The sequence below is a fragment of the Scomber scombrus genome, chromosome 3 (assembly GCF_963691925.1).
Source record: "Scomber scombrus chromosome 3, fScoSco1.1, whole genome shotgun sequence".
Lineage (NCBI taxonomy): Eukaryota > Metazoa > Chordata > Actinopteri > Scombriformes > Scombridae > Scomber > Scomber scombrus.
Genome location: NC_084972.1, coordinates 11143537 through 11286076, shown reverse-complemented (window position 1 = coordinate 11286076; position 142540 = coordinate 11143537). Strand labels below are relative to the sequence as shown.

Below are 142540 nucleotides of genomic sequence, written 5' to 3'. Positions count from 1 at the left end.
CTGCATTGTGTTTAAAGGCTTAAATGTTTTTATTTAGCTCATCCCATCTTTTTTGTGAAGCCTTTTATAACAGCATTTGAGAAAAGTGTTGTATGAAAATTATTTCTGATAATGCTACGATGGCTGGGCCATAACATACACTTCAGTTATGCCTTAATTTTCCTATTTAAGCTGCCGTCATTGGATTGTGGCTACATGGGAGCAGTATAACAAACTGCACTGTCACCTCAGATAGTTGTTATGGTAAACGTGTTAGTAATCAGCAGCCTATTTAAACATCCAGTAGACACGGAGCAGCATTCACATTTATTTGCAGGCATGTTTCTGGCCACCTGGTGAATGACATCCAGTATTCACTCTCCTTATCTTTAGTTTGGTCTTCCCCAGCTCCAGAGTGAAATATCTAACTCTTAGACTGCTAAATGCTTCACAAAGTTCATCAGCTAGTTGATAACTCTGTCTGAGGGTCTTTTGGTCCCGGGCAGGTAGCACACAATCGGTTTATCAGAGCTTCTTTTCTTGCTGCAGCAACAAACAGGGTTGATCAGAGCAGTTTGTGGGCCTGAATTCCACTGGTATTAAATAGTAAATATCCCTATTTGTGATGCTTTATTAACAATGTGTTATGTACGTTTTGTGCAGTGAGAGTCCCAGCATTCAACCATGCCTTGTGCACACTGTGTAAATAAATAAACTTCAATTTGGTGCCATATCATCCTAAATTCAGTATTTAAAAGTTGATTTCACTAGACAATTAAATGGATATGCAACACCTTTTAAATGTTAATTGGTTGTTTTAAGCCTTAATGAACAATCATAGTGTGGTTATCACATTTATTTCACTGAACTATCATTAAATGAGGCATTTTCTTTGGTTTCTTCTCTGTGTTTAAAAAGTGTGTCCACCTGTTGTTTAAATGTAGAATAAATCTACATAATGTGATGTATAAAACTAGACGGTGCCGTGTGCGTTTGTGTGTCCAGCCAGTGTGCTGCAGGCCATGGCCGTGCTTGTCTGTGCTGAGATGTACCAGGTGAAACGACTGCAGCACCTGTGTGAGGTGTGTGTGTGCGCTTACCTTCAGAGTATGCCCAGTAGAGAGCTGTCATCAACGGGCATCAGCGTGGTTCGACTCCTCCGACGAGCAAAGGTCAGTGAAACTTTTGAGTAAGTGAGGTTAAAAGCGAGAGAGATGATTTGAAAACATAAACACACCTCCAGGAGGTAGCATGTCTTTGAAACGGCTTACTACTTCATTACAACATTTCCTTCAGTCACCGAAATGCTAATTCTTTGTATAAAAAAAGCGAATTGCCCGATGCCATGTGTTGCTGAGGCAAGCTTAATCTTTTAACTTGCAGTTGCTTTGGGCTTCGTCTGTTCGTCAATTCATTTAATTGTTAAAAATCTGAAAGTCTCAAGAGAGTAATTGTTATTCGGCATGCTGTCTCTGTTTCAAGTGTCACAACGCAGAGCAGCTGTACGTTTGGCTCCTCCACTTCATCGCTAACAACTACCTGATCTTCAGCCACAAGCCTGACTTCCTGGAGCTCTCAGGTCAGTATGTAAACCTGTAAACAAATATCTGAGCATTTTGAATAAATCTTATGAGTCAGTGAGCACAGACTGATAGCAAACCTGAAGGCATCAGACTTCATGTTAAAAATAATTAGGTCAGAAGGCCTGAAGGCTTTTTAGGATCTGCTGTGTATGTAGGTTAGTCCGTTGTGAATGCCAGGCTTGTGTCCAGTTTTTTGTCAAAAATACAGAAGGTGTACTTAAGGTGTCCACTGATCAGTTGTTAAATGGAATTAAATAATACTTACTCATTTCACTTTATTCATTTTGGAGAACAAGCATCTATTTTGTTGCTTCTAAGTTTTGAGAATCAAATGCAATCTTAGACACCTGTGACAGCCTCTGTATTTTATGTTAATCTGCCATAGAGAACAGTATGGCAGTATTTATGTGCACCATCTCACCATACAGCAGAATATGCTGTATGTATTAGCAGACACATTAAAGCTGGAAAATATGCTCAGTGAGTCCACACAAGTCATCTGTGTATTTGCAGCCTGTCACAATGAAACCTCAGACATAAAGAGTATTTATGTCTGAGGTCATGAGGTATACAGTCTATAATATCTCTGATTGTTTCTTAGATAGTCATATGCTTTTATTGGGTCACATAAAAGCAGTAACAGACAGGCTCATTAAAAAAAAGATTAAAGGCAACATTGCGCTGGTTAGTTGCAGTAGCACGTTTTATTGTCATCATTAGTCGTAAACATAAAACTCATTTAAAGTCACTGGACGGGTATTGAAGGGCACAAGCGAAAGTCAAAGGCCGAAATAAGAAGACAGCACATGATTGATCACCACTGATCTTCAGTTGCTTGTTGGCATAAACAAAATCATGGCATCATATTTCAGCCTCCCTGAACGTGTTCATGGCAACAGTCCAAGGAGTTATTACTGAATGTGTCTGTGTGAATAAATGCCAAGTGTAGTAAATGATGCAGTGTATTTTTGTCAGTATGGCAGATTACTTCTAAAGGTTTGTGTTTTTGTGTTCCAGAGGATGAGCGTGAGCAGGTGGAGAGGCTACGCTGGCCGTCCAGAGGGTACCTGCAGGAGCTCAGTGAGTATCAGCAGCGCCGACGTAAACTACGCAAGTCCCGCTGCATTGTCATGTGACCCCCACTTGGACGCCAAAACCCTGTGGAGAACAAGGTTGGGGGAGAGCAATGGGGAATAGAGAGAGAGAAAATAATGACAGAGTGAGACGAGTCATCAATGAAGAAACAGAAGAAAACGTTTTTACAGTCTGTCCTGCTGGTTGAAGGTCTGATTCTGAGAAACACTGCTGCAGTGAACACATCACGAGACTCCTTAACCGACAGGACAGTGTCATCAAGCAGTGACATACGCCACCGCGACACGCCTTTCTTCCCCCGGAGCAATGACTCTGTGTCCTTTGCATAATGACTATTCCATCATGGGCGATGCAAAATGACACATCCTTAAAACCCAATATGAATATAAAATGACTGGCTGGCCACAGGCTCTTTGGAAGATTATATTTCTGTTGGTGGATGCAAAATGGTGGATTTCAAAGATGCAAAGCGACACAGATGGCTCCATTACAAGTACAGATACATTAAATGACCACACACCTGTTGGAGGACAACCCAGGATCCTACACGGACTGTTTCAAACTACAGTAACGGGTAATGTGACTTCAGGTTGAACAAGCGGGAAGGTGTTTTCCTCTCTACTAGACATCTGGAAGTCAGTATGTGTATCCTCTGTATGCCTGAGACAGGGCTGCTCCCTCTCCAGTTAAACCATGGCCTATGATGCGTCTGTGTCATGTTAGATCTAGATTTGTTTTTTAAAAGTGCAGCATACTCATTTCTTAAGTTGAAATAACGCAAGAGCGTCTCATTTTCCAGTGGCTCGATTAGTATTTCAGCTGAGCAGTGACCTACATTAACACACTGGAAAGTGGGAGGCAACTGGCGATGCTGTTGTTAGCGTGGTCATGCTCATTTTCATCTGTAATCTAACAGAAACTCAGTTTAGCATATGAGCAGGGGCCAATTTAATTACAATTCTTTTGCACACATTAATTCGATTCTTTCAGATCTATAATGCAACATCAGTGAGTGTCTCAGACCGATCTTATTACCACGTGAGATGGAATACATTGCCGTCGTAGTCTGGTGTCAAATGAGGCCATCGCACTTTCATTCACAATTACTACTACACATAGCCTGTATCAAAATCATGTGCACCTTACACCAAAACAAAAACAGTAATCAAACTATATATTGTTTTTATTTTATTTACAGCCCATGAGCAGGATATTTACACTGTGTCCTTTGCAGGTTGATGAAATAATGTTAAGCTATTCCTTATCTGTTTGCAATAATAAATAACAATAATCTGTCTGTCTGTCCCACAAAAAGGCAAAAGCCTTTTGTAGCATTTACGTGTACAGAGAGGGGTATCCAGATAGGAGAAATATCATATCATCAACATAAGTTGGTACACTAAAAACCATAATGCCTCTGGGTGGATCCACAGTATTTATTTGATCCTCTTCTTTAATTTGAGAGGTTGTTTTTAATCATAATGAGAATATGATTTATTGGTGCTGCAATTATTTTTGTAAACTATACTGTGTCTGAACATTAATGATTTTTTTTTTTTTAAACATTTAGAAGAGACAAATGGGTCCGTTTATTTTACAGTCTACTGTTTCACTGATCTCTACTTAACAGGTGTAATAATTGCTTAACTGTAAGACAGCAACTAATTTTTCGGATAAACCAACCAAATTAATACACACAGCATTCAAATTGACAGGTAATTAATAGTATTTGTATCCGGTGTTGTAGCAGCAGGCTGCATATATACAGGTCAAGCAAGCAACCACTGATAGATTTTGACAGTATTTCAGGGGATATCAATTGGTATCTTTAACCATAATGATGTCAGACTGCTGCTTCAATGCAAAAATAATGTGTGTAAATCCAAATCTTCTCTTAGAAAAGAAAACTAATGAGTAAACAGCAGCTGAAACACTGGACTGTAAAACAAAGTGTGTCCCAGTGCTGCATCCACACTCGTGGAGACACATATGTGGCTCCCCAGGGCCAGTGTTGTACAGACTGTAGATAACATGACGTCTGACTTTAAATAAAGACATGTTTTAGAATGAAAAGACCACAGACTTGATGAATGTCTACACTCTGCTGTGTGTGTACATTTTGTAGATTACTTCTTATTTCTTCTATCTCTGGTATTTCAGCCAGTTTTACAAACAGACGGATGACAAAATAAAAGTCAACATAAAGGAAGGTAAAGCACCGCTGGGTGGCACCGTGAGCTTCCAGAGCAGCTTAAATACATCTTATAAACTCGACATGTCTCTGAACTGTTTGGTTGGGATGAGATTGGGTTTGATACTCAAATCATCCATCCGTGATAATGTTTCTCAAGTCATTTATTCAGGGTTTGCCTTTAATTTGTCACCCGTCTGTACATTTCCATCAGGATATGACAAAGTATGGGCTTGGAGCAGATTTTATTTCTGTCTTTACAACCACACAATTAGTTCTTTCATCTCTTAGAGCACCACTTCAGGCATTTTATTTCCTTTCATTTATTCATTTCTACACTAATGAGAGCTTTCTGTTACTAATTCATGCACTTTCTCCAAGTCTCCTGAGCACTTACCTCCTTTTCATGTGGGTTACTACAAATGCAATCAATTTTCCTGAGTGTCTAGAACAAGGAACAGGAGTGTGTGAATCTATGCAGTGTCCTGTACCTGGAGATCTAGGGGTCACTGCAAGGCTCCAATAGACTGCAGCATGCCCTCCAGTTTACCACTCTTATGCAGCGCCTCGACATCGCTGCCGCCTCCAACACACTCCTCACCGATGAACACCCGTGGGACCTACGATCAAATACATACAGGAGATATATGATATATGACATGAGACGATATACATTGATCTTCTGTCAGAAAGTCTGATATACTGTTTCTACCCCAGTAATTAATTGTCTTGTAACATCTGTGGGTGTGTTAGGTCCTCATGAGCACTGATGCAAATCAATATGCAGGAATATGGCAGAATTAGGTAATTATATATATTTCTTATTTTTAGTTTGGTAGAAAAGTTTACCTGACTGGTTCTCCATAAACTTCACTATATCACCATATACATAGTTATAGCAATATACGTTCACTGGCCACTTCATGAGGTACACCTGTGCAGTCTAATGCAACACAATACAACAGCTCTGCTTTAAATTCTACATTTGTTGACATTTATAATTTTACTTCATGTTTATTACTGAGGTCATAGTGGGTGGTGGTGGTGGTGGTGTGCTGGAGTGCTTTATATTGAATAGTATGCCATATATTTTGTCCACTCCATATACATGCAGCGGGGCAAAATATTTGGAACACAATAATGCACTACAGTACACCACCATCACCCACCACGACCTAAATAATCCATATACAGAAGAATGATCACCTTTCTGACAAACTCAGTAAAAACTGAAACTTCGTAAAAGTAGTATTTAAGACAGAGCTGCTGTTTTGGATTGCATCAGATTTCCCAGGTATACCTAATGATGAAACTGGTACAAGGAAACAATGATATTATTATAAACCGCTCCTATTCATTGACAGTGACGTCATGTATCGTTGCAACTTTTAATACATGAGTCAGTGACAAATAAGTGTTGGCAAGATGAGCAATTCAAAAATATGTTAAAAAATAGTTTTAAAAGCAGCATCATGTTTGTTAAAATGTACATTTTGTATTTTTGTTAGTTTTATGTCATTTGAAATGACATTTGCAATCTTTTTTTTGACCAAAAATTAGACTGAATGCTCCTGAAAATGTCAAATAGTGTAACCACAAAAGAATGATAAATATTAAACAGTTTATCCACCTACAGTGTATTTAAGTTGACTTAAACAAATAATTACTTTTAAAAACATCAAATGAAAAGAAACATTTTTGGAGTATTTTTACATTTAAATTTTAAAGCATTTTGTCAATATTGAGCAGGATATATCATAAAAACAACAATTTTGTCTAAATAATTAATGTAAAATGTGTTAAAAACCATAGTGTTGCATTGCTAAAAGTGGATTATATTTATTCTACATTTTAGTTCATATTTATTTTCCTGTATATAATCAGATTGTTATGAAAAAATACTGGTTACACCAATTGACAATGGGTTGCATAACGTCATTGACCCACATATCTCATCGTCAACCATTCACAGACTTAACGGAGAACTGTTGGTTAGGTAACTAAACCAAATGCAAGAACAAAAGAGTCTAGCTGTTGATATTAGCTCATACAGCTAGCATGATTACGAACTCGTTATGAACACACACTTGGATTTATTAAAAGCTCCGTCTCTTCATGGAAAACCTTTTTTTTTTTTTTTTTTTTTTTACCACCAGTGGCGCCACAGATAATAAGTTCATATTAGCTTCACAGACAATTTCAGTGGACCTAACAGAGGTGAAAGTCCCCCTTGTGTTTACAGAGTGCTCACCGTGCGGGCTCCAGTCAGCTCCAGGAAGTAGTCCTGCATGGTGCCCATGTCGCTGCGTCCGCTTATATCAATGCACTCTAAATGTCCCGGCTTGAACTTGTATTTGGCTAACACGTCCTTGGCCTTGATACAGAAGGAGCAGGTGGGCTTGATGAACAGCACCACTTTGTCTCCTTGGATTTTAGTCTGCACAAACTGCTGCGCCATTTCCAGCCGGTCTACGGATGATGTGGAGGAGAAAAAAAACACAAGTGTCACTGCAAAGCCAAATGGAGGGGTGGAGCTTGACGAGTGCAGCTCCACCTCTCTTTTATTCAGCCCTAAACTTCATGCAGTGTGTTATTTCCATAGACTGTATATAATAGGTTATTTCAACTGCAGTTTTGCACAAACACACAGGTCACAGGTCAACCAGTGTATTTCATTTCATAAAATACACACTCTTCCAAAATGCAGTATGCAGTCACCAAAAAAACAGTTAAAACCACAATATTACGCCTTTATTTTCCTAAAATATGCTCACACAAAAAATAAATGTTTATGATACATTTGTTTATTAAACAAATAAATATCACATACATTAGTACATTAGTAGGCCTTGAATCATTTTGTTTATGTATCTTGCCAGTATCAGCATCACGTCTATGCTGCAAAGCACTGGAATGAATGCAGTTACACATTATCACATAACACAGTACAGGTGTCCACAAAGTCTCAAAATTCATTACAAAAGCAATTGATGAGATATGTTAATCAGATTTGTTCTATGTACTCAGTGGTTATCAAAGTTTTTAATCACATTGCATTTGTGTATCGTGTATCGAACAAAGATACGGGACATCAACGACCTGAAGCAAAAGATCACTGATGCCATTGCCACCATTGATGAGGCTATGCTACAGCGAACATGGCAAGAAATCGAGTACCGTCTTGATGTGCTTCGTGCAACTAATGGTGCCCATATAGAGGTGTATTAAATGATTCAATATCCACAGATGTATCTATACATTTGCTTTTGTGATAAATGTGTTAAATTGTAAAGAGACTTTATGGACACCCTGTATATCACATTATCCAGGGACTCTTTAATACATGTAGCAGCCCGTGTCATCATAGGTCATACAGTCTGTTGAAGGATAAGAGGGCACACAAGAAACATAGCAATATAAATAAAACTATTTTTATTACCTAAATTTAGTTTATTAGACATTTAAAGTTAAAATTACAAATAAAGACTTGTTCTTTTCAGCTCAAAGCTGACTGATAGAAAGCAATTAAGACTTACTTGTGGCAATACGATAGTAATTGACAAAATATCATGGATGGATTTTACATGTGAGTTTACAGTAGGCTATAAACCTTAAGCCAATCACTGAGCTATTTTAGGCATAGACTAACAATTTTATAGCTTCAAACAAAATCAAAAGCCTAAATTAATAGTCTGTACTTGTTTTTACCCAATGAAGCCCTACTCTCAAACTGTTGATTTTAATAACTTCCCCTTGTTTTGTCCAAAAAACTTACTCTCATGTTAAAACTCAATTGAGAAAATGACATTTTGTAAAAAATTGTTATGAGCCATGTTTCATGAACCACAATCTGCTGTGCAAGCCCACTGACTTTCTCCACCTTCTTTTTGTGCCTTCTTCCTGCTTATCTTCTGCCAAACTTTCTTCCACCACTGGTGCCTGCAGAGGAATCATTCTCCTCTGCATCAGGTCTCAGGGAGTGTCACCATGTTCTATGAACTAGCACTACCAGTTGTATGAGTTGGGGTGGGGCCAGACCTGAGCTTGGGTGTGGCTGGACCTAGAGGTGGAGCTGGACTAGGCTAAGCTCCACCTATTGGCTCTGCACAGCTAGGTTGGATAAACTGGAGGGATGAACTCTTGTGAGTAGTGTTACGGTTGAGGTTAAGGTTAGGGTGTGGTGTAGATTCAAGTATAAATCAGACTTTAACTACACCTTCATGTGGGCATGATGACTGCCTTGCGTATTCTGCATCCATTTGGAGTGTTGGTTGCGTACCTCCTCAGAAATTCTGTACACTTGCTCACACATAAAGGCTCCTGTTGTACAGTGGCACTGTGACCCACAAACTGCAACTCTTTATTTTTTATTTTTACCATGTTTAGTGAACATTGGAACTTCTTTTCTGCACCCTTGTTGAGGAAGTGCTTTAGTTGTGTGTGTGCTCAGGAGTGGGCGAACCTCATTGTGGGAGTGTTTTGTTGTGAAATGTGTTGTGGTCAGTGGAGACAGCTATCTGCAGGAAGTTTCTACTCGGACAGTACCTTTCTGATCTGTCATGATGCTGTGTTGTTATGCTGGTTGTTTGTTGATGTTAATGGGAGAGAGTGAAGGCACTTGTGCATGCTAATATGTTGCATCCTTTGGATTTTAAAAAATGTAAATTCTTACATACAGGCGCTTTTTCAGTTTTTCAGTTCACTGTTGAACTTTTCAGTTTCATCCACCAATCTATTTTCCGCTGCTTATCTGAGACTGGGTCATATCAGACTGAGTAAAGAAACCCAGACATCCCTCTCCCCGGCAACACCCTGCATCTCTTCCTGGGGGAACCCAAGGCGTTCCTAGGTCGGGAGTGATATGCAATACCTCCAGTGTGCTCTGGGTCTGCCCTGGGATCCTCCTGCATCCCAGGGAATGACATACAGCTACAGATCTGATGACACTGTCACAAAGTCGATATTCGATCTTTAGCCTAGGGTGTTCTAGTACTAGGTACACTTCTGAACCTTATGCTCAAATCTGATATTTGTTATGGCCAGTCCATGGCTAGCACAAAAATCCATTAGCAATGCACCACTCAAGTTCAGATCAGGCACACCATTACTCCCAGTCACCCACAGGCTTCTCAGTAATTGCCCATGTGAGCATTGAAATCCCCCAGCAGAACTATGGACACACTGGGCGGTACCCCCTCCAGGGCTTCACCCACAGACTCCAATGAGGCCACACTCCAATCTGCTGTTCAGTGCATACGCACAAAAAACATCTTTCGTCTTCCGTCCAGCAAAACATTGTCACAAGGAGGAGACAATCTTGTTCTGGGAAGAGAACTCCAACACTGTTGCACTCAGCTGGGAACTTGTGGGTCCCAACAGTCAGGGCAACTTTGGAAGAGAGCCCAGCCCCTTTCCAGGAGTTTGGTACATCTAGAGTGCAACTATATCCAATTTAGCAGGTTACAGCAGTCCTGGTTGGCCATGGAAATAGTATAAACCAATATCCCATCTTTCATCTTAAATTTGCTGTATATCAAACAGGATTTTGTTGCTGATGCTAAGAAAAACAAAGCAGGTTTGGTACGTTGTTAAATGTTTACTTTGAATAATGCAGGCTGTAACAAAATATGTTTTGAAAGTCATTTACACTTCCTAGACACCTGTTTAAAACCAGTCTTTTATTTCTCTCAGGTACTAAGTAATGGAACCTCAAGACACTCTGCTTGCAGGCAGCAGCCTATTTTGCCCTTTATGTACACATGTGGCTTGTATGAATCAGACTTTCTGCATTTTGGAAACAGTGTCTGATTATCTAAACTACAGACACCAAGAAAAACACTAGGGTCAATGGGACCTTAGACACAGTGGAGCCAAATCTGTGTTGGCTGAAAATCTTTTGTATTTTAATATACCATGATGCTGCAAATAATTGGTGTATGACAACAGTGTCAAAATCAAAAAGTGTAGTGGACATAGTAACCTTTTAAAAGACACTGTATATTAAAACAACTTACTGAAGTCACCTTGATCATGTTAAGAACTGCTGACAGGAGGTGTATTTGCATAAATGTTACCTTATTTTTATATGAAACACTATTTTACAAACATCAGCTTTTGATGTAGTCTTTCCAAAAGTGTGTCAGTACTGTAGGCTAGGCTACATATTTTCCTTAGTCAACATAAAAGCTGCAAGACGATATAACATGCAAGAAGATTTGCAATTCTGTCATAAAAACAATACATTAAAGCATGTTTCTGATTTGACAATTTCAAATGGTTGAAAAGGAAACAAAAGGACAAAAGAAAAAACAGACATACTCAAGGTAAAACTAAGTTGATTTTTTATTGAAATGCCTTGTACATTTTCAGGTGGGCAGGATCAGATTTCTCTCAAAATTCACTTGATATTCAGTGGTTTTTCATTTTTCAAATACTGCCAGGGCATTTTTAACTTAGTCAGTTCCTCATTAAGACTCTTGATCAACCCTCTTCTCCCCCTTCTCCAACAATAACAATAATGAGTTTTAATATGCTAATCGGTATTGTTAAAACTCCATTTTAAGTTTATCTGTCTTTGATAGGAGCAGAAATCTTTGGAAGGCTGCGAGGATGACACAGGTGATGGACAACAGTTTGAAGGCTGCATGTAAAGCCCTGGCCTCCTGCATTATTCAGCTGTTGAAGTGGCACTCTCCAGACTCTGGAGAATGACTAAAAAGAATCACTTAAAGAAAACAGGAGAAAAAAAAACAGACACTGACCCTATATCCCACAGCTGTAAAAGTGTAAATGTAGAGTGAAGCCTCTTGTGGACATTTTTATCTGCTGCTGTGACACCTCCAAGATACAAGTGCTGATTTTTTGTCCAAAATAACTTCAGAGAAAACAAGCACATTAAGCCAAGTTTGTAATTACACTAAAGTTGACTGACAGCCAACCAAAACAGCCAGTCTACTGCAGAGACCGACTGTTCGACAGGATGCCACAACCAAAATATACGTGGAACAGAACTGGCCCATATTTACTTAAATCTCCAGTTTGCGGGGGAAAAAAAAAATGGTGCTACATTTTTTCCAATACAGGAGACAGACTCTCATATGTCCTCACTAGCTGAATGTATTTCAGACCAGAGTGTTGTGAAGAGGCTGACCAGCTGATGACTCCTAAGATATCAGAGCCAACACCATTTCAACTGTTGATCTTTCTAAGGGAACAGTAACTAGGTTCCTCTTCACACCCCAAAATACAACATTATTTAATTTATTCTTCAGTGAATGAGACACATATTCCAGTATATAAATGAATCCTTAAATTGATTCCCAATCAGACATTTTACTCCGTGGTGCAGTACCAGAAAAATATTTAATGTTTGGCAAACATTCTAACACAGGTTTTGTAAACACTTTTTCCCTTGTTGAAATAAAGACTCAAAAATATAATTTCATTTTTCACAGAATCTTTTCATTGAACTAAATATCTGTAGCAATGTTGAAAGAAAAAAAAAAAAAAAGAAAAGGAAAAAAATACGCTACTCTGAAAACGCTCTGCAGAACTCAAACTGAGAATCAAATATAACTGACATCACACAGAATTTGTCGTCTGGTGAAGAGAAACACATACTGTTTGCCTGAAGAGGTGGGCACAGTCTTTTCCAAGGTTTAGAGATTAACCACTCTGGAAAATTAATATTAGGATCCTCTATATCTCTTCAATTAAGATCAGGTACTGTTACTCCAGCCAGGTTGATCCTGAGTGCTCTGGCTGGTCAAACACTATAGCAGCTTTTTTTTGTTGTTTTTTGTTGTTTCTCACTTTTTTTCCCCCCATATTTTTCTTTTTCCTCTTACCTTTCACACCACATGATCCACAACCATACAACACACACACACACACACACACACACAGTCTGTAACGCTCGGATGCCTTTCAGATTGAACATCTCATCCTTCATCCTCTGCTCAGACATGTTTGTGCACGCACACACACACACACACACACACACACAACCTGTTGCCAGGCAGTTGTAGTTCCATTGTGTAGCCTGTGGGTCGGCCTACCTCGACATTTTCGAGTGTAAACACCTTAAGGCACCCATAATGCACCGTGAACATTAAACAATTGGTGCAGGGAATACTGCCCTCTACTAACTGGGCATCATACTCCTTTAGTGACCCCACCCTCACCACTCCACGTGGCCGTTACAACTAAATTTACAATCCATGCACACATATTGTTTTTGCTTCTCAACCAGCTCATTGATTTCTCCTGCCTGTCTCATTTCCTTCCTGCTCAAACTCAGCAGACACACAGCAGTGTGTTGAAGCAAGGTTATCCAGTACAGTTTTGTGTGAATAGAGAGGAAATGAGGCAAGAGAGACATCACTGCCGAATGAGATGACATATGGATCCTGCGTGCAAAATGGCTTCACAAAGTCAAAACACATAAGGCCCGCGGTAATTTTTTTTGCATTGTTTTCAAAAAAAGTTAATATATCATCTGCGGACTCTTTTGCACTACGAGTCCCAAAATAAATAGATCTCCCTCTTTTTTTTTTTTTTTTTTTTACTTAAATACATTATTTTCTCTGATGCTCAAAAATACTTTTTGTTCTTTTTTTTTGCCAGATAGTCCTTCAAAGGATAGAGGAGTTTAAAGATTTTCCCCAAACTCCTTCACACCTCATGTAGCCCCTTGCACTCGTCCAGTGGTATGAAATTCCAAAGGAGCTCATTGAGAAAGCAAAAGATGGGGGTAGAGTCAGAGATTTTCAAGATTGCAGGCAACAATTCAGCCTGTGGAATCAAAAATAAGAGAAAAAAAAGGAAGGAATGAAGAAGGATGATGGGAAAAGGAAAAAAGGGAAAGGAAGGAAGGAAGGAAGGGAGGAAGAGGACTGTTGTAGAGGCAGTAACTGTGGGGGTGTTAATAAATAAGAGCCAGTTGGACACCCCCTCCTGATTCGAGACTCCATTCTCAATACTGATTAGTGAAGATGTTGTGGGGGGCCTGGTGGACTGTGCTGTGCTCTCAGCACCAGGCCTGGGCTCTGCGCTGGTCAAAATCAGCTATTAGCCGCTTGATGTGGGCCAACTTGTTGTGCAGGTACTCACAGCGCTGTTTCTCATCATGGTAGTTGGGGCTGTGCTGTAAAAAACAAAACAAAAAACAATATATTATATAATATCAGACTTCAGCCATCAACCTGACCACAACTCTTGCTGATCTTTAACAAAAAAAAAAAATCTACTAGCCAATATGTTGTTAATATAGTATAACAAACAAAATATATAACCCTATTCAGGCTTCTGCCTTACTTACTTGTTTCATTTTTTTGTACTCTTTCAAGACTTCTTCTTGCACCTTCTGTTAAATTAAATACAGACCATTAAAAAAAGATCAGTTTCAATGCAAATACATATTCACAGATATTAGAATCTACACAAGTATTTAGACAGTATTGCTGAAACTACTTTAAATTCTATGTTAGGCTTAAACAGATATTAAAGTCCTTGTGATAACTCTGCACATGAGGCATGACACTCAGACTTAATCAATTCTGATGACATTAGACATTAAAAGGTGTATGCTTCACAGGGCTGTGTGATATTATGCATTTCGTGTAAACAATAGAAAAACATCAATTGTTTATTTCAATGTGATGCAAATCACACTCTTTACAGCAATACTTTTCACCATTTAGAGTGAGTCCATCTTTTATGTGTATTACATAAATAAATTATTCTTGGCTTTTTACTCCTAAATCTTTTACTGCACAGTAACATAAATTGTCATTAACTCGACGCCTGGTTGACTGTCTGTCCTTTGCTCCACACTGAGTCCAGCACACAAAGGCTCAGCCCTGCTTGCAGTTAACCAGAGAGAGCAGAGCTGTGTAGCATGACCATAAATGACAGCAAAACACAGTAGAGCCTATGTTTATTTTATTTATTATTTACATAATTTATGTGCACTTGTTTCATTTCAGCTCAGTGTCAGAGTCTCTACTGTGTTTTGCTGCACATGCATTGAAGCAGAGGAGAGACAGTGAACCAGATCAAGTACTTGAGTTGACAAGAAGAGCAATTTAATCTGCACCTAAAATGGATAGATAGCAAAATAACCTAAACCCCAACATGGAGACTAAACAATACCATTTATGTCATCTTGTCATGATTCTGACCCGTTCACAATCTGCCACTAAAATAATGACTCTCACCAAATACCTTGTCTGAGAGTTCATGGCAAGGACGGGATATGTCGTCCAAAATGACAAAGTCACTCCAAATGTCTAATTAAGACCATACACTGTATGACTTTTAGAAAAAATAAACTTGCATATAACTGTGTAGGTAATGAAATCAATGGAGTCACAGTAACATCAACTTAAGTATATGCAAGCAAATGGTTTCAATATGACCTGATACTCTTTGGTGCCAGGTACCAGCTTCCGACACTGGGTATCCAGTTGGGTAAAGCGGCGGGTGATGCTCTCCACACGGGCATGCAGTTGGCGGTACTCATCATACTCTGCATTGAAGTCATCCTTGTAGCTTTGTCGCTGGTCTGTGGACACCAACGGTATGTACTTTCTATAAACACAGGAAAGGAAATTAAATTGAATTATATTTTTGAAACTGGTTACACACATACAATTATAATTTCAGCAAAAAATAGTTTTGACATGTGCAGGACTAAAACCAGAAATCTAACTCTTCCCCTAAATTTCCTCCTTTTACATCAGAGTTTCTTGATTTCTTGAGCGGAATTGATGACACGTTCCTTACAGGAATTACAAATGACGTGGAAAGTACAAAAACAGTCCTACTATAGTGATGACAGAAGGATACCAGACTGCACAGATTAAACACAGATGTGTTTATCGCTGCATCTAATTCTGTAGCTTGCGTATATTATTAAAATCCCCCTTGAACGATAATGAAATGTTTTAAACTTTGAGTTTTTATTGAAGTCATTGAAATAAATTGAGAGACCAGAGAGATAAAGATAGTCACACTGTAGGATAATGGGCCCTTTAAAGGGAAACTTCCACATTTGTTAATCTGGAGTATTAAGCCATGACAGAGTTGAAGAGAGGAGTGCCAGTAGGAGTTTGTTGTGTTAGAGCACAGAAAATGTAGCTTAGTGTCAGACACAAAATCTGGCAAAATAGTGTCCAGATTGAAAAACACAAAAGTTTCCCTTGAAGACATTGTACACCACAGTTACTCACATTACATAGTCAGGCATTTCCACTGTGGATGAGAATTCAGTAGATTGGACTGGCTTCTCTTTCTCTGAAGAGTCTGAGGAGAAAGAATAAAGTGTAAGCATGTAAATACTATACTGGCAATGCATAATACACAGATGGACGATCATTTTCTGTCTTTGACAAGAGAAATGCAGGCTTTCAATTGTATTTTTCCTTTTCTGGGGAGTTTTCTTCCCCAGGTATATTAGACACTGCATTTAGATCTAGTGCTGCCACCCAACAGTCACTGCTGTTACTACAGCTGCAATCTCAGAACCCATCAGCTATCTGTTTGACAACAATTTAGCCTCTGGGGGCAACAGCTAATATTTCAGGGTTTCCAGTATAGCCAGCAGATATCCAGATAGAACATATATAGGCCAAGGCTTTCTCTTCCATGTGCCAGTTGTTTACAGTCCGATTAGCAACTTGAGACGGCTAATAAAAATCTAAAGCGTCATCAGACTATAACTGACGGGTTTCAGGACTGCATTTTGGCCAGTATGTTTTGACTCTTCTGCTCTCCACATGGACTGTTTACCTGCATGCAACCAAAGTCCGCTCAAATGTGATTGGTCAACATTACTCTGACAACAAATGGAAACCAGAAGGCTTCTAGTACCAATATATTTTCACGTTGCCTACAGATTCAGCATTAGTTATACAGATATGTTTATAGAGATTACTACACCCACTAATGTATTGTATATTTATTGTTTATTGTACAGAGTATTTTATTGTATATAGTATTTTATATCACTTTTATAGAAAATTGTTTTGTCAATTTTAAAGTTCTCCTTAGGGGGCTCATTCAAGTTACCCTACCATATCCTAATGAAGTTTTAGAGAAATTAATCATCACCACAGGTGTCATAAGATCTTCACTTTCGTTGTGACATGTATAAAAATGTTAAGACTCCAAGATCATGAAGTTTAGCACATCCCTTGAGGAACAATAGTGTCTCAAAGTACACCCACAACATTTACAATACAAGGTGAACTAGAACTACAGATCACAGAGTAAAGAAGAGCATGGATCAGTGCCTTGGCCAAAATCCATCATGCATCACTTTAATCAAAATGGGTTGGTTACAGGAGACGGTGTAGAGAAATACTCAAACATGGTGAGCTACAATCCAAAGTCTGAAAGATAAACTGTCTGGAAACTTGGACAGAGGAGGCATGTCAGTCACAAGACATGCAGCTTGAATTAGTGAGTTCAAACAAGCACACACAAATGCACGTGAGCACACACAAATGCATGTGCGCACACACACACTCACTTGCTTAAGTTGCCCTAATGAAGCAAAGTCCTTAAAGTTGGACTCAAGCTGTATTTCAATGCATTTTAGTTTTACTATTGTTTCCCACTGTGCCATATTATATTAATATATTTTTTATTTAATGTCGGAGATCTTTGTTTATGTTCATTTTGTTCACCAGAAATAAATGTTTGAGCTTAATAATACAAACATTTTCTCTGCTAGCTTATTCCCTGATGTCTCCAGAGTAAGTTTTAACATGTGTAACAGCGACCCACCCTTTTGTAATATTAAGAAGACAATTCTGAACTCAAATTTTTCAGAGCAAATGATAGCCAGGCAAATTAAATGTATTGTATTGAAAGTGAGAAGAGCACACAGCTGCAGAGTTGGGGCAATGAAAACTGGATTTGTTACTACGAGTGACCACTTTAAAAATATTAATGCATCTCTGAAGATTTGTCTTCAACTTAATGGAGAATAGTTAATAGTGTGTGATGTGCGTGCAGAGTAGTAAATGGTCATTTCGAGACATCTGGTTCAATGATGCAGATAAACAAGACAGAAACACACCTTGATCTTTGTGAGGTTTCTTGTCGATGACTTCTCTTTTCGCTTCCTCAGCACTGCGCTTCTTTTTGGCCCTACGACTCTCCTCAGCCTGCTCTGCTACAATGGGAGGACTACTGCCTCTTTCCGTCCTTTTCCCTTTCTCCCTCTCTCTATCCTTATCTTTGTGCTTTTTGGATTTCTTCTTGAATTTCTTGTTGGAACTGCTGGACAAGGGAGGGCTGCTGATGACAGTGGAGGTAACTGTGAGTGAGGTGCAAGGAGGGGGGCTGGGGGAGGCAGCAGGTCTGGGGACTGGGATGGGTGGCCGATAGCGGTCCTGCAGGGTCCTATCAGAGGAGAAGGGGCTGGGTGAAGGGTCCCTGCAGGAGGAACTCTGGTCCATGGGCAGGTCCTGGGTACCACAGCCCTCCGGGGTGCTGGGCGAGTTGGAGTTGGAGGCTGGGCTGGGCTGCTGGTGAGAGGGTGCAGGAGGGTGAGACGAAATGGGGAGATGGCTGGGAGGGCCCGAGGTGACCATGGAGGGTAGGGACGATCGTTTGGAGCCGGGGCTCCCCTCGTCCTCACGGCGGTCAGAGGAGGATGAGGATAAAGATGCGGCTGGCCCTCGATTGCTGAGGTGGGAGATGCGGGCTTTCTTTGGTGCCAAAGGATCTATGAAGTCAAAGTCTGGCTGGCGCTTCTGCAAGAGAACACCAAGAATTTAGAGGAGAAATGACACACTTCGCTGCCTGTGTGTGCATGTGTGTGTATGTATTAGTGCAGGTACCAGGGGGGACGCAGGGACACCGTCTTTGGGAGAACTGCTTGATGAGAGTGCCTCAGTAGGAAGACCTAATTTGCTGTTGAAGAAAGGAAAGAGTGTTGTCAGTGGTGGATAGTGGAAGAGAAAAGTGGACACATGAGGGGCAAGCACTTAACTATCATTACACTAGGATCAGCTAAAGAAATCACATGTGTATTAAAGCAACTGTCTGCAATGTGCCAAAAAAAGCAGAGACTGCAAATTAGCAAAATGGATCAAATCAATGGAGGATTTTAAATGTAACTGTTTAATAAGGAAGAACATGCATTAACCTGTAAAAGTAAAACCAACTTGTGCACTACACATGTGGTGAGAATGAGTTGTGTTGATAGACTTTAAAAATGCTCAACTATACTTTTAATATAATCGTTAAGTGATCACTCCTCTAGGATTGAAAGGTGGCGGTTTAAGGCTACAGCCACCTTGAAGTCATGTCAGTTGCAATGTGGCCCAATAGTGACACGTTTTAACATAGAAAATATAAATTTCTGAAACTCCACTCATCCACTGTCCATCCTTAAGCTGCCAGTATATACAGTCCAAATACAACATGTTGTTGTCAGGCTACATGTCAGGTTGGTTATCTGAAATTTGCTAAACAAAAGTAAAAAACGTTTGAATCCATTGTTTCTGACATTAAGGAGTCACTGTACTGTTTGAAGGACAAACCAACCATCTGTAAAACCAAAACCACATACAAGCCTCATTTAAAAACTAGTACTGATACTTGATTGTAGTTTCCCACCAGAATATGTAAATTCTTTAATAGTTAAAATAAGAATATCTTGAAGTTCAGAATGCATTTCTGTACCGAGCCAGGATCCGGTCAATCTGGACTTTCTCATCTTCTGAGTAGCCAGGCCAGTCTCGCTGGACATCACGGAAAATGAAGTCCTTCAATGAATACGTGTTGTCTTTGGGGTTCAGATTTGCCACCTGTTTTGTACAGACAGACACACACACACTTTCATAGTTAAACTTAGTTAAACTACAACAGCATGAGAAGTATACAACATGTAGAAACTTCACATTTCCTGTGCAACATCTGTGCATGCAAATAGTAACAATTAAGTGGCTCATTTCTTGTCAAAGTGAATGAAGTCTTTAAACTGAACCAGATGTAGATTTTTGTGTATCTCGCTCTCATGTTTAAGAAAGGAAAACCTAAATATCAGCTATTAAAAAAAAAAGCTTACTATCGGGCTTCTATGTTTAATGGAGTATGAGTTAATATTAATTACTGGGCCACTTCCCTTTTAAATTGCTCTCTCACTCTTGATAAGATACATTATGGCACTAAAAAGTCATAAAGATAGTACCTGTTGCAGGGTGGTCCCCAAGGAGTTTCTGTCCTTCTGGTTGATACCGTCCCGCTGCAAACGGGCAAGCACCTCCAGCTTCTTGTAGGACTTCAGCGCCAGCAGGTGAATGATGCGGTCCCGGAATGGCCGCTGGGACACAGGGTTGCTGGAAAGGCACTTGCGGATAGTGTTGGCTGGGTTGATGGGTGTGGATCTCTTGCGCTCTGGGGCCACCTCTGGGGTTGATAGTGCCGGCTTACGAATATGGACTTTCTTTCCTAGAGAAGAGAAAGGTGTTTGTTTAATGTTAAACAGCTCTCTTTCTCAGCAGTGACATGAGCTGACTTCTCTACTTCAGATTATCACATATCAGTCAATTTGCTCAACACAGTCACAGGAACCATTTACTCAAAGAGGTGAAAGTATGAGAGGTTCCTCATATTTCAATTTGACAGATAACAGGCAGAAACAGCCTGCTTTACCATGTACATTATTTTTTTTCAGTTTTTCAAGCAGGAGGTCCCAATTGTCCTCATGTTCACACCAATTACCACCTGACACAACCACAGAGAAAGGGGGCTAGCACTAAATTAAAACTCTATAATGGGCTGCAGCTCCTTGTATCAAGTAAAAGTTGTTTGGAAAAAGTGACTGTGTGGAAAAGGCAAGGTGATTAGACCTAAAGACGCCTCTACTTCATGCTGCTGAGCCATGTGCTTAGTCAGGGTGCCTAAACATTTCCCTATACTGCTCCACAGTCATTATGAAATTCTAAAGCTCTTTAAGAGATTAAGGTTAGCGAGAGGAAGAGAAAAGAAAACCTTCCCCCTCCCTCCTTGTCAAAAAGAAGAGACTAGGAGCAATGTGAGGCCATGTAAGCACGTGCGCACACACACATGCAATTTGTGTTGGCAAACAGGCCCACTAAAAACTGCTGCAGGTGAAAAGCTTATGTCAGTAATTTGTCTCCTTCAGACAGTCACTCTACATACTGGATTTACAGTCATAGATTACAGCAATTTAAAAACACACCTAGATCCTCTGCATTCCATTTGCTGTTGATTGGCCACAATGTTCAATTTTGAACAGGATATTGCCACTGCATTCATAATTAACGCGATTGTGCAGCTCTCATAAAAAAAATACAGGCTACAGACAAAAGTAAAAATGTTACAGATTGTTACCTGAAGTTAACAGTCTGTGAAAACAAGTAGCTAAAAGCCCCTTTTGCATTAATAAATGGGTTAGGTTTAGGGTTAGTATTCACTTTGAACAAGCTGTGAGAAGCTTCTGTCCCTCCCCTTTTCTCTGCTGCTCCTTTCGTTTCCCAGTTTCTATCAGGACCACTGTATGCAAATCTATCCCCAGGGCCCCAGAAAAACAGGCCTGAGGAGTTTCTAAACTCAATTCACAAATTTTGTGGACTGAACTTGCTTTCTGGTTTTCACCAAGAAATGTTTGACAAGTGCTTTTTAATTAAACAGATGGTCCATAATTTTCTGTTTTCTGGGTTAAAAAAACAAAACAAGATGTGACTATTCAAATGTAAAATACATGGCTGTCTGAGCTAAATACAAGGATACCGGACCATATTTTCAGATGTATTGTTCACATTAAAAGAGACTGAAACAGTTATGTCAAGAATGTAACCCTGACAACTTTCTCACATCCGACCAGCTGGCCTGTCACTGCATGGGGCGACTGTGAATGTCAGATTGCTGTTTCAGCCTCCCCTATTCTGATGTCGGAAAGGTGTATATGTTTGCTTTGTTTGTTTTTTTGGGGGGGCAGGGGTGTTTCCAAAGCTATCCTGCTACCTGACAAGCCCAGAGTGCACCAGCCCCTTTACTGTGTGCTCCTTAAGATTTGTCAGAAGTGGCAGAGAGCACATACCAACAACAGTGTGACCTCTGCTCATACGTGGATAAAGCCATAGTCCAACTCTTCAAGCAAAACAAACAAGGAAAAATGTCAAAATCTTGCCAACCATAAGCATTCCTATCCACTGTGCACATAGGGTTACTTTCAGACTACCATTAATATAACACTGCTTAATGGACATTTATTTTTTACCAGTGAAAAGAAACTAAATTTGGTGCATTTTTGGACTAATGCATTTTGAATTTGGCTTAAAAAAAAAAAATCTTTTTCAAGCAATGAGTTTGGAAAGAGTGCTGACAAAACCTCAATTTTTATTGGTGCCCTGAAATTTGAAACCTAATAATCTTAATCATATAAGCACCCATAGTTATAGACACAAAACACATTTCCTATCTAGTTTTGCTTTGCATTTTGTCTGACCTTTGATAGTCAAACGATCTTCCAAGAGAGTCGTTTTTTTTATCTGAAAGACAATATTATCTTAGTCTGAAACTCAAAAAAGCCTTTTGACAGTCATTCAGTGAAGTAGGTACCTGCCTCATACCTCAGGAGCATGTAAGCTAGTCCTTCCTGTCTGGCTGTTGGTGTTAAGTTTGCATGAGTTTTAAGCATGCATTTGTTTTGCAGTTGGGGGACTGAACAGCAAATGATGAAAATTAAACACATACTGAGAGAGGGTGAGATGAGAGGAAGGCAGAAAAGAGAGAAACATGTTTTGCATGAAACATTACATCAGTGAGTTGTTTCCCTGCACATCCGTGTCCTACCTGTCCTGTGTTGGATAAGACATATGAAAGAGGCTAACAAGAGCAACGAGCCAAATTAGATTATCAAAGACTTTTTTCTGTTTTGGCATGTGTGACTCAAACCCAGGCACTGGCTGGGGCCATGGACAGAAAACTTTGCTACACGAGTTTATGTTGATCCAATACGTGTTAAACACGGGTAGCACTTACTGCATGGACTGTGACACCTCAGCCCTCTCTGTATCATTTTGGCAGGCTGTGTGTCAATTAAAAATAAAATAAATAATTCAACCGTTAGCCCTTATTAGTCAGACTGCTAATCTGGAAAAGACTGAGATGACAGAATGGCTTAGTCAGTAGCAATAATGGCTTTGAATGGAGTCAGGCTGTTAGCTTTCACCTATTCAGTCCCTCAAAAGGGGTTGGGTTTGAAAAGAGAGGAGAGGTGTTGATAGGATGTAAAGCTACGCGGGGGAGTGGGGTTTCAACCTGGCATCTGAAAGTGGGAGTTGCAAATCAGAGACTTGATGGTTTTAGAGAGGATGTAAGAGTGTATTGAGGGCCTCACCTCTGTACTGGCCCCCAAGCTTGATGACTTTGGTCCCACGTTCGCGTGTGTCCTCTACGGCCTGGGTCATGCGGTCCCGGGTCACCTGGTAGGAGTCATTAGTGGCACACACTGTGACCTTGTCCTGTACCGTCTCCAACAATGACAGGTGTGAGGCCCCTGAGCTGCAGACAAAGAGGGAGTATGAGAAAGAAATTTGAGGCAAAGGAGGATTATGTTCTAGCAATGTGTAGTAAGACAGTAACTGTTGATTCAGCTGACTGGTGATTATTATTCTTACCTTGACACATACTGTTTGATGCACTCAAAGCTTCCCTGAGGGTTGTCCTTGCCCACATTAGACAGGTAGAAATCAAAATTGTGGGAGGTGTCTGAGGAGGAGTCGGTCTTGGGAATTTTAATGCGCTGTGAAAAAAATCCACAAAATAATGGAGAAAAAAACCCCCAAAATAAATAAATGTATAAATAAGTATGCATAGTGTCATAGGTGATTACTTGAGGTGAGGAGGTTCATCATATACGTGAGTTCGTTTTTTTTAATATATTCACCTTGAAAATTGAATGTGTGTTTACATACAGCTCAGATACAATGTGTGCACCTGAGCTGTGGTGTATAACGTGAACAACATGGGAGCTAGCATGAGACAGAAAGGTCTTTGAGGTCTTAGCAGCTAAGGGGAAGCTGTATGTGTGTCATGTGCGTCATGGACTCCTAGCAGTGCATAACTGTGTTTACAGACTTCAGACGGGTCTGAAATTAGTTTCTGTTTACATAGACAACGACGACAGTTTAACAACTACATGTGCAATGACAGTATCAGAAAATGTAACATTTACTCCAATATAACAATAATTTTCACGCAACACAAAACTTGTCCTTAGTGTGAAAATGCTACATGTCTAGTAAAGCAAAAAAAAAACTCTGGGTATGTAGGATGTGCTGAATAAAGAAGTATGATACATAAGTTTAATTTCTGGATGCACTGCATTCTTGTACTAATCTGATCATTGAGTGAATAAAAACACACTTGTGGTCATGCTATAATGAGCAAATGTTCAGTGAGCAGCACTTGAGTAGCTGTACAGAGTAAATCAGTGGTTTTATTGGTTCTAAGAGACTGTGTCAAATTAAAGCATAAATTGCAGTCATTACAGAACACCAAATTAAGCTTGCTGGTGACAACCTGAAACAAATCTAAGGTTTTATTTATTCCACATCTGAAATTCACAATTGGGAATGTGATCGCTCCTCTGACTTCAATCATAAAAAGGAAAAAAAGTGCTTACCCCTTGGAGTCCCTTGAATTGTATCGTTGGCCGTGAAGAAGGTACATTCTGAAAGTGAAGGAAAACAACAGTTTAACACCTACCAACACCACAGATATGTAAAGGAGTTTTAGGAGAGCCAGTCTAGTTTGGTAGATTGTTAAGTACAGCTACACAAAACCAAATTAAATAATACATATAAGCTGGAACCTGCAAAACATGTTACACAATTTGAATGACATTTCAGAGCCCAAAACATTTGACTGTAGAAGCAGCAGAGCCTCAGGGTCACACCAAGCAGACTGTCAGCAATCTGCCTTCATAATCCCAAAAAAACAAACAAACAAAACATGTCCCTGAAGATCCTGCATCATGTATAACCCTAGCCCATTATTCATGGTTTATGTGAATCTGTTAACAGTGTTGTTATCCTGTCAGCTCATGGCCTTTCACTTGACGTTTTTTTACTATGATACTCAATGGGATAAATGCACATCGGTAGGGGCTGACTAGTGCCAGTGTTGCTACAGAAAACATGGGTGACTTTATGATAGGCCACTAGCTGACAGTGTTTGTCACTGTGTCTCAAAGTTTAAATTTACATAGAGAGACCATGTTAACTTTTACCCGTTGCTTCTATTTAAGTGGTTAACAGGTAGATGGTATGGTATGCAAAACTGATCGTGAGACATCTGAACTCAAGTGGCTGAATTTGGACAACATTCAAACACAGAAATTTTGAAGAGGTTATTTCTGAAACATCTTTGTTTTGTGTAGGCTTGCAGGTTTGTGTTGGTGGCTACTTGAAACGGAGCTGACGGCCACAAATATGCAGAGGCTTCTCTGCTGCAGTGCAAGCTAGGATAGGAAAGTGTAGCGACTCCCTGCTTCTTCACACAGCCGAAACCAACAGAAGAAACAGTTGGCTAAAATCTTAAAATGCTTCTTCAAACTGGTTTGAGTAGACTTTGCATTTAATTTACAACAGCTTCACAACATTCATGGACACTGAAACATGCTAGGCATATCAAACATGAAATAACAAATAAACAATGATTAAAATGTGCATTTTCAAATCAGACTGAAAGAAGCGTGTCATGGTTGTGTTTAAGCTAAAGCTGCTCCCAAGCCAAGACTGACTGACTGACTCCCTCCCCCACCATCACACTCACTCACACAGTTCTGATCACATTTCACATCACCACAGAAAGACAAAGATAGCCAGCTTCCATAGTTCGATCACTGGTTCAGCTACAACACACATTACTGAGAGGGACAGAAACAAAAAGCAGGCAGTTTTGGCTGCTCAGTCAGCAAGAGATGGCAGGCTGCCGTTCAATGCAGCGTATAGACCAACATTACCACATCCAATAAGGTTGTAGCATGGGCTGGCCACAAAAGAATTCCTTCAACTTCGTGATGACTCGGTTTGCCAGTTGTCAGATACTGATTGAATTATCTTTTTATATTGTGATTTACAACTACAGTTTAAACATGAATTTCTCTCCAGGCGATTGCTTACATGGGGCTGACACTGAGCAGAAGTTTCACTGGGGCCAGGGGTGTGAATAGTGTGCAACATACATACATACAAACACACACACATACACACACTAGGCCTATGTGCCATAAAAGCAGTCGGAGACCTCTGAACACTACAGGCTCATGCTATGCGACAGTGCATCAACGTTGACTGGAGACCTAGGCCCGGTCAGTATTACATAATGGCGTTGTTGTTGGCAGACTTAAGGTCAGGTAACTTGGCTTTGGGCCTTGGCACCTCAGACTGCAGAGGTCTCTCCAGATTAGCTCACCTGTGTAGCACCTCTACAAGATTACACCATTTGTGCAGTCCAAGATTAACAAGTTATATTTAATCTCCACAGGTATGCAGTGCCCCATTAGCACACTCAGTTTGAAAAGCTTCTCAATGACTGGCACTGTCAAGCTCTGGGGTGAAATACAGTACATACATGACGAAGGAGTTTGTTGAAAGCTAAAAAGAAAAAGTACATAAATACTGCTGTAATGCATTTGAAAAAGATTACAGACAGCAAGAGCAAGTATCGACATATTTTTATGAGTAGAGGTTATGTTTTTAATTGCTGGCCTGCACTTCTCCTGACATTTATGGATAAACGTGCAAAAACAAAAAAAATGAGTAAATGTCAGACAAGCCCCAAATTAAACATTTGTCTCGTGTAAACCCTTCAGGCTCTTGCTCAAATAAGCTACTTCCTCCAACTACAATGTGGCAGCTTGTTAGACTGCAACATTTTATAATAAAGTTAAGTAGCCTCATACCATTTCCAAGTTGTGATACGAGGTTTTTTTTCTGACTAACGCTAGCCAAAACTTCTAACCATATGGTAAGCAGGCCAGACAACGACATGCCTGAAACGGCACTAACTTGTAGCGTTAATGAAGTTACATTAGTCTTAATGTGTCCGTATATTTGCACCCTGTCGCTGACGAAAATAAAACCTTGTCGAATTAAAGTTCCTGTTTGTTAACCAAGTGTTTGTGTTAAACGCTAAGTTTATGAGACGTGTCACCTTCTTAGTTTAAAAATAAGTACTCTGACGACGAGTGTATTCGTCGATATGAAATTACCACTTTCCTAATTTGGTCAAAGTAACGTTAGTTTGGCAAGAAAAAAAAAAAGGACAGCACAGCAGCTCCAGACTAACGCAGAGCTAACGTCGGCTAATCAGTGTCTGAGTTTTTACCAGCAGGGTTTCCAGGTTAAAAATATTTGTCAGTTCGTAAAACCTGACAGGAACACAAGACCAAGGTCTCAACTGTCTTCCACAGTAGGTTAATTTCAAGACACATGACACATTATGATTAAAAATACAAGTAGAAACTCGCCCTGCCAACAGCTTAGCTAATTTGGTAGCTTTAGCTGTGCGTGGCAGTTGGGCTACCCAGCTGAGACGAGCCGTGTCAGCCCTGACAGTCCCTGCTCATTTTAACTCAAATAAAAGGCTGTTTCACTCACCATGCAATTTTGGTAGCTCTCTATGGCTCTCAGTGCTGTCTCGGTCAATTTGACGTGTAAAACGGTGATTCTATCTGCGCTCTGTCGGCCACAATTTAATCCGTACCTCCCATCCTCGGAGAGAGCCGCCATCTTTACCAGCCCTCCACCATCGTCCCTCTGAAGCTGGAGCATTTAGCAGCCTGGCTTCCCTGAGCTCTCTCCGGCCCGGGGAGGGACTACAGCAGCTGCCTACACGGCTGGTTACACTGGATTGGTCCTCACTTGCTAGCTTTAGTTTTTCACTTTCACACTACCACAGTAGCTCTATATGTACAGTATGGCATATATCATTGTGCTTTAATATTACAGTTCATTAACACATATTGTTAAGAAGTGCTTAAGAAGTGAAGTTCTATTTGCTTTACTTCTACAACTGGGTTTTTGTGTCTGTTTACAGAGCCCAAACTGGGGCCATAAGTCATTTAAAACATTATAAGAAAAATAAATCTATGTAGCTATACTTTCCTCCTCTCTGTAAGCCAAAAGGCTCTCTCTAAAACGCACACATGTATTTACCTCTTGGCAAAACTGCCTCTGCCTGCTCTATTCTGCTGACATGGTAAAACTAATTCTAGCCTACTGAAGCTGTTAAAGGTAGCTTTTGTAGACTACAGGCCTACTGTATGGTGTCAACTCCCTCTTGTCCAAAGACAGTTTAGCAGGCCTTGTAGTAAATATTGACATAATCTGAATACAAGATAGTGAACGTCTTTACATATTCTGTATGTTGGGTTGTTATGTTCAAGACTTTTCAAACACTGAGCAGTCAACTAATTGATTCATCCTATTTCTTAAAATAAACTGCCAAACATAAACATGCACAAGCACTCTGTGAGGTTAATAAAGTAATAAACGGTGCTCAGCAGTTTTACCAAATATTCAGTGTTGTATTTGAGCCACTTTTGGAACTATACCCCCAATGCACCCATTACATTACAATGTGACAGAGTGCAGAGTCACCCTAAACCACTTTTTCAGAGCCATAATTGGCTTATAATCATCTTTCATGTTGTTTCTTTAACAACATGGGGCATAATGTGGCACTGGCATCAGCACAATGGGCACAAAGTGTGTCCTTGAGTGAGTTGCACCTTCACTATCTCCCAGTGTCAGTTCCCTTGACCCAGTGATTAGGGCAGCATGTTTTGGTGTGGCATAGCTTCGGGCAGGGTGGGGAAAGGCTCGTGTGAATCCAGCAGATTACCATAGCTGTTCACCCCACCCATCCCCCTGACAAGTCACACACACACACGCACGCACACACGCACGCACGCACACACGCACGCACTCACGCACGCACGCACGCACACACACACACACACAGACACACACACACACACACACAGATGTTACACTATTCAAAACTTCTTGCACATTAACCCATTAACAAATCGATTCTTTCAATTTCTCAAAACAAACTGCCCCACACAAATATTCGCAGGCACTTCGTGAGGTTAATAAAATTCATGTATGTGAACAGTGTAAAATCTGTAACATCACCTTTATCTACTCAACAGTAATGAAACACAACCCTGTCTGGGTTGACAGCTTTGTCTCAGAACATTACATTTCCTGTATGGTGCTTTCTCTTTGTTTAAATATGTGCTAATTTTAAGTACCAACTGTGTTTAATCCCAGAGGTGCTCTGGTTGGTCTGACAGGCCGCCTGCTGTGCAAACAATTAAACAAAGGCTTTAGGGTGGATAGGTCTCATTGATTTTAGAGCTTCTGTGTTTACTGAAGCCCTGAAGGTGTCACCTGATGGAAGCTTAAGAGGACAGTGTGAAGAATAAGTTAAAATTACACATTCTTTGTTTAAGGCTAAACATTAAACCCAGGAAGACTACAGATAACTGTAAAGTTATTCTCAATTGTGTTAGTAGTTTGCAATTAAGAGGGAGCACGACTAGTATTTTTCAAATATGGTTAAATCCGTTGTTCATCAGGGGCGATATAACATGTTCACTCCTTAATGTTTTTTTTCTTCTAAATTACTCTCATCACAGTTCAGAGTAACACCAGAGTTATCTTTCTACCCTTCAAGCTGTTCTGAAAAGCTACAGAGGTTAATCATTAATAAATTTATTATTTGGCCAGGCTCAAATTTTGTGATAATCAGACTGGTTTTAGTGGCTGGAGCCTTGAGCCTAAAATCAGTAAAGATTTTACTTTTCCATTGCAAGATCAAAGGATTTACTTTTAAAACTGCCTTCTAAAGAGTCCTCCCCATGTGACTCTTTACTATTTTGCTAATGAAGGAAAATCCACCAATTAGCGCTACCCACACCCCTTACAATGTGAATGAAAAGCTTCTCTGATGAACATCAATTTTGTGTCTTGAGCATGAACTCAGTCATCACTGTCAAACTTTGCTGTTTAATGCCTGGTCATATTTTTCTGATCAGGGTCAGATATTGCTAATGATTTAATTAGTTTTTAATCTACATTGTTAATTGAATTGTTTGTTGGAAGTACAGTTGGTTTGCACTGTCACTATTTAAAAACATTGACACACGCTTTAGGCAAAGAGATACTGACTGAACACATTCCCATGCAAGTTCAAAGCTTGGTCATCCTAATGGAGCTGGGTTGGAGTGAGATGCTTGCTGAGATCAAACTGTATGATTTGTCTTAGCATTTTGGGAGATAAGAACAATAAAGCATCAGTGAAACATTAGATATAGGACCTGAATTGGCTAATTTTTAAGTAACCTTAATATATGTTTTCAATGTTGTAACTGAGTACACAACACACCTAAAGCGAAGGGGAATAAAATCATCAACACCTACTCGCGACTGAGTAATTGCACCATCATCAAAAAGCCTCCAGCAGTTCAACGTACCTGTAAGTGACCTGTAACTGAGACTAATAAGCAGGCATGGTGGCGTCACAGCAGCTCATTAGCAGGCACTGTTGCCTCACAGCAACATCCTGGGTTGGATTTTGTCCAGATGCTCCTGCGCCCTCCTTCAACACAAGCACATGCAGGGCAGGTGAGCTAAATACTCCACATAGCCAAATGGTCCTCAAGTTCACTGTCTTGACATGCACAGGGCTGATTTATAGGACACGGGTAAGAGCTTCAGGGAGAAATAGACTCATATTGGCATGCTCTTCTTGCTTGTGCAGTCACAAATGGTACAGGCCCATGCTACCAGATTAAAAACAAAAAAAGACTAGTGGTATGAAAGAAGAGCTTATTATTTGGCCAAATGCATAATAAACAGGGGTGCTAATTGATGGGTTCAGTTAGTTATGCTTGAGCATGTCACAAATGTTTTAAACCAACAACAACATAGACCACACTGTGTCAACTGTTAGCAAATTGAAGACATTCATTTTTCTTTTATAATGGCTCATTAATGAACATCAATGATAGCAAAGAAATGCAACAAGTGTCAGGCGGCTTTTAGACTTGTTTTTGCAGAGGTGGTTTTAAATTTGTTCCCACAATAAAAATTCCAGTAAGAAAATACTGATGATCTCTTTAAATTATGATAATTTCAAATGAGCCCCTCTGTGTAGCTACATACTATTTGTACTTTTTGTTTGCACAAAGGAGATATCTATGTTACCATTCAACAAAGGCTTAATGTTGATTATCTTGGGGGGAAAAAAGAGTGTATGCATGTTGATTTTTATGTTATAGATTCTTATACTGCCTCTTCCTCTGCTTAAAGTTATGCTGCTGCCAATAGGCTCCTTGACCACCAGTAAACCACATGACAGGGATTAAAGCCAATAATTATTTAAACTGCTTTTCATTATGGTATTAAAAGGGGCACTCAGCATGTATAACTAGCAGCTAGTAGCCTATGTGAAAATAAAATGTGTGGCCAGCAGTGATCATCTTGATTTTTAGTGAAAAGCAACTGAAAATTAGTCTCATAGGATGATCTACAGTTCACCTCCAACTTCAACTCCACGTGGCGATCTGGCCCTGAGGACAGATTCTGTTGGCAGTGAGAAAGAGCCATCTGCTGCTGTTTAACCCTCCCATTAAAACACAGCACACAAGGATGAGAAAGCAGAGTGTGAATGTGGGAGCGTGTTTGCGTGTACATGTGTGGGAGAGGGAGGCAGACACAGGCAACATAACAACCACCTACATGAAGCCATTTAAGTTTACCTTTTACTTCGCCTCATAGATGGAGGGAAATCACAGTTTTTATGGAAAGTGTCATTCCATACATACTGAGCCAGTTTCAAAACTGCTTTTGCGTTTGCTGAAGCTCAAACGCAGTAGCTTCTTTACATGTGTAGCCTGGAGAACCAGCATCATGTTGTATCTATTTTCCCCCTCACCTGGTATTTAAAGACCTTGAAACAGCAGCTCTTGCAGTTAATGATTGGCCACTGCGGGGAAAGTGTGCACTTACACTGTTGACTCTTATCGCTGCTGACCACAAAGCCGCTGGAGCAGTATCTCCGAGGCTGACATTAATGGAGAGGACAGTGCTTCGTTTAAAGAGACAGGTCAATTTCTTTTTCATCTGGTGTGGGGGAGATAGCGAGTATTCACAGACACTGTTCACACAAATAGGTCTTTAATTGAGAGCAGATTGTGCTGTTTGATTATGTGTTATTGTAGGCAGCATTTATTAGCAAATTGAACAGAAAAAGACAATTAAGAAGTGTGAATTGAGTAAAGAAAATGCAAATGTATGCTTGAGCAGAGGCCATCCCCAAACAAAATTTGACACAAAATCAGTTGTCCTTCATAAATTCAACATTTGTATTCATCTCTCTTTTCCTTATCGAGAGCCCCACATTGCCTCCCCAAAGAGACTAGTCTCTGCACAGGTACATCAGCAGTCAAGTCTGAGTCCCACCAGCTGTACTCTGGTGACAGCACACAGGTTGGCCTGTGGTTGATCAGGTAGCGGTTCAGGTAGCTCTCCTCGAGTCCTCTGGCCATTAGCCCATTAGCCTGGTCCTGCAGAATGAGAAAAGAACAGGCACGGACCAGTTTGTACATTTCGGAAACCAGCCCTCCATACAGCTCAGAGGTGTAGTAATAGTCTCCTTCATCCTCCTCCACACAAGCTGATGAGACTTCTTCAACTTCGTAAGGAAATGCATTTCGTGGCATCCCATAGAGCTCTGGGTGCAACGTTGCCACCAGATCTCCAAAGATTTCTTCGCCCACAGGGGCCACAAACTCCTGGTCAATGTCGGCACAGAAGACATATTCAACCTCGCTGCCAATTGGGTCCTTGATGGCATCAGCAAACAGAGCCATGCGGCGCTGGGCCAACCTTCCCCACCCAGGTTGCTCTGCAACAGGAATCACCTTCATTTGTCGGTCAGGCCCCAGCTCAATGGGAGGATCCAAAGTACGAGGATTATCTGTGAGAATGTAGTAGGTGACTATCTGACCAGGGAGAAAGTGGACTTCTGCTGAGGAGAGGAAACGGCGGATGAACTGGGCATAAGTTCCCACCACTAAGACTAGTAGACCTGTACGCATTCCCTGTTCTTCAAATTTAGCCCTACGCCAAGCTGCACTGCGGGTGTCACCCCACACTAAAGGAGCACCCCAAGGTGTCTCTAGAGGAGTTTTTGCTGGTGCTGCCTTGACAGCGGCCATGTCAGTCATGTCTCCTCCTCTGGCCATTTCTATGGCATGAAAGTATGGATGAGGTGACTTCACACTGCCGCCCACTTTACGCCCGTGGAGGAAGTCTGAGGAAGCAAAATACATGATTTACTATTTCAACACAAAAACATTTTTTTCTGTGGAATAATAAGCACTGGTACTTTTTGTGAAGAACACTATTGTCAATGAAAACATGTTCACCATACATGCTGCATATTTGCAATAATCTGTCAGTGAAAGGAATGAAGGAAATCTTTTTTTGCTTAGTCTAGCTGAGATGACTCAGCTAGACAACTATTTTACATTTACTGTGGCACAAGCAAAACATTTTTATGTGCATTTAGTGTCCTGGTAGAACAAATGTAGAACAGTGTAGAACAAATTCTTCTGTACACTTACATATGATAAGAGACAGTAGACAGCAGTACAAGACCAGCTGTATTCTAGTCACTCTGATTGCTCCTGTTTGGAGGACAAACACACAAATGCGCACAAATAAACACATACACATATACAGATGAGATAACTGAAATAAAAGAGACTTTGATATCTTGATTATACTCTTGTTAAATTTGACTCAATGCAAGTCAAATTTTACACAAATGTGACTGCATATACAAACAAATGTTATGAAACAAGTGATAGTTGTTATGCTCTTCATTAAGTTCATTCTACTTCTAAATGTTCTTTTAAGCACTAACAGGTAGGAAGACCTGAGGTCATTGGAATGAGAAGAACTTCTGAAGAAATATTCCCCTTAGAAAATGTGGCAACCTTTGATTATACCAATAATGGAATCGTCAAAGCATAAGCAATACTGCAATAAATATGTTTACATTATAGGCTATGTAATGTGTCTAGGCTATATGACATTACTTGATAGTTATGTAGGCCAAATGGTGTGTATGATGGATTAGAATGTATCAGGTGGTGTAGTATACAATGTCAACACAAGACATAGATAGACTTTGTCTTGTGTTGACATTATATGCTCGTTAGAATTCTGTCTATTGATATAAAATGTACAGCATAGTCCTGTTCTGATATTGAAGAAGTCAAGTCAAACATCAACTGAACAAGCCGTGGTATAGCTGCAATGTCATAAAACTTTGTCATCTACAGCTGTGCATGTGATGCTGCTTGAGTAAAGATAAATAGCAGAAGGCAGACAGGGCTGATGGGTGTTAGAGATTTGAGAAGATAGATTGAAAAAGAACTTTCACATGACTGCATGAGATAAAACTTGAGTGAAGCACAAGTGAGTGAATGTAGAAAGTTTGTTTTCCACATGCCTTCCCCTGATGTGCATTACCAGCCAAGAGGAGCAATGCTCCCACATTCTTGAATTAATCAAGTGCTAGAATTGCCTTCCTGGATATATTTTCAGGATCAGAAAATCTCTGAATAAAGCTTTGAAATGTGTTGGTGTTTCACTCACTGGCTGGGTAAACCTAAATCTCCTCGTCTTAAAGGCAGCTGCTTTAACTGAGCATGCACAAGTACAGCAGTCACAAATCAATGACAAGTGAGGCAAAACAATGACACGAGCAGAAGAGGTGGAGCGGTGGTTGAGGTTGTACTGACCTGTAGGCGTCTTGCAGAATGGGAACAGCGCCATACTGTGACCTGCTACTGGATAAACACACAAACCTTTGTCTGAGGTCACTATATTTGCCAAAAAAATCTCTGCCCCGCTCTCTGTCTCTCTCTCTCTCCTGCTCACTCTGTCTCTTCCTGGAAATGTGCTGTTTAACTCACAGTTTTCCACCAATGATTATTTTTCTATGTCTTGCCCTCTCTCTCCTCTCTCCTCTCCTGGCTTTTTAAATATTTTCCACTCCCTTTTCTTCACGTATCTTGCCCCCACTCCAACCCCAATTCCTCCTCAAGCTTTTGCAGTATGCAGTTTTGAAGTACAACCAAAGCACCAGATGTGTTAGGAATCTGGACAAATGGGAGGAGATGAACAGGGAGAAAAGACAAAAACAAGGAAAGAAAAAAGTATAAAAATATGTTGAAACACAGCATAGAAAGAAGTAGATTCTGAAAAAAAAAACTTCAGTCAGCTCAACAACTCTTGGAAGAATCCCAATAAAGGTTAATCTTTATTGCTAAACATTCATTGTCTTCAGTTAAATGTCTGTTTACACATCTCATGATGCTGTGTAGAGGAGAATAAGAATAAGTGGCAAGTAGAGAGATATAAAACTGTACTATGAACCAGACTTCACGTCACCTTAGCAGGATGTTGTATTTTTTCTGTCCACAAGGTGGTGGCACTCAATCGAAAATACAGTGAAAACAGCCATTGTAAGTCAATAGTAAACTTTAAAGGATAACTCACTTTTAGGAAATTGTTATCTTTATTATCAAGCTATACTACTGTGTAATGTTATTTTGAAAAATGATATTAAAATACCATGTCAGGAAGCTTTTTCAAGCTTGAGGCAAATTCACAATTAAAAGAAAACAATTTCTTCTCTAATGCAGAAAGACTGAGGACTAAAACATGAGTAGCTATTTGCTTAATGTTTTGTAGGTATGTTTTTGTCCATAGTCAACATCTTAGTTTAGCATTTTAGCATGCTAACACTTGCTAATTAGCACTAAACACAAGGTAACCGAAAGATAAGGCTGGTGGGAGTGTCACTACTTCTGCAGGAGTTGGTCATGAATTTAAGTATTAGACAATGAGAATGTTGTACTTTAACGACTCAATTTTCATAATATAAACATTTTACAGATTGTTAATCCCTGTTAATTAAAATAATTGTATTTGATAAATTGCAGCCCTATAGCCTAATTTATCTGCCACAAAGTTTTACTTTAGCCACAGCTGATCAAGCTGTCAACTGCTGAAACTGTACACTGCTAATCAAACAGACTCAAGAGGTCACTTTGCAGTTTATTACGATAAATCTCTTATTTTTGTACATCCATACAGAATTTGCAACATAAAATTGGCTTATGTAAACAACTTTGGACTGAAGCATCAGTCAAAAACAAAAACATAAAGAAAACAGCACAGGCTACACTAAAGGATGGATAAATTACAGGGTGCACGTGAAGCATTTTCCCAAACATCATCTTTTCTCCTGTCACCTTGTTGGCAGAGAAGCGGGGCAGGCAGTTCCACGCTGGAGGACAAAGACTCTGCATAGAGGCTTCATAACTATTCATGTCATAAAAACGTACACTAGCATCTGTAAATTGATCTACACCATGTGGAGATGAGTATGCACATTTATTACAGCATATATTAAGGCGTTCAAGATGAATGTGCTTGAAGGCTGCAGTGCAGAGCCCCTATTCTACACAATTTCTGGTTGGCTTATGGAGTGTGATAGGTCCATTAATACCAAATAAATAACACCCGAGAAGTGGTTCAGTTATAAATTTCAATGCAAACATTCAAGGAACTTTATATAGTTGGCATATTACAGATGATGAACAAACAACATATTAGCCATTTGCACATTCACTGAAATACACAGAAGCTTGACAGTAAAGAATTTGGCAGTGTTCATTGGTAGTTATAACTACACTGACTTTGCAGTAATCGAGTGAACTACGCCACAAGAAAATAAATTGTTTAAGGGTTTGATACTCTATATATTATTTCCATAAACTATGAGGATCCATAGAAAAATATTCCATTTAATGCAGCATTGTACTTATACAAAATTAAACAAATTGCACAAGAAGAAGAATCGTCTGTTGGTGTTTTTTTTTCTTTTTACTTTAAATGTATAGCTACTCCAACTGAAAGACTTCCCAGAACCCTTTCTGTCATACATTTGAACTGGAGTGGAGTTTTCTCTTCTAATAGTGTATTGAAACAACTGTATCATCTAATCTGCATACTTTTATAGTGTATAATTTTTAACATTTCATATATTTCTCTTGGAAGAGTGCAGAAGACAATTCTGCAACTCACTTGAGCTTGTTGACACCCTGAGAATAAATCATCTGTCAACACAGTTCCGTTTTCTTTCTTTTTTTTAAATAGCTGGGCAACCTAAATCTTTGTTTGACTCCAATTCACTCTAATTAAATTATTCATGTCTGTTATTTTAAGATCAAATTGTCCCCCAAAAGTGATTGAATGAGTAGATGTCCTGTTATGGTATAAAATACACTGAAGAAACTGCAGTATATGACAAATGATAACATATGACCAGAAACAGGATTTTTGAGTCAGAAAATGAAGATTTTTTTTGATTTAAAGTGTTTTCAAAACCATATTACAATCATTGTCTTTGTATAATATATAGATAATATATAGATACTATTACAAAACTTAAATTCTAAATGTGGCATGCTTGAGCAGGCAGTGAAGAGAAGAGAGACAAGGCCTACCCCTCCTTTCTTATGGTTTAAATGCTTTCACTTTACTACATGGAGAAACAGTTTTAACAGGGAGTCCGTGTATAAATGAATGAATCATATGTGAACTCATGGAACAAAGTTTCTGAAATTTTGCACGACTGAACAAATTAATGAAAGAATAAATCATCAGTGGTGTTTGGCAAATAAAGGGAAGGAGATCAGATATGCAGCATTTTGGGGAACAAAACAGTTACACAAACTTGCATCTCTCTTTCTTTTCTCCTCTGCTCCTCGTCTCCCTCTGCTTTTCTTTTCTCGTTGCCTTGTTCCTCTGCTCCCCAACCAACATGTAACCATGCTTCCCCTCTTCCTTTCTTTCCTCTCCTCTCCTCTCCTCTCCTCTCCTCTCCTCTCCTCTCCTCTCCTCTCCTCTCCTCTCCTCTCCTCTCCTCTCCTCTCCTCTCCTCTCCTCTCCTCCACACCTTCACTTCTGATTATCTAACATGTCAAACAGGGCCTGCAGCAGTCGGTCATCTCTGTGCCTGTACGGCTTGGTGCTGTAGAAGCCATCGCTGTAGTCACTGTAGACACTGTCCTCCGGGCCGCGGTACTTGTTGATCATGTCCAGAGCCTGGTACAGCTTCTGTGGGGGGAGTCTTGTAGCAGGAGGGGAGAGACCCCTGCCTGGCTGCTGCTTCCTCCAGTCAGAGAAGTCCCTGGTTATCGACTGTGGCTGCTGCAGGGCTGTGGTCTGCCTGTTAAAGGCCGTCTGCAGGAGACGCAGCAGGGCCAGGGTGGGGGAGTACGGGGAATTTGCAGGAATTTGTGATTTCTTCTCTGCGTTGGAAGGGGGGGAGGCTTTTGCAGTATCAGACTTTGGAGGTGAATGGGCCTGGGTGGGCTCCTGTATCACCACACAGACAGAGAGGAAATGTGAGACAAAAATAATCCAACAGTGTGCATCTACTATTAAGATAGATGACATAACTGTCTACCATTTTATTTGGTTCCTAGAGAAAAGATACATCGTATAGCATTATAGTTTCATGATAGAGTATGTGAAATTAAACTTTCCATTGTCTTTTTGCACAGCTCTAAAATTGTGGGTGTAAAAACTGCCATCATTTCTAAACTGTTTACCCAGCGTAGATGTAAGCTAACTTACTGAATTTTAACACTTTTATTTGCACTTTAACCTCATAGACATTGTTTCACTTCAAATGCAGTGTGTTGGACCAAAGGAATAGACTATATTTTGCACACAAATACATTACACTGTGTATGTAATATATTTCCAACAACCTTTATAAGTACTGCGACATCTCTGTGACACAATTTGCATATGTAGGAGGGACATCAGGTTGCCATTGCCTGATCTTATATTACAGACTAGACCCAAACAAGGTTCATGCAAAGTTTGGTCAAAAGTCTTGTTTTCAGCAGCTGGCAGGCCGATGTGGAATTTATTTAGCGCTGAGTATCAGAGAATGCAGTACTTTTACACACATTTGCAGTCACTGAACTGAGATACACTGATTATATTGGCCAGCATTAGTATTACATGTCTGGTTGGACGTTTCTTGTACTGATGAATTGTTTGTGTTAATGATGTTCAGATTACTGATGTATGCCCTCTAGTGTCTTTCTGTTTTTTTCTTAATACTAATGTTTTACTGAGTCTGTTTTGTAGTGTAATATTTTAATTCACCACTACTAACTGTTATCTATTACTTTTTTATGCTTTTTGTGTGTTTTTATTTACCTATGTTCTTTAAATAAATAGAATAATTATCATTGTTATTGTCACTGGTGGCCTCCACCCAGGAACTACAGATGGAAATGGGTTTTTAGCTATATTTGGTACAATACATGTATTGTGCATTATTCCTGTTAAATAAACAAAACAAAACACAAACAAAAAAAACCCTTAAAGGACTTTCTTTATTAATTATGTCTGTAGCATTTTATTTGAGATTTCAGTCATATGTGCCATTGGGAGTTACATTGTGGCATCATCACACTTCACACATTCAAGTATTTGGTGATTGGGACAATGTTACTTTTGAGTCACGCTTGAGTTAGCTTTAATTTGTGTAATCAAGTGTAAGTTCAGCATCACTGATTTCAGCCTCCAATGTTATAGGTTTAAATCTATAAGAGGCACAAATGTTAACATCACGTGACGTGTATCTCCCCTAACATCCAAACCAGGTGTCTATGTGAGCATTTATCTGTAGTTTTTAACACAGTTGCACTTATACTCACCTCCATCATGTCATCCATATGCTCCACACCACGGCGATCATTCTGCACAGCGTTATAGGGTATGTACACTCGAGGTTTCTTCATGTGATCTGGCTTCTCTGATGTTCCATGGAGAATCAACTTCCAGTTCAAAATCCGACCCTCATTCTCCATACGACCCGACTGTGAGAGGGAATAATGATGGTTTATTTTCAGGAGCTGAGAGGGACTCAAACCACCCAACATACTGGTGGATAATCACTTGCAAGAGGAGTTCTACATCACATATTAAATGTTTATACATATAAGCCTTTTTTTGTTTTCATAAAAGCATTCCTAACTGCTTTTTGTGTTTAACAGGGGCAATTGTTTCTATAACTGTATTAACAGAAAATAGTTGAACAAACAAGGATATTTTTTTCCTCCAAATATGTGTGTAACTCACAGTGTCAGTGATCTTCAGAGTCCATGTACCAGCAGGGTCTTCTCCCCATGTATGGACAGACATGAAGTCCCAGTTTCTGAAGCCATTAGAGGATGTGTCCCTCTCTCTCTCAGCCAGCAGCACTGTACTGGTGCCTGAGGAAATCATTCAAAGATTATTTGAGAGCCTTTTCATTTTTTCTCACACGTGCATGTTGGGCATGTGTATGTGCACGTCTCTCACCTGCTGGGGAGGTGAGTGTGATGTGTAGGTCCCCTCTCCTGGTGTATTCAATGCTGGCCTCCACCTGCACATGCTCCAATGAGCTGACAGCATTCTCCTGCCCCGCACAGGCTTTGGTTGGAATCTCTATAGTGATCTCCCCTGCCGCCTTCAGCTCCCTATGGGATGCATTAAAATAGCAGTGGATGAGACACACAAACAGCTCTCCATGACGACAGAAGTCCATTGTACGTGTATTTCGTTCCCTGATAAGTTCTCTGCACTGTTGTTACTCCCATTTGCGTAACAACAGCAGGATGGAAAACGACAAAACACTGATTCACACAGACATTACATGTTATTCTATAATAATTGTGAAATATCCAACAATGTCACCTTCATGATAAAAACAATGGAACAATGTTAGAAAAAATGAACGCACTATGAACCAAATGAGCCTGATTGGGGTCAGTGAAGTCATCATTCAATGACAATCCAAACTTTATGAATGACTTTGGTCATTCATTTACAAAAATAATTAATCCTTAACTCTCCCAGACATGAATGAAAGGATTTCTGTGTTCAAGCTGCCATAAAGCTGGAGGGAATAGAAGACAACTAAGCATTGACAGAAATGTGGAGCCAAATCCTCTGGATTAAACAGGGATGTAGCAAGGTAATGGGGGAACTGGGTGTCAGTGCTATTGAGTCTCATAATTGAAAGCAAATTGCAAAAAAGACACGTAAAGAAGCACAGAGCTGTCCACTACAGCTGACATAAGTGGAGCAATGCAAAAATCAAGAGGTTATTTCAAGGTTGCAGCATTGCAGCTAGCATTTGACCTCGATTTCCTTGTCATTAATCCAAAAAGCATTGCAAACAGAACATTTGGTGAAACAACAGAAGGGGAAATGCTTCCTCTGTGAATGACAGCTTTGCATTTGGATGTTTAATCTCATTGTTTAGCAATTAGCATTTAATAACAAGTGCGCATGGCTGATGACTGACCTCAAAATTTAATGATCACAGCTGTACCTTTTTTTTTTTTTTTAAACCTTTCTCATACATTATCATGTCACAGAAAACTCTCTCAGGCTTAAATCTTATTGTCATGATTCCACTCAAAAAGCAACAGATGCGTCTTTAATAACATAGATGGTTTTGTTTGTTTGCTTTGTTGGACCCAAAATGTCAGGACAAAAATAACTCTCTTTCCCTTTGTCTCTCTTTTGCATTAGATACTTTATCATTCTTACAAAGTCAGGTAAAAGAGAGAAACTTCATATACCTGGGCTGGAACGAGTCATCCCTGACAATACATTGCTTCTTTTCTGGTACATGTTTCCAGGTGGCTGGGTCAGCAAGGTCCACCAGGGCTTTGGCATTGAGAAGGCCAAAGCCGAAGCGGCTGTTGACCATCAGCCCTGCTCCGTTCCTCTTCCAGCCTGGGTTATTGGCCAAAGGATCAAACTCTGATGTCCAGACCACAATGTGCTGCAGGTCTCTCCAGGTAAGATCTGGACTGAGGGAGGGAAGATGGACAGGGCGGCCAGTGAGTATGATATACATTTTGAGCATTAAAAGAATCATTAAATTAAATCCATTGTTAATTTATTAAAAAAAAAAAAACATCAGGTATACAGGTTGTGTGAGCCTTTCATGTGCAGTATTGCATACTTTTGTTCCAGTGCCAGGGCAAATATTCCAGCAGCCAGTGGGGCAGAGGCCGACGTTCCAGTGTGAGTCTGAGTGCACTCATTGTGTAGATCAGCACTTGTCTGAAAGCGAACAGGCAAGAAAAGAAATTCACAGCTTAGAATAACCTTGAATAACATGACATGTCCTTTGAATAACACTCTCATAAAGTTACTTGACATAATGTAATGTAACATAATGTGACACGACATAAAATACAGTATAACATAACCTAAAATAAAATAATCATAGTAACTTACGATTCTCTGGTCGGTGTAATCTCCACTGCTGTACGCTGTAGCAAGAGTGGAGGAGCACTTCTCAGCGTACCATGGGGACAGGCCCTGCTGGGAGGCACTACTGATTGAGATGGTGTAGATGCTGTCTGTGTAGCCATCACAGTCACAGTTGTCGCCCTGGCGGCCACCATTACCTGATGCCCAAACAAAGATAGAACCTTTCCCACCACGGCCCTGCAGAAGGCATGATGGAGAGAGCTAAAGCAAGCATTGCCACACATGTCGCTGTATCAAATTCTGACTTATTGCTTTCACTAAAAACATATTTTATGCAATGTATACAATACATACTAATGGTGTCATAATACTACATGGAAATGTAAAAGATTTTTTGGCATTTGATGTAATAACACACATAGTTTCAGTATTATATGTTTTGATTGAAATTTAGAGTGAAATAAACCAATGCAAAATCTTTGCTAACAACTGCGACCAATGGCACTTGATCATTAGAAGCATCATTCCTGGCAGCTAATGACATTGTCCATATTGATCCTGTTCTATCTGATTTATCACTGCTGCAGATAACAGCTCCCTTTAGGAACTTCAGTCTGAGATCACTCCTGTCTCATAATTTACCTTCTGGATACCGTACTCGAAGGCCTTCTGAGCCAGCCGACCTGGACCTTCCACTGTCTTGCCATCGTCGTTGGGTCCCCAGCTGGCACTGTAGATGTCCACGTGGTCTGGATTGAACCCAATGGAGCTTGCCTCAATGGCATCAGTCACAATCCCATCCAACATACGAATTCCTAGAAGAGAGACGGGAATATTATTACCAGAGTGATCATTTATCTATTAAGTGGTTAATCATTATATTGTATGGTATTAGGAATTTATGGTCCCTACTTAGGGAGGAAGTAAAAACGATGAAATATGGTAATTTACTGCCTCATTACAGTAAATAAAGAGAAAAATAATGAGTTAAAGTCCTTAATGTGAAGCTTATGAATATAATTAATTGTTTTAGGGAAATAATATATTTAACGTTTCTATTTTAAGGGTCAGGAGCTGCTGGAGCACTAAGAACCAGCTCCGGCCCTTCAGATGTTGCAGTCCCAATATAAAAAACATTTTTTTCAGGTGGATTGGAGGTCAGTAATTTTAGAGAGTGACATTATGCAACCATCTGGTGTGAAAAAAATTAGGACTCCATCAGGAAATCTTTTTTCCCTACTGGCTATAAATAAAGGCAAAGTGACACCCATGGTGATGAGTTCTTTTTTTGCATCCTGCTCTTTTGTATCCTGTTTAACAAGCATGGTCGCACAAGCGCCCACTAAACAAAGCTTTCAGTAAACATGCCTCCATTGTTTGTCATTTCAGATACATAAACTGATGTAATTCACAATCATGTAAATCCTGCAACAGCACCAGTGACAGCAACAACAAGCAGACCTGCAACAATTTCACTCTCAGTCAAAAGTCTCAAGCATGTCTACATATGTGAGAAAAAATGAAGCCCCTACCTCCAACTTTTGAGTTGTATGCCACTCCAACACCACATTTATTGTTGTCTGCCTGCATTGCTATCTCCCCAGCACACCTGGTCCCGTGCCTACAAACAAATAATGCATTAACATTTATTATGTTATATACACTCAACTGGAAACATTCACAATGTCAATTTTTCAAATGAGAGCTGTATTGTTTGGTGGAATTTAGTTCTGTACAAAAGAAATTACGTCACATGAGGCTTTTTGCAGGAATTTCACTGCATTGTTTTCCCTGGTGGTTATTTTGAACTACATATTATTTCACAGATTGCAAAAACCCATTACAGATGGCCGCTATTTGTTTGGGTTACATAATTTCTCTCATGAAATCTCATGTTTAGAGCAGAAGGTATTGATTGTGATGGCAGGGTCCTCTGCGTCATCTGAAAATGGAGGTTGAATTGTTGAGTATTATGTTAACAAAAGAGCGCAGCAATTGTGCTTGGGTGTGAGTAACAGCTGTAACAGCCAACAGTTTTTCACTCCACTGGCAGAATTTGCTCTGAACATGTTTCAGCAATTCATGTCCATTATGGATCTCATTGAAGGCTGCATTAAGCCGTAGCAACAAAATCCTTTTAAGTGCATTCTCATGAGAGAGCCACAGCAAAGAATCCATATATTTATAATGTCTTGGCAGATTTGTTCAAATTTTCATTCAAACTGAAGATTGGATATGTGTTTACCTACACTTATCCACAGCCATACATACATATATTAAAAAAAAGAAGAAGATTTATTTATTTTAATTTGAAAATACTTGGTATAAAGGCCGACAAGAAACAGGAAGAGAGAGCGAGAGAGGGAATGGCCTGCAGCAAAGGTCCCTTGCCGGAATCGACCCAGGGACGCTGCCATTATGTGGCATGTGCGGTAACCACTCTACTACCAAGGCGCTCCATCCACAGTCATACTTACTTGTTTTCATTGGTGGAGTCGTATCTGGGGAAAGGGTCCGGGTCGTTGTCATTGAAATCAAAGCTGGCTGCTGCGTCCTTTAAAAACAACAGACAGAAAATGATCAGGCATCTCTTTTCAAAAGCTGGGATGACGTTAGTGTGCATCAGTCTCATCAGATTTTTTTTCAGGGGCCAATCTGCTGTCCTGGAGACATGATTGGTGATGGCAGACTTGACTGGGTAGTGAAACTAAAAATATATGAAGACAGTCACCCTGAGGATGATGGTGAGCTGTTAAAACATTCGGATTGCTGGAAACAATCATGTTTTCCCGAGGGTTGTGTCATGGATGGTGGTATGTCATGAATTTTATGTTCTCTTTCATACTTTGTCAGTCATGTCTGTTTCCCATCATTATGCTGCACTAGCAAATATAATTAAACATTTTAAGTATGGGCCTATTCTTATATAGAAAAAGAACATTTCAATGATTAGTCAATTTGAAGCTTCCTCTCAGTTTACAGTTCACAGTAACAAATTTAATATCTTCTTGAAATCAGATGCCTGTGACTCATTTTAGAATTAGTGGTATTAAGTGATGCAAATGCATGCTGCTCATATGCCTTGATTGTTAAGGATGAACGTCTCGGCTGATTGAGCTTCTTTGATTAATTAGCGTTAACTCAATTTAAGTGGGAGTTGTTTCCATCAGCTCTGTTGTCATACATTATCTCCTTCTCTCCCTCCCTCAGTCCCTCTCTCTCCTTTTCGTTCTTTGCACTGGCTTCTGAGAGCAACAGCACTGTACGACACCAAACCACAGATGGGGCTTTTTAAGGCTTTTAGAGTTACAAGAGAAACTATGCCAGAATGAAAGCTTCCATACAGTCACGCTTGCTTTCATCAGCACATCATTATCTGCATCCCCTTGCAATCTGTCAAAAACATTATTGGAGAAATTTGAAATATTTTCAAAATCTGCATCCCTAAACACGAGGATTATAGTTATTCATAGCTAAACTGCCATCACAGCAAAATATCTGCTGCTTTTCATGTAGAAATTAAAAAGCAGAAAGCTCCTCCTTGGAGGCAGACATTATCATAAAGAAGATGTATTACTGTCTTTATGAACTGCCTTGTGAGGTGTCACCAGCGACGTTGCCATGGCAACGGCAGGCCCAGACGACGGGGCTGTCTCCATGGAAACGGTGTCTTACGTAGTTCGAGTAGATGTCTGTGTGGTTCCACTCCAGTCCGTCATCCAGCACGGTGATGACCACTCCTTTTCCTGTGATGCCTTTCTGCCACACGGGGATCACGTGCAGGTCTAGCTTTGGCAGGGAGGAAGAGGTCCGTGTGTCTTGCTGGAAGACAGAGATGAAAAAAGATGAAATTACACATCTGTAAAAAAACAAATTATGATCTTAGCACTTCATCCAAACAGGCTCTTTAAGTATTATCATATATGGTAAAAAGGTCAGCCAAACTAGAGTCCTCTAGCTTGCTCAGCCTGCCAGTTCCTCCACTGACCTTTACAGAAATTAATTACTGGATTGTTGGCTTCTCTTTTGTCAGGGCTCAAGTCCACTCTTATGGCCCCTTGTAGGTAGACTGTGGCCAGAAGGTAATCATGATTCAGACTTTTGAAATGCCCAATACAGCAATTCCCCTAATTAATTTAACCCACAAGATGCCCTGCAGTGCCTAGTAGAGATGCACTGTGTTTCAAACCCACCGTTCTCCTGTCTTGACTCACATTCAATCCCCCTGTTGGATTATTCAGAAATTCATCTCTGAGGCTATCTAACATTACATGCAAGGAGTGAGAGGGGCGCCAAGCTGGTTTTAAATGGAAAATCAGCAGGGAGAGATGGAGAGCGAACAGGGCTGATGCCTGCCTGCCTGCCTGGGGAAGAGTATGATTCAGAGCTGGAAACAGCTAAGACTAAAAAAAGAACTCTCTTTGCTCTCTGCACATTATGCACAGACACTGCAGAACACCACCCCAAGACGTGACTCATCCCTGTGATGTATCACCTTTCTTTCTCTCCTTGGCTCCCACTTTTATTCTCTTTTTTACCCCTATCCTTATGAGAAAGGGGTCTCTTTATCATACATCTCTTTCTCTTTGGAAATCAGTTCAAACACAAGACATCAGACACAAATCTCAATGTAAATGCGCAGCACATGTCACACTTTCAGACATAGTGTTTCAGTAGCAATTTGCTAGTGAGTATTTTACTCCCAGCCAGCTCATATCTACAGTTTGCTTGTTTTATGGTAACACCAAATGACTCACTTATTGATGCTGGTATAACAGTTGAGGGGGCCCTTGGTGGTCATCCATGCATAGATTTTAATGGTACACAGCAAACACACTCAGTTGCTTACGCAAGTCTCTCTGCGCCAATCACATACGAAACGAGTGAGTGGACATGCGCCAGAGGACAAACATATCCCTCGAAGCACAATTAACACAGACTGACACTTGCACAACCATGGACACACACACACACACACACACACACACACACACACACACACACACACACACACACACACACACACACACACACACACACACACACACACACACACACACACACACACACACACACACACACACACACACACAGTCTGCCTCTCTCTCACACACACAGCCATACAGGCAGGAAGAATTTCAAGCTAAAAGTATGAGTCACTCCCTGATTAAATTACCAGGCAGTCACCCACTCGTGATAGATGAAGACACACATCCTGTTCTCAGGCCCATGCAGCTCCCCCCTCTGCCATTACATTGCCCAGCCACTGGCCTCTGCCCCCGTCACACAGCTCAGCCCCCAACAATGCCAGTGATCATCAGGTTTGCCAACGTCACCATCTTCTAACCTGTGGCACCTCTTTGCACTGCCTCAGTCACCTATAATCTTTTTTTCCCTTTCAATTCCTCCCTTTACACACACATACCATTACCCCCCCTTCCTGTTAATGAGATATAATATGTGTCTTTATTTGCAAACATTGGTATATTGTCTTATCTATGTAGCTTTCTCCTCTTTGAATGAATAAGGTGAGTGAATCACAATGCTTTAGATGACCTACAACGTGGCCTTTGCAGTGGCACAGACATGGACTCATGTGGAAATAGACTAAGTGGCACTTTAAGGCCAATTCCATTAGTGTCATCATCCCTCATCGGCAAAAATGATTCATCTCAATTTGTTTTCTTATGCTCCACAAGCGTGTGACTCATGTTCAGTTAGTGCAGGTGCGGAGAAGAAGCTGAGAGAATGTAATATGTATCTAACTCTCTTTCCCAAATGCACACACACACACACACACACACACACACACACACACACACACACACACACACACACACACACACACACACACACACACACACACACACACACACACACACACACACACACACACACACACCACGATGCGAAACACATTTACGTACACTTGTTTATCGTCCAGTAAAGTGCAGCCACACTAGTGTTGGTAACTTAGCTAAGGTTGATTCAGTGGCTTTGTTTTGCAGAACGGGATCAATTTAGTAGACAATCAGGCGCTGACGTGATTTTACCTGTTACTTCTGGTCATGTGGAATAATGCTGTGATCTCTTTCTTTCTCTCTCTAATGAAAGCTTTATGAATTGTTTGTTCTTGAGTTTTAACTTGTTTGATTTAATAATATATTTAGATGAATAGTCATTGCTCCATGTCGGCAGAAATGTATAACATATTATAAAAAGATGGTCAGAATTATGAGCTACTGGTGGTTTGATGTCTTTATTGGGTTAATCGGCTTTGATAAAAAATATGAGCAGCCTTAGGAAATAGACATGTTTTTCCCTCAAATGCATTCATCTACTTTGTATACGCTGCGGTCAATGGGAACAGTTCCTTTCTAAGCTCAGGGATCAAATCAGTAAAGATGTCATTGAAAGTGGCAATGTCAGGGTCAGCTGACGGTCAGCGTAAAGTGAAAGTGTTAGTAATGGATCTGGACAAGCATGCACAGCTGTGACAATCTACTGTTCTCTGCTGCTACTTGGCCTCAATGGGCTAAAACATCCCATTCAGGGTAAATTGGGACTTAATGCTCTACTCTACTCCATCCTGCTGGATTATAGTCTCTCCACTCCTCTCATCTCCACACAGACTGTATTACCAATTAAGCAAATGGCTCTTTTGGCTAAAACTGCTTAATAGCATGCTATTGTTTCTTGTTTTTGTGTGTGTGTGTGTGTGTGTGTGTGTGTGTTGTGTGTGTGTGTGTGTGTGTGTATGTGTGTGTGTGTGTGTGTGTTTATGCTAGAAGCATGAGGGCCCAGAGAGGACAGAGCAGTGAGCAGTGTGGAGCTGTCCAGCACTCACAGGGCATCTGCACATCTCAAAGGAGAACAGATTGGCTGCATGCAAACAGAAGGCCAAAAGTAGGCAACATATGACCAGTAAAGTGAGTATCAACCTAGATCTGTGGTTTATACAGCACTGGAAAGGACATAAATAGTTTCTGAAATGTGTAAAGGGATCCTGAAAACCAGGGACTTGTTGAATTTCTCATGTATTTTTTTTAGCAGGCTTAATTCAGTATTATGTGATGTGTGTTTGTTATATGATCCTGAAGCTTTCCAGGAGACTCACCAGGTACCACTGCTGGTTCCACATGGGGTCATCAAACAGCTTGTCCGCTGGGCAGTCCCTGCACTCTCCGAGGGACGCTCGCTTATTGCGACGTTTCTCGTACTGTTGCTCTGCCCACAGTACCTACACACAGACAGGTATTCACTTTAATAACTTGAGGTGAGATGAGACGACCTTACTTGCACAGATAACAGTCAAAAGATGCCACTCACCCGATCGTCCTCTGACAGTTGTCTGGTGATGTGTTGGGCACTTCGTTTCATTCTGCTAGGGTGTCTGCGATGCTTGAACAAGAAGTGGTCTTCCAGGGCCCCAATCTGCAGAGGGGAAGACACAAGAGAGGCTGAGTGTTTGATAGGAAATGACATGATACCAGCCATCTGGTAGCCGGGGTCTGCCGTGCAGGTCTACAAACATCATTATTTCTCACAAAGGCCTCAGGGAATCACACAACAGTTTGCTCATTCATAGAGTGAATTATTTGTGACATCACGAAAGCGTTACATCTGAAACTACATCTCTACTTCACCAGTAACCACACTTGTTTCCAGATGGCAAAACATATCTTATCTATGATACAGTGTATGGTTTAAAAAAATATATATGGATGGTGATCTACTTTGCATAGATTACATTACATTACATTACAAGATATCTACCACACTAGGAGATTTACACTATTTGCAAGTTTTATTCTTTTTGAAAACAAACAAAGCAGAATGTACAGAACCTACAGGTGCGTATGTTTCACTCTCTATGTTTACATCACTCTTTGAGGATATGAAGTAACTACATTAATGCCACAGATTGATGCTGAGCAGTGAGATGTCTTGAGTAAAGCGACAATGTGCCGATTCCACAATTGAGCCATGCGTACTATAATGTTTTTGGTGAGGATGAATGCACTTATTGTCATTTGCTTTGGACAAAATTGTCTTCTAAATGAACAATACACAATGTAAAAACAAGCTTGCCCAGTTCTGACTCAATGGATGCAGAGTGCCTCAGTGTCCGTGACACCTGAGAGCTCTGTTAATCATTGACAGCTGCTGTTAAGAGCTACAGGTTTCATAGAAATGAATGAGATTGACTTAAAACTGTCAGTGAACCTCATGTGTTTGCACAGGAGAGAACCGCATGAGTCAGGCTATAATAGTTGAAAGGATGGGGAAATGTAAACCTGAGTCTCTCGTGTGGTTTATCAGAAATGTGTAAACAGTGAGTCATAGATTGATTAAATCCTCCTGCTTTAATTTAGCAGGGTGCTGGATGCATTGTGTGCTTTTGGGCCATCATAAAAGCAATGAGTTTCCAGTGCTAATGGCCTTATCAAACAAAGCAGAATAATTGATACAGCTACTATCTGGTCTCCTGTTACAAAACTGTCCAAAGCTTACAGGCTGCTTCATGATTTTTTTTGTGTCTATTTTTTCTGTTTGGGTGGATGTTCAATGAGATGTTTGATATCAAAATGAAACTGTCCTGGCTGATTTTCCAGGTTTGCTTTTATGCCAACATATACCTCATGTTAGAATCATTTCAAGCTCTTTTTAAACTGTAAACTGGTGCTTTTGCCTTTGGGAACCGCTCGCAGAGTGTTGGTACCTACCTGTCGGACAAAGTCGTAGTCCAGTTCCCTGGCGATCGCCTCCGCAGCGGACAGTCCGCCTGGGATCTCTACTGCCCACTCGTTCAGGTACTGTCTGTCCCCGTATCCCACCGAGTGAGGAACTGCGGAGCAGAGGACGGCAAAAACACAACACAACACCGCTGGACGACATCTCACTTCCATCTCAGAGCGAATTCAACCAGAATAAAAAAGAATAGCCTGTACACAGCCTCAAATTGCTCCCAAGAAAACAGCCAAAACGTCTTAGGTGGTGACAATAAAAAGATCCCCTTCTGTTTCTGTCGTATTCCTCAAGAAACAGCTGGCTGAGATGGAGGGAACGTGGGAAAGGAAATACTGCTGATGGGGAGGGCTGGTTTGTGCGCTCTATTTCTGTATGTGTATGTGTGTGTGTGTGTGTGTGGTCGCGATGGGGGGTGTTCACACGTCAAACTACGGATGCTCTGACGTCAGTTTGTCGTCTACCTTCGGTAATATCAAGTCCCTTTGGGAGAAAGTCGAGCGGGAGGGGGGGGGGGGGGGGGGGGGGGGGGGGGGGGGGGGAGACCGATCCGACTAAAACTATCTCATAGTTTGTCTCTGGAGGAGGAAAGGGGGCATAGGCAAGAAATACTACCAAAAAGATAACATCTGATTTGATCCTTGATACGTGTGTTTGCTTGTAGATGTGTATCATTATGAGGCGGATTGTGGTACAGCATCTTTCTACTGCATATCTTTTGCATCCCCCAACCACTGTGTGCGTAATCTGCATGAGACAAACCGACACGGTGGCAATACATGTATCACCAACTCCTCACTGCTCTGTGACTGTTTTGTGCTGGAAATACGGAAGAAGCCAATCGATATGCTTCAAGAAATCTGACTCAATTGATTACAATCGACAATACTGTAGGTCTGAGAGGGAGAGAGAGAGAGAGAGAGAGAGAGAGAGAGAGAGAGAGAGAGGAGAGAGAGAGAGAGAGAGAGAGAGAGAGAGAGAGAGAGAGAGAGAGAGAGAGAGAGATATGTTTCAGCACCGCAGACAGCTCCTCGTCCACATCGCAGCTTTTCATCAGGACGAGCTGAAACTGAAACACAACCATGTGGAGGAAGATGGATCAGGAGACAATTATAACATCACATTCAGTATAAAAAACAGCAGATGTCCATTATTTGTTCTAATGCAACTCACTGAATTATCTTACAATTGATTAATGAGAGACAAGAAGTGGTGGGAGTGGTATTCAGAGAACTGGCTTATACAACAGAGAAATGCATTATTAATGTTACTGAAGTAAAAGAACTGAAGTGTTATCAGCTACATGCACTTATCTTATTTGATTGTTATAACTGATACATGCTGTTCAGGTCAAATTGAGCCGATTTTTGCATTTGAAAGCACTAAAACACCATTAATACCTTGCTTATAGCCTGAAATTGTGACTTCATATTCCAGGTCACTTTCACTTTTCTACCGGAAAGGGGAACAGAAATGGACATATTTCAACCTGTCAGCCTGCTGATTGTGAACAAATTCATCTTACAGAACAATAACATTCCAGGGGAATTGAATAGACTTTATTGCCATTTGCACAGGTACAAATTACATATTGGAGTTCCTGTGTGGTTCACAGACGTGTTAAAAAAACAAAACAAACAAATTCACAATGAATTATGTGAAAAATCTAATAAGAGTAGCACATTTCTGAAAGAGATTACATTTTCACCAGTTATTTATCGCACTAGAAGGATTATTCTACTATTCTACTAAAACATTTTTGAAGCATTCTTCTCATTCAATCATTATGGCTGTTGTGTTTTCCTAATTTAGGTAACATGAGACGATAATGTAGTGAATGTTTTTCTACATAAACAAATAGTGAATAATTGAAGGCTTTATTAAGGATTTATCAACCATTTTTAATGACTGATAAGGTATTCATAAAGACTATTTACGAGGAGAAACTTTTAAGGGTCAGAGTATGAACAGCATGTAAGGATAAATGTTGTTGCTGGTTGTACTAAATTGAACCACTTTGGTTTGTTTAAATAATAATACAGAATTTTTTAAAAATGAACTTGACATTTATTTTTAATGTGAATTATTAATATTTGTTGAAACTAGAGCAGCCAACTAAATGTATTGTGGTAAAATGTACAAAATTTCCCTCTGAAATGAAGTGGAGTAGAAGTGTGAAGTAGGATTCAGGAAATCAAAGAGCACCTGTTAATTTAATGTGTCCCTCTGCTACTGTGTCACTCTGTCTCACAGTGTTTGAAGTTCTAAGATGCTAATCAGTTGTTTAGTGGTGGAAACATTAGGTCAGTGAGCTCTGTTTACAGGTGTGCACAGTGATACAGAGATAAAGCTGTTCTAAGGGAGGATATTGTTTTCCCCTCTCTGACACAATGGAGGATGTGGAGATGCAGTTCATCTCAGACTAATGTATAATTAGGAGCAACACAGACACACAAAATATTACACAAAGGGACCATTTTATTTTAATTACAACTTACATATTTCAGGAAATTAGGTTTAGTTAAAAATAGCATGAGCTTGTTTGTCATTGTGAGTCAAACTTATCATAACCCATACTGGCTGATACCTTTGGTCATCTGGCTGTGTGCAAACAGGTCTGCACCAGATCAGCCCTATAATCCACCTTTACCTAGCAACAACTGTTTGCTTTAACAAAGGCAGTCACTCAGCCAAGAGACACGCACAGCTGAAGAGCCACGGGGAGAAAAAACAACAACATGCTGGACAGTTGTTTGCAGCAGATCATGGTTTCATTACAGAGCTCTGAATCTTTAGACTTGTCTTCATTGATTAGTTGCATCATCCTTATCTCTGAGCTGTGTGGGTGTACATTTCACTATAATGGCCTGAGATCACTCATGCAGCCTTCCTTATTCCACTGAGAGAACACACACACCAGTGCACAAAACCAACACAAATATCTGTTTCGTCAAATGAGGTCAGAGGTTTAACCGTGTGTCGTCAGCTAATTATTTGTTCAGCTTCAGAGGCAGACCGTGAAGGCTTTTAACTGAAGGATGACGCAGAAGAAGCCGCAGTGACTGAGGAGCCACCTCAACAGTCAGCAAATCAGGCAAAATCAATTAGGCGAGGCAAATAGATGTCAAAACTTCAACTGCACTTCCCGTTGATCTCAAAGTACATTTACGGTTCAGTAACAGTGTTTCAATTTGTCACGATTGTGTAGTTTCAGAGTTGTTTAATGATACAGATGTATGTTTACTAGATATAGTTTTTCCATGCTTTTTAAAATATTTAATTACCTCCAAGTACAGGAAAGACATAATATTAAAATGGTTTACAATGTGGTTTGTAGTCTAATATGATCACGAAGATCATCATTGTGAAGTAAAGACACGTAATATCCCAGTGAATGGGATCGATATACTCACTCACCAACATGTGAGTGTCTGTGAAATCTGCTGCCTGTGACACTCACAAGGACACAAGGTTGCCATGCCAACACCCTCCCTTTGTCGTCTTTATTGTCACTGTGGCCAACAGTGCGACTGAATGGAAAATCTTCACTCACACGTCTGAATAGTTGTCAATAAAAGAATATCCTAGTGTTAATGTCTGGTGTTGAAGTTTGTCTTTCATTACTCAGATTGATGCTTAACTGAAACATAACTTGCATCAGATTAAAACATTTTGACCGACACTGATCACACCCACACAACTGAGCTTTAGATGCTTGTCAACATCCCAAAGTCATTTTTGGCTGAAATTTATATATTATAAATGATGCATAAATCATAAAATGTTCAATTGAATGTGATACGTAAATCATTACAACATGCTGTTGTGTATTGTAATGTAAGCACTATATAGTTATAAGGCAGTATTAGACCAAACAGACACAAAAAAATACTATATTTGACTTTCTCATAGACAGCAGCAACATTTTCTTTATTTCAAAACCATTTAAAGGAACATTTAAGGGTAAAGTCAAGGTTTGAGTATGCTTATATACCCTTTAAATGCTATCTTTGGTATGTCTCCTGATAAAGGCATATTTACCCCTCCACCCCACCCCACTCAGGAGGTGTATTTAGTACCTCTTAAGACATGTGGAAGTCAGACTTCCTATTTGCAGTTAGTATCTGTACTGTCAGCATCATGGTTTGAAGTCTGTTCAATAAACATTTCATAACAAAAAAGAAAAGAAAAACAGATTAAAAATAAAATCTTGCTCTGACAGGTGTAATGTGATCTCTTCATTGATGGCCATTAAAAGAATAATTAAACAGAGTTGCATTTGATTAAATTGCTCCTGACTACAGTTTTCTGGTTTTAATTTGCAGTATATCCAATAAAAGTCACTGAATCCATCCTTATTTACTGCTCTGATAGTTTCAATTCTAGTGGTGGCTAAGTTGTCACAGTATATTTATGTGGTTGTGTCTGGAATCAGCCATTATACTGGAGAACCAACAGAAACTAATTCAGTTTACAGCACTGAATAGTTGGAGAATTACTCACCGTATTGACAATTCAATTCCTGCAAACATGAGTAATACTAGATAACAAATAAGCAACGGGAAATTCATTCATTCATGTAACTAAGGCTCAACCAACGTTGTACAAAGTTCATCTGTTATCAGAAGATGCTGTCAAAATGTCGTCCGTGTGTCATCCAGATTATCATCGCTCTGCAGGTGATGGACTTATGAAAGTGTTTGTTGACGTGGGGATGTGACCTGAAGTTCATGCTGTTATCAAGAAGTGTGAAGGTCAGGTGGACTATGTCTCCGAAAGGTCATCTGTATGATAGACACCGTCATCGCGAAGACACACAATCACTTCATCTGCATCACATTGTAAGTTTATGTAGCTGGCCTCTGTTTATTTCCTGTACTAAACTATACATATGAGTGACAAATTAAAGGAAAAACCAAGCTGAAGTGTCTTAGTAAGATGTTGGGCCACCACAAGAGCTTCAGTGCACCTTGGCATTGATTCTTAAAAATCTCTGATCTCTACTGAAGGGATGAACATCATTCTTCCCAAACATATTTCAGTCATTTGGTGTTTTGATGACGTTGGTGGAGAGCACTGTTTAACATGTTAGTTCAAAATCTCCTATTTGTGTTTAAAGTCCCCATGAAATGATGTCACATGACTTCTAATTCCTGTAAAACAGAATATATTATATGGTGATAAGACATGTCACGACCGATTTTGAATACTTGAACCCACAATGCAGACACAACACAGAAAAAAAGTCAGAGAGAGTATGAAGTGGTTTATTTAGAAAGTCTAAGTGCAAAGAAATAGTCCAGGCTAGAGTTTAACAGAATGAAGCTGGGTAGTGGATAAGAAACGGTTCCAGGGTCCGGGGGGTGGGCTGTATCAAACACAGGCAGGCAGGAGCTGGGCAGGGTGGATTTCTTGATCCAACGAGGTGACAGAAAAACTGGAAATCTACACAGGAAATACAAGAGGAGTCAACTAGAAAACTCAAAGGAGATACTAAGGAAAAAAGCCAAGGCACAATACTGCAAACGTCAGCAGATGATCTGGGGACAACTGCAGAGAAGGACCTTTAAACAGGGAGTTGATGAGACGAAGAAGTGCAGGTGACTTGACGAGTTGATGAACAGCAGGTGAATGGAGCAGGGAGGCTCCACCTCTGCCCAGCTCCAGAAAAACACAGGGAGAGAAGGACAAAACATAGACACACCCACAAGAGGGATAGGAAAACTGATATCTTATTAGTTTACATTTTATGCCCCACCCCAACCTCCTGCTTCAACAGGAAATACATAAAATCAAGGAAGTAAGAGTGTCATGGGGACTTTAATGATGACTTTCTTGTACATCTAAATACAGATGTCACTTTAGTCACTGTTCTTACTGAATCACCAGCCAGTCAAGCAGTATTTAAGCTCCTGCCATCTGTGCCCCAACAATCAACCCTCTTTCAAAGTCACTTAGATCTTTTCCTCTTTTCATCAGCAAAATCAGAATCAACTGGGCCTGCTCAACATTTTTACACATTTTTTATGCCACAGAGCATAATTGCATGTTAACTGCTTAATTGTCCCATGCAGTGCACCTGTGTGGAAGCATCTGTATTGTTTCTCCACTTTGTTTTCTTTATCACTGGACAGAGTGGCAGTGAATCCCCTGCTACAGCTCATGAAAAGAACAAATCTCTTTTTACCCACCAGAGGGCAGCATTGTGTCATATTAAACTGCCAGCTCAGCCAGAGGAAAAGGATAACATCACCGATGAGTCAACTATTCCTTGAATTGTGGGGCGCGTCCCATCAGTCATAGCCTACTAAGGATCTAGACTCAGTTTTTTCCTGGAGAAATGAAGTATTACATGTTAGTTTCAAGCAAATAGATAAAATAAGAATTCAGAATCTGCACTGAGTAATACATTTTATATGGAGCAAGTTCACAATTGTCTTAAATGTGCACTTCATTAACTTCAGTGCAGTCTGTCAACTGTTATTTGTACATCATATAGAAAGGAAGGACGTCTATATGTGATATGGAACAATGCATTATTACAACACACACACACACACACACACACACACACACACACACACACACACACACACACACACACACACACACGCACACACACACACACACACGCACACACACACACACACACACACACACACACACACACACACACACACACACACACACACACACACACACACTTTCCAAACATTTTGATGGTGCCAACTTCGATCATTCATCAGCAACGAAAGTTTTCTCCGCGGGAGGGGCGAGTTATTTTCCAACAAGGGGCAGAGCAGCCTGAATAGAATCAGGGTTTCTAAAAGAGGACTAAGTGCGCACAGGGACCTTCAAAAAGTTCACCTATCCGTGATTTAAAGATGCCACACAAGAAGAGAAGCCATGGTCATCATAAACACACAAAGGGGGTAGAAGAGGTAAGCGCCTCTTTTTGTTGCATTGGATGCATCTGCAGAAAATAGATCGCAGCTTCACTATAAAGATGCAGGAAAACTTTGCAGCTGTTTTCAGACGCGCTGTCATCCACTTTCATGTTTTAATCTGCTGCACATTGATCTTCATAACTCTGCACTGTGGATCAACGGGTTTGTGCAGATGGCAGAACAGCTTTTGATGGTCATGTTTGTAGTTTTGTAACTAGAGAGTAATCAAATCAAAGATTGGAAACCCCACCCAACCCCCCTCCACCACCAGCATGCAGTCTTTCTGAGAATAATCGCAGTATTTCTCCCCCTTCCTGTCTTTGAAAGTGTGTGTGTGTGTGTGTGTGTGTGTGTGTGTGTGTGTGTGTGTGTGTGTGTGTGTGTGTTTGTTTAGTGGTAGGAGTCTATGTTGTACCGGTCAGTGCTTGTTTAATTTTTGGTTATGCGCAGAAGAACCAGCTCATCCTGCTGGAAAACAATTAATTTGTGGTAATCTCGCCGAATGAGAGGATCGCAGCACAGATAGCTTTGTGTGATAATGATCGGGAGTGAGCTGGGAGTGGCACAACTGTTTTAAGAAGGCATGAGAAAGATCCTACGGTGAGGACAGGAGAAAGTGGCAGCGCAGGGTGAAGCTTTATCTCCACCTAGTGATTTTGTCTCTGGATCCCTCATGGCGTATGCAGCGTACTGGATGAGGCTTGTGAGTACCTCTGCTACGCACTTTATGAAATCTTGAGTGAATCTTGGCACCTGATTGATTGCATGAAAACCAGCACAACAGGTCAGAAAGTATCCCAGCTGCACTGAAAACTCCTTTTAATTTAGCATTGGCGGCACAAGATCTCCTTTGAATCAAGAAGCACTGTTGTAAGGGCTTTGCCCATATTCTGTCAGTCACAGTATTTATATGAGGGTGTGTTACTGTTTATACTGAGATAGGCTTCAACGTGATCACTTCTTTCGGCTGTGTAGTTAGTCCCAGTTATTCCTGAACTTAGAGATATCTAACTCCCTGCAGCCTAACCTCTGTTCCTGTTTCAACTCATTCAACACTATTGAAACCAAATATTTTCAAAGAGTAAAATGTATTTTCTAATGACAGTTAGTATTACTCTCACACACATGAAAATATTATAGAATAGACTTCTGTAGACTTCTTTTTTATTTTTTAGAAAAATATTCCTGTGAAACAACTTTTTAAACAATGAATTTACCACCTGAGACAATAGGTTGAAATCACTGCATCCTGTTCAGTTCCACTGAACTCATTGCCAAAGACTGATTTAGCCCTCAAAGCTTTCAGACTTATGAAAACAAACAGTGTGTGTGTGTGTGTGTGTGTGTGTGTGTGTGTGTGTGTGTGTGTGTGTGTGTGTGTGTGTGTGTGTGTGTGTGTGTGTGTGTGTGTGTGTAGCATGGCTTCCCCACTGAGGGGTCCTAGGGAGGCAAGTTACTGACTTCATCCCCTCTTGCTGTGTCATAGATGCTATAAAGCGAGTACTTTGTTTCCCAGGCAGGCTTAAACTTGCAGGATTGTTTTCATAAAAAATAGTTTACTGTGGCCTAAATGTGCCATGTGAGTTTTAGTTTTAACATCTTTCAGTTTGTATAGATGAAACTTGAAACAGGGTTTGACATATTTTGTAATTTCTACATGATAATGAACTAACTGTATGAATTAAAAAATGAGGCTACTGTGACTTACTGCCATTACCTGAGAGTTCCGCATTGTTCTTAAGTAAAAGTAAGTGCTGGATTGAGAAACAGGAAGGAAGCTCTGTTTGTGTTTTTGTCTCCCCCTGCTGATGGCAGTCACGCTTTGGAATATGTGAGCTTGTAATTGTTTATTCTTTAGAAAAGAGCTGCGTGTTTGTGTGTTTTTCCTGAAGCCAAAGACTCGCTTTCTTGTTAATTAGGTGTAATGGTGTCACTGTTGAAATTAAGAGCTCACACATAAGATGAACCTGCACAATCTCACGTGTTTTCCTTTAATAAATTCCTGAGCTCCCTAAAGTCATTGTCTGTGCTCTTAACAGATTGCACTGCATTAATTTCCCTTCATCTTCTCTAGGATTTAATCTTCATCTTCTTATTATCTGAATGCCATCATTATAAGATTATTTTAGAACTTTACAAATAGGAACACCTCTTACCCAACCCATGTCTAATTTCTGATGTCTTTTAAGTGTACAGTAATGCATGTGCAGACTTCTGTAGTTTGCATGAAGTTGGCAATCATGTACACGTGAAGCACTGCATATCTGTGAACATGGCCATACATATGTAGGTGAGCTGGTGTGTAAAGTGGTGTTGGGATTATATATGTCTGAAGCACTGAAGTAGAGAAACAGTAGTTGTGCCTGTATGGGTCTAAATATAAAGATGAGCTCCAGCTTAGTGAGGGAGTCCTGTTACATATGCACACATGTAATGTGTGTGGCACAGGCACACACAAATACATTCATGCCAACATCTAATATTGTGTATTGTGCTTCTATTCTAATAATGTATTTCAATTAACTTTATCCTCTCATCTCACACTTCTATTTTAAATAGTGAGCAGACCAAATCTTGTGCAGAGCTGATAATCTCAGGTGACAGGTGAACAAACTAATCTGCATTTCTAACACTACTGCATGCCACACAAGAAGCTCCAAGATGCTGTTGTTTGCGAAGGTGCTTCAGCTAGTTTTACAGGCTGGGTAAGTTGGCACTTCACATGGCAAAAGGTGTGTCTGGTCGACAGGGAGTGCACCATGATGTGGTTGACGTGGACAAGCCTGTGTGTGTGTATGTGTCTATTGCAACATGTGTGTTAACATACTGTAAGCTCATGTGTGCAATGTACTGTACCATATGGCTGTATTGTGCTGTACTTTTTCTTTTTTTCTAAACTTGTAAGGTGTGATAAAAGGATAAAAAGCAGACTTGTGGCTAATACAGTAACAGTGGAACCCAAAAGACAAAACTGAACAAAAATATACCGTACATTATTTATAGATTTTTAAATTTTTTTATCTCATTTTATTTAATTTTTCATTGAAAGATATCACAGAGAAAATAACTGTATCATCACAACCAATATTGGTATATATTTTTAATAGCCTTTTTATTACCCTGAATTCATAGTAATTATGTCCAACTCTAAAGACGTCCAACTGGGGTGTAGATGACTACTGTTTAGTTTCTGTGTTATATTTGCCCTTACTATGATGTTACACATTGCAATGACAGTCATTTATATTTGGCTTCCTTAAACCCTTGTAGAGTTTATTGCAAACTTCAAGCGGTGGCTTAAATCAGGTGCTGGACTTTTAGCTTTAGTGACCTTTCAACTTGCTGCATAAGGCATGGCATTTTTATTTATATAGCACCATTCAGACACAGGGCAATTCAAGGTGCTTTACAAGGGCATAGAAATACATTGAAATAAGACATTAAGAACTTATTATGATTGCATTTAAAATGCATTTAAAGTAAGAATACAAAAAGTAATTAAAATTGCAAAACCAAATAAATCGTTAAAGTTATGTATTTAATTTATCGGAAAGCTGCAGTAAACAATAATGTAATTAAATAATGTTTTAATCCCCAGATTTAAATGAACTAACAGCTTGTTCTACAGGTGGGAAGCATAGAAACCCAAAAACTGCTTCACCTTGCTTGGTTTAGAACCTGGAAACACCAAGTAAACCTGTCCTGGATGACCTGAGGGGTCTGTGTGATTCCTATCATGCCAGCAAATCAGAAATGTATTTGAGCCTGAGGCCATTTAGTGCTACATGGAGTACAAATAGCATTTTAAAGTCTAAGCTTTGACACACAGGAAACCAGTGCAGTAATTTAAAGACTGTCATGTCTATCTAGTTTAAACTCTTTAATAATACAAAACAGAACATTATGTGCATATCTTGCTGAGGTGTACTCCTTTAAACAAGGGCTGGTCGTAAGTGAAAGGCTCGGTTGATTACATACAAGCTCCATCACAATGACTCACTCTAAAATTGTATTGTATGCACATACTCCACCCAAGAATGACCCAACAGGAATACCCAAGTCAAAGGTGAGGTAAAGCCTCAGAGATATGAATGGAACTGCACTTTGCACTCTCATTGCTTTTAAATGGTATGAAAACAATCAGGGGGAAACATAATGTCTTTGACTGTATTTTTTTTTACACTGTTTGTGTGTTCTTAGGCACTGTATAGACAGTTCCAGTCTTTCTGCTTCTGTAGTTTGTAGAATAGGTTGTTCAAATAAAGTTTTTCTTGAATATTGAGGTAGGTGAAAGTTCAGAAAGCCAACACCTTTGCCGCAAGCTTCAACAAATCTATTAGTCATGACACTCCCAAACATTCTTAAACACATTTTTTGTTGTTTTTATGCACAAAGTCATGATTAAATTGCCTCCATTTGCCAGTCATCTGCTACTTGTTGACATTTTGACCGAATGACCAGATGATTAGAATCATTTCCTGCTATCATGCTCAAGAGGTTATCTCACTAGACTCCCAGCCTAGCCTCATCTTTCTTGGCAAATAGGTGATTGAGATGTAATATAAAACTGTAAAAATCTAGCCCCTCCCTAATTTACTATGATAATACAGTTCAATGGCAGATAGGCAGCCAGAATAGTTGCATAAGCTCTTGTTTATTGCACCGAGGTTATAACAAGTGTGTACATAAGCATGTTTGTCTCTATGCCTGTGTGTGCTCAAGGCCTGGAAATCGTCAAAAATCTGGGTGTGTTCATGTTGACAAGTTACTCAAGTATTGTCTCAGATAAAACTTAGTGGATTTTAGACACAGCACACTGGTGTATTTTTACACATGTGTGCCCAAGTGTGTGTGTGAAGCAGTATCCGTTTCCCTGACGTGTCCCCTTATCAGGTTGGTGTCACTCAATGGTCAGATCACTTCCCTTTATAGCTCAGAGAGTTACAGCCTGGCCTCTTGTGACTTAAACACATCTGAGCCATCCCCTGCCCCCTCTGCTAGCTGCGTCCACGCCCCCCGTTCTTCCTCCCTCCCTCCCTCCCTCCGCCCTTCCCCTCCCTCTCTCTCCCGTTCCCTCCCCTGCCTGTTGGAAACATGCTGCAAGCCAGCAGACTAGGCAGAGGCTGACAGACAAACACACACAGACTCTGAGGCACTCTCAGCCAAGATGGGTCAGATACTGAGCTGGATCCGAGGCCCTCGGGACACCCCGGCGCTTCAGGATGTGGCCGTGGAAGAGCAGGTGTGTGCAGATTTGTGTAGATGTGTGTGTGTGTGTGTGTGTGAGCCATGTTATGTGTTGAGACACTTATTCAAAGAATCCACGTGTGTTTTGTTTTGTTAACATAAGTCAGTCTGCAAATATAAAGCAACATGTGTTCGTAATGCTCTGCTTGCAGTTGTCGCTCTGTTAAGCTGGTTTGTACTGGATGAACTTTCAGGGGAAATATACATAAGGAGGAAAACTGTCTTGGCTGCAATCCAAGTCAGACCTCTCTCTCTCTCTCTCTCTCTCTCTCTCTCTCTCTCTCTCTCTCTCTCTCTCTCTCTCTCTCTCTCTCTCTCTCTCTCTCTCTCTCTCTCTCTCTCTCTCTCTCTCTCTCTCTCTCTGTGTGTGTGTGCGCTGGAATGTGAGGCTCCTGGTCAGCCTCAGTGACTTCAGTGTGTGTTTGTAGTGAGATATTAAAAACCAAGGCTGAAACAAGGCCTGCGTTGTTTGCTACCAGTTGCTACAAGCAACCAACTAGAGGAAAAAAGTCTCTGTTTGTGATGTTTGGAAAGAGATAGGTGGGTGTGTTTTTTTATGTAGAGTGTGGTAAGCATATGCTTACTTTATTTCCATCGAAAAAAAGCATTGAAAGTTTAGCTTTTCTTTTCAGCACAGGCTTCTAAGTGTGTTTCTGTCTCGCCCAAATAGCATTCTCCTGTGATAATGTGATGTAATGTGATGTGCAGCGACAGAGCAATCTGAAAGGGTGTGTAGCTGGAATAAGCTTAAGTATTATTTTCTTTTAATTTACACAGCTCAAAATTGTGTGTAGATCAGGTCCTGTAGCTTCAGTGCAATCTCGTTTCGTGAGATTTTGTCTGGTAGAGAATGTGACTGCGTGGTGATCTGTGAGAGGTCTACTTTGTTATCAGGGTTGTGTTAGTTTGCTCTGAGTCATTTTATGTGTGTAAGGTTAAATAGCAAATGTATGCACATAGACAGATAGCCTTCAGATTTTGTAATGGGAGGTTTTGTGCTGAAGTTTGGGCCAAAAATTCCAAGCTCAGCGCAGTGGTTTACCTCCCCCACAACTTCCAGTCATCAGGCATTAGACCATTAGAGTGACAGGAAATAGCCACTGGGAAAACATATCTTTAAGAAACTGCAAAATCATCAGAGCAAAGCCTAAGAATGACAGGAAGATAATAGTAAAACACTTACACAAATGTCTAGTACACTTCCCCACTGTCAAACAATCATTATAAAATGAGTACATGTTGTAAAGTCTTGACATTTATTACTACTTACGTGCTGTGATACAATTGTCAGGTAAATAAAAATGTTGATTCCCAATTGATTTCTAACCAATATTCTGCATTGCAGCATTATTTTATAAGATAATTGTATATTTAGTTTGTAAGCAGAGTAACTAGTAACTATAGCTGTAAAATAAATGCAGCGGTGTTAAAAAGTACAATATTTGTCTCTGAAACTTTATTAATGTCAAAAACAACCAAAAAAAGAAAAGAAAAAAGAGCAGCAATCATTCATTTCATTTTCATTTGAACGAATGGCTGTCTGATGTCAGGTATGTTTATATCTCCACTGTCAGGAAATGACAAATCAAAACTTGTGTTTCCCTCTATTATCGTTTGTGGTTCATATCACCATAGAACCAACTGGGTCACATGCAGTTTACTGATATTGTGTCACAAGGTATCTGGATACTGAACGTCATAAAAAGTCATAAACCTTTCACTGCTATTTGAAGTCACACACAGTATGTGTAAAGTTTCTGAATGTGAGCAAAAACAAACTTACAAATAAAATGTTTTGGATTGACTAAAGGCAGGAGGGAATCAGCTGTATTGATGAACACAGTAATAAACCCTCAGGCTGTGTGTGTGTTTGTGCCAGATAGAGAGGGACAGCACACTGTGTACATGTGAGCATAAATATAGTCATATTTATTGAGAAATATCGTAGGCAGCAGAACACTGTCCTTCTATTTCCTGTTACTGTACATGTGTATTTGAATGCCTGTGCTTATCCCATTGGCAGGCAGTTTGTTATTATCGCACTTATCGGGATTTGTGCTGTCAGATTTCTTCACTGTCAGTTTGGTTCAAGCCTGACTGCTGATGCAAATGTTGCTCACAAGCTTTTGTTACATCGGTTTTATAAAATCAACTCTGGGAGAGTCTCCAGACCTCTGGGCTCACCTGAGAATGTGGTTGTTGTTCAGCACAAACTCTTGCGCTGTTGCTCTCCACCTGTTTACATCTGCCATACTTGAGGAAAAGCAGCCACATGATGTTTGTCAAGTAAGGAAGTAATGAAGACTACCCTGCTGTCCCACACTTACTGGAAATTGCAATGTGATATAATGATTGAGATTCCTGGTGTTAGACTTCACATCAACAATTCAAAGTAGCAACCTAAAATTGGTGATGACACGCAAGCAACCTTGTGATTATTATGAGGTAATTTTCCAAATTGCTGGTGAGTTACTATTTACTGATGGTATTGTGGCTCTTGTACTTCATAGATTTATTCAGTCCTATGGTTAGGCAATATATCGATATTCTATTGATATCATCATCATCATCACCAGATTGTTCTAGCTGTTCCATTATTTGTCTTTACCCACTCAGTCATTACATCCACATTACTGATGATTTTCAAAAAACCTCATGGTGTAAATATTCTATGAAAGCACCAATAGTAATCCCTACAATATTGTTGTAATATAGATATTAAGGTATTTGATATTTGATTTTATCCATAACACCCAGCCCTATTCTGCCCTATCCTGTAACATACAGCAAACAGTTTGAGGCTTATTACTCTGTCAGGCAGATGTAAGACAGGTGTAAGCTAACATATACTGACAGTAGAAAGGTAAGTAAAAATTTCTAGAGCACATGGCGTGGGGTGGAGCGTGGGTCAACAAACCAGGGGGAAGTGCTGTGCTAAATTTAGAGATGGTACATGGCCATGCAGCAGAGCAAAGGACATCTATGGTTGACTTTAAGTTAGGGGGACATGGATGCACAAGAGGGAACGAGGGAGTCTCGACTTGTATTTGTACCTAAACACAGATATAAAACACTTGTTAGAGATATTTGTAGAATTTGGTGTCACAATGATTAAAAAGTAATCAAAAGTTAGCTGCCAAATAGCATACATTTTAATGAATGGAGCTGTCAACATTTCTTGTTATCATGGCCGTGTGTGTTATCTGGGTTTGGTTGGATTTTAGGTTGTGAATACACACAGTGTTGTTCACCAGCCAACTCTCATGTGTCACATTCTCCAAGCATCTCATAAGCACTTGAATGCACCAAAAGGCAACAGTGGTTCAGTTTCCCTGTAAGCCTGGACCTTTAAACTGCATTAGCATGAAATGACACAGTACCTCTGTGAAATAAACTGCACATAAAATGTTTAATATAAGAAAATCTGTAGCCCAAGCCAGTATCAAGATTCAGCTTTACAACTTTCAGTACTGTCATGAGTAAACCAACAGCTGCCAAGGTACACACAAGAATAACTACTGTTTGCTCTAAATATGCTTTTAGAGCCCAAAACCCACAAAATGCACATTTAAATAAATGTATGCTTTAGGAATTGACTCACATCTAAATGTATAAGTGCATGAGACAGTCAAAGAGGAGACTGAGTAGTCTATTGCTCAAATGTTTTTGATCAGAATGAAATCTTGTTAATTGTGAATTTAACACTAACAGAGGATAAACCCATGGAAAGACATTCTTGAGTAAGTTGAAAAATGATCTTGGTTCATCTTGACCGGTGATGTCTGTGGCAGGTTTTCCTGTTTTTCTGCACAGTCAGCTATCTGTTTGTGTAACAGGTTCGTACTGATTACACAAACTCCTTCTGTGTGTGTGGAGACTTGATTCACACACTCCAAAATTTCAGAAAACCTCCAGATGTTTTTGGCAAAACTAACATCTGCACCCATCAGGTCAGCCCTCATGCATGTTGTTCATGTTAAAATAGTTTTCACTATAATTACTCATCCACAGGCAAGTTAAAGAAACACAACACCATAAAGCCTCCCCCTTTTGAGTTTGCCTGTGAACTCCTAGAGACAGAATCAAAAATTCAGATAAAAACCTCCCATCCTCAGCTTCAGAGTTGTAATTGGTTGTTTTCCCTCTGGATGGGTGTGTCCATAGTCTGTTTTAGCTTATTAGCGCTCAACACAGTTAAGCATTACAAGGGGTTACCAAGTAAGGCATTTGGGTCCAGTGTAAGCATGCATGTTTTTTTCCCAGAAACATTCATTCTCTTTCACACAGACAAAAAAAATAAATCAGACTCTCTGAAGCAGACTGCAGCTCTGTTGTGTTTTCTGGAGTCATTTGGGGCAAAGCTGTTAAAGAAAATTTACTCTGACAGGTCCTAAAATGGACGCAAATATTTCTACCAGGGAGACACCAGGGCAAGGACTGTGCAAGTCAAAGAGATCAGGGGTCTGCCTACTTGTCCTTTTAAAGATATTTTTAGAGAAATACGACACAGTCAGAATGGTTCATACAAAAGATAGACCATTGACTACTGACATGCCACTTTTTAAAAAAACATCATCATTCCTGACTTCTGTGTATATTTATTCAAAGCGATAATCTTCAACATCTCCAGAACAAGCTGATGATTAAAAGACACACTTTTAATCATCCACTTGTTTTGGAGATGTTGAAGCAAGTCTATTCATGTTTGTGCCAGAGACACTTCCAAGAAAACTTCCCATGCTTTCAAAACCACACAAACAATCTCTTGCCAATGTCCTGAAGAGAAAAAGGACAGAAAATAACACTGCAATCAATCAATCAATCAATCAATCAGACTATTAAATAAGAGCACTCCGTAAAAAACAGTGACAGAAGAAACGCTACCATAAATCTGTCTCTGCAGACTTTCAATGCAATAACAACAACAACTGAAACTTTTTGTCCTTTAGTTGCTGTTGTATTTTACTGACTATGTTATCTGTGCGGAGACAAAACAACAGTGACACACATTTATGCCAGCATTGTTTTCATGCAGCATAAAACAACAGTCTGATACATAAGTTGACAGACACAGAAGGCCTACATAGCACAATCCTCCATTCATTTTCACCAAAGTGCTATGAGTATTAATGGACACAAGGGGGAGCTGCTCTCTGATACCTCCTTTTTTTTTAAGCATGTTTGGTCAGTAAACATGTTTGGTGGTGTGTGGAGTGGTTTATTTGTGAAGTAGTGGAAGGTTTCTGGATTAACTGTATCAGACATTGCACCATCCGTGCTGTGAAAGTCGTGTGTGTGTGTGTGTGTGTGTGTGTGTGTGCTGAGGGGGGAAAGTATGCACTGTTTTGTTATTGTTACATTCTTACATAACATCTGGCTGGTGTCCAAAAGTTGTGTTTCCTGTCTGTTGCCCCCAGTTCAGGGACTACTTATATGTGCTTTGATGATCAGTGAAGGCCAGAGAGAACATGACTGAACTTGTGTTGATGACAGCACTGTTCCATCCAAAAAACATCTCTGCCTTTTTTAAACATGTGCCACTTTTTCATCCTTTCTTCTCTCTCTCTCTCTTTCTCTCTCTCTCTCTCTCTCCCCCTCTCTCTCTCTCTCTCTCTCTCTCTCTCTCTCTCTCTCTCTCTCTCTCTCTCTCTCTCTCTCTCTGGGTGTGGTTTTGACTACATGTGATGTGATCCCCACTCCCTCTCTTCTTCCCCCCCCCCCAACCACACACACACTCTCTCTCTCCTGTTGTGTGAGTGGCTCTGCAGTTCAGATTCCTAAGCAGTGAGTCTGTCAGACACACCCAGACTCGGCCAAACGTTTCTGCTGTGAATCCACTTCTGCCTTGTAATCACCACTGCTTCTCCCTTCAACTTTCCCTACACAGTAACCCATCCTGCAAAGATATTGATGTAGGCCATCATGTCTGTTATCAAACTGCAACATCCCTCCTCAGCAAAAACCCGCCCACAGGCCTTGCCCCAGCCCAAAGTTTCCCCCGAGCTGACTTATGTATTTCTCTTGGCAGCCAGTGAGGAGTGGGTGGGTCTTGTGCCTCTGACTGTCCAATCTGACTGAGCCTGCTCTGCTGGCTTGTGGCTGAGGAGGAGGTGCCTGAGCAGCACAGGCTTGTTGTGCAGCTTCCTAGAGGTGGAGCTTCATGGTTTTCTGCCGCTGGGTGTGTGTCTATACAGTATGAGTGTTTACATGTGTGTGCGTTTGTGTATATGTGCATGCGTGCTTGAGTGTAGACTGAAGTGTTTCCTCAGCGGGGATCTAAGGTTAACCAGCTTCAAGAGAGCATCTTTGGTTGTATAGACAACATATATAAAGGATATACACTTACAATCAAGCTTATGGTATGTATCTGACCTGTATTTCTCTTCATGCTCACTCTTTGTAAATGTCTGTGTCGGGCTTCCTGTCTGATTGTTACCTGTCAAATCACTCCGATGGCTTTGAGAACAGTTGTTACAGTCAGGGGTTTGTTCAGATTATCTTTCATGTGTCAGCATTTTAACAGCAGTGCTCCATGATGTGGCGTTTCGATCAAGTTTTCTTCCATTTTACGTGTCAAGTTTTGGAAAGTTGGCAAAGGGCTAGAAATGACTGTGTTACTCCGACCTGACCCCGAGAGCTGTTGCCATGGAAACAGTGAAAGAGGATCCAACAAAACAATAAACAATCAACTGTGTATTTATACTCTTGCACCCGGTTCTATTAATATGCTGCATATGTCTTCAGGGTTTGACAATTACTTTTAATGTTGATTAACTGTTGTTTTTAAACTAGTTTTTCTGTAAGTCAGGCTCTGTTGCTTATTGTTGATTTAAAAAAAAAAAAAAAAAAAAAAAAAAAAGTGTATGTGTCATGATGCGCCTGATAGAACATAGCACAAAAACACAGATATAACGGTTGAGTGCTTCTTCTTTTCATGTGTGACTGAGAGTCAATTTACATTGCAGTACTATGGATCCATAGTTGCATCTTTCTAACCTACAAGCTTAGTTTGGTTTGAGGGCTGATTGAATTGAACAGAGCAGTCAGAAATAACTCCTGTTGTGAGGTCAGTGTGATAAACTAAAATATGAAACCAGCACAGTATTGTTTAAGTGCCAATGTTTTTCTCTCTCTCAGCTGCCTTTAAACAGACAATGAAGTATATTGATAGCACTGTGACTGTCCATATTATCATATTTCACAGTAGATTTGACTTATGACCCCACTCTTAGTGAGTTTACTCGGCTGTCTATTTGCTCTTGAAATCTTATCAGCAATAATGTTGATATTTATTTCACCTCTGACCTGACACAGCAGTAAGATAACTTATGCTGCATAATCTCACCTTGTAACACTGACTGCTGCTTTCGTCATTTCCACCGCTGAGTTAAGGTTGTCCACTTTATCACCACTGACTATTTAGACAAGTTGCCAGTGCTATTTTAATGTTGTGGCTTTAGCTAGATGAGGGGCTGTTTCTAACCGTATTGTGCATGTCTGTGTCTTGCTGGGTGGGGCCCAGGATTAGTCATCAGTTTTCAGGACAGGCCTAAAGCTACTGCTGCTTTTGGGTAATGCCTGAGAAATACTGCATTGTCATCAAGCTATTGGTTCATATCATGTATTGGCTATCTCAGAGTGCATTCTGGTCAGACATGTAACATATGTGCAGGCATCACAACTATCTAAAACAGGACAAGGACTTGAGCTGTGCATCTCTAAGAGTAAGAATGTGTCATAATTTCTGTCTGATGATTTGTCACATTGAAAGAATGACATTTTGAAATGGATTCAAATGGTGCAATATCAGCATTATCCACATTACCTCATTGCACTGTCATTGGTTTTCAAGACCATGTGATAGAAACACTTCAGCACCAAAATCATGTGTCTATTTTGGCTTCACTCACTTGGGCTTCAGCCAGTCGTGGGCTCAGGTGTCCCAGAATGATCGTGATGTCGGTCAGTGTTGTGATGTCAGCTGCATCAGTAAGTGTTGACCTCACTGGTTACTGCTAAAGAAATTAAAGCTCTCTGCCTCCTTCTCTGTGCGTGTACAGTGTGCGTGTGCAGGTTACTTATTTATCAGCTAAAATATACACTGATATATTTGTCATATGCTAATTTCAAGCAATATATCTGCCCAGGCAGTTTATTTTATGGCAGTTATAAGAGCTAGACCAATAAACTGCCCAGGCAGATATATTGGTCTAACTCTAGTTATACCTGTTATGGCATTGTTTGAGATGATGACAGACGACTGTATGTGTTCGTGGTTATTTGTAGTGTTGTTCAGTGTATGTCTGCACTGACTGATCTCTGTCTGTCCGTCAGCTGTGAACGTCTGTTAACAGCCTTCATATTTCCCCTATGAAACAGATATATGGCAACTGTCGACCCCTTCCCCTCCCCAGACAAAATTTCTACCAGGTACAGCTGCGTGAAATTTCTACCATCTGCACCACTTACATTTTGTCTGTGTTCATGGGCTGGACAAAATAACTGGAACACTTCACAATATAATCGAATAGATGAATTAACATCAGAAAATGCAGCCTCAAAAATAACTCTAATGTTAAAAAACACCTCTTTAACAGCCTTAACCACAATATAAATACCAAGGTAGCAACTGCTGCATTGTAAGGTGTTCCAGGTACTTTTCCTACCCCATATGTGGCCGTTGATGGCTGCATGAGAAAAGCCTGGTAAAAATCCTGTATTATGTTTAGCTTTTGTTCCTTTTTGTGGTTTTCACACTTTCTCTCTTTGGTTTTTGTGAAAAGCTGAAACATGACTCAGGGATTTTCTGGTCAGTCAGTATATTTTACAGCAAAATATGAGCCTTTCTTCATTTAAACAATAGCATAACATTTATTTTAATACAATTTAACAACATTACATTTTGATAACTTTTTTAGATACTGATCTAAATGTGTTTGTATCCATGTATTGAAAGTTGGCATTGCATGTGTGTCTGGTCAGATTAGTAGTGTTTTTTACTTCTTCTGTGATCAGATAGTTCCTGATTTAAATACATGTTATACTAATATCAGACTGCATTTCATTTAGGCAAAGTTCTTATGTGGCTATATACTAATATTTGTGGATTATGATGTATTTTCCACTGATAAATGAATATTTCAGTGTTTTTTCTAAAATTCAGTTGTCATACACCTAAAGGTTCCCATCCCACTTAGGCTCACATCACTACTAACATAGTGATGCTCTTTCTTTGCTCATGAGACCTGTAGTTGCTGAGTTGTAGTTCATATTTTACTGTGTAGCACAGTGGACACCATTTATCTTAGCATATTGGTAGAAAACTCTGGTATCATGTTTCAGCTTTATAGGAAAAGCAAAAACTGTAAAAAAAAAAACAAAAAAAACAAAAATGCAACAGAACAGAAGCTGTCCTAAACTCTCCTTGGGGGTCACCTGCACCAAAAATATAAGAATTAATCTTGCTTAATGGTGCTTTGGACAAAGGTGGTGACCATAATAGCATGACATGTGAGGATTATGCTTTTTAAAATCAGCAGGAATGTGTCCTGTTTGTGTGTGTCTGTGGGTTGACAGCCTGTTATCTATAAGCACAGAGAAGCCTGCTTGACAGGAGGTGTGAGGAATGCAGGAATGCTGCCGTCAGGAGTCTCAGCAGAGAGACAGCTTGCAAAGAGTTTGGGTAGGTCTCAGGTGAGCGCAGAGAGTTCAGTTCAGCCCGGTGAAAACATCATAATAAACATTTGCTTTAACTTTAGATGTTCAACTGAGACTCAGGGACTACGAGCAGATAATTAGTACTGAACTTAAACTGAATTATATGGACAGCAATTTGTGTCTACAGTGATTGTTTTGTGCTTTCTAAGGTACAGTATAACGTCTTTGCTTAATTGGCAACTGCATTGATAATCAATGCAAAATACAGACGGAGAACAATCCCCCAGGTTTTGTTGTTAAATCTGGGTGGAGTTAAAAAAAACCTGCATTGCAGAACCAGTCCAAAGTGATCTGGATGGCCATTATTTTGGAGCAGTGACAAGCAGTTCACTGCAGAAGAGAATGGGGGGTGAGGGTCATTTCCAATAGCATGTCTCCTTGACAAAATATAAGGAGCGTAGGTTTGTTAGCAGCTGTTCTCATCATTGTTCAAGCAACTATTATACATTTAAAAATCCCCAGACTTTAATAGGTGGAGATTGTCTGGTTTGTGACTGTTCTTTGCCACTGGCTGAGTCAGGGAAGGGGGTCAGGGAGGAGGAACCATCCCCTCGGTGCCCCTGAGGCAGAAAAATACTGTGAAAGTTCCCTCTAAGGTGCCAGAATAGAGCAAACATGATAAAATGCCTAAAGTGGCAGCACAAAGGTGGAAATATACCAAAGCTGTGTTTGTTGTGGGTAAATCAGGATGAAATGCCCTTCAGAGTTCCTCTATATGTGGCACTGTGGAATAATGTGCCCTCTTGAGTGCCCTTTCGGATGAAACAAATGTGATAGTGCCCTGTATAGTAGCCCCACAAGATGTAATGCAGGGCCCTATGAGTTGCTGTTGTAATGGGACAAGCTCGAGGGTCTGTATGGGTGCTGGGCTCATGTAAGTGCAGATGGGTGCTTTTTCAAAGAAGAAGAAACACTGGGAAGTGGCCTTGTAGTGAAGAACATGAGATACTTTGCCCTATAAGATGCCCTTACGATGGCTTTCTGCAATTAAAACAATAGTTTGGATTCAATTTCATTAAGGATACATTACTAATATACTGTATGTAGCCTGTATTTTCTGTGCAGGTCTGTCAAAATCTCTACAACATGCTAAACAATACACTAGATGGGTAGTAGCTAGCTAATTAGATTCATACTTAACCATCCTTATACTAAGTATTTGGTACAAACTGGAAATCAAGCTTGTGGTGTAATACAATCTTTAAGGAAATAGTTAGACTATTCTTTATTCAATTTGTAAGCCTTTAGTTTGGATTCATTTGCACTTGTAGAGAGGGAGATTAGCATTGAGTTACCTTGACAGAATGCCAAGAAAAGACAAACCTAAAATATGATAAAGCGATTAGCAAAATGCAGCCAGAGGCAGCAAGAGACACGATGAGAGAGATAAAGGTGCATTTTCTCACCTTAGATGTATGGGTATGGTATGTTAAAAAGTTTAAAAATATGTCCGGTCCTGAAATCTTTAAGATAACCTTTTGAGTAGCCCTGTTAACAGACAAAACTCCTCAAAATAAATGCTATATTGCCAGTGAAAACTCAATCAGTCGACAGATCATTCTGAAAGTGACCCAGTTTAGAAACAGGTGTGGAGAAAGAAGGCTCTCAGATCTTCTGCTGTTATCCATTGAGATGGACATCACAACTGACCCTTTACAAACTCATGGCCAAAAGATTCCTCCTCTGATTTCACCAAACTTGCTTGCCTGACAAAATGTTCAAAGCAGCTAATTCTCAAAATGTTAATAGTTCCATGTTTTTACTACAGATGGGTTTGAGAAACATTTAAACCTTTGTTCATTCCCTCTATTTTATTACAGAGATGTATGCAAAATATATATTTTTTAAAGCAAATCTTTTCTCAGTGCAGAAGTGTGGTTTTCATTATATTCTCAGTCACCCTGTAAAAGGTTCATCTTAATTGGGGATGTAGCCTTTTTACCATCATTGTTCTCTGATGGGGGCCCATTGAATGCGTCAGGTGCCCTTTATATTATTTCATCCCTGCCCCAAGACAGCCTAAGTCTGCTACTGTTCTTTGTCCTAAATGATAGTTAACTCAATATGTTGAACTAAACAATATAGTTTAATATGCCACCTCACCTCTTATTTCAAAATACACAACAAAGACAATACATTTTTGCTTCAATTGTTGGCATATTTATGTAGCATTGATCATTTTCATGATCATCCGATACATACAATACACTGATGTACTGAGCGGTATAACCCCCTCCCTTTATGGTATACAGTATATTGTTTCCCTTAATTGACAGTGAATGAAATAAGCAGCTTGTGTTTGCATGTTGGAGAGGTATCTGTCTTTCTTAACTGGAACTTGTCACACACTTAAAGACAAAGAGAGCAGGTGGTGGACTTGTGCAATGGTTTTGATGTCAGACTGAGCTTTGAGGGGAGATTTGTCTTTGTGCATGATGAAACATGGTTTCAAAATGCACGCGGTTGTTCAATTATGCAGTAAAAAAAAAAGGATGTTTTATCACCTTACTATGAATGTCTTTCCATTTTTATGCAATTGATGTAGCCAGGCTGACTGTAGCACTGTGCTATATGCATGCATGTATGTAGCTGTGTATAAGGACATACTTGACACCTTGACCTCCTAGTAGAAGAGCAACTTGTTGAGTATGTATGGGGTTTCAAAGGGTAAAAATCTGTGTCACATTAGCAGGCTAGCACATTCCCATAGGTCTTATGCTCCGAGGCTTTTGGTCGAACACTTTCTTTGTTGACTGTGCTCATATGACTAAAAAGCAAGTGAGTCACCAAATCCTGTTGGCCAACTTCCTTTGATTTCAACTAGCACTTTAAAATACAGGAGGACTTGGTCTCAGAGAAACTGTTGGTTTGCCATGATGTGCAAGCAGTGGTGGAAGAAATATTCATATCCTTTACTTAAGTAAATGTACCAATATATCAATGTAAAAATACTCCAGTACAAGTAAAAGTCCTGTATGTGAATTATATTTAAGTAAAAGTACATAAGTATTATAAGCCTGATGTAGTTAAAGTATTGCAGTAAAAGTTGTGTTTTATTATATATGACATCATTAGATCATTAATACAGAAGCATCAATGTATAAGCAGCATGTTACTGTTGTAGCTGGAGGTGGAGCTAGTTTCAACTACTTTATATAGCGTTAGCTAGTTTAGTCCAGTGTTTCCCAACCTAGGGGCCAGGGCACTCCAAAGGGTCACCAGATTAATCTGAGGGGTCATTAGAGGAAAGAAGAAAAAAACAAAGTTCTGATACACAACTCTGTTTTCAGTTTTTCAACTTTTTCTTTAATCTTTGATTTTTGCTGAAATGTTGGATCATTTGAACATGTATTGAAATAAAACCACATGAGAAGTTTAGAGAGAAAAATCACTATTTGGTGGAGCTGTTAACAACTCATAGACATCTGAAAAGTGACCCTGACTACACACTGCTTTTATAAGACATCAAAAGCCAAAAAGGTTGGAAACCACTGGTTACATCTTTAATAATGTGTTGTATTTTAAAAGCTTGTTATATTATCCATTGTGTCAAATCTACATCTGAATATATACAGTATGTTTATATATATATAGAGAGAGAGAACAGTAATGATGACATTGATTTGGTCACTGGGATGTTGTTTGTTTACATTATGAATCAGGAAGCCAAACTGCAGTCACCACAATCCCTTCAAATTTATCATGTTAGTGTTTTTATCAGACTTCTGGACTAGTTCAGTAGAGACTGAATTGTGTCCACAGTAACTTTCATGCATCATAAACTGTAATTGAAACTGGTCAGATTCTTTGTTGTTGTTTTTTTATTCTTTGATCAGGTATTGTTCTTTAGGTATTGAAAGTGAAATTCAGGTATATTAACACCAGTATAATATATATTTTTTTCTTTTTCTTTTTTTTAACCTTGTTTTCACTATGGTGCCTAACATATTTAAAAATAAAGTTATACGAGACACACCCAAGCCTAGTTTGGTAATTTAGTGTTCCAATGTGGGAGTTTTTAACTTTAGCACAATTCAGAACATGAGCATTTGCAACATTAGCTTCATCATTTTGAAATCTTGGCTGACGAATACTTGCAAGTTCAATGTGTACAACACATCTGACTTGTCATGCACCCAATATGCAGTATCCACCTGCTTCCTTTTTCAGTTATTCTTTTCTTTTCTTTTGGTAACTTAGCAACAATTCATATTTACTGCAGCAACGGGCACAACATGACTTCCCCTGTCGGAGGGGGATGCCCCGGCTGCTTGTGACCTCACTTCCTCCTCCGTGCCACTTCCTACTTATTCTCTCTTTGAATAGCACTACTGTCAACAGTCTGTTAATATTAACAATATTTCTAAATAGAAAAATATGTCAACAGACAAAAAAGGAAGTAGTATATGAGGGGTCTATTAGAATGGTACTTTATTGATTTTTGCTTAAGTTCACACCCATTTTCCTCTAAGTGAATTAGATGTGGAACTTTGAGGAATATTTTGAGCCTGTAGCTGCCCTACAGTTAACACAAAACAAGAATAAACACTGTGTATGAGATTTACACGTTTAAACTCGAGTTATGACCTTATTTGTGTTAAATGTAGCACCAGTGTGTGACAAAATCATTGACAGCAGTGAGCTGCAATCATCTCTAAATTATAGGTCCCAGATTGCAGATGAGTCAGAGTCGTGTAATTCACAGTACACTGTGTGACTCTCCCGTTGTCTGTTTCCATTCACTTCTACATCCATCCTGCAGGCTCAGTTTAACATACATGCAAAGCTGGCTTGACAGGTTAACTCACTCAGAGGCTTACAGGTACTTAAAAATGGGATAATGATAATTTGCAAACATATTTTTTGACATATGAGTCTGCGGCATTAGTCAAGAATGCTTTGAAATTCATAATAAACACACAACACAGTGTGAAAACTGTAATCTGTGACCTAACATTAGCATACACTGTAAAGCACAGCATTTTTTATAGAGCAGTGATTGATAGCTTTTGTCTTTATTTCCAGAAAACCCCACAACATTCTGCAATGAGTTGGAAAAACAGACAATAGTAGTAATGTTCACTAACTGGCTGGGTCAGGTCTGACTGTACAATGATTGATCATACAATACATTGGGTTGGATGTGAAACTAACTCCCTACCTTGTATCAGCAGGGTGGAGAGTCACTGCTCTTTATTCACACCACCTGAAAAAAACAGGGCAGGGCTCTGCAGCATACTGGGCTCCACCTGGAGACTGCTGCATGCCTCAAAAACCCTGATCTGCAGCCATGACTGCCCTCAAAAAGAAGTTTATTTAGTACATTGTTTGTGTACCTAAAAGTAAAAATTCACTAATTTTAGTTATACTTACGTACAAGTTCACTTCGGCTAAGAGCGAGTAAATAGTGTGGTTGGGCTTGTGCTGTTTGTTTTAATCCATGAGGGAAGGGAACAAATGGATATTTATATTTTTGCAGGTTGTCCTTCAAAATCATGGCACATGTTGTAGGTGGCTCAGTGGTTAGCACCTTACAGTAGGGGGTTTAATTGCCTGCCTGAATGAATGCAGTGGCAACAGCAACAACAATTTCAATGACCCAAGATGAACTGTAATAAACTATAGCAACTCAAACCTTATCAAGAGGAAATCTAAGGCAAAAGATCAAAGCTCCACTGACACCATCCAGTTGATAGTTGGTGTGTGAGGATAAGCAGTGTGGCGCCACTGCCATGTGTTTAAGTTCACAACCACAGAAGTCAAAGTCAGACCTCGTTCATTGTCTTTGATGGTGAATCTGAATGATCTCAGCTTTAATTATACACTCCTTAATGTTATTTGAAGAGTAACTTGTGTCCACCATTCATCTCACTGTCATCAGTTGCTAAGGCAACCACGGACAACAATAATACTTGCTGTCTGCTGTCAAACAGTCACACCCTTCAGCATGGAATGAAGTGCTTAAATCAACCAGCCTTGACTGCTGTATGATGAATATATTTGTCTATACATCACGTCACTGTCTTTTTCTGCCTCTCTTTCGCTTTGCCTCTTTTCTGTCTTTGTCACTATCTCTAAAAATGCACTTCCTCTCAGTGGTAACAGGCATTATTGTCATATTTTCCTCTTGATCCAGAAATAAGTTGCATGGAATGTTTTATGTTCCACAAATATTGTGAAACTGAGATGTTGCTCTGTGTGACATTCTCGTTGCATTTTTCACTGCACATGTGTAACTTTTTTTCTCACTGTGTGTCTCTTTCTATCGCCAGTCGCAGCCTAGCCAGGCCACACCCAAACCGGCAGCTCAGGTCTCCACTCCAAAGCCTGCACAGTTTGAGGTATTTATCAAACATTGCATCTTAGCACCCTTTAACCTCTTCTTCCCCTTGTTGCCATCTCGGTTTGTGAACTTATTCTGTTTAGTCAGTTGATTGTTTTCTGGCTGTTGTCTGACTTCCATTCCTGTTCTAGCACTTAATGTTTTTAATAGCGATACCTTTTTTTTTTAAGTGAGGGACAAACAGTAGCACACAGAAAAGAAGCTTTCCTTTTCCTTCGATTCAAGAACAAGAGAAGTTACACCCAGTTTCCCAATCAGGAGGAAGCAGTTTAACCCTTTAAAGATTGGCTGAAACAATGGTCTCAGATCAACATGATTGTCCACTAATGCTCAGTCTCATCTGTTGCTGATTGAGATAATTCCCATAGGTCAATATAGTTAAAAAATGTGTGTTTAGTAGAACTTCAGGAAGTCAAGGTACTAAAATGATTTACCAGTATGTTAACTCAACAAAAAATTGTCACTATTCTGAATCTTTATTTTTATGATCTTATTTCTTGTTAACATATCAGCAGTCTGTTGCTCGAAAACAGTTTACTGACTTAAGCAAAGACTTTACTGGGATTTGGTATAAAATGGTATAAAATTCAGACAACAACAGGATAAACTCGTCTCCTTAGAACAGACGCGTTAATGAAAGTATTGAAAGTTTCTTAATGTCTAATTTTTATATTGGTGTTCAACCTGCTTTTGGCTCCAGGGCACAGGGAGTCCATTGCCTGATTGTTTTTCAGGAATATCTTCTTAAGTGCCCACTGTCATCAGGCCAGACAGTGTTTGGACAGGACAAATGTAGTGTTTTTTCTTAGCTTTCAACAACACGGCTTATATGCCGCCTATTGTGATGCCTGGTCTGCAGAGAGAGGGTTTGGTGGGATATTTTCAAACCAGTGGTGTGCAGAAAATAAATGCAACAATATTTATAATATTACAATATTCATAGTAATGAATTATAATGTGAAGACATGATTTAAATTAACTAAGTTTGTATTACACACTCATTAACTTTCAGCTATAAGGGGAAATAGAAGGGGGAGCTGTAATAGGGGGTTCTTGTCTGGTAATGCACTAATTAAATTAGTGGAACTGATCTGGCAGGGGCTTGAACCCTGAGACCATCAAATATTATGGGACTGTTCACTTGAAAGAGAGCAGGGGGCTTGATCGGAAGTGGGGCAGTGCATGCGAATGGCCTGTGAGGAATGTAGTAAGTGAATGCTATAAAAAGACAGATAAGTTTGCTATTAGCATGTGAGAGCCAGCTCTACTTGGATGGCAGCCATTCCTCCAGTAAAGCTTGCTACGCTCCCAAAATAGTTACAATTGGAAATGAAAGCCACATCATACAGTAGTCAATGCAAGTTGATGACAGCCAGGTGTGTAGGCTCAGCAACCCACCCGTCAGCCAAGAGTGGGGATTAGGCCAGAGGTGTAAGTGTGGCACTTCTTTGTCTCCAGGACCTTCAACAAGTGGATTAAGACCAGTTTAAGCAGTTCCAACTGTTGATTTGTTCCCACATAGACAACAATACGATCCAACTTTGGAATGTCCCATTCAATCTCTGGAATCCTGCTGGCTATTTCCTGGACTTTTGCACCAGGAAAACAATATGTTTTTACTGTCTTCATCCTGACCTTCTGGACTATGGAGTCTCCTGTGACAATAGATGTAAAGGGGATGGCAAGGGAGAGGTGCTGAAACTGGTTGCTATGCCAATGGATGGCAAATACGGCACATGATGTGGTGGAGTAACTAACACCCTGGGGTTACTTAGCGCAGACAGCATGAACCACAGGATTGGGATTAGTGGAAAAGTTCCAAATTAAGGTGCAGTTTTAATGCCATGAAAGAGCTTTTAAAATAGTTTAACAGCACTGTAAAGAAAGAAAGATAAAAAAAAACTCCTTACATCTTTTGGTGCAAATCCTCACAACCTACCATTTATTAATTCTTAAGATTTTTATTCAGTCTTTTATCTATGTTCCTATTTCTTGATTGCATTGAAACTATTCTCATTTGTAATTAGACTGTATGTTCTGTTTTGTGTCTGTGAAGCACTTTGTAAGCTTACTCTTTACCTGTTGTGCTATATAAATAAGATTTATTATTGTTATAAGTCACTTTTATTATCACCTGACCTTGGTGCCCCATTTCTTATATTTAATATATTATATTGAACCACAGGAATACATAAGTATGTATGGGGCATCAATACTTTTTTCCAGTTTGCATGACATAATATTTGCATATTCCAAACCTGAACCTAGCTGCCCCCCCCCCCCCCCCTTCTCTTAAACTTAAAGGGATACTCCAGCAAAGTACTGCACTTTTATAAAGTTTAGACTCACTGTACACAGATGAAAAGATGTAAAATGGTCAAATAACAAATTGAAGCAGCAGAGGCTGAGATAACTTGACCTCTACTTACATTACCCATGATGCAACAATGGCATCATTTAACTAGACCCTGTCTGGTAACTATCCCAAGTCTTTCAAACTTGATTGATAATTGATTAGTTCATCAGCAAAAGAAATGTGTTGTCTTAATCGCTCTCTTTTGATGTCTTTTGTTCCAGTTTCTCAAAAGTTGATATTTTCTGGTTTCTTTAGTTGTGTATGATAGTAAACTGAATATCTTTGTGTTGGTCGGGACAGAACAAGACTTTAGAGGTTGCATCTTGGGATTTGTGAACAGTGATTGACCAAACAACAAATCAATTAATTGTGAAAATAATCTGATTAATTAATGATGCAAATAATTGTTACTTGCATCACTAGATGAAATCGTCAGTAATTTTCTTCCCATTTTACACAACATTATACACTTCATACAGTAAACTGGCCTTTGAGTATAAAACCAAAAACAATTCATTTAAATACATCAGGAGTTGCCATGAGCACACGTAACCAATTTAAGCATCTCATAACCTGGTAATAAAGTTAGATGATGGACTTCTCCACACCTGGTGCATTTCAGACGGCATCTTCAGGATCCACCATGGCTACAAAGCCTGGGGGAGTTGGCTCAGCAACAGGCGGGGCCACAGGAAGGGCTTCAGTTGGGACAGCTGGAAAAGAAGCACCTAAAGCCAAACCAGAGGTAGACGGACTCTGGATCCCTAAATGCAAGTGGAGGGCTTTTGGCTGTCTGGTGTGACATAACATGAATCACTGCTTCCTTCTTCTGGTCTCAACACAAGGCAGCCCACATCTTTTCTTCACTGGCTTCATCTTGGTCTTTGCAAAACATTTTTACCTCTTTCTGTGCGTCCTCTCTCTCTGGCTCAACCATCCACAAACATCTTGGCCTTTCACTTGCTTCAGAAGCTGAGCATTTGCTGTGTCACATTAATGAGCTGTCTTATCATCACGCTTGGGATGAACGCACTACACAAACTGTGTTGTTGGCTGACTTCACGAATAACCTTCTTTTAAACACATGCTCCTTGGTTTATAGACTAACACTACGCCATCAGGTGCTACTGTTATTGACATGTCGTCCGCTGGGGATAGTCTTGTCGACATGACCTCAACTGGGGTGAGGGGTGGTCCTGGAGAGATGTCCAAGGTAATGGTATCATCATGACCAAAATGCTGGTCAGTGTTTCTCGCTTTAACCCGAGTATTAACTATAAATTCTGTGTTTTTACTTCTGACCCTTTACCTGAATTATTTAATTGATTTTCTACCAACAAGGCAGCTTCCAGGTACTGCTAAAAGCATGTGCTTGTGGGAAACTCCAACATAGACCATTTGTGTGTCAGCTGCTCATCAGCAGCCTTTTAAATGAAACTAGCAAATTCACACGATCCTTCCCACAAAAACCATGCGGTTTCTATTGTTTATTACTTGTAGTCTTTTGGGTTTTTGACAGTATCGCATGAAGGCTTTGTAAATGCGTGCTCGCTGCATTTCCATATAACTCACACAAGTTTCAATTAGCTGCCCTGTCAGTCAGAAAATCTGAAAAGTTTTTTTAAAAAAAGGTCAGAACTTATGTCAAGTATATAAACTTTGTTGTAAATGGGCTAAAGCCAGAAAAAGCACCAGCATTTACACTGATCAAGGGTCAGATTAGTCTCAGTCCTGTATCTTAAAGAGCCTGTGAACTCAGCACATTTAAAACACATATTTTTGCTTTAGTCAGACTACTGTGGCAGATCTGACCAGAGATCATTGTACATTTTTTCCTGCTGTTTTTTTCACTAACAATATGAAATATCTTCCACATCTTTTGTAACATGTCTACTTGCTTAAGACATACTGTAAATCTTTTATCATTGTGTTTTGGAGTAATCATTTGGCTACATGTTTGTAGATGGCACCTGTCTCCCATGTCAAACCCTCGGCTGCAGCTCCTTCTCCTGTTAAACCTAAAGAGTCACCCAAAGACACTGCCAAGGTAGACTCAACTTCTACAGGCTTCTCAAACTCTTCAGTGTTCCCTCGACTCTCTCAAGGTTTACTTTTCAAACCTTGCTTCAGCCATTACTTTCTTTCTTTCTTTCTTTCTTTCTTTCTGCAACACCTTTGTGGCGCAGACTCTTACCATGTTTTGTCACTGTCCTTATCTGAGAACGCTCAGATTCTCACTTTGGAAATGGCTTGCTTTGGGAGTTTCTATAAAAAGAAGCTTTGGCCTTACTTTTTTTTTGGTACTTTCGAGTTGACCAGTTGTGGTAACTAGATATACAGTATAAAGTACTGTTTGTTCTAAACCCAGCACACCTACGCTTGTAGCTGTATTTGTGAATGGTGCACACCTGTCCACTTGCAACACTGCACACACGTCAGAAGTCTGAGTCAGTCACAGGGAATAAATGCAAAGACACACACGGTTTGTTGGCTTTTCTTCTTGCACTTCTTTTGTTACACAACACCTAGTTACAAATGAATCACTGTCATCAAGTTGGTGGAAGCTTTCTCCTACTGAACACAGATTCCCTCTGTCTTATCTTTCATTTGTTTTTTTTGTTGACTTGTGTACAGTGAATCTGTGATTATATTCTTAAATTCTTCAGAAAATATCCCCCATTTCTGATATTTACTGACAGATCTATAATACATTTAAATTAATTGTATTTTAGAGTGCTACTGCCACTACAACAGTCAAAGCTGGTGTGCTGAAAGTTGATCCGGTCAAAACATCAAAGCCAGCTACAGCAGCCACGGCTGTGGCTGGAAATGTGTCTGTGCAGGGGAAGAAAGAAGAAGCTAAACCAACAAAAACGAAGGTAGATGATCCTGAAATCAACAAGGGTGGAGGCTATCTGATACTTTTGATATTTTCATCCTCTGTACTTCCTGTCTGCGCAATATGGCCTCTCTAGCAGATTAAGGGACACTGTGTGTTGCATTGAATATTTCTATGGTGCTTTCTGTCCCTTCTCTGTGTTGAACTGAATAGAGGACTACTGTGCTCATGAGATGCTTTCAGGTCCTGCCGAGATTTGACACTCTGATGTGTGTCAAACTTTTGTGAAATATCTTGGGGTTTAAAATGATATGAAGCATCTTATTTTCTATTTACGTTCTTATCTTTCTTTCATGAGGAAAAGTGTGGTTTGACCTGGCAAAAATTTCATGTCATAGAGGTCTGTGTCCTGATTCTGTGTCTGGATTGCAGGTGCAGGTGGAGGTTCCCCCGACAGCAGCTACTACAGCCAAACAGGTAAAGACTGTGGTCATGGGTTTGAAAAGCATGTCAGCGTGTTGCTTGCTCCAGTGTGCTGAGTTGTGTTGCATGTGCAGGCGGCTTCGGAGGATCCATTTGACGCCCTCGCCAGCATATTACCATCAGCTGATCCTGTAACACCCTCACAGCCTGTATACACTGGGCCAGAGGTCAAAGAGGTACATTATAAGCACATTGAGTGTGTGTGTGTGTGTAGTCATTACACTTCAAACTGAGCATGTATGTGATTGCACTGACTTGCAGCATGGCTCTGCTGTGAGTAACTGTGTGTGTTGCATGTGTCACAGCATGACATCACCTCCGAGAAGGGTCAAAAGTGTGGAGAAAGAGACAGCACACTGCCTCCAGGCTACAGATTTGAAGATATGGTCAGTTCTCTCCAGGCTCCTTCATTTTACATTTTACACTTCTTTGGATTCACTTTTTAACTTTGTCAAAGCACCAGCAGAGTTATTTCTCCCATTTGACAAATCTCTCAACAGTATATTCCTATTTCTTCACTTGGAAGTAGTTCCTATAAAATTGATTATCCAAAAGTATGCTTAATTTTAAAATGTTACCTCTCAATTGCTGAGTTGCAGAAACAAAAATCCATTCACCTTCATGATTTTAGGGTTGAGACAAACAAGGTGCTTCACCACGAGTGTTTCACCTCTTTTTTCCCCCTGTAGCATACCTGAAAGCTTGCCCTGAATGTTGAGTCAGATTCATCTTTCAACCAGAATATTTCCAAATTTGGATCCAAATTTTGTCAAATGCAGACTATTTTATGCAGGCAGAGATCTTCTGGCTGCTTGAATTTGGATTTAACGTTTTAGAAGTTTGGCTGTTTGTAGAAAATTATCTCTCAAAGTCAACCCTAGCGACAGATACCGTATCTCAAAACCTGGACACACAAAACCAAAACCATCCGCATTGCTAAAGACCATCAGTGGAAAATGTCAAAATATAGACTTTGGGGTGAATTGACCCTTTAAAGCAATGATTGTTTACTCCCTGAGTTATTTCTGCATTTAACTTTATTTTTTATAATCTTACAAAAGCTGAATTAAATTAACTCAATTGAATTTGTGTTTTCTAGCCTCCAGTTCCTGCAGATGTTAAACCCAAGGACGTTCCTGTAAGTGAAATTTTGCTACAGATACAATTCAGACAATCTTCCTTTATCACATAATCAAATGAGCACACCCTCATATTACACACACACACACACACACACACACACACACACACACACACACACACACACACACACACACACACACACACACACACACACACACACACACACACACACACACACACACACAGACGCACAGAGAGAGAGCGAGAGTATGATCTGCTGGTTCCTCTAGAGTGGGGAATGTTTCATTGCACTGGTGGGTGTTGTCTCAGCAAACACATCAGGACCCACCTTCCCTCCCAGAGCTGGTTGACTCTTGCCCGACCAAACCTAAACACACATATGAAGGTTCTCAACCAGATAGACACAGTCACACAATGATACATCTGTTACACACTTTAATATCTATTTGAAGGTAGCTATTCACTTACCTTCTACACACCCACATTTGCATCATAGCTTACTCCCTCTTTGTTACGTTGTCCTGCAAGAAGCTTCTTTGGTTCTGTGTCTCACGACTCAGATGTCTCAGATGTTGTCCTGCAGTGTGAGTTTTGTGCTTTTAGTTTTTGATGTTTGTAATGTTTTCTTGGTAAATCAAACAAGTTTATGTGTCACATGTTTCCTTTTGGGGAGATTATTTAAGTTTTTTTGTCGACATGGAATGTGAAGGGTGTGTCTGTTCTTTTCCTCCACCATGGGTACATAGTCTGGTTTGCATTATTTTACCCTTTGTTTGCTTTTTGACTTGGTCCAACATGCCCTCTAGTGGAGGATCACGTGATTGTCATGGAGTGTAACATGGAGTTATTGTTCTTTAATCAGTCAGCTAACATTGTTCAAGGTTTTTGATGAAAATCTGTGTCTCAGCAGTTCACTTTTATCTCTGATCATCTGGCGGTGATGCATGCTCTGTTTTTCATCTCAGAAATCACTGAGCACAGACGAGGCCCTGGATTCCCTTTCAGCTGGTTTCATGACTTCAACTGCTCCAGCTGCACCCAAGAAACAAGAGGTCAGACACTTGGCACTGCACTCAAAAACTGTGCATGTCACACTGAGCTGCTAGTTCATCCTCCACGTTTACATGTCCATTTTAAATTCCCAGTTTGGCATGTCATATATAACCATAGTTGTACACAGAAGCCTTATATATATGTGTGTGCTTACTTCTAAGTGCTTTACACAAATTCCCATCTTGTTTTTTTTTCTAACATTAAATACATAGAAGCATGTTGATAGCGTCACTGCCTCATCTGCTGGCCCCACTAACTTTGCACCGCCTCCTGTAAAGGTACAGTAGCTTGTGTTCCCACCTCTGAGATATCATTATACATATTTTAAACTGTAGATATTTATTGTCGTATTTCATCTCTGTTGCAGAAACCTGAAGTCCCTGCAGGAGCTCCCCGTGTAGCCGTGTGTCCTGCTCCTCCTGCTGATAAAAAAGCAAAGATGGAGGTGAGAAACAAACAGGAGACAGCGTGGACACAGTCATTTCCTCCCTTGTCCACCCATCCTATGATTTCCTCCTGCTTCCTTTTTTTGCACATGGGACAAATACCGTTGAACAATGTATGACAGATATATGCTTCCTCTCCTGTTCTCTCCTCAGGGTGACTTTATGTCTCTGGATGCTCTCGGTGCTCTTGGCGACACGCTGGCAGCACCAGAACCAAAACCAGAACCCCCCAAACTCAGACCTGAGGACATTGTCTCGGTAAGAGCACAAACAGTCACACTGTGTTGTTTTCCTCACAGCTTTTCCCTTACAGTACTAAAAACTTAAGTCAATTCCTTATTTCCTCCTGTTTTCCTTTTCACAGGAGGGCAAACACAAGAAGGAGAAGGGTGTGCGTGTAGGAGAGAGGGAGGACACACTTCCTCCTGAGTACAGGTTTAATGAGGAGGAACTCAAAAAGCTGCCTGCTCCTAAACCTGAGGTGAGACTGGGACAAAGTCACTGTAGAGATCTAAAAATGACTGTAAAGAAACACAATAATAACTGCAGCATGTTGATAATATAATATATTCCTCTTTCTCTTCCCTCCATGTCCCTTTTCCCCTCTTCTTGCAGCCCACCATGAATACTGGTGAGGCTCTGGACTTTTTGTCTGGAGGCTTCATGACCTCCTCAGCAGCTCCTGCTGTCCAGGCTCCTGTTATCAAGCCTTCAGCTCCTCCTGCACAGGTACACTGTGGATCTATTATTAGTAACAGCAGATACATCATTACAATGCAAATTCATAGAATATATGTTCTCCTTTAATGTCATCGCAGAAAGTCTCAGATGGTTTCTCTCTGGAGGCTGGACTTTCCTCATCTACTGCCAAGGTACTGCAAGCTCACACCTCCTTTCCTGCAATCTCCACTGATGTTGTAAAGCTTAAACAAATATGAATACATGTATATATTTATCACAGAACACTTCATTTACTATGAAAAAGTCGAATCGTAACACACTCAGTCTTGACAGTGTTGGCGAGATCTTTAATGTTCATCAAGGATACACCTACATAAATCCATAAAGAAATCATAGACAGTTGTTGTTTATACGAGGCGTAACTTTCCATGGACATGTGCACATAACTAAGTTCATAATTCAGACATTCAGCCTGGTTCAACCTCAGTAACTTTTCACAAGTGTTCAACAGATTTGTTGTACAGTGCAGGATAAAGCTTTACTGATATTATGTTTTACCTCATGGTCTGTTGAAGCCAGGCACTTTGAGCGACTAGACAGTAGACTGAAGAGCTGAAATCAGAGACCTGTTTAAAGTTTCATGCAAAATGACCAACAACCATTCACAAAAACTTCAGTTTAATGTTATTTCCATTCTAGTTTTTAAAGAAAAATGAATCATCATGGTCCAATGGAATTCTGACTTTAAATTTCACAGTTAAACATAAACACCATTAATAAACTTAAAGTTATACTGATATTTAGATTTAGAGTACATCAAATAACTATTGATATAAAGGCAATCATAGAAAATACTACTGTAAGCTATGTGAAAGAAATGTAATCATAGCTTCATGTATGTAATGAATAAGACTTTATAGACTACAACCTCTTAATGTCATATCTGTTGTCTGGTGTAGAAAGTTGAATCCTCTGCAGTTCCCCCTGTGGCTGTGTGTCCTGCTCCTCCTGCTGACAAGAAAGCCAAAGATCAGGTGGGATACAGGAGATGTTTTTTTAAATAATGTTTTTCTGCATTTTTTCCCTTCTCTTGTTTCTTGTCTGTCGTCTTTTGCCAGGTTGTGTTGAGACTCTTCCATGCAGGAGACATTATATTCCAGTACTTAAACAATACACGTGAATGACAGATCAGCAGAGCATGAACTCCATCTTTTTTTCTCTTTTCAGGGTGGCCCGATGTCTCTGGATGCTTTCGGTGCTCTTGGTGACATGTTGCCAGCAGCAGAACCAAAACCAGAGCCCCCCAAACTCAGACCTGAGGACATTGTCTCAGTAAGAGCACAAACAGTCACACTGTGTTGTCTTCACACTTTCTCACAGCCTTTGATGGCTTCTCCCTTACAGTACTAAAAACTTTCCTATCAGACAATTCCTTATTTCCTCCTGTTTTCCTTTTCACAGGAGGGCAAACACAAGAAGGAGAAGGGTGTGCGTGTAGGAGAGAGGGAAGACTCTCTTCCTCCTGAGTACAGGTTTAATGAGGAGGAACTCAAAAAGCTGCCTGCTCCTAAACCTGAGGTGAGACTGGGACAAAGTCACTGAAAGGATCTTAAGAATGACTGTAAAGAAAAGCAATAATAACTGCAAGATGCTAATAATATCATATATTCCTCTCTCTCTTCCCTCCATGTCCCTTTTCCCCTCTTCTTGCAGCCCACAATGAATACTGGTGAGGCTCTGGACTTTTTGTCTGGAGGCTTTATGACCTCCTCAGCAGCTCCTGCTGTCCAGGCTCCTGTTATCAAGCCTTCAGCTCCTCCTACACAGGTACACTGTGGATCTAACATAACAGCAGACACAATCTACTGTGTCATGTACAGATAAATCATTCTAGCAGAGCATTATAAAACATTTACGACATTCTACTGTCTTATCCCTGAAACCTGTTGTCTCTGTTTTTCAGACTAACGTAGAGGAATTGTCAGCTCTGGATCTACTTTCTGGAGATTTTGTGGCTTCATCTAAAGCTTCTGGAGTTCAGGCACCTGCCCCTCCTTCTACCAAGAAGACACCACAGGTAAACCATTTTGTCCTTCTCTTGTGTGCATCTGTTTAGTGAGTATTTTTTTCAGTCGACATGTCTCACTTTGTGACCCTGTGTTACTGCAGAAAACGGTTTGTCCTCTGGAGAGACATAGCCCGATTGACATCATCCCTGCTGATCCACAGCCAGCAAAACCTAAGACTGATCAGGTAGCTGTGAAGATACAAAAATACTTTTTTCTTTAATGTTTTATTTTAACTGTAAATATTAAAGTTTGCCTATAAATGTGTATATATGTCTTTAAATCGACTTTACTCCCTCCTGCCTTACATCTTCTTTCACCTATTTTAGGACTAGTCTAAGCAGCTGCTCTCTCTTCTTTTGTTTTCAGGGTGGTGCAATGTCTCTGGATGCTCTCGGCGCTCTTGGTGACATGCTGCCAACATCAGAACCAAAACCAGAACTCCCCAAACTCAGACCTGATGACATTGTCTCGGTATGAGTAATTCAGAGAATTTTGTGCACACTTGTAGTTAATAATGTTCCCCCAAGGTAATGTCTTTTTTAAAAACTTTCCTTTTTATAGGAGGGCAAACACACGAAGGAGAAGGGTGTGCATGTAGGAGAGAGGGAGGACACACTTCCTCCTGAGTACAGGTTTATTGAGGAGGAACTCAAAAAGCTGCCTGCTCCTAAACCTGAGGTGAGGTTTCATTTAGAGTGATGCTCAGTCCACAGAATAGACTCTATCACATGGAGATAGCTTTTACATAAAAAGACAACAAAATGAGAAAAGCTCGCACATGTTGACCTTAAAACACTGTCTGATGAATTTGTTATAATCAGAGTACGGTGTAATAGGCAAGGCAAGGCAAGGCAGTTTTATTTATATAGCGCATTTCATACACAGTGGCAACTCAATGTGCTTTACATAAAACAAACATTTAACAGAAAAAATTGAAAAAAACATGGAATTTGAGAAATAAAAATAAAACCCAATCATAGTAAACACATAGATACCCCCCCCCCCCCCCACACACACACACACACACACGCACACACACACACACACACACACTAATAATAAAAACAAAGTGCAGAAACATAGAAAGAGAGAGAAATAAAATACTATAATAGAGCATTAAAAATAAGATTAAATAATGATAAAATAAGGATAAAATAATGATTTGCTTTAAAATCATTAAAAGGACATAGAGTGCAAATGAAAGATTAAAATTTAAAGTGCTTTGAAAGAGCTCAATCATAAGCACAGGAGAAAAAAGTGTTTTTATCCTGGATTTAAAAATATTCACAGTTGGGGCTGATTTCAGTTCTGCTGGTAGTTTGTTCCAGTTGTGTGCAGCATAACAGCTAAAAGCTGCTACACCATGTTTAGTCTGAACTCTGGGCTCCACTATCTGACCTGAGTCAGTAGATCTCTACTGGGTTTATATTCTACTAACATGTCATTCATGTATTCTGGACCTAAACCATTCAGTGATTTGTAGACCAGTAGCATAACTTTAAAATCTATTCTATAGCTGACTGGGAGCCAGTGTAAAGACTTTAGAACTGGAGTAATGTGCTCTGATCTCTTTGTTCTGGTCAAAAACTCGAGCTGCAGCGTTCTGAATGAGCTGCAGTTGTTTAATGCTTTTTTGTGGGAGTCCAGTCAGAAGACCGTTACAGTAGTCGAGTCTACTGGAGATGAAAGCATGAATCAACTTCTGTTTGGGACATAAAACCCATCACTCTGGATATGTTCTTAAGGTGATAGAAGGCTGTTTTGGTGATCGATTTGATATGACTGCTGAAGGTCAGATCTGAGTCTATCAGCACGCCAAGGTTTCTGACTTGGTCGCTAGTTTTTAGAGAGAGTGACTCGAGATGTTTACTGACAGCAATCCTCTTCTCTTTATTGACAAAAACAATTACCTCAGTTTTGTCCTGATTTAATTGAAGGAAATTTTGGTTCATCCAACTTGTTACTTGCTCTAAACAGTGACACAATGACTGTATTGGACTGTGGTCATCCGGGGACAGTGCTAGGTATATCTGCGTGTCATCTGCATAACTGTGATAGTCTACATTCTAATAGTCTCCTCCCTTCTGCCTGCAGCCCACCATGAATACCGGTGATGCTCTGGATATTTTGTCTGGAGGCTTCATGACCTCCTCAGCAGCTCCTGCTGTCCAGGCTCCTGTTGTCAAGCCCTCAGCTCCTCCTGCACAGGTACACTGTGGATATGTTGTTGATTACTGCAGCTGAAATAACACAGAAGCAGTAATAATGTGATACCCACTGTGCACAGATATGATACATTTCATTGTGTCACTCCCTCAGGCCTCTGCAGACTTTGCTCTGGATTCCTTGGCAGCAGATTTTGTCTCCTCCACTGCTGCCCCGGCAGTGAAGTCAGCTGCTTGTGTTCCCACTGCAACCAAACCACAGGCAAAGACACAATCATAACTGAAGCTTTTTTTCTTTAAATGACTCGCACCATCTACAATCAAACTGAAACTTTTTGTCTGTGTGTGTTTGTGCTCAGATGTTAGCAGATGCAGATAATGCTCTGGATGCTCTGGATGCTCTGTCAGACACTTTGAAAGATATCAAGCCCACCCCTCAGCCCACCCCTGTTTCTGCCAAAGACATTGTGGAGGTGTTAAGCATATCATGATAAAAAGAAAGGAAGCAGATGATATTTTCACATTTAGAGTGATCATGAGATAAAATAAAAACAACCTTTCACTGAACCAATTTGTATTTGCTGCAGGAGAAGAAGGTAGTTGAAGAGAAGCTGATTAAGATGGGAGACAGAGACGACGCACTGCCTCCAGAGTACAGACCCACAGAGGAAGATCGCAAGGTAGTAGACATCTACATTTGTACAGTATGAATACTGTCTGAGCTGAATTATCGCAACATGTGACAGATAGAGATGCTTGCAGACCCTGTATGACATTTGTGTGCTTTAATCTAAGGACTGCAGACTAAATCAATTTGATTAATTTCCAATCTAAAACAATAACATCTGTTTTAATTGGGAATTTGACTTTTGGTAAGCAGCTGGTGTGAGCTTGAGTCACAGTGCTGGTGAATGTTTTGTGTGGAAAATAAGAAAAAAAGATAATGGTAAATCTGGTTTTGAGAGATTAAAAAAAAATATTGATACAACATTTTCAACTGTAATATTATAAAGGAAGTGGAAGTTGTTCTTTATGTGAATAAGTATATGCAGGGTGTTAATCTGCCAATCCTGTGCTAAAATACTGTGTGAGGGTGTTAAGGACATGCCACGACATGCTTACAGTATTTGCAGTCTGTAATAGTACAATGTTACTTTACTATGTGTCTAATGTATGTTCACTTTATTTCAAGAAAATGGCTGAAGCAAAGGCCACAGCAGCGCCTAAGGAGGTGAGTCCCTTACACAGTACTGTGATGATAAAGTGACACATAGGCTCAATATGCAGACTGAGTTTGGTTTTTCTAACTTCCTTGGCTCTGTAGAACACCATGGATGACAAAACTGCCCTGGATCTGCTGTCCAGTGAGTTCTCTTTTGATCCAAAGCCGGCAGCAAAGTTGGAACCTCCTGTGCTGGACTCCGAACCTCTAAAGGTAGCAGAAAAACAAGTTAACCTTATATCATAACAGCAAAAGCACAGGTGTAACGAATGATATAGAATAGTTTTTTATTACTGCAAAAAAGCCCACCTCTAACAGATTTTCAGTCAATAGAGGCATGTGACAAGGCTGTGCAATGCCAGCATGTTTGTTTTGGATGGTAGCTGAATTGTGAAAAGTGTTCAATTAGAGAAAATTAAAGTTTCGCAAATCTTAGATAATATGACAATCTTTCTTAAGAATAAAAATATAATTTCATGCACACATACATTTTCATCAATTCCAAAACAATAACTTTCTTTGGAAAATTTTAGATGCCACCTTTACCAACACTGGAAAAGCAATAGTTATTGTTCCACTCTGAAATCAGCTTCAAATTAGAAATTAATTTATTTAGAAAATGACCTGGAGATGTCTAATAAGTTTGCCTTATTCATTTATATTTTCTTTGTCAGCCAATGGCCGGTCCTGTCCTGGACTCCTTGTCGAGCACCCTGCTCCCAGACGCCCCAGAGTTCAAACCTAAGACAGACAAACCAAAGGTAAAATCATCTGTGGAATATTAGGATGTATGTTTGATGAAATCAAAGTTAATGAGTAACTGAACAACGAACTGAATCTAAATCTTTGTAATGGTAAAAACCTTCTATTGATTAATGGCAGTTAATAAGAAAGGTTATGGATGTTACACACATTTTGTTTTTACTGTCACATGGCGCCCTCTGTAGGCTGTTTACTTGACTGTATCAGTGGTCACACCCTCACTGAGCAATGTTGAGTTGTTCAGCCTAACCAAGGTGTCACCTTTGTTACAGAGCAAGAGCAAGTCAAAGTCAAGGTCTAAAGTAAGCAAACTGCATGCTGCATGAAGACTCTAATTATGTTGGATGTGCATTATAATGGACAAAATGAAACAGAGCACTTATAATCTAAACCAAAACAATCCCCACCAGTGGAGCACACAGCTGCATGTGATGCACTCTCGTCTCTTTGCTTTGCCTAATGTTAATTTCCCCCAAATAATTACAGAAAATATGTATGATTATTGCATGCAAAGATCCTTAATTTTTTTAAATGTATATAAATTATATTTAATTTTTAAAACTTTAACATTGTGTTACAGAAACACCATGCAGATGAGCCATCTGCCACTGATGTGTTATCTGCCCAGCTAAGCTCAGACGTTGTGCCAACATCTACGAAGCAGGGAGGCAAGAGCTAGACCACGCGGTAAGGTTTGCTGTCATTTTTTTGCACAATTTTACCTGATAAAAAAGACACAAAAAAACAAAACAAAACAAAACAAAACACAGCAAGCGTCCTCAGCTCCTCACTGACTGCTGAATGTGTCTCATGTTGCAGGTTGTCGGTGCAATTGGTCGTCCAGAGGCCACAATGAGGGAGAAGCTCTCTGGATGATGTTTCTATTTTTCTAAATCGTCAAGAATGTATACTGACTGGATCAAAGACAAATGTAGACATGCCCATAACACTTGCTCATCACGCATACACACACTCACACACACACACACACAAATACACACACGCACAGCTCTGCGTGCAGTGCCTTACTTGCTCGGTTTCACATGTAGTCAAGTATGAGCTTTTTGTTCCTGCCTTAAGAGAGAATGAAAAGAGATGTTTTTTGTTTTAAAAAAAAGATGGAATGAAGAATAAGCGATGAACGCATGGAAAATGTGAGAAGAGAGAAGAGTTTAACACAAGTGATAATCGTTTTTGTTTTGCTGGTTGGTGTGTTGAGTGAGTAAGAGAAAGAAAGGCGTTGCCCGACAGAGTCCTGCGTGTGCATCTCAGCTGACAGTTTCTATGTTTCCAGCGACACACTAACATCACAACGCAGCAGTCGTCTCAACCTGGTGGAGTTGTGATGTTGCTGTGCGGTTGGAGCAGTGGTGCCTGTCAGCTTGTGTGGGAGTTGTATGGAGTGGGTGTATAGTATCGGGAGGTTTGTGCAATCTTGATGTACACAGAAAAGCCAAGTTTTCTATCATGGTGTGGTCACATGCCATTAAGACACTAGTGTACAGCTTAGTTTGCTTATATTTTGGACAACTCATAGTTTACATTATTAAATATGTGGAGGATTTTCAGGAGGTGTTCTGCTTAATTCTGTATCTGAGAGCTTTTTGCAAATGCCATTTTACTTTGTGCAGAGAAATATTTGTCAAAAAGAGGGTCTTTTGTATGTATTTAGCCTTGTAGGAAGAAAAATACTGGTGTTCAAAGTGCACTTTGCGAACCAAGGTGGTTACTGCCTTTGTTTGTATACTGTAAAAAAAAATAAAAAAAAAAGAAGAAGAAAAAAAAAGATTTTTGCTCTATATAAGACAACACTATAATTTACAAAAGGGCTTTTTCTTTCAACTGTAAAGTCAAATATCACAATACTTTCCCCCAATTTTTTTTTTCATGACACAAGTTTTGTGTGGGTGTGAGTCAAGAGATATGAGAGATATTTTAGATGTGGGAAACTAATTAAAAAAAAAAAAAAAACAATGTAACAATATGAGTTGTAGTTGCTGTATTGTATGTAGTCTGGTTTAGTTCAGTGCTTACAATAAGGAACAGAAACAGCCTTAATATGCAGAAAAGTACAACGTACCGCATTAAAAAATATATCAATGAACCATTTTCTGAGAATTGCAGGGGAATTTTAACAAGAGAAACTGTTTTTAAAGCATTTTTCTTTTCTCCAGACTTAGTGGTTTTTCACTCAACAGCCCACTTCCCTTTTGACTTAGAAGGCTTAGAACAAGACAAATGTCTTGTGCTCAGACATTATGTAAAACTTTCTATTTGTGTGCCAAGACCCTGAATGACTGATGGAGATGCAAACAGGCTGGTTTTATGCATTAGTTTAGTAAAATGAAATACGGAACATAAATAAAGACAAATACAATTCATTGCTGCCAAGAAAGATTGTCTGAGTCATATTTTATTTCACACAATATATCTATTAAAAACACACAATGGATGAATTCTAATATATTGTACATCCATTTTAAAAAAGACCACAGAATTAAAGGAACATAAATGTCATTTTGGAGAACAAAAACTAAGAAGCTCAGCTAAAAAAAAAGTAACATTTTCAACCCTAGTCTTCACAGTATAGGCAGTATGCTTTAAAAAATAAACAGGATATAAATCAGCTCTTGAAAGGATAATATTGAAAGATTAATGGAATTAAATCTATACAAAAGTAAAATGACTTATGAGCAATTTTGCATTAACTTCATACAATGCAAATATTTTCAGGATTTAAGTGATTTCTATTTTCAACATTCATGGTAATCCGATCACTCGACATTTCATATCATATTTCATTGCAGTTTGATAAAGAGTTAAATGTGCATGCACAAAAAATGCACAAACAGCGCTGCGCTGCCGGCCGTCTAACCACAATGCAGTTAAAACTGAATGCTGACACGACACAAGAACTTTAAAAAAAATATTTAATGTGTTGAACTCTTGAACCAATTTAAACACTTTCATGTTTTCTATCGCACACATTGTGACGACAAATTATTTACCATGAATTTGTCGTTAAGTTGACGATGAAAAATGATTTCTGCAACAAGAAAACATGGCTGTAAAATAGCATGGACTGTGAAACTGCACCATTTACATTAAACGTGTCTGTTGGCCATCATTTGTTTTCCAGGAGCTGGCGTCCGGGGCCTATATGAGATAAACAAGTAACAGTATTTAAAAAAAAGAAAAGATTATAACAATGAATAGCTTATTTGAGTGACTCAGTTCAGAGAAGGAAACAGCAGTCACTATCATGTAAAGTTTATTTTATGGGCCTGGAATTTCGTAATCATTTTCTAGAAAGAGGAGTGGAAAGAACTATTTAATATGGTACAAATTATAGAGAAAATAGAGACACACTCTGACAGTTGTTTAGGTCAGAGTTTAGTTAGTTCACTGGTTTATGAGCACTTGGTGATTTTCAGAGGAATTTCCTTTAAAGAAGCTCTATTTAATTAAAACTTATAGATCCAACTCAATACATAAATATGAAAAATCTGAATAATTACACAAAATTCAGATTTACATTTGTTTGATGTCTGAGGTGAGGTGGGGGCCTTGTTTGGGAGGACAAAGGACCTCATTTCTAAAAATGCTGGCTACGGCCCTAAATGCAAAAACAATAATAGATTTTTTTTTAAAGAGAGAGAACATGAAAACAAAACTTACTTTCTTTTGTAATGGTGTGGGCATCTCCGGGTCCTTATTCCTACAGTAAATCAAAAGATAAAAATATTACAAATCATCACATGTGACTGCAAAAAAAATATACATGTTTAAATCTAGTAAAGCAGAAAAATGGACTGAAAATTTCTGAGGAAATTTCGTAGAATTTAAAATAAAATAACAGAGATTTAATGATCGCATATTTAATGTCTAAAAATAAAATTCAACTGCCTCCATGGAGTCTCTTCTGGGTTAAAGATATCACATATAAACTTACGACTGCAGTGCACGCTGATGATGATGAGGAGCAGCAGAAGAAGGCCGCAGCTGCCAGCCAGTGCGCCCAGTATGATTGGATTACAAAAGGTGGAAAAACCGCTTCCCCCTGCTACAAGTGCAAAAACAAATGACCACCCATTTCTCCTCACAGCTGATAACAGTACACAGGACTGGGATCTGGAGTTGCAGTGATGAGCATTTACCTGACTTAGGAGTTTTACAAACGCACGCTGTGGTGGTCTTGGCTTCATCTTTTTTGGTGGTGGTGGTCGCCGCCGGTGCTTCAGTCACGATTTTATCTTTTTCTTAACAAAGATTTCAAGTCTAGTGTTACTGAAAATCGTCCATCATGAGAAGAGTAGCACACATTTATAGGACGAAACTCACCTACAACCAGTCGGGTTAATTTGCCAAAATCCAATGTGTTACCCTTGAGAGACGCACAGGTGTAAATGCCGCCGTCTTTCTGTTTGTTGAATGACTTCAGGGTTAGTATTCTATTGCGAGCCTTTGAGGTACTGAAGCTGTCAGAGATGCTTGTCTTCGGAATGTCGCTGCCGGGTGCGAAAGATGCTATGAATTCAATGCCAGATGTGTTCAGGATTCGAAACCAGATGATCAAGGTGCCCACCAAAGTAGGAGAACACGTTATTTCAACCGACTTCCCTTCCTCTGGTGTCACGTCTTCACCAACTCCTGAGCTCATCCCTAAAGTTGTGATAAAATAGGAGCAGTATCACCTTTCACACCACCTTTCTGTTTTCGCGCAAGACTAAGAAACAGACAGGGAAATCTTAAAAAACTGCCACACAACACTTAATACACTTTTAGAAATGACAATGAACTTACCTTGATAAAACACCAGAATCATCAGCAGATGAATCCACTTTTGGTCCATTTTTTAATCTTCGACACGGCAATTGATGCCAAACACGTCTTGGTGGTGTTTGTTGGAGCCTGCTATAGGAGATCATTGACAGAGATATCAAACCACGCCCCAGCTGTAACCTTCTTCTCGGTTGTGACAAATGGGATCCATGCAGCGGAGTGTTGCAGAGACCTTCTGCAGCACGGTCGTGGTCTGCAAACATGTTTGAAGTGGAGCCCACCGATCTGCACATCACTCCTTTGCCTCTGGTGTGAAGCATTGAATAACATGGCCCGCATCCGAAAAGCAGTGCACAGAATGTAGGCTGAACAGGATGGGGTAGGAAGAGTAACAGAAGAGCAGCCCACCAAAAAGCTCTACACTGTTTTCTGCAAAAAAATCTAATAGTACACCTCTGATCACATGATTTGACTTGATAAACTCCAGGGACCCACTATGGCTAAAATCAGCCAGGCTTATGTGTCCTAATGAGACACTCAATCACTGCCAGCTGCAGTTAGGCTGCCCTGTTGCAGATTTTGACCCTGACCTCCTTCCTAAATGCAGTTGCTTCATAGAAGATCATTCCAAAAATGAGATTGTGTTGATTTTACTGGTGAAATTGCTTCTTGGTGCAGAAAATTAGATTAAATCTGAGTTTAAAGTGCAGTAAGAAATAACCACAATATAAACAAAACGTGTGTAAAAGTCCGTAAATAGATTTTTCAAAAAGTGATGTATTGAAAATAATTCTAATGTTTAAATGCACACTGATCTCATAGAGGCTATTGTCTTCAGAAAGGCATGAACAGTATACAGTATGAGCTGCCTGCTGATGGTGTGATCTGGTTTCTCAGTTCGGAAGACAAAAGACAGGGTGGGGGTATAGACCATCAGGAAGTATTACAGAGTTATAGCATACCAATATATGTTATGTGTGACTTTTTGTCATTTACTCTGGGCCAGTTGGTGCTCAAAATATTTGGTTTTACAGAATATAAAATGTAAATTTGTGTAAAGAAGTTTGGTTAATAGTATAGTTTTTGATTTTGTCATTCCAATAGACATCAATGAAATAAACCTGTCAAGTTGTGCAGCAGCTCAAATGAGTTTCTACATGGCATTGATGTACTAGAGTGGAAGAAGTTTAATCTGTTTTGCACAGCTAACCACACCCAACACCCACTGTGTAACACTGTGTTATCACGATCTTACGTCACTGCAGCTTGATAAAAACTGTAACCACTGGATGGCAGCAATTTATATGGCAATTATATATGGCATTTATAGCTTTCGTCATTGTTTTTAACAGTGAATGACTGAATCACGAGTTATCAAACTGCTGCTGCTCTGCTGTCTTTTATTGGATGCTTTACTGGCCACTAAAGTTTGAAACGGAAACTTTATACTCCGATGACATCACCAGGGTTGTTTTCTCAGAAGAGCTGCTTCCAGAGAAGACATTATACGAGTGTCTTCAGAGGCTGTGTGTAAAATAGGTAAAATGATAGATAAGATGGATAACAGTCGGATAAGTCAGGTTTCCATCCAAATGTATTCAGAAAATCGATAAAAGAAAATGTAAATTAACGTGTGTTTCCATCCACTACTGTTCTGTGAATATTAATATTTGAGTGCATGGCAGTAAACAGTTGGTGGTGCTAATCGAGTAAACCACAAAAAGAAGATGATGGGACAATGACGTAATCAATAGAGCATGAAATGAATCCTTTCACTACAAAAAATTTGATTTATTCAGTCTGATCATATTTTGGGTTAGGGCCACACAAATTGTTTTATCCCTATTCAAATTAGCTGGAGGGCTAAACCAGAAGTTAGCTGTCTCAGCCGTGTGCAGTATGTTTTCATCCGGGTTATTTCTCTACAGCAGGAATTTTTTTATTTGGGCCCTGCCTTTAACCCTGTATTCAGTTCTCTTTATACATCCATGATGGGAATGCGATACAAATCCTGGCGATGGAGCGAATGATGGACAGAGCAGTTTACATCACATTTTCTTGCTTTTTGAAGAATTTTGATAACAGTACTGCATCAATTATATGCTGCCCAGAGGGCTTAGAGATATTTAAATCATACACTTCTTGTATTTCATCATTTATTTGCTAAATTAGTTTTTTGGTTTTTTTTTTTTTTTTTGCTTTGATGACTCTTTTCCACCTCATCTAATTGTAAAAACCTTTTTGGAATATTTAATCTTTTTTCAAATTTCCAGTGTTTCCAATCACATTTTTTTATATGCAAATGTAAAAAGCACATAAAGAAGGGAAACCCATATATAGCCATATCCAACCTGTGGAGGTTTTGACCTCTAGTAAAGCTATAGAGCAGTTTTTTTTAAATAGTCCCTGTTTTGCTTGTCTCATGCCTGGGCATGATGACATACCTGGGTGACACAATACCAAGCAACAACTACCACGGCTTGAGGCTAAAGACTAAATACTTTGTGATTTATAAATAAAATGTATTATGATTAGTATTATCATAAAGCCAATTCAGAAGTACCTTAAAGTGTAATACCATTGATGCCCACCAGATGCTGGGTCCAAAAAAATCCATGTCTCCAATTGACTCCCATTCAAAAAAATTTAAAATACTAAGTCAAACACTTTTTCAATAAGTCATTATGGTTTCAATCACGAGACTTAATGTAGCGTTGATGTCTGCCATGTGGGTGTTGATTAACAGTTCATTCACCTGCTGCTCTCACCAGCTCTAGGACTGAGTCAGACTATTGTTTCTATGTTTCAGTAAGTTTAATATTTCTAGATTAGGATACCTGCCCTGTTAGCAGAATTAAGCTAAAGTAGCTCATTAGCCGGAGTCTGCACCACTTCATGTTCCCTTTCAGCCCAAAGTAGCAGGCCGTAGCTATTTCCAGAGCATGAAAGGCCTCTGACAGGTCCTGGCTCAAAACGGAAAAGATAGTGCTGATTATAAGCAGCAACCCTGCGCTTCAAACTGGCTCTAATACATCCCAATGGGTGATGTCACACCTCGCTACGTCACTCTTTATGTACAGTCTATGTCCAATACATATTCCTAACAATGGTTTCACACTATTTCACTGGTCTGTGCACCAAGATACGCAGCAATGCTCTAATAAAGGAAAAAAAGACGATGACTGATAGTAAACAACGATTGATGTATGTAATGGAGGTTTTTCAATATTCCTAAAATGTGCAACATGCATACAACACGTTTGTCACACCTGAAGGATACACAAACAGAGGTGGCAAAAGTACTCACATTCTGTACTTAAGTAGAAGTACAGATACTTGTGTAAAAAAATACTCAGGTAAACGTAGAAGTACTGATTCAACTCCTTTATTCAAGTAAAAGTAAGAAAGTGCAGGCTCTGAAATGTAGTCTACTTAAGAGCAAAAGTAAGAAGTTAAAAAGGTTTTGTACCATCAATGATAATACATAATACTTCTTTTGATAACTCGGCAAAACGAAAAAGTTCTCGGCACACAAATAGGATAGTTTTCCTCTTTTGTTAACAACTTGCACAAAAAGAAAAAATGATGGGACACAGTCTAGTTCTGCTGAAAGCCAAAATTCAGACAGGATATATATAAATATTAGAATTATTAGGGCTGTCAGCGTTAACGCATAATATGATATATTATAATATAATATAATATATGCCAAGCATAACGCATTAATTTAAAAAAAATTGCATTAATCGCTCCTCAGTGACTCATTTACTGCCACAGATTGCTGTTATAATCAACCTCTGTAAACTGTGCACAGTGCACAGCGTGTGTTAATACGGTAGAAGTCTTCCTGCTGCTGTCATATTCCTGCCCTGTCTGCACACATTGTTGGGACTTTCAGTAGCAGATTTTGACGTGGGCAGCCGCTCAAGATTGGTTTTCTATCACTTGCACGTCTTGTCTTCTTTTTATAATGTCACCGAGGTTGAAACAAGTAATGAGCCTGTTTTGACAATGTAAGGAGTAGGGAGTACAGATATTTGTGTTCAAATGTAGGAAGTAAAAGTAAAAAGTCATCAGAAAACTAAATAGTACTCAAGTAAAGTGCAGATACCTGAAAAATTGACTTTTGTACAGTAACAAATTACAAATACTTAGTTACCTCCCACCTCTGTACACACAATACAGCTGGTGAGAGACACGTAATGTCCATAGAGCACTTTAAGGTCTCCTGAGAGTAAAGAAAACCAAAACATTATCTACCCAAACTGTCAAAACTGTCTGTGTGATCATCTGTGTTTGAAATTTAGAACTAGTACAGGCCTACAGTGTAAATCAGGGACTGAACTGGTATTTAAAATATTAGCACAACCATTAGTGATAATTACCAAAACTGAAAGTGAGACCCAAGTTTTAAATCAGAACACATGTCACATGGTTAACAAAGGCACACACCATAGCTTCTAAACGAGCAACAATCAAGCTTTGTCTCGCCTGCCCCTCAGAAAGGTCTAGCAGTGACACATTAATAATTTTCATGTGAAATTGTCTCTAACACTACTTAAGTGAAACTCCCTTCAGAGAAGAGCCACAGCAGCTAAGGCACAAAACTCAACACCTGTCCTGTTTCCTGTTCAGTGATGGAAAGTAAGTGCACCGATTTAGTAATGGGCAACAAATGCTGACATTTTGCTTTGTTGTGGGCGTATTTATCTGTTCCATGGGTGGGAGGAGAGAGACAAACAGAAACTAACAGAGAGAAAGAGACAATATTGTGTTCTTTTAAAATGTGCTGCTCAGCATTTTCTTTACCATCTCACATTATTCTGTCAAAATTCAGATTCCAATTATTAATTGAACTTTTTGTTTTCCATGAATCACTTTGACATTTATTTCAAATGAAACCGTGATGGAAACCGTGTCGGTTTCAGGTTTTGCATCGTTTTCAGTAAGCAGGGGATTCTGTTGATAATTCTTTGATAGAGGGGAGACCCAGTCAAACTGTTCTCAGTTAGCCCACTTCAGCTTTCCATCTGTCTGTTTCAGGGTTGAGTCACTCACAAACACACCTGCATGGGCTTCCCTATCTTAGTCACACAGGGGGTCTCCAACCTGAAACTTACATTTTTGTGTTGGTGTATGTGTGGATGTACAGTGGGCGACCAGGGGAAGCCAGTGAGAAAGAGAAGACCCTGAGCAGTAACACCAAAATAACTTGACATTAAAATAGGAGTTATCCTTCCATTATGAAAACAGCAGCAGAATTAATACCAGTAAATCAGAATCAACACCAATTGTTTGTTCACTATTTCATCAGTTCAGCTCACCTGTCACTGCTCTGCTGCTGAACTGGCAGTTTCAGGCATTATGGGACATGAAGTTGTGAAAAGGAAACCGAGAGCATCAAAGAGAAGTAAGTAGAAATGGAGGGCTCAGAAATTGAGCAATTTGGTACATCATAATGTCTTATGTTACCAAAACTTCCTGTTAGGATGGTGCTGTGTATGTTTGGTCTTGGACAAATAATGTCTACACTAAATTAGCTTGAATTGCCTCTTGAAAAGAAAGCTGAGATTAGGTCGGCAAATGTGTTTAAATTGGAATTTGATGTTTAATGCATACAATGTGACATGGTATAGATGCACAAAGGGAATTTACTCTAATTCAGTGTTCCATATGTGAATATACTGTACACAGCGTACTGATCCAGTGGACCCTCTCTCTCGACCTGATTGTTAACTTAGATAATGAGTGACATGAATTTGATCTAGAAATATACAACTCTTACCATATCCTGTGACAGTTGATCCCATAAAGCACAATCTGACATATTACACAATATGTTTTCTGCAGGATTTCATCACAAATCGCCTGGTGTTGTGGTATTTGTGTGGTTCAGCATTGTTGCTTAACATTCATATACTTGAAGTCAAACATGGTTACCATTTATGACTGCCTTTATATTATGCTTGTGTGTTTTCTTGTTGCATAATTTAAATGTAATGGCTTTAAATGTGAGACTACAGAACTGACATACTGACTGCTGTATGTTGTTAAAATGTATTATTTATACTCATTCATGTGTAAACTTGCTCTTGCCAAAAAAAATAGCAGAGGAAAAATTAGTCTTTTTCAGTATGAAGCCTCACATTTCACATGTAAACTGTTATCATATATGTGATATGATATGAAATTCACATCTTTTTTGTAAGACGTAATATATATCAGAAGTTACATTTCACAGTCATGTAATTGATGTACACGATATTCCACTTCGGTTCAACATCTGCTCTGCTATTGTTTGTTTCTGTTTCCCTGAGAAACACCTTCACATACAATTTATAGTTAACTTCAACAAGGAATCTAATTAGAGTAGGGCATATTAGCTGCTCTTGTTTTATTGTTGTTTTTTGTATATCATGCGTTGTATTTTTAATACACTGTGTTTTCTGCACGGCTGCTGCATTGGCCAGGTTTCTCTTGTGAAAGAGATCTTTGATCTCAATGGGACTTCCTGGTAAAGCAAAGGTTAAATGAAAATAATCAACGGGTAAAATCTAAATTAAAATTGTTAAACTTTCAAACACTGAGATAACTATGCCTTAGTGTTTCCCTTGAAGTTTTACATTTTTAACAGATAGTTGAATTGAATGAAATCCACATTAATTTTGTGGTATATATTCATCAGAGGGTGGTGCGATACAACACACACACAAATGGTTACCGAAATTTGTTGTGGATAGTTACATGTAAGGTATAGTATAGTCTTTGCTAGTATTTCATTTTTACACAGCCTTAATAATACACATCTCTATTTATCATCAGAAAACAGCAGAATTCAAAGCCCTGTAACAAACGATCTACAAGTCTACTGCTGCTACCTGCAGTCATTCACGTTTCCAGAAACTGATATGAATAAATTATTTCCTCAAACGTTTACACACGATGATGATAATCACTTCAACTTATATTTACCTAATGCCGTCTAATACAACAGCCCTGAAATAGATCCTTCCTTTATGATGCTCAGGTTTGTGTTGAACTGAGAAAGTATGTTGATTCAACTTTGTGGTCTTTACAGAGACTGGAGTTTGTGGTACAGTTGAACCTGCACTGCATTATACTGAGACATGTTTCTAATATTTCCATTGTAAATATATATATATATATATATATATATATATATATATATATATATATATATGTATATAAATAATTATTATTGTCCAACCAATTTATATTAATAGGGGTAACTGTTCCTAAACAAGTGTAGACTAATTTGTTTTTGTATGTATGTGGTACAACAAAACAGCAGTTTAAAAAATGAAAATAGTGTTGATAGAGCATTTGTTTGATTTTGTTAATTTAACATAACCACTGTTAACTGTTGAATTTATTTGTTTAATTATTGAAACTCCCTTTAATGCGCTTTGCTTTACTATGAATTATAAATGAATACATGAATAACCCTTCCCTAGCCCCACCTGCCTGCCCCCCCATCACACACTTTTACACACACATATACTGTATGTGTATAGTCATTTACAATGTGTTTCAATGCATTTGGTAATTGGACTGCATTCGACATTGTATTATATCATGCATAATAAAACATACCAACAAAAAGCTGTCTTAAAGTTTTCATTTTTTCTTCCAGTGTTCTCATTTCAAAACTGTAACGCTCTGTCTCTCTCTGTGTCTCTGTGCTTGTGGTTCGGTCTGTGGTATTTTTGTGGTCTTTTTGTTTCAGGGATTAGATGAAGAGCTCAAAAGCTGAGCGAAGCGATAGCATCTCAGTGAACACAGCTCTGTCTCCTCTCTCTCCAGCACACAGGAAAGGGTCGCGCACACTCCTTGAGACCCGAACAACCACCAACACAGTCGTTTCTTTACACTTCTCAATCACACAGGTGTGCATGTGTGTAGCCTGAGTTGTGAGAGTGAGAGAGCAAGAGAGCCATAAAATGACTGGTGTCTGAAAAAGACTTTAACAATAAAGTTTGCTGGCATATAATGAGGGCAATTCAACAGAAACTGAGTGTGATGTAAGTTTACACATCAAAAGTAAAGCAAGAAACCAAACCCTGTCACTCACCTACTCATCTTCCGCCAAACACAATATTGACAATGGAAGTACAACACCCACTTCCAAACCTCTCTTCTCTTTCATAGATGCGCACAGACGTCTTTCAGATGTACAACATAATACAACAAACATTTTGAAACATAAGACGACTGAGTTACTTTAATTATCTGTGCACAAGTCATAACTGTCATTAGAAATACACAGCATTTGTGCTGGAGGTTACACCTGTACTATTCCTGCTGTAGCAAAAGTGCCCTTGAGCAAGGTATCAAGTCTGTGGGTAACTCTGTATGTACAAGACACACTGTATCGTTGTGGGAAAAGGATATTTGCTTCTGGGTGCCTTTATTAACAGATAATGCAATGGTTTCCATCACTCAAATCAAAATAAGTCTGCTGCCACAGTGATTGATTGGAAATACACAATTTTATTTAACAGACTTGTGCAGAATTTAAAAAAATAAACTTGACCCTTTTATTTAAGATATATATGTGAACAAAATGCATACAAATATTGTAAAAGACACACACAGATAATTACAGAACAGAACAAAACACAAATACTGTACAGTATCTTTATCCATCTGTTTTGTGGTCTGCCTGCTTTTTGAATATAAAAATACAAATGAGATTTCTCTGTTGAAGTACACAACAATATGTGCTCTGAAAAAAAAGCACTGGCCTGTTGTAATCTAAAAACCAAAGCTACAGATCCTGCTGAATTGAAAAAAGTTATATAATATAACTATAATAATGATATAACCTGCATATTGTTTATTGACAATTCAAACATATTATAGGTGACAAGTTACAGCACAGAATTTAGGACTGAACTTGGTGGAACTGATTTTATGATATTTGTAACAAAAACAGTCAAAATATTACAATATGTTACATGGCTGCTGTTGAAAACATGAAACTCTGGCTGAGCAAACATTTCACTGTAAATAAACATGACACAATGTGAACAGCGCAGATCCTCAAAGTGAATCATGTTCTTTATGGTCCACAGGACTGGACTTCCACCGCTGCAATCACAGAAGCAAGTTTTAATGGGTATGAAAGATTTTTCATATTCCTACAGCATACACAACTTCTTTTGTCTATTTTACTTAAACCTGAAAACATTTTGTATGGGGATAAATATCAAACATATATATTTATTTCCATTACGCACATAAGGTACATACTTTGAGTCAAATATAAGCTGCTGATGGAGGACTTCAGGTCTTCTACCTCGTCCTTAATGGAAAAAATACCAGGAAAGAGATTAAGCTATGGGTCAATTACAGCATATACAACTGAAGAAGCAAAATAAAAGAATCCAAGGAATATTTTGTATTATACAGAAAATATAACAGCTATTTTGACCATCTGTAGTAATCTACTTACTTTGCAAAGCGGTGCCGACATTTCTTGGGCAGCCCTGTAAGCAAGAACATGTTTTAACAAAAGAAAAAAACTTCAGACACAATAAAATTGTCTTTTCATTCAAACACATTTCAAAGCATGACAGCTGTGTGAATGTTTTGACAATTCCTGAGAATAATTTGGTGCATCGCTTTGAATGATCCTCTGCAAATAGTGTGCGTTCCCTTACCTGACTTCACATTATTTAGTGCATTAAACTGGAGGAGTACTTACGGCTGAAGTAATACAGCGTACAGATGATCGCAAGAGCCAGGCCCGCAATTAATCCAACCAACGACCACAGAATCAGTGAGTCGCAGCCATCTGGAGCAAACACACATACATAGTGCATGGTTTTATTTAAATGTATATCTTGTTGCATTGTGGTCACCTATTTTAATCAATAATTAGATTGTGAATACCATCAGTACAACCTGTTATCACAATGGCTGTAGAAAACTTCTGTTGCTTTCACATCATCGCAATATAATGCATATGTTCACAGAGCAACACACTATACAGTATACATACAAGTGCTCTTTTTCCTGTAATGAAACATTCTCAATAACTTACCCTGTGAAGAACTCTTCTTGCATCTACAGCTTGGTTTTACAACTTTTTTAGCTTTCGTCACAGGTGGTACAGTTGGAGGGGTCACTGTCAGGTAAAGAATGTAAAGAATCTTTTCAAGAGAAATTAAAGCAATACCCGTCAACATTATAAAATAAAATATAACTTGTTGAAAGCAACACAAGAACTTATAAAAAAGGTAATATATAGTACGGATGTGATGACAAAAGACATTTGAGACTAAACAACCAAACAAAAAAACACAAGTATAGAGGACACTTCATCAGCCACGTCTTTGTGATACAGATGAGATTGCTCCCTATCATTCTGCTCTGGCAATGAGTTCATCCAGCTTGTTGCTTTCCAAGCGCACATTAAATAGCGTCAGAAATGATTCTGACCAGGATCTCCGCAACAGATTCTCTCTAGTAGAGTGCTCTTAGGCCAGCAGACAGTTTTTCGTCAGACTTTTCCTTTTCAGCTCAAAGATATTCACGTATTGATTAATAAACACTATAGACGTATCAAGATAAATAGGATACACTCAATTTTTGTGTCTATCGGATGTAATTTTTTGTCTTTATCCATGATCTGGAAAAGAAGTGCTCAATCACAGTCCAAAGAAACATATGTACTATAATTATCATGCATGCATGGCTTAATAAGAAACTTAATAGCAAATTATTTTTTTTGTCAGGACTAATAGCACTCCAGTCCTGAGAATTACAGTACATCTTAAACTGTGATGATTTTTCAATTAGTAAGCATAATATAAATAAACCCATTTTAAAGGGTAGTAGATAGTGCAGATTAATACTGTAGAACACATAAGACTAGAGGGAGACGTGAGACAAAGTTGCCTGGATGAACTCAAACTTGGGCCGTGGTAGTTACATTACAAATATCGTGGCATATAATCATTTGAACTCCATATTGTGTTGAATGCCTTACTGCAACAGATTTAAATGCAGAGGTTTGGTTCAGATCTGCATTTAGCACCTGAAATCAATCAGTCCTCTACCTATCAAATGAATTCACAGTGCTGCCTGACATTTAACACTTAAGTCTCAAACATTTGAGATTTCAGGATACAAACCTCCTGGTAGAAAAAGAGTCCCAGGTATCCACATTTCGTTGTTTTTCCTGTCCTTCAGAACACAAGAATAAATCGCTGTGTCCTCTTGTGACACATTGCTGATGCGTAGCGAAAAGGACGAACTGCCCCTTCTGTTGAATGTGAACCGTGAACTTTTATTTATATCCTTATAGTAAACACGGTCAGCGTTGTTGTAACTGCCAATGTACTCTACTTTCTTATCTTGGGAGATGATGCGGAACCAGTAGACAGAGTCACAGGGGATGATGACACAGTCACAGTAAATAGCCTCTGTTTGGCCGAGTTTGGGGTAGAGAACGTTGAGGGGTCCGTTTTTCAGGATCTGACACAAACCTGTGAGTGGAGATAGAGGGGCACATTTGTGGTACACTGAACAGCTCCATAGTGCTCACGAGCTCTGGGTAGTCTACCTTTAACATTTGGAGCTATAATACAACTACAAACTCGATGCCTAACTTCCAAGAAATGCTGTTTTTTTTGTCAAAAGGGCTACTCCGTCAGCTGGTCTTTAGAAAGATTTGAGGTTTAGTATTTAGCAACAATGCGTGCGCAGTTTCTCCAACTTAAATAAATTATGACGAACTATGATTTAAACACACAGTTATCATGCGTCAAGCAAGGCAATAGAAAGTGCAATCGTAACCGCCAGTATGATATAGAAATACTAAAACTACCACCAAAAGGGTTGCAAGAATGGAAATAAGGTCGAAAAAACCTCTATGAAGGTGACATTTTGAAACTTCTATATGTTGAAGTTGCTATATAGTGAGACTACTTAAACACTTATGCAATGTAAGAGCTATTTCATCTAATTTTAGAGTCAGTTCACATGGCTTTTTTTGTGTTTTGGAGTGTTGGAGTCAGGTATTTCAGCATTTACCTGTTGCAATCGCAGGTCTTATGAAATATCTAAATGTAAGCGGCAGCTCAAAGCCTGCCTCTATTTGAAATCTGAAGTCTGTTGGAAGATTTGTTTGTCCTTGCCAACATGTATGAAATACAAATTGCGTAACGTTAAAGAATATTCCAAATATCTTAAAACCCAATGAACCACAATATTGTTAAAAATGATTAATTTTAATAGATCGATAGAGATATAATATTTCTAAAAACATGTAAATAGACATGATATGGACTTACTATCGAGCACAAACAGGTTGTGTGTGTGTGTTGTTACCCTCATATTTTTAAAAATCAATATAGCTTCCACCCACACCATATTATAACATATTGATATCAATAACTTATGTCAGTACTATAGTACAATTGTAAAATTACAGTAATTTCAGTAATTACAACTTCCATGACATTTTAACAATCATAGTTTTAACAAATGAACCAAATGCTGCGTCATTCCTGGCTGATTGTAACTGCACATCGGTTGGGCTGTCAACAATGAATTCATCATTTTAGCTCAACTCATGGTTAGGACTGTATTTGATTAATGTAGACATAATTTAGGTTAAACTGAGATCAGACAATCCTCAGTTTCAGTAGACAATAACACATCCCTCGCTACAGGCCCGATTGAGAGAGGATATCAAGAACGCTGGTGCCTTATAAAAGCAACAGTGAAAGAAAAATACTCACCTGACGTCCACAGAGATACTGTCAACAGTGTCCATGCCAGGGGAAGTGAGAACATTTTGCCCGGTCACCAGTGTGTATTCGTGCGTGTGTGTCTCTTGAGTGGTAGCTGCGGGACAGTGCTGATAGTTTCTTTTCCTGATTTCTATCTGTTCGAGATGATGGGAGGAACTGAGCCTACAGGGCCCTGAGTCGTCAGGGTAACACCCCAATGTGACACACACAGGGCCTATCAGAAAGAGGACTTACACATAACACACACACAATGCAGAAAAGGGGGGTACCATGTAAAGCATTAAAAGAAAGCTAACCCATCCATTCTCACCTTCTTGCCTACAAAAAAGCAACCAAGAATTAAAAATTGTTTACACCTTCGAGAGATGCAGATTGGTAAAGCAGAAATACACAGCTCAAAGCTCATGACAAACACCTGAAAAGATGTGGTGATGTTTGATCAGAGCTGATATGATACCACATATCAAGCAATAACAAAAGTTGCAATTCACAGAGCAGCAGTTTGCAGTGCTGCGATCTCTGCCCAGATGCATGACCTAGAGCTCAGCAGAGTCCTACATACAGTTTCATGCCTCACTGCAATGCATGGCAAGGGAACACCTATGTACGGAGTCTCAACTTCAACTATTAACTGGAAATTAGGGATCAGTGACACAAACCTTGATCCACAATACTGTAGATTTTTGTAAAATATCAACTGGTGTGTGTATACAGCTGCTTCAGTTTTTTCCACATTACTTCACTTACTTCTTTGCATTTAGTGCAGTTTCAAGAGTACAATGATATACATTAACAAAACATCAATGCCAAACACAATGATGCTTAAGGACGAAACACTGGCATATGGCAATTTTATAAAGTAAATCATATGAATTCAGAATATTTATAATTTGTGAAAAGATCCATTTATTTCAGTTAAGAATAGAATAAAATAAATTTAATAGTGAAACCTTTCTGAAGTTTTCCAGCTGACAGTGGACTTTCCTCAGCCCATGTCTTGTCGTATGAATGCTTAAATCTTTAAAGAAATATTGACATTCATTATCTAAATTTACTAAAAACTCAGAATATACTTTGTGTACAAATCAAATGAAGACACCCATCTGTAAAAAGTAGCAAATTGTCTTCAATTTGCTTCGAGTAAAGATGAAGGGGTGACGGACTGATTGGCATGCAAGTTGATTTTCGTCCAGCAGTTACTGACATGCTGCATGAAAACATGACCGCCAAGGTTCATTTTCAGAAACGTGAATTTGGAACAAGTAAATTGATAGTTGTTTTCATGATTGAATCATTTGCCAGTTAATTCATTGTTTAGAAAAATAGTGAAACAATGTAGTTTTCCAGAGCCTTAGATGACTCCTGATTACTTGTTTTCCAAATATCAGTGAAAAACCCAAAGTTAGTTAATTTAAAATGATGTGAACCAGTGAATGTTTGACATTTTTGCTGAATGACTTATCAGACTGATTATCGAAACGTTAGCCGATGCTGACAATCTATTCCTCAATTAATGAAATACTCAAGTCAGAACTACATTTCACAATAATCAGTCAGGTTTGTTGTATTTGGTGGATATTCCAGACAACATGAGGTACAGTGACATCTATTCATCAAACCAAAATTACACTAACAGACTGTCGGAGAGATACTGCCATTTATGAGTGGCAATGACTCGTGGTGGTTCACTGCATTTGAAAGTATCGAAGACGCACTTAAGATTTCCTTGCAGTTGATATCTTACTTACATTAAACCCTAATTTCAAGTACTTTATTCCACATTAAAGGGAATATGTCCCATTGATTGGCATTTATGTCATTTTGACGCAATCATTCTCATAAAATGAGAGCCGACTGTTCAAATGTCTGATTATCCGTGGAACTCAGAATTTACTCCTAACTTAATAAAACGGAAGACAGCTTAAAAATCACCCGAGTGGTGTCTGTGGATTGTTGTGTGTATGTATGTGTAAGGTTAGGGTGTAGAAAGGTCTGGTGGGGGTCTTCAAGTGAGAGGATGTGGGCACCACATAGCAATACGGGGGTCGAAGATTCGAGCGCGACAGGGAGAGAGACCACAGGATTCTTTGAAAACAGGAGATCTCAGGGGGCTTTACAGCTGTGCTTTACACATTGCTGAACTATGAAGCCTTTGTTGGCCTCTCGCTTCAGTCAAACGCTGAGAAGTTGTTTGCCTCTCATTTCTCTTCTCTACACCTCTCATCAGCCATGTTCATATTATGTCACATGTTGAATTTTCTTGGATCTCATCTACAGTGTATTTAACTTTTAAACGCTAACAAGCTTCAACTATTTCAATGTAGTTGTTTCCATGTAACCGCAATTTTACTACCTTTCTTTATCTGGTATTAACATTTGATCATAACTCCTGGTCGAAACACACCTTTGCATTTACACCTCATATTAATGAGCATTCTTGTTATCTTTGTTCTCCTTTTCCAACAGGTCTGTGCATCATCCTGTCAGTCATTTACAAATACCAGACCACCACTTCAGTCTGTTCTTAAAGCCCATAGTGCCTTCAGCTAGCTGAATTTTAAAACTTCTTTCTAGAAATCTCAATTTTCACAAAGTCAAACTAGATAATGCATCCAGGTTCATGAAATCTGTGAACAACGTAAAGAATTTTAAAAGGTGATGAAACATGAATTTTGGTTTGAGGATGCAGTTCCGAAGAGATCAAACAGCTTAAGTCTGGCCACCTTTAGTACGTGGACTACTGTATCACCATCATTGTTTACCGCAGATCCTTATGAACTGTGAGAATACTTGGAATTAACAAATACAACTATTTCCCCTACTTTTTATTACAACCATGGCCGGCAATGTCACCTGTTTGTTCGCAAACTGCCTCTGTTTAGTTATCTTGAAGAATCCTCAACTGCTTGTGTTTAATTCATCACTGACTGCATCTGAACAGGAATCTTTAAGTTTGTGAAGCGCTGTCCCCGTTTGAACTTTTGCACCTGTCTGACCCCAATGTGCTGTTTTGATGTGCAAATACACAAATACACACATCAACAAACAGACAAATGCAATGATATGCAATGTCTTAGCACTCTCCTGTTTCTGACATACGTTGAGTTTCTCTACATCCTCTTTAACAGCCCTCCTCCACCCATCGGTCTATCTGCCTGAGTCAAACCACAAACAGCTTCAAAGGAAATTAAATGGCTAAGCTTTAAACAATTATCTTTTATTGTCTTTACTAATGCGCTGGCTGAAGCTCAACAGCGCCAATCATAGGCTGCCAAAGGTATCACAATCTAACAAATCCTTGACAGGTGCAAATACATAATCACACACAATTTAACTTATTGGTGTGATAAGAGATCAAGAGGACTTCTTTTCTTGATCATTTCAAATGATAGGCAAGAAAATAATATGAGATTTAAAAAAAATTACAACCAACAAATAATAACTGTGCACATGAACTCACTTAAAGACATTATCAAGTGTCATAGTGAAAAATAAAGCTGATATAGTTGTGGGTATGTGTGAGAAACTCCTTCAAACACACTGAAAAAAGGTGAATGCATAAACATTGCTAGCCAGCTAGCACACCTATGGAGAACAACACTGTTGGGCTACCGAGGCTGACCGGGGAAACAGCTTTGTTAAATACTATCATGATTATTTTAATATACAATTTTTGAGATTTTCATGCTAATCATAACTTAAATGTTTTGCTTAAATGTCAGCAGTTCAGAAAAAAGACTTAAACTGGGTCTCTTAAGTTTAACAGCCTAGAATGGAGTCATCCCAAAGCTTCTCCTCCTCCGTCCTTGTGTCTGCTTTCTCTTTCGCTTTCTTCTTCTCTCTCCTGTATTTGGGTTTGGCTGGCTCATCCCATTCGCCCTCCCGCTGCTCAACATTAATTTCAGCCTGAATGCGCACCTCAGTCTCTTTTCTATTTTCTGTCATTTCTTCTGGCTGTAAATTGTCAGTCACCCTTTCCCCTCCTTCCTCCTCAAACTCCTCATCCCGGGATTTCTTTTCTCGTCTTCTCTGCTTGCCGTGATGTTTTCGCTTTTTTATCCTCTTTTCTTCTGACTCTCCATAATCGTCTTTCCTTCTCTCCTCTGAGTCATTATTTCTTACTCTCCTCCGTTGCTTCCCCCTCCTCTCTTCCTTATCCGAGTCCTCATTTCTTGCCCTCCTGCCTCTCTTCCTTCTGTATCTTCTAATCTTCCTCCTTTCTCTTCGCCTGTGTTCGCTGCTGTCACTGTCACTTGGGCTACTGCTATAGGAGGAAGAATATGAGGAAGAGGAAGATGATGAGGTGGTTGTATATGAGGAAGAGCTTGACTGCTTTCTGCGCCTCTTTCTCTTTACAGGCCAACTAGTGAACTGTGGAGAATTTGAGTGTGGGAGGACTGGAGGAGGGCAGCTGGAGTCCCAGCCCCAAGACGGCCACGGTGGGCCCTGATATGGAAGACGCCACCCTTCAGCTGGGTAGAAACATCCAGGGTCGGCGTGAGGAGGAGGAAAAGGAAGAGGAGGAGGAAGTGGAGGAGGAGGAGGAGGAGGGTATGAGGTGGGAGGAAGGCTGGGCATAGGTTTGTTCAGTTGTACGCTATCCTCCTGGTTTAACTCTTCTTGTTCGTCTTCCTCATCCTCCGTCTCAGCGTCGGCAGATGAAGGAACATGGCCGGTCTTGTGGACGATTCCTCGAGCCTTCTGGACCTGAATGTAATCTGCCAGTTCATCTGCAAATGTGCTGTTGGCTTTCTGTTGAGATTTGCAGAGGTCAATGACCTTCTTCTCCCTGTTCAAGAACATATTAACATGGATTTAGTTACTATTCGATCAAGCAATGAATGAAATCAAACTAAAGCCACATTATCAGAGCAGAAACATAAACATACAGAAACTTATAAAAAAAAAAAAACAACAGTTTATCAACTGCCTTAACTTAACAGGTCATCAAATCATTCCCTACATCTACATGCAGCAGACACACAGCAGTATGTCCATTTAAGGGTGCAGTTTATATGCCAATAGGAAAGGTGGATCATACACTAAATACTGAAAAAGAAAAATCCAAGACAGTCTCCGCCAGGAAAACATTTATGTTCACATGGAGTTTGCAATATTCAGTGTGGGAACAGCCCATCTATGTATGCATCACACCATCCACGGTCAGTGTGCTGAAAACCAGAACAATTAACTAAAAGTGCATAAACGCTACATTCAGCTGCAGAGTTGAGATGAAAATGATAATCTGACTTGTTTTACTTACAGCTTTAATCTTATCAAATTGAAGTGAATTGTAGCAGAGATTGAGAGTGTAAATATAACAGTTGACATGTGTTTGTCCTCAAATTCTTGATCTTACCTGATCTGATGCTTGTTTCCCTGCATGTGGGCCTGGTACATCTCCACAGAGTTAAACTGCACACTACACATCTGACACATGAGGGAGTCAGCTGCGGACAAACATACGGTGGGTGAGGAGGTGAATGAGGAATACAATATGAAATAATGAATTTTAATCACTCAAATACACAGTACGGCTTTCTTATCATTCTAGTTAGTGTCTAGCAAGTTTCTAAATCAACTAAAAATTGGTTTGATTTAAATGCAGCATGGACAATTCAAGTCACAAAACCCCCCAAAAAAATTATTAATGCGCAAAAGCTACGTAACTGCCTTTGTATGTTTTTCATTTAATTACGACACAGTAGATGCACACATAAACTGGAAATACTGTCACTGTGTAAGAACTGCAAACAGTCACTGACTAACTTAAACTCTGCAATGTTATAAATTAACAATACAATAAGACTGCCTCTTGTCAAGTGGGCTATCAAGTTCACACCTACCTGCTGATCTCCTACCTATTCCTGCTACCCCTGATGGAATAAAATCTTCATGGCTGAAGGGAGTTTCCGTGTTGTTTTAGGAGACTTGGAAGCAAATTCATCTCCTTTTTTTGTTTACTGGGCACTAATCTGTTATTTCCTTTTTATGTGTTTCATTCGGTTGCCAACGTCTATTGATAGTATTTACCGCATTGCATCTCAGTTATATTTAAGATGTGTGTGTGATATTTAAGTGTGTCTAACAAAGGAAAAATGCAACTCAACTATTTTTTTTCAAATCAATTTTGCCACTGAGCTTAATATGCTCAGTATAACGGTGTGCCACTGATAAAATCTTAATTTGATCCCTGCAGGGTCTGAAGCCCTTTGCATTACAACCCTTTCTGTGTTACCTTGTTGAACATTATCTCCAAGCTCTTTGAGCAGCTCCTGTCTAGCCTTGTTCCTCTGATGTTTGCGTCCATTGTAGTGCTGCAGAGCCATTTGCGGATTATTGAAGGAGGCCACACAGAGGGCACAGTACTTGTTAGAGTCCTTCAGATCCACCTCTGTGCTGGCTGCGGCGGGTGTTGGGTCCAGAGGATGCTCCATATCACCCTCTGAGGCAGATTGCTGGTCAGCATTACCAGAATCCTGAGTCAGACTTGGTGAAGTACACACCTCTGTGTACCTGTCTGTAAGTGCAATGAGAAATTATTCATTTAAGTGAATTTGTGGTTGACCCTCTAAATGTAAGCAGAGCTGGAGCACTGAGATTAATCATACTCTATTTTAATATGTAGTGTTAATCTGTAAATATTGTCACTTAGATCACTAAAACTTTTTATTTATAAATACACTACACTTGCCTGAGGGGTGAGGACCTTGTTTATGGAGATTTTTGTTGTGGACTTTGCCTTCGTAATGTGATTTTGCCACAACGGGAGAACTAAACACCATGTTACACATCTCACAGAAACGGTCCTTATCAGCCATCATGATCCACTGCAAAAATCATGCACAAGACAGATTTATGCTTTCTGACACAAAATAATGATATTAAATAAAGCAGTAAATAATAAAGACGTATAAGATCATTCCAAGTTCAATCACATCACTCCTTTTGTATTTACTCTCCATTGCTACTTGTGTCTGCTTTTATTTAGTTTAAAATGTTTGTGCTGGCACTCACAGTTGGGACTTGGCACCTTCATTCCTTACAGCAGTCAGTGCTCTGCATCCATCCACTACACTATTAACTCTCCATTATTCTTACATTTCCATTAATTATACTAGTATTATTATGTGCACCTCTCTCTTACACGATCATGTTGTAATGAAAAGAATATTATAACAGCACTTCAGTTACTACCTTTTGCATCCTGATCACTGGCTGGTTGGAGCATTATGGTTTAATTTCACTGTACTGTTATATTCATTGGTTGATGTTACAGACATGGATGCCATCTAAATATGTTAATAGTAAAATCTTCAAACAAATGCAAACCTGGGGTCCAGTAGGCTCTTTGTTCGTCTTCTCAGTTCTCTTGGATTGCAGGTACACCTTTAGCTTCTGGGCATGTTTCTTTCCCTGCAGTTAGGGGATAGAGGACATTTTATTATAAAGGCTCTGACCTTGTAGTCTCAATAAAACTGCATCACATTTCCATGACTATTGTCTTGGAAACTGCACAAACCTCATAGTGGGACAGGCGCTGAGATTCAAACAGCAGCACAGCCTCACACACATGGCAGTAGTCATCAGTCAACAGACCTTTCAGGAGCTCCTCTTCACTCTGGTCTGCTGTGTGGCATAACATATTGTTACAATTAAGCCACAATGAACAGAGACAGAGATGATTATATATTAATTAAGCATGATGACCAAGTAATAAGCTATGTACTAACATTACATTCATTTGGAAGATACTTTTGACCAAAGCAACTCAAGATAATGCAATGACCTACATTAGATAATACATAACTACAAAACTACAAACTACATAATTAACATTCGGTGAAAGAGCTGTACTAAAAAAGTCACATTGGACGGTTTTGATAAAAGACAGTTTTAGTCGGGACAAAATTTGAATCAGCATATTAAATACTGTCTGGATGTAAGGAAGGTCTCACCAAATACTCAAAATTATTTTATAGGCCAAAATACAAAGTCTGATGAGCACAGGACAACAGCTTCATTACATACTTAAAAGACAACTTCCTGTACCGAAAGAGTAGCGGTTCATCCTAAATCAGAGGTGTAGGTTCAATTGACTTTCACAATAATTCAGATACAAGATTCACGATCCCCCTTTTGAGCACATTTTAAGAAAGACACTAACCATTGTAAAATATTTTATATATCAACTAACTATAGGATTTTTAAGGATGACAGCAAACGTGGCATTCTTAAATAAAATAAATAAAAATGTGTTTCTCTAAACACTTGCTGCATGTACGTAATTGCTACCATGTGAGAAAATCAGACTTCATGCTTGACTGCACTCGTACTGCTTGCTCAGAACCTGATGCATGTTTACGTTTCAATGCACTGCTGCCGTCATGCAGCCTTTGAAGGCAGGAAGGAGGTCAGCCACTTTGACGAGACCTCAGAAGTATATCGTGCTCTGATCATGATCACTTTAAACATGCACTAGCCTACTAAAATACCCAAATCCAACATTCAATGCAAAAAAATTTTTTACAACCGTCAGGCAAAACAATCATGTAAGACTTAAAGTCAGCCAAACACAGTTGAATTTGAAAGCTTACTCAAAGTGGTTTCCTGTATCAACAATATGTTATACTTAAAACAGGCTTGTGAATTTTAGTAAGTTGTATTGACGATGTTCATTTAATGGTAATATTACATATATTTTTAATATGGCTTGGTTACAAGTAAATCTAATAATATGAAGCACTTTGTGAATGTGACCTGTGAAAGCTCAGAGTAGACGGACATATTTTGCACCAATTCAGCTGGAATGGTGAGAACCAGTTTGATTTATGAACCAAAGTTATGCTTCATGTCCTTTAAAGAAGCAAATTTGTTGTTGAGTACATGGTGGATTTGGTATTTTTCCATGAAACAAACTATATCCTTGAATACATTGTGGCACAATGTAGGCCATGGTTATCTACCTCTCCCTGTTGAGCATATGTTTAGTTGGAACTGCTGTGGCTCATTTTCCAAAATTAAGAAACAGTTTGTGTAGTGAGTTCAGTTTCATTTTTAAAATTCTGTCAAAATGACAGTAAATAGGAGCTATTACTGTTAAAACAACTTTGCCATAAATTACTACTGGTCTAAATTACTGAACAATGACATGGTGTGGCTCATGGTTTGAGACTGTATCCTGTATTGAGTTGACGATAGGACATGATTTATAAATATGCTTTTATGACCTGATGCTAACTCTCACTGAAAAATTGTATCTAAAACTCAAATGATCAGTTGATTAATCAGCTAGCCAATCAACAAAAAAAATATTGTTAAAAATGTTAACAGTTTAAATTATTAAGTTATTGATTTTTTAAATAAATATGTTCAATTTAGTGTCTTGACTGCAAATAAACACTTGCCTTTTGTCCATATATAGTCACATTTTTTAAAATGAATATTTTAGGGGTTTTTGATCAGCAAAAAAATAAATGAGAAATCTTTCATTTGATAATTTACTATGATCAATTGTTACTGGTTTTGTCATTGTGATTAAATGATTGACGACTTAGTCACAAAGTAACTGATATATTAATCAATACTGAAAATAACCATTGTAGCACAATCAAGTGCAAAGCTGAAGGGAAGCAAAATAATGCATTGGAAGTAAGGAATATTAAATACTGCCAGTCTACATAGTGTGCTGGCAGAAGTTTAACTTGCCAACCTCGACTGTATGTTGCAATACAATTATACACTCAAATACAATATCTGTACCTAATTATCTATAGGGCAACCTAATCTAATCTGCAAGTACAAAAACTATATATAAAACTATATAAGCTTTGAAATTGATTGAAATGTCTGCGGATACATTTCAAATATTGTACTTACCAAATGATTATCACAGTAGCAGTTAAAAAGAAAACAGACTGAAGATAGCGTATCTCAAAGTATGTGTACAGATGTTGAATAAGAGGAAATGTTTTATATCCACAATATTGATAAGTTTTATTCTACAGGTAAACAAGGGACAGATGGACATTTTTGACTGAATGACAGCTGATGTCTGTAAAGTTTGTGATCATTCATACTCAGTCAATCTGAGAGTACGGCATCTTTTTTTTAATTTTACATTTTATACTCCAGATTTAGCCAATAATGATTTTGTTTTGTTTTTTAAATTTCAGTTAATTGTTTTGACTGATTTAGTATATACTGACAACGTTACAATATATTGCCTGAGACAAGTTTGACATTTAGGTCAGTCACTAACTAAATGGTATGTTAATTACCTCGACCTGCTGTATAGGTCTACTTGTGGTATCCAGATTATTTCTATGATTAAACGCTGTTCGGGCTGGGGGCTGAGTGTGAACACAAGTTAGCTCGCAAAATCAGCAGCAGCCGTCCAACCACTTCCAGGCCTGAATTAACGAGCAACCTCTTCATTTTTGACGGTTTCCCTATCAGGATGGTCTAAGGAGTAAAATTGTGTTTTATTGGGCTATACCTTTCACGAGTCCTACACGCACGGACGGTATTAAATGTTAAGTAACTCCAAACGTTAGTAAGTGACATTAGCGTCGTAAGCTAAAGAGCTAGCGAGTTGAGGTGGCTAGCCAGTTAGCTACAAAGCTAACGTTGGCTCGACAGGTATAGAGCAATACGGCTGAAGTTTCACGTTCTAGACAAAACTCACCTTCAACCTGGGTACTATCTATTTTAGTGTTTATTACTTTGTCAGCATCTGTGGCAGAAGCCGCAATAGGGGTACTGATAGTGATGTTTTGAGCGTCTGACTCCGCAATATGCGGAGTACAGACACTTCTGTCGTCCATCGTTTTCCCTATCTGTTCGGCGCATGCGCACTAAAGTTCTTCTGTCTGTTTGAACCAAACATGTAGTAGTGCCGCCCTCTACTGCATATATGTGCCTTAAAATCATTTTCATAAATAAATGATCATATTTTGAAATTGGTTTTAAAAGTGATTAAAGATGCAGATGCATATTTTAAATGCATCTTTATATTTATATGTTTTTATTTGATATTGGATAAAAGACAAATATGGTCTTTTGTATTTGAATATAACCTTTGAATTAAACTGATCTGAGTAAGTCATATTGTTAAATTCAGGAAACTGTCAGTTTCCATGATTTCTATCTGATAAAGGTGGCATTACTTTATTTATACTTCTACATTATGTACATCCTTGAAATATATTCACACCATATGCCACAGACAACCCTGGAGACCAAAAATGAATAAAAAAATAAATTAATATCAAAATAGACTACTTTATTATGGGACATATTTTCAACATTTGTTTTCCACAAGAAGAATCCGACTAATGCTGAAGTACAAATTTACTGACAAATATAATAAATATGACAGATCAACATAAAGCTGTTACAAGTCAAGACACACACACTGAAGAGGAGGGCCAGGTCACTCAGTAGAAAAGCAGTGACGGATGGAAAGTTGTCACTTTCTCTTCTGAAGCTCTCTGGCTAAGGCATCCAACTGTGAAGACAGCCATTTGGTATAACATGAGAGTCAGTCACACAATATACTCAATGCAGTAAGCCTTACTGCTTTAGTAAAACTTTTTGTTTTTATGTCCAGCCAGTAAATATGTGAGATATTATGTCATTAGGATGGCATCTACAGATGATTTATAATATTTTTTTATTAAAACCAACCAAGGACATTATATCGACAGATATTTATGTACTAAAAAAGGCATTACTAGATCAATTAGTATTACTATGAGGCATTAGGCAGCTATTGTTTGCACTGGAATGAAATTACATTAAACAGGGTATTGTTAGTCTCTGTTTTTGACTTACAAGAATGTTTCTCAGAAAACTCCTCCTCTGGGGTCTCAAGTAGCTGCATTCCCCTGCCTCGCACAGTTTGATCTCCTCTGAAATCTGAGAAACAGTGGAGATATGAGGAAAAAGTAATGAGATTACAAATATCTCCATTCTCAACAGAAAATGCTCAGTGAATGACCAAACGTTGCACACTGGCACACACAAACACTGGGTCCTGACCTCTGGTGTGCCAAAAGAGTCCAGCTCCCTCTTGCCTCCTGGATACCAACCATGGGACCAGTGCTGGGCGTTGGACAGCTGAGCCCCCACACATAGAAGCAGCCCCAGCAGCAAAACCAGCCGAGATACACACATGATATTTCTTCTTTACCTATAGCCAGAGAGGACTTCAATTAATGACACCAATCATCTTTGATCCTTCAGTGTCTGATGTAAGAAATCTAAACAATATCAAAAATATTGAATTCAAACACATAAAATATACAGTATTGTTAATAAGTTCATACATATCTGGTAATGTTGCTATGATTTTGGCTAAGACACAAACATGCTTTTTAATATTTTGAACATAATGATAAGAATTCTGATATCCTCCTGCAACATGTTGCATTTTGCATAAAGTATCTTTTAAAACTTCATCATAATTAATAAACTCATCACGTTCATGGCATTTACTAAATCTTTGTTACATAAAACCTCATTATATGGTGTTCCTTTTTTTCCTAGCTTCTCACACTCGCTTAACTGTAATTAATGATTATGATGATGATAATTAAACATACAAATAAATGTCACAGTGAATGTAAAACTACTGAATAATACTGGTCCCCAAATATCAACAGCCCCCATCTATTAAGTGAGGAGCTCCAACAACATACACTGTATTTATTATTTATGTCATAGACAGAGTGCAGTAAAGCACTGTATGAATGTGAGTAAATATCCTTACCTTAGTCTCAACTGACTTTATTTCGTCTTACGGTCCTCCAGAGGCTCACTCTGCTTGTCCTTCAGTTGCTCGGTTGCTAAAGTATCTCACAGTTTCACAGGTGTATTACTATAGAGATTCTCTTCCTCCTCCTCCTCCTCAATATATGTACCAGTCTAAAGAGCCCCCCTCCCAGTGCTCATTACCATTATCGTTCCCTTTGTGTCCCACCCATCACTGACCCGTCTGGGCCCTCTATTCCCCTGGTGAAATTAACAGTCTTTGGGGACAAGAGGTGCAGAGGACCTGGCCAGTTCCAATTATCATCTGCAAACATCACTGACACCCCCCATCTGCTCACATACATCACCAATCTACTCTTCCAAATACAGGCACTCTGATTGAACCATGTAGTCAAGTCAGATGTGTTGCTGAAACATGATGCATAAGCTTAGGAAAAAATCTTGGAGACAAAAAGTGTAAAATATGTATGGCATATATAGTTCTATGAGAAAATTGTTTGGGAGAAGCTTTTTATTATATTTCCAAATATTTGGGTTCAAACACAAAACTAATGTGTTAATTTCTGTCCTCTCTAGGCTGGGCCCTGCCTGACAGTTATCTAGTATTTAAACACAAATCAAACTACAGTGTGTCCTTGTCAATAGGTAGCTCCAATTTCCTGTCTTTTTGCACCAGTTTTGATCTCAGTGACCCATCACACATCCCCACTCTGACCCTGTTGACCCTTCAGTCAGGGAAAACACAGGGACATCAGATGGCAGGGGAACAAACACTGTGGATTCCTGACCAGGCCACAGATGGCATCCCTCTCAATTAGAGGAGGGCAGGAATTTCCTTTCCAGACTTTTAGATGCAGAACCAGTTCTTACTCAGGAAGTGACTGAGCAGCGTGACCTGCTGCCATTGACTCAGTTGATCTGTAAGATCCAACATGGTGACGCAGGACTGTTTGTCACCAGGGACTGGATGAAGCAAAGTGACCCTCTGGATGTGTCACTGATGAGACATGATCCCTGCTCCCAGACACACGTGTCAGTGTGAGGCGAGAGCAATTACCCTCTCAGAAATCTTAAATAATGAAAATTTCCAAATTCAAAAGCTGCTGATGGGTGGCTTCATCTGGAAAATGTTTTAGTTAGAGCTGCTCTGAAAGGAAAAGAAGGAAAACAAAGAAATAGTTGTTCAAAGCATGAATTATTGGTGAGTTATAGGCAGGTTTGACTGGTTTCCAATTACAGTATGGCTATATTGTAGTTTTAGTTGAAAGCATCACATCTACCCGGGCTTCAGCCTGACACCTTGGCTTGATTATTTTGAGATCCTGTCACATTTGTAGGTTTTTAGACAGCATTCTATTGACATGGAGTTTTTTTTCTCCATTTTTAGTATCACAGTGTTTAGAATTTTACTGAATATCCCCCCGATGGTGGGCCCTCGCTCACCCATGCCACCGCAGGGCCTGAGGCATGGCGGGGCTGTGGCGTGAAGCAGAAAGTGAGAAAAAACCTGGAAGGAGGCCAAAAATGCAATGTTTCGTTCATTTTCGTTCATCCAGTCACAGGTAGTTACACATATGGTCTGGTGTGGTCTGGTGTGGTCTGGTGTGTTCAGGGCGGCCACTCATCAGTCATGTGAAGTTTGGAGTGAATTGGATAAAGCATGGAGTTATGAGAGGTTGATGGTTCATCCACCAGGGGGCAGTAGAGTGTAACAAAACACAAGCGGTTGCGTTCAGGGTGGGACAGTGATTACACATGTGAAGTTTTGTGGAAATCGCACAATGATGATGTAAAATATGGCACTTCCTGTTTCCACTAGGGGGCGACACGAGTGAGATCGCCTATGAGCGAATGGAGACGTTGAGGTCGGCACCCTGGACCTGTGTACCAATTTTCATGATGATACGAGTTCAATAAAGCCATCAAAAAGCCAAACGTATTTTCATGGCGAGGAATTGATGGTCGCCGCGTCGCCACACGGACGCCATTACTCGTAGCTTCACAGTCTTCATAATGTAGCTTCACCAACTGGTTCTGAATGAAGTTGATGGGGCAAAGTATGTAATTTTAATGAATCTTAGTTAACTTCCTGTTACTACCGGGGGGCGCTATGAGTTACATGGGAAGTTAATATATCGGGACGTTCAGGGCGGAGCCATCATCATGTCCAGCAAGTTTGAAGCTGATTGGATGAAGTATGTGGGCGTGAGAGCCACTCGTATGTACATGGCGAGCACGCCAAAGTTAGTTGAGCCCTGGCAGACACGCCCTTTGACCTACGGATGCGCAGAGCACAACTTAAGCTCAGTTAGGTCTGGAGATGTTGCGTACCTAATTTGAACTTGATCGGGCGAACGCTGTGGGAGGAGTTAATTTTAGGCGGGAAATATCAAAACCAAAATGGCCGACTTCCTGTTGGGTTGAGGTCATGAGGTCAAGAGGCTTTTTTGCATATGTGGGTATAATACATATGTGTACCGAATTTTGTGAGCATAGGACAAAGTTAGCAAAATTCCCTATGGGCATTTTTGGACTTTGTAGGGGGCGCTATTCCGCCATTCTGCGTCGACCATGTGCGACCACCCAAAAATATCGAATTTCGGATGAGGCCAGACGTCCGTGCAAAAGTATAAGCATTTTCGCATTTGGGAAAGGGGCGAAATTGGGGCACGAAATGTCGGAAGAATAATAATAATAATAATAATAATAATAATAATAATAATTAAAGCTGCAAGCGGCAATGGCGGGCCCTCGCTCACCCATGCCACCACGGGGCCTGAGGCATGGCGGGGCTGTGGCGTGAAGCAGAAAGTGAGAAAAAACCTGGAAGTGGTCTGGTGGTCTGGTGTGTTCAGGGCGGCCACTCATCAGTCATGTGAAGTTTGGAGTGAATTGGACAAAGCATGAAGGAGTTATGAGCAGTTAATGGTTCATCCACCAGGGGGCAGTCACCAAATGTGGTGTGGTGCGTTCAGGGGCGGCCCCTCATCACTCATGTGAAGTTTGGAGTGAATTGGACAAAGCATGAGGGAGTTATGAGCAGTTAATGGTTCATCCACCAGGGGGCAGTCACCAAATGTGGTGTGGTGCGTTCAGGGGCGGCCCCTCATCACTCATGTGAAGTTTGGAGTGAATTGGACAAAGCATGAGGGAGTTATGAGCAGTTAATGGTTCATCCACCAGGGGGCAGTCACCAAATGTGGTGTGGTGCGTTCAGGGGCGGCCCCTCATCACTCATGTGAAGTTTGGAGTGAATTGGACAAAGCATGAGGGAGTTATGAGCAGTTAATGGTTCATCCACCAGGGGGCAGTCAGCACATGTGGTGTGGTGCGTTCAGGGGCGGCCCCTCATCACTCATGTGAAGTTTGGAGTGAATCGGACAAAGCATGAGGGAGTTATGAGCATTTGATGGTTCATCCACCAGGGGGCAGTAATGGGATGCGTGCAGGTGTGTTCAGGGTCAGTCTCTCATCACACATGTGAAGTTTCGTGGAAATGGGACAAAGCATGAGGGAGTTATGAGCAGTTGATGGTTCATCCACCAGGGGGCAGTAATGGGATGCATGCAGATGTGTTCAGGGTCAGTCCCTCATCACACATGTGAAGTTTCGTGGAAATCGGACAATGTTGATGCAAAAAATGGCACTTCCTGTTTCCACTAGGGGGCGACATGAGCGACACCCCTATCAGATGGAAGAGGTCTCCACCCTGGACCTGTGTATCAATTTTCATGATGATACGTGTTCAATAAAGCCATCAAAAAGCCAAACGTATTTTCATGGCAAGGAATTGATGGTAGCCACGCCCCCACAGGGACGCCATTACTCGTAGCTTCACAGTGTTCATAATGTAGCTTCACCAACTGGTTCTGCATGTTTTAGAAGTGGAATGAAGTTGATGGGGTCAACTATGTATTTTTCATGAATTTAAGTTCACTTCCTGTTACCACCGGGGGGCGCTATGAGTTACGTGGGAAGTTAATATATCGGGACGTTCAGGGCGGAGCCATCATCATGTCCAGCAAGTTTGAAGCTGATTGGATGAAGTATGTGGCCGTGAGAGCCCCTCGTATGTACATGGCGAGCACGCCAAAGTTAGTTGAGCCCTGGCAGACACGCCCTTTGACCTACGGATGCGCAGAGCACAACTTAAGCTCAGCTAGGTCTGGAGATGTTGCGTACCTAATTTGAACTTGATCGGGTGAACGCTGTGGGAGGAGTTAATTTTAGGCGGGAAAAATCAAAACCAAAATGGCCGACTTCCTGTTGGGTTGAGGTCATGAGGTCAAGAGGCTTTTTTGCATATGTGGGTATAATACATATGTGTACCGAATTTTGTGAGCATAGGACAAAGTTAGCAAAATTCCCTATGGGCATTTTTGGACTTTGTAGGGGGCGCTATTCCGCCATTCTGCGTCGACCATGTGCGACCACCCAAAAATATCGAATTTCGGATGAGGCCGGACGTCCGTGCAAAAGTATAAGCATTTTCGCATTTGGGAAAGGGGCGAAATTGGGGCACGAAATGTCGGAAGAATAATAATAATAATAATAATAAACATTACAATTTCAATAGGGCTTTCGCCAGGCGACTTGCAGTCGCCGCTCGGGCCCTAATAATAATAAACATTACAATTTCAATAGGGCTCTCGCCAGGCGACTTGCAGTCGCCGCTCGGGCCCTAACTATAACAAAGCCCAAAGGAACTGTAGAGTTTCAGACTGCAAAACTTCAGATTCCGTCAATATTACATACATCACTAAATGTAATTGTAATTTGTCCTAAAATGTATTTCACACAAACATATCCACAGCAACATTCAATAATTTCAAAATTAATAATTGATTGGTGCAAAAAGCACATTAATATTTGATTTAGGGTTTGAGGGGTTAAACACTGATTGAATTCAACACTCAAGAGGACTGGCTGATCTATAACATTCAGGAATGATTGGCAATTATTCCGCACCACTGTACCATTAGTCTTCATTGAGAGATAAAGCTGTAATGAGCATCAGGTTGTCCTGACTTCAAATGAGCACAGACAACATGTGTGGGCATCTGACATAATGACAGTAATAACACTTCTGAGTTTTACATATTAAATACAGACAAAAGATAAAATCTCAAGCACTTTATTAGGTTTGAACGGTATCTTGCTTAGAAAGGCCATTTGGCATTATATAATTATATATAATTTTATCATATATATAATTATATATACATATATTCAAATGTTGAATAACAAAACACTAGAAACAGAGGCAAATTAAAAAATAGGATTTGCTTAAGACAATTATACCAAATTAAAAATGGCCAAAACATCTCATACATTTCAAAATGGTCCCGATACAGTTCAATAAACATCTTTTTTTTTCTTAAAAAAAAGAAAGGGGGGTAGAAGAAAATAAAATAAGCAAGGCAGCAGACAGGAATGAAATATAAATAACCTTACATTATGTACAAAAGGGAGTGGGCAGTGACCACTGGGAAAAAATGGTCTGATGAGAAAGTGAAAAAGGGGAAGGGGGGAACAAGTGGACAGCAATAAATGGAGTTGGATAGGAGACATAGGGGACGTAAAAGACACAAAGGTAGAGAGAAGAAGAGGGTACATCGACTCTAGTTTTCCTCCAGCCCAACTATCAGGTTGGAATAAAGGGGAGTGTATCAGGGACGCATAGATACCCTTGGTGATAATTCAAAAAAGATGATTTTATGAAATTTTTTGTTGAATATGTGGGTGCCCATGAAGGATTACTTGTCATGGATCCCACATTCAAGTGATATGGAATGAAATGAAGCCATTGAATCAAGATGGTTCAGTTTAAAAAGCGACCTCAATGTTAGTTGATCTGCACCAACAAGGAATCTAATGTGGCCAATCTAATCTGTCTACTAGAGGGAATGTGAAAGGAAGAATGATTGACCTGGTCTTGGTTTTGGCCCTCTCCATTCATCATACAAAAAGGATTTGTCATTGTTCTGCAGGTGATGTTTAGGAAAACGCACAAGAGTTGGGGAAATGCAAAGCACAGCCTTGAGGATGATGACGGTTTCACCACATACTGAAGGCTAAGTCAGGAAAATGTATCTGTTTTTAAAACCTACCAGTGAGGCACTTTAATAGTTCACTATTATAGCAAAATAATGGGTCTCCTGGGTTGGCACAATGTCATGTTTTGCTGTCAAACTGCAGTGAGACAATGTTACCACATGATCCAAACACACACAATAAACCCATGAAATTGAAGCATAAGCCAATGGACAGAATATCCAAACAATTACGCATCCCCCTCCTCTATTAAAGACCCGAGAAGTGACAGAGTAAATAATTGAAGAACGTAACGGCACCTAACTAATAGAGTGGGCACTTGTGATGCTTTGGAACAAAAAAAAACCCTGAAATGACGATGACAATGCAAAAACAGGCAACAAATTTCAGTGATTGGTCAATTTTAATATTTGCTACTTTAAGTCCCAACGGAAGGGCTAATAGAAGGCTATGAGACCTGAAACCTTCTCAAGAGTTCAAAGTAAATATACTCTAATGTCAATCTCTCCTCTCTTATTTGGTTCTGTAATTTTTAAGGGCTTTGCTATTGGTGCAAATAGTGCATGACTGTTCAGACAATCAACATTGACTCAACCACTCTCTCTTGAAATTCATCAACTTCTGATTTCTTTGTCCACTATAAATAAATTAAAATTGATTGTGCTCCTTTCTTTATTAAAAGTAATCAAATGCGGGACAGTTAGTGTAATTCAGAGTCAGTGTGATACGTACGGGGCTGTTGAATAATGTGTTAAAAATACTGAAACAGCTAAGAAACTCCTAAAAGAATTGTAAGTTTTAGTGTTGCAGGATTTAAAATCTGTTAAAAATCATTTTCAATGAAATCACAGATAAGAGTTAACTCTACCAGTTTCACCTTCTGTTTCAGGTGGTGAAGCACTTTATCTGGTGAGAGTTGAAACTGTTTGAATGTTTGTCAGCTGCAGAGATGAACTCGAGCTGAATTTGTTCAGTTTATAAATTCAATCAGATCCCGGCATCAGTCATCTCCTGAGTTGACTGAGTGGAAATTAGGACTGACCTAAAGCCCTGTGGTTAACTGACATCATTTATCTTTCATTACAATCATAAAGGGCATGTCCTCATCTGTGACCTCATCTTGGGAAAAAAAACTAAAACAAAAACAAAACTCAACTGTAGTTCAAGTCTGGGTGTCCCCATAGGACAGCCATGAAAAAAAAAAAAAAAAAAATCAGAGCAATCATCGCATGGCACACTTCCACTATTAAAGTAACAATGTATCCATTTTTGAAAATATTAGCAACAGCATTCGAATAAAAAGCAACATTCTTCTGCATCAGTGTTCATGGTGGGAAACAAAAGGGAATCATTCTTTCAAAGTGTGACATTACAGCGTAGTGATGTGAGGCTGATATAAAAAAAAAAGAAAAAAGTGACCGGTCCGGTGGACTCACAGGAAACCCATACAGAGATACAATCTACAAGAAAATACTGACGCGTCTGTAAACAAGAGAAAGAGAAATATGCTGGGTGCAGAACATTGGATGATTTCTATGTTCCAGTGATTGCGTTACTTGTGATCATGTTGTGTTTTGGCTTGTCCATGTGATTAACACTGCTGTTAATGCTGTAACAGACCTTCAAATAAAAACAAAATCAGTTTAAAGATTCAACATAAAAACTTGACCAATAATAACATTCCTTATATTAATGTACGGGGAAAAATAAAAGAAGTCTATATTTAATTTCTATTTTCCCAATTTCATGTCATAATCCAGGAATGTGTTGGTTACAGATCCAGATACAGGAAAAAGAGCTTTGTTGTTCCCAATGTCTGAACGTGGTTGGCAGAACTGCATAACCAAGTCAGTGAAGGACTTTGGCACTTGGTGGATAGAAGACAGTGATGTGAAAACACAGCATGTCTTCTCAGCCAGCTTATACTCCAGTTCAAACACACACGCACACACAGATGCTCTATATAATAAAAAATGAAGAAAAGAAACAAACAAACAGAAAAGCTCCTGGTATTTACTGTATATGTTTGCGTGTGTCAACCTGAGACTATGCGCTAGAGATTCTCATCTCCGATCATGATTCACCTTTAAAGCCCCTGCTGCCTGAAACTTCAAAAAGGGGAGAAAATAAGTGGCTTGAAAAATGTCTTTGCCGAGGAGATGCTACTTATTCAGTGTGGTGAAAAAAAAAGAAAATGGCTCTGCTTGTGTATGTGTGTGAATGTGCACTGTATGAACGTCTCAGAGAAAAACAGTCCAGGCTTTGTCTTTTTGCCACCACACAGCGCTACAGCGTGGCTTCTGCAAAGCCTAAAACTTTTTAAGTCTCTGTCCCTAAAAAGTTAAAAACAAAACAAAAAACAAAATCCAAACATCAATACTTTGATTCTGGATTCCTTTTACATTAGCCTCAAAAGCATTAGATTTATATCCATATATATTTATATATTTATATATATATACCAATAAAATACATTACAGGTGCCACCCGAAAATGCAGCCAAACTCAAAACTGTGTCTGAAACCAAAGTAATAAGATGCAACACAGTAAGTATATATATACATATGGGGGGATGGGGGGATGGGGGGAGGAGGGCAAATAGTGTTGAAGAGCTGTATTAACAATACCAATATTACAAAATATTCAAGAAGGCATCTCAGTTAATTTCTCTGTCCAACTGCACTGCCCTGTCCTCTGGGCTGAGACCTCTGTTCCCTTTTCCTCCGGGCAGTTCATCCCATCCACAGATCAAGTTGTGATGAGTCTTTTCTTATATTTTTTAAATCCATCAGATGGGAAAATGCAGCTTTCTGCATGGTGTGTGTGTGTGTGTTCCGGTGTGTGCATATGCTTGTATTAAGTGTATAAGGACAACCATCCATGGCAGGTCCCTACTTGAAGTTGGCGTAGTCAGAAAAGGCATCGATATACTCCTGGACCACTTTGTAGCAGAACTCGTACTGCTCCTGAGGATGTAGGAGAGGAGACAGGAGGAGCGGCCGTGTCAGACGGGAAATGAAATGACAAACATTACTGGTGTCTGCTTGGCTTGAGGCCAGTGGTCTTACACTTTAAATATCTCATGTTGATATTACACTGCTGACAAAATACATCAGTGTAAATAAATCCTTAGCTTGGTAAGAAAGGGTAAAACTTCACAAGTAAATGTTTACATTTTCCAACACGACCATGACAAATATGAACTAGTTGCCTATTGGGCCCTACGACAATGGAATAATCAAAAGTAATTGCACAATCAGGTTCAGATGGCTGCTCACCAGTGTCTGCACCATGTGGGGTCTCTGCAGTCTGAGGCTCTTGACTGTCTGGAAAACATCCAAGATGCCTTCTGCCTTCACCCTCTCCAGGACTGTGCTCAATGCACAAAAAGTCCCTGTCCGGCCAGCACCAGCACTGTAAGTAAACACGCACACACAAGAAAAAATATAAATGTCGATATGCACACTGCAGTAGGCATGAACAACATACACACTCTGTTGTGAGAAGACACAAAGGAACAATTCTGAGAGCAGTTAAATGTCACAGGGAAGAAGAGAACAATTCATCTGAGTTGTTTTTTCCTGTGATTTAATAGCCGCAACAGTTTCCCAGACATCACTCGCCCATTTGATTACCACAAGTAGTTCCATGTGCAACAGTAATATAGAAATCAATGTAATTGTTTTAACCCTATGAAAACAGACCTCCCAGTCCGAAACTGGCCGCGGGAGGTTGTTGTTTGCATAATCCTGTTTAAATTGATCTAAAATAGAAACCATAATGGTTACAGCATTAATCGTTTTGCAGCTGGAAGCATAATCTTGTTGTACGCTCCGGTGGCAAGCTGATGACGTCATTATGTTACATCATGTGCAAAATGTGGTGATGACGCGCGGTGGCGCAGTGAAGTGGCCCGAAGAGCAGAGAGGCAGGTGAATAGTTAATAATAGGGAGAGATTGAGAGAAACAGGATTGAATCAGTAGTTTGTTTGTTTTTTTTTTTTTTTTGGGGGGGGGGGGGGGGGGGGGGGTGTGTTCTTAGACATGTTTTTTTTTTTTTACTTGCACAACCTTTAAACTTAGGTTGTACAGATTTTATGAATATGAAACATCTGAAGAAATGAAAGAATTGACATCACAAAAAGGAAAAATACCAATATGGGTGCTGGTGAACAATTTCTATTGTAGAGTTCAAAGGGTTTTAATGTTATGTTGTGCAATTTTTCTCTTATGCTGGTTAAAAAAGTAATATACTGAGTGAAGAATGTGCATCATGATGTGCTTGCGTGTGTGTGTCTTACCTGCAGTGTACAGTGATGGGGTGGTTGCCAGACTGCTGCTGCTGTTTCTGCACTGCAGCGATTATGTTGATCATGCCTTTACCGTCAGTGGGGATGCCTACCTCTGGCCAACCGTGGAAATGGAACTGACGCACTGCTCGAGCCTTGTTCTCCTGGGAAGATGGATGACGGCAAAAAGAAGAGATTAGGATAAAGTTCACACGCAATAATGATGAACCTGCGGTGTGTTTGTATGTGGAACATCAGCTGGTTTCATCAGCTCCTTTCTCACCCTGTTGTTGGTGACCAGGAGGTCACGCACTGTGTAGCTTTCGCTCTCCTCCTCCCTTTTAATCTCGATGGAGATATCCCCGTGGACCACCACTCCATCACTGGGCCAATACTGGGCGCACTTTTCCTGCAGGACGCACAATGCAGATGGACACAAAATTACATTTAAACACATGCTGAGATCCTGAATGTTGGGAATCTATCATGTCATATAATTGTGTATGCAACACATTCAATTTTATCTCCACATTTCAAAACAGTGATGACTACTATAGAAATAAATGAATAACTACAGTATGATTATTATTATTACCACTTTTACTTTGCAACTGGACTGAAAATATAAATGCATTTAATTAGAGGTCGGACATCAAGATATGTTAAATAACCACTGAAGATGAAGTCACTGTGACAACATGTTATCCAAGACTGGTAGCGTCCAGTTAGCACAGAGTAAATTATAGATTATCAATGTTCTATTTTAGCCAGTTATTGACTTGATATCTAATACTAGTGTTTGTGTCTCCACACAGACACGTACCTGCCCTCTCTCCTCCAGCTCAGTGAGCATAACTATAGAGCAGCTTCTCCATTCCCAGATCATCCTCCAGAAGTCCTCTATGGTGTGCTGCAGGGGACCCTGGCTGGCCATGTACGAGTCCTTCTGACGGTAGCCCTGTGACCAGCGGGAGGAGAGAATGTCCAGAAGGAAAGGATAGAGATTAAAATAAAGGAAGCCTTAAAACACCTGATCAATTGACTGCATTAATGAAATGAAATGATCCACTCTTATCCAGGTACTTTCGCACTCACATCAATGAAAGAGGCATTGACGTAGTCGGTGTTCTCCTCTCCTCGCTTGACTGGAATAATGACTCTGTTGAACTCATCTGTCAGGAACAAGGAGAAGCATGCAGCCTTTCTTTAATTTAACAGAGCGACCATTCATCTGCAATTTCATTATGTGTAACGCAGCACTCAGCACTGTGTGTAGGGACAATAAAACTGTATAACTAAGAAGCATCACTCACATGGAATGATCTGCAGGACTCTGTTCTTCTTCATGTTGGCGGGCAGGTTGCCTGTTCTCATCTTGTCATTCTGGATCTTGATGGATGTCAGTTTCTGGAAATTGTGAGATCCCAACTTAAGACTCATGATGTTTTTTGTTAAATTATTAACAGTTTAAACAGGGGGGCATGATGACTAAGGGATCAGAGAGAATAACTGGTTCTTTGGTACCTTGAATTCAGCCTCCAGACCACTGCAGCCAGCTCCAGGTGAGGGGGCGTAGAGTTTTGCCAGGTGGGACTCCAGAGAGGTCACCTCCAGCTCTGTGTCTCCGTACAGGTAGTGCTCTAACAACGCCTGGAATATGAACACGTACTGCATCTGTGGGAGAGGGGGGAGAAAACAAAGAACAAGATGGAGTAAAGGAAGATGAGTTCACTGAAAACATGTCTCAGATTCAACTGTGACAGAAGCCAAATACTGCAGCATATTTCTAAATGTCAACATGGGACTTACATCAGTCTGGACCATCTGACAGCGCTGAGCTCTGATCCTGGTGACGAAGCCGAACACATCCACCTTTCTCTCAGAGTTCATCATGTCCAACATAGCGTCTATCACAATGAAGGTACCTGTCCTTCCCACTCCCGCACTAACATAGGGGTAGAGAGAAATGTGACTCTTGTGAGTTGTGACATTCTTGTGAGTTGACACAACAAAGAAGACATTAGTGTAAACATCCACAAACTTACCTGCAGTGAACCACGATGGGCCCTGCGTACTGGGGGTTGCAGTTCTTGACTTTCTTAAGGAACTTGAGCATGCCAATGGGGGTGAAGGGCACCCCGAAGTCTGGCCAGCTGGTGAAGTGGAACTGGGTCACAAGTCTCTGAGGCTTCTTCCCAGACACATCTCCCACCTGAGACACAATGAAACCAGGTCATAGACCAAGCCATCAGTCAAAGAATGTCACTAAACTTAAAGTGACAGCGTATAAGACTCATACCCTGGATGTAACCTATTTGGTGTCCGCAGTGTGTAGCTTAATATTTCTCTAAAGATCTTTAGAGACACATTACACCAGGTTTTATTGTGTATCTAAAACTACTTAAAATTCATATGTTCATAGTGAGTTCCCTCTATAAAAAGGCATACTAAGCATCCAATCTTATACTTAAATAACATTATCTAACCCTGAATTAAACTATTTAATCCACTAATGAAATGTTACCTGTTGGATACAGAACTTGCGGATGGTGTAGTCCACTAGAACCATTGTGTCTTCCACAGAGACGCGGATGTTCCCGTATGTCCAACAGCCCTGGTCCGGCCAGTACTGGGCACACTTGCACTGCAACACAGAGCGATTTGACACTGAGTGCACACACAAAGCTTTATACACAAGGGAATAATGGCCTCATTTTTATTCCAGGTTTGGAAAATTAGATAATAAAAAAGATAAAAATTAGGTTATAGGAAGTAACAATAACCCAACAATGCTGATGCTCTGGGAAATTAAATATTGTGAGCAAAGTGAGAAACAAAAGACAAATGAAGGCAACATCATGATCTGAAGAACGAGGCATGGTCTATGTATCAACCCTGTATGTGCTGAGTCTCACGTGTGCTCTGGTCAGCTAACTCTAGAGATAAACATTTAACATCACAAATTAAGACATGTTAAACATAAACCAAATCACTGTGTGCTTTTAAAAAGTTATCCAGTCTTTCATAATCTCTATGCAGACTGCTTACATGTGCCCTTTGTGCAAGGAGGCTACTTTTGGATCTCATAAAAACACAGTATATAACAAATATCGTCATCAATCCGGTGACATCCTGTCTCTCCTACCTCCTTTCTCTCCTTCAGATTGGTCACCATGACAATGGTGGCTGTGTTCTGCTCCCAGATCATCCGCCAGTAGTCATTTACTGTTTCCTCCTTTGGCCCTGAGACACCAGGACAGATACAGATATCAAGAACACAAGTAATGAGTTCAAAATCAAGTTGTTCATTTATTAAATGAACTGCAGCACAGTTGTTTTCTGTTACAACGCAGGCTGCAAATGTTACCTTGAGCTGCAATAAACTTATTCTTCTCTTGGTAACCCTGTTAATGAGAGAAGACAAAAGGAGCGGCACAATGAGACAAAAAAAAAAAAAAGAGTCCATGATTTTAAAGTTAGAGCACAATTGTTTGTTCTGTGGACTGTGCTGCGATTATACAAACATTTATAAAGGAGGCATTGATGAAGTCAGAGTCGGGGACTCCCTCCAGAGATGAGAGATGCACCCTGGAGTGATCATCTGAGGGGGAGAGAGAGAGACATGAAGAGAAAAAGCAAATAATAAGAGGAGCAGCACAGTGAGAGAGGGAATTTTAATTACACATGCTACTTCAAAATGTTTCCATCCCAACACTAAATTATGACTCAGTATATCACTTTGAAAACTGTCTCTGACTGTCTAATGTTTGATGTTTACTATGATTATACTGGATTGTTGTAAAAGCTTCACAAGAGCGCTGCTTTGTTAATGTCAGCCGGTGTCACAGTGTCGGGGTTCAGTTGTTGCTCACATGGCAGGATGTTGACGTATCTGTTCTTTTCTTTATTCTCTTCCTTGGAAGCAGCGTCACACGATGCCTGGATGGGGCAAACCGGCAGAGCCTAGACACACAAAAATATATTTAGGTAACGGAACCGAAGAGCAAGTGTATCTGTCTCCAAACTTTCTATGTGTCTCTAGACTTTGTTTCTAAAGGTCAGCATCACACCAATTTGCAGAGTTATTTGCCTCCTAAACACAAATATTTTCCCCCTGGTTGGGAATCACTGATGTGGGCAACAGAGATACAGGTCAAAGGCGACTCTCAGACTCTCAGTGTGTTATCAGAGGGTGTGTGCTCGAGTGTGCCATACATTAAACTCCTCCCTGAAGAGCTTGTTGTCATCAGCCATGCGACGATTCATCTCTTCTTCCAGCTTGTCAACAGGAAGGGGCGGGTACTTCCTGTTTGTGCTGGGCGCACGGGCCAATAGTGGCACGCTCTGGAGCTCTACGCCGGCGGGCAGGAAGGGAGGAGGCAGACGTGAGGAGAGGAGGGGAAGGGAAGGAACGGGAGGGGTGAGACAGGTGGAGATAAAGACATGAGAGACAGGGTAAGAAAATGAGAGAGGGGGACTGTCTTACATCATGTAAGACTGACTTCATCGTTTGCTGTCTTTCCTTAAGACGCCCACCAGAGGGTGATGTGACTCTATGCTGCCACATGTGAGGGAGCTGACTGCAGCTCTGATGGTTAGGTAATCACAGTGAACAAAAGCCTTCTCCCAGCAGTCAACTAGTGAAATGTTATCACTTTGGGGAGCAAGATCAATCAACTCTTATCAGGAACAGCTCAGAGTGGCAAGTTTGGTCAAGCCGGCTGTACATATTTGCTAATGTGATCCGAAACAAACTAATGGGCGCTCAGTAAGTATGCAATCACATCTGCTGACACATACACAAACAGTGACGCACATGTCGATGTTTTACCTGTATCATCCGATCTGCCGTTGGTCAATCTGAAGGAGTTTGAATGGCTTCCCGCCTGCTTGTACTTTTTAAACCTGTCAATCAACAGAGATCAAACAGCATATTAACAAACAGGCACAAAAAACACACAGTCTCACAGCAGAATGTCAATCAGTCGTTGCCATGGCAACAGCAGCACCTTAGGCCTTCACCGCAAGTCTGTGGATAGTGGGTAGCGCGTCACTGCATTTCACCAACCTTAGCATGTAGAGGATGATGATGATGAAGATGATGACCAGCAAGGAGGACAGGGCCACCATCACTGCTATGATTGGCATGTCATCAGACTGGCTGTTGTCTTGGTGAGAGAGAGAAGCGAGAGAGGGGGTAAAATTTGTTGCAAAAAAGGGAGCACACAATGTCTAAGAGGGAAAATCAATATGACAAGGTGTCTCAATACTTGATATGAGTCAGTGTTTGAAACGGATGGCAAATTCCATTGCATTACTCAATTATTCTCCAATTACACCATTTCAAGTTAAGTAAGCTTGCAGGGTTGTGAGTTACATGTGAATATTTTATTAGATCCCTAATGCCACGTTTTGTTAAGAAGTTATGAAAGATTTATTTCTATAAACGTTCCTAAAATTGTACAAAAACCAGAACCACATTCATCTAGTGATTATAGATAAGTAAGAGAATAGTTGGACATTTGAGGGAATGTGCCTTATTGCTTTCTTGAGGGTTAAGTGAGAAGATCACTCTCATGTGTTTAAGATGAATGAGAAGCTACAATCAGTTAGCTTAGATTAGCATAAAGACTGGAAACAGAGGAAGACAGCTAGCCTGAATGAAGAGTGGTACTGATCTTATCTACATGTCTACAGGCAAACAAGCATGTTTATCAAAATACTGAACTATTCCCTTAAATTATTAAAATCTTTGCATATTCATTTTCTGTCAATCGACTGATACGTTGCAGCTCCAATGCCATGAATTCTGTTATAGATGTTCAGCAGCCCAAATGTGCAGTTTTCATTTATATCCACTCAGATCTTCAGTTTGACAGAAATGTCATGATGCAGATTTTTTTTTTAAAGGCCGAAAGGTGACCTATGCCACTTTCAACACCAGCATGTATCTGTCCTTTCCATAATGGTTGCCCGTGTTAATATTTTATTGGCTTTCTGAAGAAGAAAAAAACAAAACAAATAGAGATGGTGACTGGAGAGAGTGCTGTCAGCAGATAAATCACAGTTTAACTGAGAGGGGTCAACTATCTGCTTCCATAACTGGTTATACCCAAGATGACAGCAGACAGCGGATGACTGTAAAATAAAGAGCGAAACAGGCACATTTGCTGTGAATTCTGTATGAATTATTCAGAGTGTACATGTTAAAACACTTTCTAAATGTCAAAAAGCAGAAAGCAGGAGGGCCTACTGTGATGCATTTCCTTTGTTAAGGATTGTCTGGTTAAAAAAAAAAAAAACAAGGCTTGAGAATTGTTGTCATATGCTGTCAACATTACAGATTAGACATTACATAGACCCAGTCATCTATTCTTTGTGGTGCTTCCTCTGGATTGTAATGGCTGACCGATTTGTCTATGTTTCCATCATGTGCGTGAGTTACTGCAATCCTATAGTCTTCCCTGTGACCTTTTACTGCTGCAGTTAGCACAAAAGACAGGAGTTTTGCCTCGACAACAACAGGGGTTCGGTGTAAAAGAAAACACTGGCTGCCATTTGTGTGCTGATGACTGGCCTGTAAGACACATTAGACCACAACAAAAGAAGAGATTCCTCTAGAAAAAAAATAAAAAATGGCACTGTTGTTGTTGTTGGTGATGGTGGAGACAATGCAACAACAAAATCAGCTGTTCCACGGGTTGACTCAAAATTCAAGAACGCTCTTAACATTCGAAATATGCAACAAAGACTGCATCATTTGACTTCGTGCTCCATATGCGCTTTATAGGGGGGAGGAAGTAGTTTGGAACGCCGCCCAGTTATGTTGCAGTTTCACGCACAATTCCAAGGACTGCTCAGTGTTTTCCCTCGGACAATGTGTACATTGAAGGCAGCGAGAGCACAACAGGCTGTGGATATCATGTGGTACTGACACAGCCTTGACAGATTTAATGCCATCTAACACTGCTCGCAGCTCTCCACACAAGGCCCACAGACGGCCAGAGGGAGACGATGAAGCAATTACGTAACACCTATGAAAGTGATTATGTTATATAATAGTCACACCATATAGTGCAGTGGAGGCCCATCTGTTGCATTTTATGTTGTCCAGGAACTTACTTGCTCAGGTGTTCTGCACAAAGACAGCTTGAATTCATGTTCCAAACAAACCTGCTAATATTATACTTGATCATAAAAACCATCTTTGCAAATCAGTCAGTGATATTTTATAGTGTTGTGTGTATTTCTCTATAAACATGCCAATGAATAATTAATGTAAAAGAAAAGAGAGGGGGGCGGGATGGATCATGTTACAGAGATATTACTAACGTGGTCAGCATAAAAATTCAAAGCGGCTACATACAGCTGAAATACATTTGGAATT

General features: G+C 39.7%; 11 protein-coding genes across 28 annotated transcripts in view; 2 read left to right on the top strand and 9 right to left on the bottom strand.

The window, feature by feature from the left end:
* Positions 1 to 2698, top strand: part of rhobtb3 (Rho related BTB domain containing 3) — a 19201-nt gene extending 16503 nt beyond the window's left edge. Inside the window, exons 10-12 of the mRNA XM_062416176.1 lie at positions 985 to 1151; positions 1462 to 1558; positions 2580 to 2698. Of these exons, the coding sequence (XP_062272160.1) occupies positions 985 to 1151; positions 1462 to 1558; positions 2580 to 2698 (383 nt within the window). The remainder of the gene's footprint in view (positions 1 to 984; positions 1152 to 1461; positions 1559 to 2579) is intronic.
* On the bottom strand, positions 2244 to 7343 carry glrx (glutaredoxin (thioltransferase)). The gene is made up of 3 exons (XM_062416177.1): positions 7100 to 7343; positions 5340 to 5468; positions 2244 to 2720 (listed from the first exon to the last, which is right to left on the bottom strand). The coding sequence occupies exons 1-2, from the start codon at positions 7304 to 7306 to the stop codon at positions 5355 to 5357; spliced, it is 321 nt and encodes a 106-aa protein (XP_062272161.1). The 5' UTR covers positions 7307 to 7343; the 3' UTR covers positions 2244 to 2720; positions 5340 to 5354.
* Positions 7344 to 11172: 3829 nt separating this feature from the next.
* On the bottom strand, positions 11173 to 27671 carry ell2 (elongation factor for RNA polymerase II 2). The gene is made up of 12 exons (XM_062444822.1): positions 27498 to 27671; positions 24518 to 24565; positions 23511 to 23635; positions 23231 to 23394; positions 20054 to 20313; positions 19546 to 19670; positions 18699 to 18771; positions 17933 to 18611; positions 16080 to 16152; positions 15267 to 15438; positions 14168 to 14212; positions 11173 to 13993 (listed from the first exon to the last, which is right to left on the bottom strand). Exons 1-12 carry the CDS (start codon positions 27669 to 27671, stop codon positions 13877 to 13879), a joined length of 2055 nt encoding a protein of 684 aa, XP_062300806.1. The 3' UTR covers positions 11173 to 13876.
* A 4455-nt stretch (positions 27672 to 32126) lies between these two features.
* Positions 32127 to 34976, bottom strand: LOC133977898 (globoside alpha-1,3-N-acetylgalactosaminyltransferase 1-like). Its single transcript, XM_062416196.1, has 3 exons — positions 34724 to 34976; positions 33539 to 33601; positions 32127 to 33225 (listed from the first exon to the last, which is right to left on the bottom strand). Exons 1-3 carry the CDS (start codon positions 34755 to 34757, stop codon positions 32267 to 32269), a joined length of 1056 nt encoding a protein of 351 aa, XP_062272180.1. The 5' UTR covers positions 34758 to 34976; the 3' UTR covers positions 32127 to 32266.
* A 2976-nt stretch (positions 34977 to 37952) lies between these two features.
* pcsk1 (proprotein convertase subtilisin/kexin type 1) lies at positions 37953 to 51199 on the bottom strand. The gene is made up of 14 exons (XM_062415600.1): positions 51017 to 51199; positions 49620 to 49724; positions 49408 to 49530; positions 45966 to 46112; positions 44768 to 44844; positions 43823 to 43911; positions 42933 to 43105; positions 42315 to 42527; positions 42037 to 42137; positions 41648 to 41881; positions 40380 to 40537; positions 40158 to 40291; positions 39734 to 39895; positions 37953 to 38372 (listed from the first exon to the last, which is right to left on the bottom strand). Exons 1-14 carry the CDS (start codon positions 51197 to 51199, stop codon positions 37953 to 37955), a joined length of 2319 nt encoding a protein of 772 aa, XP_062271584.1.
* Positions 51200 to 57891: 6692 nt separating this feature from the next.
* On the top strand, positions 57892 to 96867 carry cast (calpastatin). 18 transcript variants are annotated; one of them, XM_062442955.1, is made up of 35 exons: positions 57892 to 57979; positions 79222 to 79290; positions 82271 to 82393; positions 82751 to 82861; positions 83612 to 83695; positions 84381 to 84527; positions 84920 to 84964; positions 85045 to 85146; positions 85276 to 85356; positions 86070 to 86108; positions 87040 to 87126; positions 87340 to 87405; positions 87495 to 87572; positions 87727 to 87831; positions 87938 to 88054; positions 88189 to 88302; positions 88392 to 88445; positions 89214 to 89288; positions 89482 to 89586; positions 89716 to 89832; positions 89968 to 90081; positions 90218 to 90331; positions 90424 to 90507; positions 90690 to 90794; positions 90885 to 91001; positions 92418 to 92531; positions 92643 to 92750; positions 92848 to 92961; positions 93076 to 93168; positions 93681 to 93719; positions 93813 to 93923; positions 94385 to 94471; positions 94745 to 94774; positions 95053 to 95159; positions 95292 to 96867. In XM_062442955.1, the coding sequence occupies exons 1-34, from the start codon at positions 57923 to 57925 to the stop codon at positions 95149 to 95151; spliced, it is 3105 nt and encodes a 1034-aa protein (XP_062298939.1). In that variant the 5' UTR covers positions 57892 to 57922; the 3' UTR covers positions 95152 to 95159; positions 95292 to 96867. The 18 variants fall into 18 exon arrangements, with proteins under 18 accessions (XP_062298939.1, XP_062299048.1, XP_062298931.1 ...); XM_062442947.1 differs by lacking the exon at positions 57892 to 57979 and adding an exon at positions 63086 to 63227; XM_062442978.1 differs by lacking the exon at positions 57892 to 57979 and adding an exon at positions 69350 to 69591.
* A 130-nt stretch (positions 96868 to 96997) lies between these two features.
* cd8a (CD8a molecule) lies at positions 96998 to 99411 on the bottom strand. Its single transcript, XM_062442937.1, has 6 exons — positions 99276 to 99411; positions 98814 to 99134; positions 98630 to 98731; positions 98425 to 98535; positions 98151 to 98190; positions 96998 to 97628 (listed from the first exon to the last, which is right to left on the bottom strand). The coding sequence occupies exons 1-6, from the start codon at positions 99322 to 99324 to the stop codon at positions 97577 to 97579; spliced, it is 675 nt and encodes a 224-aa protein (XP_062298921.1). The 5' UTR covers positions 99325 to 99411; the 3' UTR covers positions 96998 to 97576.
* Positions 99412 to 107899: 8488 nt separating this feature from the next.
* cd8b (cd8 beta) lies at positions 107900 to 112265 on the bottom strand. Its single transcript, XM_062416037.1, has 7 exons — positions 112025 to 112265; positions 110414 to 110767; positions 109321 to 109404; positions 108982 to 109071; positions 108730 to 108763; positions 108528 to 108579; positions 107900 to 108365 (listed from the first exon to the last, which is right to left on the bottom strand). Exons 1-6 carry the CDS (start codon positions 112077 to 112079, stop codon positions 108570 to 108572), a joined length of 627 nt encoding a protein of 208 aa, XP_062272021.1. The 5' UTR covers positions 112080 to 112265; the 3' UTR covers positions 107900 to 108365; positions 108528 to 108569.
* A 3047-nt stretch (positions 112266 to 115312) lies between these two features.
* On the bottom strand, positions 115313 to 122862 carry zmat1 (zinc finger matrin-type 1). Its single transcript, XM_062416625.1, has 7 exons — positions 122724 to 122862; positions 119559 to 119665; positions 119369 to 119452; positions 118727 to 118866; positions 118275 to 118552; positions 117396 to 117486; positions 115313 to 116825 (listed from the first exon to the last, which is right to left on the bottom strand). Exons 1-7 carry the CDS (start codon positions 122860 to 122862, stop codon positions 115796 to 115798), a joined length of 1869 nt encoding a protein of 622 aa, XP_062272609.1. The 3' UTR covers positions 115313 to 115795.
* Positions 122863 to 123506: 644 nt separating this feature from the next.
* On the bottom strand, positions 123507 to 124213 carry gnrh2 (gonadotropin-releasing hormone 2). The gene is made up of 3 exons (XM_062416624.1): positions 124079 to 124213; positions 123872 to 123955; positions 123507 to 123545 (listed from the first exon to the last, which is right to left on the bottom strand). Exons 1-3 carry the CDS (start codon positions 124211 to 124213, stop codon positions 123507 to 123509), a joined length of 258 nt encoding a protein of 85 aa, XP_062272608.1.
* Positions 124214 to 133299: 9086 nt separating this feature from the next.
* Positions 133300 to 142540, bottom strand: part of ptpra (protein tyrosine phosphatase receptor type A) — a 22926-nt gene continuing 13685 nt past the window's right edge. The window contains exons 5-22 of the mRNA XM_062416622.1: positions 140222 to 140321; positions 139985 to 140058; positions 139369 to 139505; positions 139026 to 139116; positions 138678 to 138754; positions 138521 to 138557; positions 138299 to 138396; positions 137678 to 137797; positions 137199 to 137365; positions 136963 to 137098; positions 136678 to 136827; positions 136467 to 136560; positions 136249 to 136325; positions 135977 to 136111; positions 135437 to 135562; positions 135166 to 135317; positions 134143 to 134278; positions 133300 to 133830 (exon numbers count right to left, since the gene is read on the bottom strand). Coding sequence (XP_062272606.1) covers positions 133756 to 133830; positions 134143 to 134278; positions 135166 to 135317; positions 135437 to 135562; positions 135977 to 136111; positions 136249 to 136325; positions 136467 to 136560; positions 136678 to 136827; positions 136963 to 137098; positions 137199 to 137365; positions 137678 to 137797; positions 138299 to 138396; positions 138521 to 138557; positions 138678 to 138754; positions 139026 to 139116; positions 139369 to 139505; positions 139985 to 140058; positions 140222 to 140321 — 1982 coding nt within the window. The 3' untranslated portion in view covers positions 133300 to 133755. The remainder of the gene's footprint in view (positions 133831 to 134142; positions 134279 to 135165; positions 135318 to 135436; positions 135563 to 135976; positions 136112 to 136248; positions 136326 to 136466; positions 136561 to 136677; positions 136828 to 136962; positions 137099 to 137198; positions 137366 to 137677; positions 137798 to 138298; positions 138397 to 138520; positions 138558 to 138677; positions 138755 to 139025; positions 139117 to 139368; positions 139506 to 139984; positions 140059 to 140221; positions 140322 to 142540) is intronic.

Excerpts from the sequence above, each read along its gene's own strand:
- cd8b (XM_062416037.1), bottom strand. The coding sequence starts at position 112,079 with ATGTTCTCACTTCCCCTGGCATGGACACTGTTGACAGTATCTCTGTGG. Across the intron at positions 110,768-112,024 it reads AGTATCTCTGTGGACGTCAG|GTTTGTGTCAGATCCTGAAA; the intron begins GTGAGTATTTTT and ends CTCCACTCACAG. Across the intron at positions 109,072-109,320 it reads CAAGAAGAGTTCTTCACAGG|ATGGCTGCGACTCACTGATT; the intron begins GTAAGTTATTGA and ends TGTTTGCTCCAG.
- LOC133977898 (XM_062416196.1), bottom strand. The coding sequence starts at position 34,757 with ATGGCGCTGTTCCCATTCTGCAAGACGCCTACAG. Across the intron at positions 33,602-34,723 it reads ATTCTGCAAGACGCCTACAG|GAGCAATCAGAGTGACTAGA; the intron begins GTCAGTACAACC and ends TCCTCCAAACAG. Across the intron at positions 33,226-33,538 it reads TCTACTGTCTCTTATCATAT|ACTTCCTCCACGGGCGTAAA; the intron begins GTAAGTGTACAG and ends TTGCTTCCTCAG.
- glrx (XM_062416177.1), bottom strand. The coding sequence starts at position 7,306 with ATGGCGCAGCAGTTTGTGCAGACTAAAATCCAAGGAGACAAAGTGGTG. Across the intron at positions 5,469-7,099 it reads AGCTGACTGGAGCCCGCACG|GTCCCACGGGTGTTCATCGG; the intron begins GTGAGCACTCTG and ends ATTTGATCGTAG.
- ell2 (XM_062444822.1), bottom strand. The coding sequence starts at position 27,671 with ATGCTCCAGCTTCAGAGGGACGATGGTGGAGGGCTGGTAAAGATGGCG. Across the intron at positions 23,636-24,517 it reads AATTCAAGGGACTCCAAGGG|CGCATTAAAATTCCCAAGAC; the intron begins GTAAGCACTTTT and ends TTTTTTTCACAG. Across the intron at positions 20,314-23,230 it reads GCTTGGGGGCCAGTACAGAG|GAAAGAAAGTCCATATTCGT; the intron begins GTGAGGCCCTCA and ends TCTCTTCTCTAG.
- pcsk1 (XM_062415600.1), bottom strand. The coding sequence starts at position 51,199 with ATGGAAGTGAGATGTCGTCCAGCGGTGTTGTGTTGTGTTTTTGCCGTC. Across the intron at positions 40,538-41,647 it reads GATGACTCGTTCCAGCCCAG|GGAGCTGAAGGCGGCAGGGG; the intron begins GTATATGAAGTT and ends TGCATCCCATAG. Across the intron at positions 40,292-40,379 it reads CACACTCACCTCCCCAGCAG|GCACCAGTACAGTGCTGCTG; the intron begins GTGAGAGACGTG and ends TGATTTCCTCAG.
- cd8a (XM_062442937.1), bottom strand. The coding sequence starts at position 99,324 with ATGGACCAAAAGTGGATTCATCTGCTGATGATTCTGGTGTTTTATCAA. Across the intron at positions 99,135-99,275 it reads GATTCTGGTGTTTTATCAAG|GGATGAGCTCAGGAGTTGGT; the intron begins GTAAGTTCATTG and ends TCACAACTTTAG. Across the intron at positions 98,536-98,629 it reads TTGTAAAACTCCTAAGTCAG|CAGGGGGAAGCGGTTTTTCC; the intron begins GTAAATGCTCAT and ends TTGCACTTGTAG.
- zmat1 (XM_062416625.1), bottom strand. The coding sequence starts at position 122,862 with ATGGACGACAGAAGTGTCTGTACTCCGCATATTGCGGAGTCAGACGCT. Across the intron at positions 119,666-122,723 it reads AGATAGTACCCAGGTTGAAG|CAGACCAGAGTGAAGAGGAG; the intron begins GTGAGTTTTGTC and ends TATGCCACACAG. Across the intron at positions 118,553-118,726 it reads GGTCCTCACCCCTCAGGCAA|GTACACAGAGGTGTGTACTT; the intron begins GTGTAGTGTATT and ends ACTTACAGACAG.
- cast (XM_062442947.1), top strand. The coding sequence starts at position 63,153 with ATGGGTCAGATACTGAGCTGGATCCGAGGCCCTCGGGACACCCCGGCG. Across the intron at positions 85,357-86,069 it reads GCTACAGATTTGAAGATATG|CCTCCAGTTCCTGCAGATGT; the intron begins GTCAGTTCTCTC and ends TGTGTTTTCTAG. Across the intron at positions 89,289-89,481 it reads ACAAGAAAGCCAAAGATCAG|GGTGGCCCGATGTCTCTGGA; the intron begins GTGGGATACAGG and ends TTCTCTTTTCAG.
- gnrh2 (XM_062416624.1), bottom strand. The coding sequence starts at position 124,213 with ATGTGTGTATCTCGGCTGGTTTTGCTGCTGGGGCTGCTTCTATGTGTG. Across the intron at positions 123,956-124,078 it reads ACTCTTTTGGCACACCAGAG|ATTTCAGAGGAGATCAAACT; the intron begins GTCAGGACCCAG and ends ACTGTTTCTCAG. Across the intron at positions 123,546-123,871 it reads GTTTTCTGAGAAACATTCTT|TTGGATGCCTTAGCCAGAGA; the intron begins GTAAGTCAAAAA and ends CTGTCTTCACAG.